Here is a 137,178-nt window from a genome sequence, read left to right on the forward strand (position 1 = left end):
CAGGCCCAGGGGCCCAGAGGTGACACCCAGGTGTGAAGGTTGTGTGGGGGGGTCCTCACCACCACCCCCAAGGCCCCAGGGGGCTGCCACCAGCCAGGTGGGCAATCTGGGGGTGGAGGTGTGCGGAGGGTGCGTGGGGCGGTCGTGGAGGTCCTCCTGGCAGGGCAGCCGCGCACTGATGTGTGTCGGTGTGTCAAACGTGGGGCTAGTCAGCCTGCACGTCTGGGGCGGGGGTGAGGAGGCGGGGACGGGAAGGGGAGGGGGGCAGGGGTAGTTTGCCCAGGCGGGAGATCTGGGCGGCGGGGAGAGGGGGTTGGGGGTGGGCCGGTAGGAGGGTGGACCGCGCGGCGAGGGGGCGGGCGGAGGGCGGCGCCGCTGCAGTGCGGGACCGCTCGCCCGCCGTGCCCGCGTCCCCGCGCAGCCGCCTCCGGCCTCAGGCGCCTTGCATCCAGGTACGCGGGGCTGGGGAGGGTCAGCGATGGAGCCCTCGGCTGCCCGGAGGCCCCGAGAAGCGTGGGCCCTTGGGGAGCCCCCGCCCCTTAGCCCGACCCGGGCCGACGTGCCGCGGTGGTCTGGGCGCGGGGGCCGGGGTCGCCGAGCTGCGTGCAGCGCGGGCCGGCAGGCCGGGTTCCGGGCGGGTTCCGAGCTGTCATTGTGACCTAGCCGAGCGCGGGCCGGACGCGCGGCCCTGCCATTGTTTTCCGGGTTCGTCTTCCCGGGAGGCCCGGCTCCGGGCATCATTCCTTTCCCGTTTCCCTTCCTTTTCCTGTGGATCGTGTAACCGCGCCCCGCCCCCATCGTCTCCCCGGGAGCTCGCGGAAAGCCCTCCAGCCAGGAAGGTCCCCGGAGGGGAGGGATGGTCGCACGTGAGACCCCTTACTGGCCGGCTGCGCACACAGGCCGGCCGCCCCGCTTCCCTGCTTCCTCCCGGGCCCTGGCGGGCCCCTCTGCGCCCGCGCGAGTATCTGCCTAGAGGTGAGCTTTGCCTCGAGGACGAGAGGCCTCTGGCAGGACAGACACCCCGGTCGCCAGGCCGGGTCGGGCCCCGGCGCTTGCCGGACGCGCGCGGCCCGCGGACTCGCTTCTCTCGCAGGACGCGCCTCGCGTCGCCATGGCCGCGCCGGGGGCACAGCAGCTGGACGAGGACGACGGCCTCAGGGCCTGCGAGCTCTACGTGCAGAGGCGCGGCATCCAGCAGGTGCTCAAGGACTGCATCGTGCAGCTCTGCTTGGCCAAGCCCGAGCGCCCCATGCGGTTCCTGCGCGAGCACTTCGAGAGGCTGGAGAAGGTCAGTGGCTGCGCACCTGGTCCCTGCGGGCAGGGGTGGCGGGGGAGGGGGGGGCGCCGGCCCGGCAGGCCTCCCACCCCAGCGTGCTCAGCTCGGGCGGGCTTGGCGGCTTCACGCCCCCACAGGACCCGGTCTTCTCCCGCGGCTCAGGCTCTCAGCGCCCCCCACCCCCGGAAGGCTTGGGGTCGTTTGGGAGGTGGTGGCTGTGACCGTCGCTTGTGGGGTCACCAGCAGTTCTCAACTCAGGGACCGCCAGAGATGCGCTCTGCCCTCAGGGGGAAAGCCAATGGCTTACGGGGAGCGTGGTGGAGCCGCAGAGGTCCCCCTTAGGAGGGTCCTTAGTCCTGAGACCAGGCCAGTGTGGGCCCCTCAGACCCACGGCTGCCCACCCCGCTCCCTCCTGCCTGGATGACCCCCCTCACCCCTCCTGGTTCCTGGTGTGGGCAGGGGCTGGGAGCAGGAGATGGGCAGGAGCCCCCAGAGGACCCCAGAGCAGCTTCCCTCACCCCTCATCCCCCCCACCTTCCCCCTCATCCCCCCCACCTTCCCCCTTGTCCCCTGTCTCTTCCCCCTCATCCCCCTGCTCATCCCCTGTCTCTTCCCCCTCATCCCCCTGCTCATCCCGTCTCTTCCCCCTCATCCCCCTGCTCATCCCCTGTCTCTTCCCCCTCATCCCCCTGCTCATCCCCTGTCTCTTCCCCCTCATCCCCCTGCTCATCCCGTCTCTTCCCCCCATCCCCCTGCTCACCACGTCTATTCCCCCTCATCCCCCTGCTCATCCCGTCTCTTCCCCCTCACTGCCCACCCCCTGCCCCCGGCACTCCCTCTGGGGTCACCCCAGGCTCCTCCTTGAGGTCCTTGTGTCAGGACCTGACACTGCCCGCCCCTCTTGGGGACTGAACGGGACCTCAGTTGGGGCCCAGCTCTGTTTTAAGCACCTCTGTGTCCCTGAGCCCCACAGGGTTTAACTTCTGACGGGGGCCCCTGTGGACGCAGAGCCTTAACCCAGAGGAATGGATTTATTTCTTTCCTTTGAAACAACCCGCTAAAGCACATTTTTAAGTAATACATGCCTTTTAAAGAAAATCTGGAAAGTTCAGAAGTGGAAAGAAGAAGTAGAAATCACCTGGAGCCCTTCACACCTGTCCCTACCCCCGCCATTGTGGTTTTGAAACAAAGCTGGAATCGTGTTGTGGACGCAGGTTCACGTTCTGCATTTATTACACATCCCTCGTAGTCCTCACTGTGAATGGTTGTGTAGTGTTGTGTGGAGAAGATTCACCAGTTTTCTCAACATTTTCCTCACGATTGGACAGTTGTTCCCAGTTTTTTTTTTTTTTTTTTGGGAAGTAATGCCATATGAACATACTCATACATAGATTTTTTTTTTCTTTCTGCATGTAGCATTGTTTAGAGGTGGAATTACTGAAATTCCAGGTGGACTTACTGGGTTACAGAGATCTTGTTGGTGTGGGTGGTCAGGGTCTCTCCAAAGGGAGCATCAATTCAAGACCCACCAGCAGATGGTGTGGTTGTGGCCACCCACTCTAGCCAGCTTTCACTGTGCTTGCCTGCGTGCACATGCGTGCTAGCAAAGTTGCTTAGTCGTGTCTGACTCTTTTTGACGCCATAGACTCTATCCTGCCAGGCTTCTCTGTCCAAGGGATTCTCCAGGCAAGAACACTGGAGTGGGTTGCCATGCCCTTCTCCATGGCTTTGGCTGATTTAATGTGAGGAGCTGTTTTTCAGTTGATAGCTGAACATGGGCATGTGGCTTTCATCTGTTTTTCTTTGGTCCCTTTCGAGATCACTGTGTAGGAGAGGCATCTGGTGTCCAGCCGGTGCCCAGCTGGTGCCCAGAGGACGGGCCGGGGCTGTGCCCATCTTCCTGCATGTGTGAGGGGGAGAGTCAGGCGCTGACAGTGCGTCTTGACTCACCTTGTTCACGACGACCCCAGCCGGGTGACAGGTCCCATGGGATGTGCGCTCTCAGCACGACGGACGCAGGCAGCCTGCTTGGAGGCCAGAGGCAGCGTCCGGCCAGACCTGAGGCCTCAGAGTGAGACCCGAACAGAGGGTCCTGGCGGGGGCGGTGGGGTGCCCTCTTGCCCCCAGGGGACATCTGCAGTGGCCGGAGACGCTTGAGGTTGTTACACCTGGCAGGAGAGGGGGTGCTTCTGTCCCCTGGGGGGAGTGGACGTGGAATGAGAGGCTCGGGGGGCCTTCCTGGTCCTGCTGGGGGATGGGGGTAGGGTGAGGAGCGAGGACTGGCCCATGACTCCTAGGACTGGCCCGAGTCCCTAGTGAAGGGGTGCCTCTCGCCAAGAAGGGGGTGGTGGGGAGAGGCAGTGTTGGACAGAAAGACAAGAGAAGTGCCTTGGAGGGTCTGAGTCATCAAAGAGACTGCAGGTTTGGAGCCTGCGGGGGAGAGGCCGGGGCGGGCACAGAGGTTTAGGAGGATTAATTGATGGCTCTCACCTGGAGGGGCAGTTTCCTACCTGCCTTTGACAGGTGAGGACTGAGGTTTGGAGAAGGTGGGTGACCTGAAGGCCGGGTTCCCGGCTTCAGGCTGACTGGGTGGAGTCTCTGAAATCGCCTGTGAGCTTTTATAAGCGGGTACGTTTTCCTGGGGAGAATCCCCGAGATTTGCAGTGGGCGCTCAGATGGACCTGAGATCCCCAAACGCGAAGCGCCCTGAGGTGTCCTCACACCCACGAGCGTCTCACTCCCTGCTGCACCTGCAGACCAGGGTGATGGGGGGCAGGAGAGGCTCTTGCTTTGGGGCCTGGTCCCGGGCCCTTTTCCGCAGGAGGCCGGCAGGCCGGAAGCCTGGGGAGGAACACGTTTCTCCCCTTGTGTGGTGAGGAGGAAGCATACGTCCATGGCCTTGATAAGCGCAGAGGTGGCAGCTGTCACACAGGCTGGCGGGGATGGCCTAGCTCCTGGGGTGCTGTCCTGGCTGGGGTGCGGTGCCCTGCGCCCAGGCCTCAGTGAGGGAGCCAGTGAGGAGGCAGACGTGTTCTCAGGTGGAATCTTGAGAAAGCAGAATAGTCCATGCTACTGCTGCTGCTAAGTCGCTTCAGTTGTGTCCGACTCTGTGCAACCCCATAGATGGCAGCCCACCAGGCTCCTCCGTCCCTGGGATTCTCCAGGCAAGAACACTGGAGTGGGTTTCCATTTCCTTCTCCAGTGCATGAAAGCGAAACGTGAAAGTGAAGTCGCTCAGTCGTGTCCGACTCTTCGCGACCCCATGGACTGCAGCCTACCAGGCTCCTCCGCCCATGGGATTTTCCAGGCAAGAGTACTGGAGTGGGGTGCCATTGCCTTCTCCGAGAATAGTCCATATCCCCCAGCAAAGCACAGCCCCCGAGCCGCTCAGGGATTCGGTGCGTTTAAATAGAGCAGGAGAGATTGTGGAGTCGCACCCGTGTGCCAACCCGACGTTTCCCCCGGGACTTCCCTTGCTTGCAGGATGCACTTACATACAGATGTGGATAATTGTGTATGTGTGCATTTTTTGTTTGATTTTTCTTTCTTTCTTTTTTTCAAACTTGTCATTTATTTATTTCCGGCTGTGCCGTGTCCTTGTTTTGTGCGCGGGCTTCCTGCGGGGGCGGCGGCAGGCTGCCCTCTAGCGCGGTGCACAGGGTCCGGGCCTTGGTGGCTGGCGCGCTTGCCTCTTCGCCCCGCGGCACGTAGACTCTTTCCGGGTCAGGGATCGAACCCACGTCCCCCGCGCCAGCAGGAGGATCCCTCACCACCGGCTACCACGGAAGCCCTGATGTTTTTCTCCCTAGTGGCGCTTTTTATTGTGGTAAATCACGCAGGACGTAGAATCCACCGTCCTGGCCCTTCTCAGCGAGCGCCTCGGCGGCGTCCGATGCGCCGCTGCGTCCGCATTAGCAGCGTCTTGGTGGCTTCTCGCGGGTTCAGTCTTCCGTCCTGTGGGTGTGTCCCTGCTCTACTTTCTTTCCAACATTTCCTGTTTGATGGCTTTCAGTTTGGTGTTTTTTTTTTTTTTCCCCTCCAGAAAGCACCTTTATGCCCAGGAAATGATTTCAGAGAAATAAGCAGGTTTGTAGCAGGCTTATCAGGGAGGACTTGGGGCTGCCCGTCTGCTCCCGGAGGGCCGGGTCAGCCTGTGGGCGGAGCCCGCACCCTGTCCCGAGCCCTCGCTGACACTGCTCTGTGCTGCCTTGCGGCCCTGGACGCCTCATCCGGCCGCTCCTGGTCCTGGGGCGGTGGTGGCTTCCCTCTGGTCTGCTGGTCAACTGCCCGCTGACCCAGGCTTGCTCTGTGCCTTTGATGAGACGAGCAGTCACACGGGCTTTCCCTTGTGATGTGCGGGCACTGCTTCCGGAGAGCCGGCGGTGGCTTCTATGGAAGTGAATCCTGTCGGGGCGCAGAAGGCCGTTCCTGAGACGAGGGCCGTGGTCTGCGCTGGGCATCTGAGGTGTCTGGTGACTCTGTGGGGAGGGTCACCCTATGTTTGCTGGTGGCCAATGCTGCCCGTGCCAGACAGACGTGTCCATCCGCTGGTCCAGCGTTGACCTCTTGGAGGGGCCATCCACCCCCTGGCACATCAATGCTCTGGGCCCTCCCTTGCAGGGGACCACCGGGGAAGCCAATGTGGGGGGCATGTCCACGTGCAGCCTGGGGGCCGACAGTGGGCTGCATCTGGTTGGGGGTGGCTGGGGTGTTGTGGGGCAGCACGCTCTCCGTTCTGCAGAGTCGGGGGGACGCTGTGCCTGCATGGGGAGTCTCTGTGCCTCCCTGCGATGTTCGATGTGAACCTGTGACGAGTTGGTGATGGACAGGGAGGCCTGGCGTGCTGCGGTTCATGGGGGTCGCAAAGAGTCGGACACTGACGGAGCGACTGAACTGAACTGTGACAGCTTAAAAAAAAAAGTCTCTGAAATTAAAAAGAAAGTGGGGCCCTCGTGTCTTTGGCCCTGATGATTTCTCCCCTGCTCTGCTGAGATGTCTGCTTAGCTGCGTGGAGGGGCTCTGGGGGGTGGGGCTGAGAAGATGGAATAAAGAGGGTGTGGAGACCAGTTAGAGGTGGAGGAGAGGGGCTGGGCTGGGTCCCCAGGCTTCTGGCTGGGTGTGGGAGGGTCCTGGGCCCTGTTAGCACCAGACAGCTGGCCCCAAGGTCTGGAGGAAGGCGGTGGAGGCAGCAGGCTTTGGGGGAGGCTGAGGTTGGGGTGCAGGTGTGTCTGGCAGCACAGGTGTGTCTGGGTGGCCATGTGCCTGGGCTGAGACGGGCCTTGGAGCAGCAGCGGGTCAAGGGAGTGACCAGCAGTCCTGCTACATTATTACTGACCAGAGCCCACAGTTCACCTGAAGGTTCCCTCATGGTGCACGTTCTGTGGGTTTAGACAAACCCGTGGAGTGTCTCCATCGTCACAGCGTCATGCAGAGTTGCCACGGCCCTAGAAACCCCTGTGCTCCACCTGTCCACCACGCCCTCCCCCAACCCTGGTGGCCCTGTCCTTTCCCGGTCTCCAGTTTCCAGAAGGTCACGAAGGTCACAGTGCATAGTCTTTCAGACCGGCTTCCTTCACTTAGTGATTCGCGCTGAAGCGTTCTCTGGGTCTTGTCATGACTTAATAGCCCATTTCTTTTTATTATCTAATAACATTCTATTGTCGGGATGGAGCCCAGTTTCTTCATCACCGGCTGAACGGCTGTTTCCAGGTTTCAGCAGTTGGGACGAGAGCCGCTGTAGGTGTCTGTAGATGTCTGTAGGTGTCTGTAGGTGTCTGTAGGTGTCTGTAGGTGTCTGTGTGTGGGGTTTTATGTGACGTAGGCTTACCTCGTTTGATAAGCACCAGGACTGCACTTGCTGTGTGGCGTGGAGACAGACACCACAGTGTCTTCCCGAGCGGCTGCCCCATTTTGCATCCAGGCATTCTGCGGCCGTGGGTGCGGGTTCCTGTCGCTCTGTCTCCTGGCCAGCATTTGGTGTTGCCACTGTCCTGGGTTCCGGTCACTCCGCAGGCCTGCAGCGGCAGCTCTTTGCGTTTCCTAGATGACACGTGAGGAGAAGCAGCTTTCCTATGCTTGGTTGCCGTCAGCAGAACTTCCTTACAAGGGGTCTGTTCAGATCTTTGGCCTGTTTTCCATTCGGGTTTGTTTTCTTACTATTGAGTTTTAAGAGCTCCTAGGTGGCGCTAGTGGTAAAGAACTAGCCGGCAAATGCCAGAGACGTGAGAGAGTCTGGTTTGATCCCTGGGTCGGGAAGATCCCTTGGGGGAGGAAATGTCAACCCACTCCAGTCTTCTTGCCTGGAAAATCCCATGGACAGAGGAGCCTGGTGGGCTGCACTCCATGGGGTCGCACAGAGTCGGACACAACTGAAGCAACTCAGCACGCACGCACAGAGCTTTTTGTACATTTTGCATATGAATCCTGTCTTAGATATATCTGTTTTGCAAATATTTTCTCCTAGTCCATGTCTTGTCTTTTCATTCTCTTGATTATATACAATTTTTTTTTCTTTGGCCTCGCCATGTAACTTGTAGGATCTTAGTCCTCTGACCAGGGGCAGAACCCAGGCTCTGGTGTGAAAGTATGGAGTCCTAACCGCTGCACCGCCATGGAATTCCCTGACTGTGCATAATTCTGAGTCCTGCTTTTCGGCGTTTTAAACCAAACTTTACACAATTACTAAATTCATTAAAAGTATGATTTAATGGTGCAGTGTATTCTATTATATAGATGTTTCTAACTGGATTTAAGCAGGCTCTTATTATTGTTGGTTGAAGTGAAACATTTTTCTGCCCTGCAAGGACGTTCTGGCACAGATACCTTGTGGACGCCTCTCACTGTTTCCTTAGGATGTGTTTTAAGAAATAGAATTAGGAAGCTCAGAAGCACCCACTGATAATAAAGCCACTTCTCCCAAAAGGTTTCACTCATTCATTCCGCCAGTTTTTATCGAACAGCTCTAAGCGCCGGGCACTGTCCCAGGTGCTGAGGATGCGCTGGTGAGCCCCCTGGGAAGCAGTGATTCCACGTGGGTGTGTGCGACGGAGGGCCGCGACTCAGGGGGACACGGGACCTGCTTCGCGTTGTCACTGAGCTCGGTTTCCTTTTCCGGTCTCTGTCTCTCGAGACCACGATCGGATTACATCAGAGACCCTAGAAAGATGTGCATGAATCAGAACTTTAGAATTTGAGAGTGAAGTACCAGTGTGACTTGTTATCTCAAGGGACCCCAGGACGAGTTTGTCTTTTTCTCACTCAGAAACCAAATTATTTTACTGTAATCCAGTCAAGTTACAAATTATTAATAAAAAGCCAGAAAAAAGAGACGGAGCCAGAAGCCCCTGCGTATGTTTGGAAATGAGCAATGAGCTTTTGTCTGTTCATCAGTAAAAGAAGATTGTCGTGGTGAGAAAGTTGTGAACATTTCAGTCGCGTGGCAGCGCCAGCATTGCATATCACAGCGTGTGGACTCAGCAGAGCTGGTGCTCAGAGGGAAATGCGAGATAGATAAGAAATAAGATGGGAAACTAATGAGCTGTGTGTCTGAGTTTCCTCGGGTGCCATAGCACATTGACAAGAAATTGGGCAGCTTAGAACAGGTATTTATTACCTCAGTTGTGGAACCCAGAAACCCCAAATCACGGCTTTGGCAAAGGCAGTTACTTCTGGGGGCTCTGACGGGGTTCCATCCTGGGTCTCCCCTGCTTCTCGGGGCTCTGATGGGGGGTCCTCCCTGGGCCCCCCCAATTTCTGGGGGCTGCCCTTGACTGGCAGACCCATCACCAGACGGTCCCGTGTTCGTCCCTGTGTGTCTGTGTCCAGACTTCCTCCTAAAAGGATGCGTGTCGCTGGATTAGGGCCACTCCGATGCAGGATGACCTCATCTTGACTTGATTGTTTCTGCGAAGAGTTATTTCCAAATTAAGCCACACTCTGCAGTTCTTGATGGGCATGAGTTTTTGAGGGGCCCTTTCAACCCACTGCCAGGTGCTACCTGAGAAGCCAGGAGGAGAGAAAGAAAGCAAGACAGAAACACGGGAAATCAACAAGGATAAAAGCAGAAGTCCGTCTAGCGGAAATCGAAGAAACAGCAGCAGACAACAAAGTCAGAGCCTGACTCTGACGAGACGGGCGAAGCCAGCGTCCCAGGGGGCCGCCACACTGAGCTGCGCGCACTGTAATTTGCCACACGCGGGGGAGGACAGGGTTGAGGAGGAGGAGGGTGGTGGGGGTGGACTCAGCTCTGCACATCTGGGTGGACTCAGAAGGCACCTCCTCCAGGAAGCCCCCCTTGACTCCTTGCTGAGGACGGTCCAAGAGCCGGCTACTGCTGGCACAGCCCCTGTACGTGGCTCTTTAGTGGAGCTCACCCGCCGTCTTGCTGAGCCCTCTCACCGTCTGTCCTTTTTGAGCTCTGACAGTAACCTCCTTTATGACAGAACCACGCCCTTTGCCCCTGTTGCATTTTGTGTATGAAGCCTCGTATACAGAAGGTGCCCAATAAATGATCGAAGCCCTGTGTTTCTCTTCTTGCCCTGCAGCTGAGTGACCGGGTGCCCTGGACACACCCCTTACCTGGGACTCTCCTGCAAGGGAGGGGGCGGGCGGTGTTCCCGCCCAGTGAGTGGGGGGTGGGGGGAGGGGTTCCACTGTCCCAGGGTCCCGGGCGTGCAGGGTGTTGGGGGGTCAGCTCAGTTATGCAGTGTCTCCTTAGACTCCCCCCCCGTCATTGTCTCCCCTCGGGCTGGAAGCCTGCACTTTGCCCCCTCGTGTGGGAAAAACCCGGTCAGAAGATGAGCTGCCCACGCTGCGGCCCAGGGAGCCCCTGGCCCCCGGGGCAGGACAGACGGTCCCTGGAGCTGTCTCTGCATTAGGGGCAGATTCCGCAGCTTTCTGGGAAGGCTGTTCCCACACTCTGGTTATGAAGATGCCTTTGGCCTGGATTGCATGTCCTGACCCTGAGTCCTCCACCATTCTGCAGCCCAGACAGCTCATCAGCCCGGAAATGGGAGACAGGAAGGGGAGCTCCGAGAGCCAGAGGGTTTCCTGGAATCTCCCGGGTGGGGGGGGGTGTCATCCAGGAATAACGGTCTGGCGTGGCAGAGCCCTGGGGGACCATAGCTCCCGGGAACACCCCTGGGTCCTCTTAACCCCCCCGAAGCGGCTCCATGCTTGGAACCACCAGTATCCTGCTTCATTTGACTCTTTGCTGCCAAAGATGGAAAATCATCTCTGTGCCCAGCCGGAGCTGCTCACAGCTCCAAGAAAGCGAGGGCTGGACCTCAGCTTCCTGGAAGAAAAGTGGCTTCTCGCGGCTTCCATGGGGAGTCCCGGGTCCTGGCCGTGACCGTGGACCTGAGTCAGCCTCTGTCCACAGTGTTGTGGGCCACTCCCAAGGCCAGGTCGCTCATTACCTCAAAGTCAGTGTGTCCGAAACCCATTCAGGTTAACCAGATCGAAACCAAACGAACACACAGAAAGTGGCAAGGGTGCCCGGGGACTGCACTGCTGCTGGGAGCGTGGAACGGGGCGCCTGGTGGAGAGGGCTTAGAGGTTCTTCACTGCGCTAAGTGTGACGCCTGGGGGTGTCCCCAGGAATGGCACACAGTGCTGAGACACACACCCACACACTCAACAGCCACGGTGGTTGAGGGGTGGACCCAGCCTGTGTCGACCAGCCATGAACGGGCCGTCGAGATGTGATAGGATGGAGTCTGACTCAGCCACGGAAAGGAGGGGCGAGCTGGCACCTCAGCAACACATGCACCTTGGAGACCATCGGAGAGGGAGGGGCCTGGCACGCACCGTGGGACTGCTCCTGTGAAACGCCCAGAAGGGGCACGTCCACGGACACGGAGGGACACGTACTGTGTGGCTGCTCCTGTGAAACGTCCAGAAGGGGCACGTCCACGGACACGGAGGGACACGTACTGTGTGGCTGCTCCTGTGAAACGCCCAGGAGGGGCATGTTCGTGGGTATGGCAGGTGGGCTGGTGGGGGCCAGGCCTGGTGGAGGGTGCAGGGGCTGCAGGGTGTTTGGCGGTGATGAGATGCCTGGCTCCACGTGCCAGTGATGGTTGTGTGACGTTACGAATGCACTGAAGACCACAGAACCGCACACTTTAGGATGATGGGCTGTTATTTTTATGTTGTGTGAGTTTCACTTCAATGAAAGAAAAGGCCCCTCATTTGCTCAATCACTTCTCCGGCCCCTTGCTTCTGTGGGAAGCCTGTGGGCATTTCCTCCTGACCTGCTCCCACCTCTCTGCCCCGGGTCACCACCACCACGGAGCCCGGTCACTTCTGCATGGCCTAACTCTGTGGACCTTCTGTGGTGGCCAGGGGCCTCTGCTGGCTCTTCTCTTCTGGATGCTGGCAGAGCCTGGAGTCACTGTAGACAGTCTACACTGCAGTGTGGGGGCCTTTCCACGGTGTCACTTCAGTCTCCCACTGACTCACTTCTGCCTGTAGTACTGTTTTCTCTTTTCGGCCACGTGGCTTGTGGGATCTTGGTCCCCCCAACCAGGGATCAAACCCGGGCCCTCGTCAGTGCGCGTGTGGGGGCCTAACCACTGGACCCCAGGGAATTCCCGTGTTCTTGTCTTTAATAATTTCTAAGAGCAAAGGCCCAGAGTGTCTCACTTAAGATGCAGCTGACATTTCTAGTCAAAATTCATGGCTTATAGGAACAGTCGGTTTCATTTGTAATGATTTCTGTAAAAGTGGGACAGTCTTACTGACAGTTTTTTAAATTCATCTTCGCTGCTGTGTGTGGGCTCTCCCTAGTTGGGGCATGGGGGCTGCTCTCCAGCTGTGGCTTCTCACTGCAGAGAACGGGCTCAGTAGCTGCGGTGCATGGGTTTAGTTGCCTCGAGGCACATGGGATCTTCCCAGGCCAGGGATTGAACCCATGTCCCCTGCGTTGGCAGGTGGGTTCTTCACCACTGGACCACCAGGGAGGCCCTTACTGACAATCGTAATGTTGAGTAGGAAAATGACATTTCCCTGGTGGCTTCGTGGTAAAGAATCTGCCTGCCAATGCAGGAAACTTGGTTTTGATCCCTGGGTTGGAACGATCGCCTGGAGAAGGAAATGGCAACCCACTCCGGTTTTCTTGCCTGGGAAATCCCATGGACAGAGGAGCCTGGTGGGTTGTGAGAGAGTCGCACATGACTAGTGACTAAAGAACGGCAGCACACTCTAGTGTGTTGGCATTCACCTCTCACCCAGTGAATTGCAAATGGCACATAACCCAGGGACTCCTGGCACCAGGGAGATATTGATGCCAGTCTCAGGGAGGATGGGATGGCTGTCGTCATGGTAACAGAACAGCGGCAAGGGGTGACCTCGGAAGGCAGTTCTGGAGCCGTCGGTGGTGGCTGGTGTGTCCATGGCTGCCCTTCCGGGAACCCCTCTCTCCCACGAGGCACCGGGGCTGCTGCTCAGCCTTGCAGACCCTGGGTTTTGGATGAACACCATTTACGGTAGCATGAGTAAAGCATCTGTCCTGCTTTGGCTGTCCTTTGGGTCTCTGTAGATGCAGAGCTTGTATGGAGTCAGTCATGCTGCTCAGCCTGTGCTGCTGTGACCGCCCTGGGCCATGTGCTGGGAAGCCCCATCTCCATCTGGGGACTGACTGGTCACCAGGTTGCTCTGGGGCTGAGGGGCTGCGGGGTCGGCCACGGGAGACCTCCACGTCCCTTTGCATGTTTTGGATTTGGGGCCCTCTGTGTGTAAACCTAGTTTTTAAAAAGCAGTGGCTTTTGGGTCTGTCTCCCTGCTATGCACCCAACTCCCATCTCCTGTGCCTCAGGGAGCAGAGCGCGGGCACTGCTGCCCTCAAGGTGAAGCCCGGGGCCTGGGGGCGCCCCACGTGCTTGCTGGGGGCTTGGGTTGACTCGGTTCTAGGACACGTTGCTCAAAGTGTGAATGAGCAGAGAGCCTCCCAGAGCCAGGGTGCTATGGCTGCCAGAGCTGTGGGCTGGGAGTCCGGGCCGGGGCGGGGTCCGGGACAGGAGCCCGGCCAGGGTGCGCTGGGTCCCCTGCCTTCCCGGGACCCCATGGCCTCCTGGACGACTCTGGAGTTCTGCCAGGACGGCCTCTCCTCTCACCCCTCCCCGTTGCCCCCCTGCCCCCCAGGAAGAAAACAGACAGATCCTGGCTCAGCAGAAGTCTGCCTCGCAGTCGGACTTGCAGGATGAGGATGTGTCTCCGTTGCCGCCCAATCCCGTGGTGAAGGCCCGGCACCGGCGCGGGGGCGTGAGCGCGGAGGTGTACACGGAGGAGGATGCGGTGTCCTACGTGCGGAAGGTGGGCCCGGTCCGGCCAGCACCCTGCTCCGCCCCGCCCACACCCTGGCCCACGCCGCGCCCCGCCCATGCCCCACCCCCGCCCACGCTGCACCCACGCCCACCCCCCTCCCGCCCGCTCCACGCCGCGCCCCGCCCCACCCCCGCCCCGCCCCCCGCCCACGCCCCGCCCCACGCACACCCCCGTCCACGCCCCGCCCCGCCCACACCCCCTGTCCACACCCCCGCCCACACCCTGGCCCACCCACACCCCGCTGCACCGCACCCATGCCGCGCCCCCGCCCCACCCCCGCCCACGCCGCACCCACACCCCGGCCCACGCCCCGCCCCAGCCCACGCCGCGCCCTGCCCCCGCCCCGCCCACAGCCCCCCACGTCCCGGTGCTCCGCTGACCTCCCTGCTTCCGGGGGGGTCCTTGTGGTCCAGGCTGGCCTGAGCCTGGTGCTGCACTTACCTGAGCTCCCATGGGGCCCCTGCAGCCCACGGTTCTTGACGCAGATAGGCTGGGGACAGGGTGGGTCACCCAGGTTGTGGGGTGTAGGGGGAGGAGCCCCGGGTCTGTGGCCACGGTTTCCTGGCTTCCTGGCTTCATCCTGGAGGCTAGACCCCGACCTCGGAGCCTTGTGGAGGGAGCCTGCCGCACCCTGGCCGTCAGCCTCCCTTCCTCACCCGCGGAGCAGGGCCCCCCTCTGCCTTGTCAGGGCCTGACTGGTGAGCCAGCGCTGGTGGCCACGTGGCACCCAAGGCCCCCTTGGACCTGTCCGTCCATCTTAGGCATTTCTACAGCCAGCTTTGCTTAAAAAATTTTTTTTTAAATAGTTTATGGCCATTAAAATTTTTTAAAAATTATAGGAAAATGTGAGTAACATAAGGTGTTACTGCCTGTGTCTGTGCTGGTCGCTATAACAAGAGGCTGGGGGCTTACCCAGCAGACATGTACTGTCACGTGGGGGCTCAGGGCCCCAGACCACGGTGCCGGCAGGCCACCCTGTGAGGACCCTCAGGCCGCCCTGTGAGGACCCTCAGGCCAGCCTGTGAGGACCCTCAGGCCACCCTGTGAGGACCCTCAGGCCACCCTGGTGAGGACCCTCAGGCCAGCCTGTGAGGACCCTCCCGTGTCCCCAGACAGCTGTTACCTTCGCACGCGTTCTCACGTGTTGGGGGGCGTGTGTGCAGTGAGCTCTCGGGGTCTCGACTTACAAGGGCACTGATCACATCCTGGGGACCCTGCCCCCACGACCTCTCCTGAAGCCCCATCACCGAACCCCGTAACCCAGGGACCATCCCTAGGCCATGGTCCTCGGGCTTCGACACAGGAATCTGGGGACAGAGTGGCCGCAGCACTTCAGCCACCGTCATGCCGCAGTCCCCACCATCCTCTCCAGGATGTTTGCATCTCACAAAACTGAACCCTGTCCGCATGAGACCACCCCCACCCCCAGCCCGCCCCTATAATCAGGGCGTGAAACCCGTGAAAGTGCAGTTGAGAAGCCCACCAGGACACTTCACGCTCGTGGCCTTTCTCCTAAAGCCCAGGACTCCTGTCTAATGGGGAGTTCCCCAGACATACCCAGAGGGAGGGACGCTCTGCAGAGTAACTGGCCAGCCCTCCTCCGAGGAACTGTCCCCAACCAGAGGGGCTGAGGGGTGGTGAGGCCTGTGTGTGGCCCAGGTGGGGTCTGAGGAGGGGGGACAGACGTGTGAGTTCAGTTCCTGGGAAGGGACTGGCTGGTGGGGGGTGCTCCGGGGCAACTCCGGGTGTCACAGGAGGGCCGAGGTGCCTTCGGTGGTTGGGCCTGGGGCAGCTTTTCCGGAGGCTCCGTCCCGCCCCCAAGGGTCTCCTTGGTTCCATGGTTTCAGGAGACATAGTCTGCCCACCTGGGGTCCTGACGTCCCCCCCCCCGCTCCACCTCCGCCCCAGCCTGGAAGAGACTGAAGGGCAGCTGAGCCGAGGCGGGGCCGTGTCACGGCACAGTCAGCCTTCCCCTCGGTGTCCTTTTTAAAGACAACGTTTCTTTATTGAGCTGCTTCGGGCTGTAGTTGCCACGCATGGACTCAGTAGCTGTGGCATCAGGATTCAGCTGCTCCTTGGCTTGTGGGACGTTAATCCCCTGACCAGGGATCAAACCCACTTCCCTGCATTGTGAGGCGGGTTCTTAACTATTGGACCACCGGGGAAGTTCCCCTTGGTGTCTTTAAGGGAAGAACCTTGGCGTTGGAGATGCTGGTGCTGGTCACCAACGGGACACATCGTGAGCTCCGTGGGCTGGTCCTGGAGGGCATGGGGATGGGTTTTTACCCACATTTTGGCCAACTGGGTCCAGACCCCCACCGGGCCCCTCCATCACCACCTGGAAGTGTGGAGCCAGTCTTGGGTCAAGTTATCTTTTGTTCCCCCAGTTTTCAAATATTTCAGTAAGTACTTATTACCTGAAAAAAGCCAAAGAAATAAAGAAAATTTAAAAAGGCATCATAATCCAGGGACCTGGAGGTCTGTAGTGTCTTTTAGAGGCTCTGACGGCCGCCAGCGCCTGTCCACCAAGATCCTGAGTTCATGGTCTTAGGCCAACTTTGAGTCACTCTCAGCTCCTTGTGTCTTCTTTACTTTTTAAATTTCAAAAAGTTGTGGCACTCAGCTAGCATTTCAAGTTTTCTGTCCACCATCACTGGTAGACACATTTTGAAGGCTGGGCAGCAGCATTTCTCGGGGTCTAGCAGGTACCTGGAGGCTGGCAGGTTCAGGCCCTGGGCTCGGCCCTGGGATGCTGCCGGTCTGACTTCACCTGGCCTCCCCGCAGGTCATCCCCAAGGACTATAAGACCATGACGGCGCTGGCCAAGGCCATCTCCAAGAACGTGCTCTTCTCTCACCTGGACGACAACGAGCGGAGGTAGGAGTTGGGGGTGCTGGCGGAATGCCAGTTTTGGGAGCACAGGCTCACGGGTGGGGGTGGCCTCCAGAAATGAAGCGCCGTTTGCACCTGGGCTGCCTCCCAAATCTGGGTCAGGATCGGAAGTGCCTGCAGGCCAGCCTTGTCACAGAAAGACGCCTTGTCTGCTTGCAGAGGCCCAAATGCACTGTCTCCTGGGGCTGCGGGCGGAAAGCACGTCTGTGCACGCGGCATGGGGGCCTGAGAGGGTGTGGCTGAGCTGGGAGACGGGCAGCACTGGTGGGAAGGGCCTCGGGGGCGGACGTGGGGCGAGGGTGCAGGTGACCCCAGGGGGCGGACATGGGGTGAGAGTGCAGGTGACCCCAGGGGGCAGATGTAGAGCAAGGGTGCGAGTGACCCCAGGGGGCGCGTGGGGGTGCGGTTACCCCAGGTGGTGGGTGTGGGGGTGCGGGTGACCCAGGGGGTGGGTGTGGGGGTGCGGGTGACCCAGGGGGTGGATATGGGGGTACAGGTGACCCCAGGGGGTGGGTGTGGGGTGGTGGTGCAGGTTACTTCAGGGAGGGGTCCAAGAGTCCTGAAGGCGCTGGGGTGCTTTGCCTGAGAATTGAGACCATGTAAGTAAGTAAGTAAGTAAGTGAAGTTGCTCAGTTGTGTCTGACTGTTTGCGACCCGGTGGACTGTAGCTTACCAGGCTTCTCCGTCCATGGGATTCTCCAGGCAAGAATACCGGAGTGGGTTACCATTTCCTTCTCCAGGGGATCTTCCCGACCCAGGGATCGAACCCAGGTCTCCCGCATTGGGAGCAGATGCTTTAACCTCTGAGCCACCAGGGAAGATGTAAATAGTAGGGAAAGCTGGGACGTTTTGCGTCCCGGCGCCCGGGTGAGAGGGTCCCTGGGGTATTGGGCGCAATCCTTCAGGGTTGACTCTGCACACAGCTGACCCTGCGCAGAGTGGGAGGATGCCCCGGCGGAGCCTCACACCCACGAGGAGAGCAGCATCTGCTTGCACAGCTTCTGCTAGGCATGCTTTGGGGGCCGCGTCACGTGGCTGCTCTCCTTCCCTGGCTCCTGCATTTTTTAGGACATGCAGTGTTTTGATGACGTGCCTGTCCTCAGAGGCTCGTTGAAAGTATTTGCCTGTTTTTTTAAGATAAACTCCATAATGTGAATCAAAGAGCGAATGATGTTTAGAAATTTCCTTTTTCTAAAAAATATTCCTTTTCCCCCCATTCTTGGCAAACTGATTCATTAGACTCATTGAGCACATTTTGAGAACAGTCCATGAAGGACGTACAAACGGTGAACAGAATGAAGGGAGAAGACCTCTTTGTTTTTTTAATAATGACAGCTTTTGAAAAACTGATTTTATTTGTTCATCTTTGATTGCACTGGGCCTTCGTGCTGTGCACAGGTTTTCCTGTAGTTGCGCAGAGCGGGGGTCCTCGGGGCAGAGCGTCTGGGCTTCTCACCGCTGTGGCTCTCCCTGGTGCGGAGCTTGGGGTCTAGTCCATGGATCAGTTGTCCGTGGAACGTGGACTCTTCCCAGACCAGGGACTGAAGCCGTGTCCCCTGCATCGGCAGGCAGATGCTTATCCACTGTGGCACTAGGGAAATCCTAAGAAGGCCTCTTTGCAACCCCCTCCCCACAGTGACCACTTGCTGCAGCCTGGGGGGGTCCCTGCAGGCCACTGCCCGTGTGCGTGTTGTGTGGAGCTGGACGGGACACATGGATGTTCTGTGACACGGGCCTGGGGGCCTCCCCTGTGACCCCTGTCTGGTTGTGGGCCTATTGCTCCACCGAGGGGTGGGTTGGTTTGTCCACCACTGTCCTCACCAAGGTCGCTGGGACTTCTCTCTGTGTTAAGGGCTTCGGTGGAGACCGAGGTCGCTGGGCCGTCTCTCCTGTGTCAGGGGTGGAGCCTGAGGAGTGGTCTTCTGCAGGGTCGGCTCCCAGAGGAGTGTGGCGGCACTAGCCAGGTGCCAGGCTGGGTTTTCAGGCTTGTGGTACGTTGTGCTGGCTGGTCGCCCAGGAAGGCGGTCGGAGTGTCCAGGAGACCTGAGTTTGGGGTTGGTCCCTCCTGGCCCCCAGCATGGGGACGAGGCCGCTTCCCAGAGCAGGTGGGAGGTTGGCATTGGAGAGGCTCGGTCTTCAGACACCCATGGGGCCAGTCCCCCCTCCCGGGACTGCCCGCCCCACTCAGTCCTCCCTAGTGTTGTGGGCTGCCCTCTCACTCTGCTCTGTGGCTCCTCGCAGACCCGTGGAGGGTGGACGCGGGGGTGGACCTCATAGTCAACCCCAAACCCCCTCTCCCTCCGCTGAGTCGACTTCCCTGTGCCAGGCACCCCGGGTGCGATGACCTGATACCACGTTTGAGATGAGAGGGCGTCATTTCTCTGATAACTGCTGACACCTGGGCTCAGTTCACCGGCTTCCCTGGTAGCTGCTGAGCAGCTCTGCAGCCTGGACTCTTCTGCCCAGAACAGAAGGGTTTGGGCTCAGAATTGCAAGGCTTCTCTGCAGGTCCTGCCCTTTCACGGCCCTGCCAGCCCAAGGCAGCGGCTGGTGCAGCGAAGCCTTAAGCTTAGGGCCGAGGCAGTTGAGCGGGACTCCTCCGGGCGGTTTCTGGCAGCGTATGTCTGGGAAGCATCTGGGTGGGTGGGGGTGGGTCCTTTGCTCTTGACCCTAAATTTCCAGAGCCGCGAGTGTCCCTCTGCCTCTGACTTTTCTGTGTCTGAGAGCCAGGTGGACAAGAAGTGGAGGAAGCAGATGGTTGGATTAAAATTCCTCTTTGCGAGGCTGGCTTGGAAAGAAAGCTTTCCACAGGGTGTGTCTGCTTCAGATCTTTTGTTTTGCTCAGAGGAAAACTCACTTTCCAGATCAGAGCCCGCATGGGCCCCCGTTTCTGGCCACGGCCTCGAGGAGATGAGTCGACAGCTCAGGAAGCGGGTCCAGGGGGCGTGGGTGGGAAAGGTACGTTTCCTGACCTTCCCCGTGATGGCTCCTCGTGGTGCCCAGCGTCTTTGCTCTTCCCAGCTTGGTGGACGTGGGGCTTCACGGCTCCGTCTCTGCTCGCCCGTGGCCTGGTGCGTGCCGCCCGTACCCTGAAATGCGCGGAGCGTCTGGAGAGCCCTGATGAGCAGGCGGCCTGCCGCTCCCTCTTCTTCCCTGGGGAGAGAGCCACTGGCACATCCCTGAAGGCAGACCCTGGGGGGACGCTGCTGCTCCGCAGCCCCCCCGCTGACCTCAGAGGTGACACAGGCCACCCCATGGTCGTGGGCTGGGCGTCGTGGCTCCCACCGGCGATTCCAGCTTGTGTGGAGGTCCACCCACGGGGAGAGCAGGGAAGGCTGTGTGCAGGCTTCGGTCTAAGAGAAGGAGAGTGTCTCTTGGTCAAACCACAGCACCCGCCAGAGCTGGGTCCCGGCGCACGCCTCGGGGGCTCCGCAGCCCTGCCCTGCCCTCTCCTGGGTGACGGCTCACAGGGTCACACGCCTGTGACGAGAGGAAGGTGGTGGCCCAGGCGCTGCCCTGTGATCGGGGGGCTGCTGTCCCGGGGCCCTGGGGGCGCAGGGAGCTGGCCCTGCCCTGCTAGGTCTTGGGAGCACCAGAGAGAACCAGGAAGCCCTGTGTGCTTGTGCTGGGGGCAGGGGTCCGGCCGCGGCCTCTGTGTATCGGGCCCCGGGTGAGGGCCTCCTCATCCCTGGAGCCCCCAGACGGGCGGATGAGCCTCTGACCGCGGGGCGGCCGCGCTGGCGGCGGGGTGTGCTCTCTGCAGCTCTCATCAAGGCCGGCCTCCGCCTGCGCTCCCGGACACGCAGCTGTGTGTCTCCCGCCCACCTGCGCATCTCTGCAGCTTGTTTGTCTGCAGACTGGCCTGGCCCCCAGGTGATGGGAAAAGCACACGCGCGGCCACGTCGCCAGGCGGCGCAGCGTGGGGCGGGCTGTGCTGCTGTGTCCCCTGCCCCCAGCCTGGCTCCAGCTCGGGCTGTGCGCTGCCTCCCAGTCAGGCGACCTTAAAAACAAAACTGAAAAACAACGCTAGCATCTCGAGGAGGCAGGACCTTGTCCGAGAAGCTGCTTGACGGCTTTAACACGCGAGGCCGGGCTCTGGGCCGAGGACACCTCCAGGCAGCACATCCGGGCCGTGTGGCCCAGCGCGTGGGTCCGTGGTCTGTGGGCCTGGGCCCAGGGCTCTGGCGCCCGTGTCCCGGGGTGCTCCGAGCCAGACTGCGGGCGGCAGGCCTCATGGGCGCATCTTTTAAGGGCCGCACCGGCAGTGATATGGGCCCTGGGGACGGCAAGCAGGCTGCCCACGGCCCCCCATGACCCCACGCCCCCCATGCCCCCATGGCCCCCCACACCCCCACGCACCCCCATGGACCCCACACCCCCCACGTCCCCAACGCCCCCACACCCCCCAATGCCCCCACACCCCACCCCCACGGCCCCCACACCCCCCACACCCCCACGGCCCCCCACGGCCTGGGGGGTGATTCGGGCCGTGGGTGCGGTGAGACCACCGGGCTGACCTGCTTCCTGCCGTGACCGCACTGCCGGCCCCGAGCCTTCTGCTGGCCTCGCCCGTGGTCTCCTTGCCCGGCGCCGCCGTGACAGCTGCTGGAGTCCGACGGCGAGAGGCCTCCAGGACGCGGCCACGGGTCTGCGCACGCCCGCCAGGCCACTGTGGACGTCCCCTGACAGTCGCCCCCTAACGTGATTTGAAGTGCCAGCAGGCCATGGGTCCCCAAGGCCCAGAGAGGTGCGGAGTAGGGCCATCTGTCTGGAAAGGAGGGGCCCTGCGGGGTGCGCCTGCTGGGGAGCTGGCCCCGGCCCCCCCACAGTGATGACGCAATCCCTGGACTTAGGGACCCCGGGGCCCTGGCTCCACTCCTGAGCCCTGTCACTGCACAGGGAGCACCTGAGCCGGCCGTGGGATCACCGGCCGCCCGGGGCCTGTCTCGCCTCTGCAGACGCAGACCGCCTGCCCCGTTTGTCAGGTGGGGGTGCGGGCACACGGCCCTGTCCACATCCCTGAGGCGAGGGTCCCCGAGCGCATGAGGCCCTCTGAGGCCACGTCCGCCCACCCCCAGAGCAGCCCCCGAGAGTCCTGCACCTGGAGGGTAGGGCAGCTCCTGTCCCCCGGGCCTGGCCCACCCCCTGACCCCACTCCCCAGCCCTGCCGGCTCAGCCTTGCCACGTTCATGGACTTGGGTCCACAGTCAAGCTGCAAGGAACCCAGGACATTACCGGGGCAGGAAGACCCCAGGGCGCCAAAGAGTTAAAGCGCTCCGTTTCCGACGGCGTGAAAATCAGGGGCGAGCAGCTGATGGACACGGTGCATCCTCCCCACAGCTGTTCCCGGAGTCACAGCGTCTCTTTGTTTGCCCGACTCTTAGCAACTGTTGCTTTTTCTGAAGGACACGTGTGAACCAGCTGTCCCCTCCCAAGATGCAGCCAGGCGAGGTAGCCTAGATCCTCAGTGGACCAAGAGGAAAGCGCGGCTTGTCCGGGGGATGGGGGCTCCCGGCTGTTCCCAGCCTCTCCCTCGAGTGCCGTGAAGGAGCCCCACCCTGAAGGCGGCTGGTCGAGCGCAGACGGCACACGGCTGGGCCCGTGGGCGGGACCCACGTCAGAGCCAGGGCTGCACACGATGGCCACAGAGCAGGCCTAGGGGCGACCCTGGGAGCCCCTCAGGTTTTCGGCTGGGCCCCCAGCTCAGCCTCTCGAGGTGGTGGGGGGGTGGCGCTGCGAGCCCCATGCCGGGACCTTAGTGTGGCGGGGGTGCCTCCTGCAAGCGCTCTGGAGGGGTGTTCTATGGGGGTGTTTGTGGGACCCCTGAGGGGCCCACAGAGCCAAGGGCTCTGCAAAGGGTTCGGTGTCTTGGGTCCCTGCGAGGGGGATGCGGCTGGTGTTGACCCTGTGTGCGCCAGACCTTCATTCGCGCCACCCTCTGGTACCTGACACCCCGATTCCATCCAGGTCTCATGGTGACCCTGTGCGTGTTGATTTCTGTCCATTTTATAGGTGGGGAGGCCCAGGGCTCAGGGTGAAGCAGCCGGCACATGGTCCTCACTTGGCCAGGCCAGCTGGCCCACAGGGCTGTTCCCCGCTCCCCACTGGGGACCCCCAATGTGGCCACACGCAAGTCCAGGGGGGCCGCTTGGGGGAGGAGCCCAGGGAGGCAGCAGGGCCTGTGTGGGCTGTGAGCCCCGGCCCCTGAGCTCCTGGCCCAGACACGTGGTGATGCTCAGGGCTGCTCTGCCAACCGGAGGCAGCTAAGACCTCCGGCAGCGGGGGTGGGGAGCGCGGCTGGGCCCGGTGACCTTGGATTTCTCCTGGCCTTGCTGTTTGCCAGCCAGCGACGTAACCTCTGGAGCTTCAGGAATGTTCTGCCTGCCCTTGAAGGCAGGAAAGCCTTGGTCCCGAGGCAGGAGCTCACTCCCACGCGCCCGTCCGTCCAGCAGGTGTCCAGTGCTGTCCTAGGGTGGTGAGCAGGCGGCAGGGGAGAAGGGTGCTTGGGAGATGCGCCTGAGTGGGGTGGGAGCGGTCTCTGCGGGGCCTGGCGGCTGGTGGGGGGCTCTTGGAGGAGGGGCTGCGTAACCCAAACCTGGAAAGTGCACGGGTCAGAGGGACAGTCAGGGCCGTGGTCCTGGCCCGCTGGCCCCTGTGCGAGCCTTCTGGGGCTGCTCAGACACGGTGTTGGTCTCTGGCTCCGAGCTCTGGGACTGGCCTGCCGGGGGGCCAGTCTCTCCCTGTCCTCCTTAAGATCAGCCTCTGTCATTCGGGGGCGGGGGACGCCCAGCTGCCATCCCAGGTTTCCCCTGACTGCAGTGTGCCCCGGGGCCTTGGGCTGCCGAACATCGGGACAAGCAGGTTGCTTGTAATGAGGCGCTGTGAACCAGCATCATCCCAATATTTTAAATGCTGCATTTCAGAAACAGTTCTATCTTTTCAATGTAATATTTATCATAATCTAATGTATTTATTTTTAATCAGCTCCATGCCAATAATTAAAAAAAACCCTCAATCTTGAAGGAGGATTTTAATACTTAAAGTCTTCGAGTCACGTGTTTCTCTCAGGACAGCATGTCAGGGAGGTCGATGAAATATCTTTAAATGTAGATGTTTTTACACTAAGGTAAGTTCTAGGGAAAAGAGTAGAAATGTCCATTCAAGGGGAGAGGAACAGTGCAGCACTCCCAGCCAAGAGGCCTTTTTATATCTATTTCCTATTTAAAGAGCTGGCGGGTGTGCAGTCCGCGTGGTACACCAGGCTCCCCCAGAGACACGGAACCAGGAAGACATAGACGCGTCTGAGGACGCTTAATGCTGGGGGCTCTTGGGGTTGTGGAGGCTGGGGAGCTCTGTGTGCCGTTGTCCACCCGTGGAGTGCAGGGAGCTGGTCCAAGGCTTGAGAGCCAGGAGGCAGGGGTCCGAGAGCCGGAAGGTGGACGGCCAGCTCAAGCAGAGCGCGGGTCTCCCATCATCTGCATTTCTCCCCTGCTGGGCCCACGAGGGGCAGCGCTGCCCTCCCTGGGGAGGGCCATCCTCATGCTTTCTGGATTCAAACACTGGTCTCGTCCCAGACGCGCCTAGAAATCAGCTCTCACAGTGGAGTGGGCGTCCCTTTGCCCAGACAAGACGGCACACTTGAAGCTGTGGATTTTTATTTCACGGTCTGTGCTTAAAAGAATGACACAGCAGTTTCAGCTGTTACAGTAGGCCAGAAATTCTTCCCTGTGGAGACATTTGAAGTGTTTCCTATGTTTAAGGACAGTGTGTGCAGCTGCATTGAAGGACCTTATCGTTAGGGGACCAGGTCGGGGCCGCCGGGGTGGCTGGTCAGGTAGGCCGCAGGGGAGGACGGTGGACGGCTGCTGGAGGGCACAGTGGGCACGTCGGTGTGGTCCAGCTGGGCTGATGGACTGGGGGGGCGGAGCTGGGGGCGGCGGAGCGGGGATGGCGGAGCGGGGGTGGCGGAGCGGGGTGGCAGAGCGGTGGGGAGGAGCAGGGGGCGCTGCAGGCTCCAAGCTTGTGTGGTCTCAAGGGCACAGGTGCTGGTGGGCAGGTGCGATCCGGCCTCATGAGCTTGACTGACCCGGCCTGCTGGGTGTCCGGGGGGAGCTGTCAGGAGACTGGGGCGGCCCTTCACCGCAAGCTCATATTCTCCCCTCATCTGTCCGGAAGCACTGGAACTATTCCTTTCACGTTCCCGTGAGCTGGGCTCGTGGTGATGAAGGGTCCCTTGAGCCAGGCCTCGGGCCCCAGTCTTGTCTGTCCAGTGTGAACCTGGGCTCCACTGGCCCATTCTGTCCTTCCCTAGACATGTGTCTGCTCGCAGATGGCCTGGTGCCTACCCAGGGTTGAGTCGGGAGCCTGGATTGGAGCCTGGATTGGCGGCGGGAGCAGGACTTAGAGCTTCCTTGTCAGATCAGGGCTGTCTTGGGCTCCAGAGCCGTCGTCTCAGTCCTGTTGAGCATCTCCGTGCCCTGGTCCATCCCCTGCATGCCCCCCTGGTCGGCCCCGTGCGGACCCGAGGCCAATTGGGCTGGGTGACAGCCTCCCAGGGCTGCTGGAGTTGGGCAGGGGCTCACGGGCCTGTGAACACACGTGTACGCGTCTGTGTGCAAACACGTGTCCACCCTCTTGGGTAGATTCCTAACGGGATGTCTGGGCCAGGCTGCTGCACTTGCCCCTCTAGCTGTGGAGAGCGGGGCTCTCTCTGCTTCTGTCGTTCGGGCTTCTCACTGCGGTGGTTCCTCCCTTTGCAGAGCACGAGCTGTCGGGCGCAGGGGCTTCAGTAGTCGCAGCCTGTGGGCTCAGCACCGGTGCTGCTCGGGCTCTAGAGCACAGGCTTGGTTGCTCCGAAGTTTGTGGGATCTTCCTGGACCAGGACTGGAGCCTGTGTCCCCTGTGTTGGCAGGCAGAGTCTACCCCTGAGCCACCGGGGAAGCCCAACGAGTCTTTTAAAGTCCAGTTTATCTGTCTTTTCTTTCAAGAATCGAGCTTCTGTTGTTTTCAATCTAAGAACTTTGCCTAAAGCACATTAACAAAGACTTACGTTTTCTTCTAAAAGTTTTGTCTTTTTAGCCCTCCCATTGAGGTCTGTGACCCACTCTGAGTTACCATGTGTGCCGTGAGGTCAGGGTCTGAGGCTGGGTGGTTGGTTATGTGGATGTCCGGGTGTCCAGCTCCACTCGCCAAAGACATTGTTACTTCCTCATGGACGTGTCTTGGCGCCTTGTTGATAATCAACTGGCCATCAGGGTGAGGGTTCATTTCTGGGCTCTGGGTTCTGTCCCACGATCCGTGTGCCATGTCATCACACCAGCCCCACATTCTTGACGGGCATGGCTCCACAGTGAGTTTGGAAATCAGGTCATGTAAATCCTCTCACTTCATTCTTCCTTTGCAGAATCGTCTGGGCTATTTTAGGGCCTTTGCGTTTCCATATGAATTTTAGATAACTTTCTATTTTGAAAGCCCGCGTTGAATTTGTAGATCGGTTTGACACAGAACTGGCATCTTGTCGGCATCGAGGCTTCTCAGCGACGGACAGGAGTGTGTCTCCGTTTCTCCGGATCTGCACCTTCGTGGCAGGCTCCTGCAGTTCTCGGTGGACAAGTTCTCACTTCTCTTGGCAAACAGATCCTGCAGTGTTCATCCTTTTCCATGCTCTCGTGAAGAAGACTGGGTTCCCAGCGGCGTGGACTGGCTGTGGAGGCCCCGGGGCTCCGGTGGGCAGCGGAGGCGGGTGGCAGGGCGGGGCTGGCCAGGAGGGGCCAGGGGTCCTACCCCTGGACACCCCTGCGGCAGAGGGGCACAGAGGGCTCTGGGCTTCAGGCCGGGGCTTGCCAGCCCTGACCCCCGGGGGACAGCCTGTCGGTCACAGCTCAGCGTGTGCCCCCCCAGGAGCAGGACAAGAGCTCCAGATGGTCTCTGTTATGTGAGCCGTGTTCTCCGACCTCTGCTGGTGCCTCTGGGACTAGTTAGGGGAAGAGTTCCTTTGCGGCTAAGCACACAAGGGGCTCTTTATCTGGGTGTAGGAGTGAAGTTTAAATGAAAGTGGGCCACGCCAAGGAACTCAGGGCTTTCTGGAGATAACCGCCCCAAGGCTTTTATCCTGTGTCTGCTTGGGGCCTGTATGCACTCGGGTGCTGCCCGCGATGCAGGGTCAGCGGATACACCATCTCCAGTGACCTTCTCCTCTGGAGGGGCCAGCATGAGGCACGTGGGATGAAGGACAAGCTGCCGATTCACATCTAAACGAGGACTGGTATCTAGAACATGTAAAGATCTTTGTCGATTCAACAACACAAAAACCAAGGAGTCCAGTTAGAAATTGGACAGAGAGTCGAAGAGACGCTCGACCAGAGGACCCTGGGATAGAGAACGAGCCCTGGGAGATGCCCAGCTCCTCGGGCAGCAGGGAAATGCAGAGCAGACCCCAGGAGACCGTCGGTCCACGCCCATCGGGAAGGTCAGAGTGAAATCCGCAGGTGCGGACGCGGAGGAGCTGGGCCCTCGTCCGTTGCTGCTGGGAATGGCAGCCATAACAGCCTGGAAAACATGAGTAGGTTCTTAGAAAACTGACCATGTAACTGCCGTGTGACCAGCAATTGCACTCTTGGGCATTTATCCCAGAGAAATGGAAAATTATGTTCACGTGAAAACCTGTACATTAACTTGTCATAGCAGCTTTCTTTGTAAAAGCCCGAAACTGGAAACAACCCAGGTATCCCTCAGCGGGCGAGTGGATAAATAAGCTTGGGCACCGTGCCGTGGGAGAGCGGCCGGCCAAAAAAGGGGACGAGCTGCTCGCACACACGGCGGGCGGGGTGAGCCTCCAGGGAGCTTGCTGAGGAGTGAAGCCAGCCCTCGAGCTTCCATCCTGCGGGACACCGTTTAAGTGACATTCTCACGGTGGCAGAGTTATGGAAGTGGAGGGCCAGTTAGTGGCCCCCAGGGCTTAGGGGCTGGGTGGGGTCCTGGGGGTCTTCATGGCGTCACCACTGGCACCCTGGGTGGCCTCTGAGATGCCCTCTCTGGGGAGGTGCTGACCACCACAAGGGCGTCCCCGTGGGCAGGGCCGGCCACCTGGGGTCACTGTGCTCCAGCGTTGGCGAGGGCGGGTGTCGGCTCAGCTTAGAGCCTGCTGCAGGTGGGGTGGGGGGCCAGCCACAGCCCCCAGCCCCCCGGAGGAGCCTGGGCCTCGGTGAGTGTGCTGCCACCGCGGCTGGACGTGGCGCTCAGGGCCGGCGGGGCTGTGCCGCCTGCTGGGTCCAGTGCTGGCGCCTCGCGTCTGTCTGTTGCCCCGTTTGCAGGTGATGGGATGAGGCCCAGCGGTTGGCTGGCCAGGCCCTCGGCTGGTCAGAGAGCCATGAGGTGGACCCTCTGCCTGGCTCCCAGGCCCATCCGCCTCCCATGTTGCCTCATTGTGCCCCAGAAGACCGAGGGTCCTCTCTTTCTGCTCGTCCCTCTGTCCACCTGCTCCCAGGGCCCCTGCAGCCATCACGGGGTGGGGGAGAGGCTGTTTCTCTGAAGCTGTTCGTAGGACAGCATCCCGGGGGGTCCCAGTGCCCCAGGGAGCAGCCCACGGGGTCAGGGGTCAGGGGGCAGCGGGGTCGGGTCCTCAGTGTGGCGGCCCCTCTCGGGTCCCTGTTCTCTGAGGGTATTGGGGCCCCTGGTTTGTCCACATACGTCTGGCCCAGCGCCTCCGTGGACCGTGGCCTCTGTGGACCGCAGCCTCCGTGGGCCATGGCCTCTGTGGACCACGTCCTAAGTGGGCTGTCCCCTCCGTGGGCTGTGGCCTCAGTGGTCTGTGGACCATGCCTTCTGTGGACCACGCCCTGTGTGAGTGTCCATTCTGTGGACTGTGGCTCAGTGGTCTGTGGACAGTGGCCTCTGTGATCTGTGGACCGTGCCTCTGTGACTGTCGTCTCTGGACTGTGGCCTCCGTGGACTGTGACCTCTGTGGACTGTGACCTCTGTGGTGGGAGTGAGAACGTCATGGAGGAGGAAGCCTTTGAAATGGGAGGCAGAGGCCAGAGGCTGGCCGCTCCGCACGCTCTGTGCTGATGGCCTTGGAGCCTGGCCAGGGCGTGGGTGGAAATGGTGGGGCTTTGAGTGGGGTGACTCTGGTGTGGCTGCACTTGGGGTGGGGAGAGGAGAGCCTTGGGGCCTGGGAGAGGCTGGGGTATCCTGTCCCTGCCCTGAGGCACCTGCCTCGGGCTCCCTCCTTGCCTGCAGCCATCCAGAGGCCACGGGGACTTGTGGACAAAGCCCACGAGGGAGGACGGGCCCCACAGTGCCCAGGCGCAGATCTGTCCACTCAGGAAAGAGCACATTCGGGTTTCAGCACAGCTTAGGAAGATCCATGGGCCATGGAACCCAGCACACGATCTCTGGCCATGGACCGTGGGGATACAGAGCGTGGAACCCAGCACATCTGCAGGTCTGTGGCTGTGACAGGGCAGGGCGTGGATGGCCAGACCCCGGGCCGGGTCAGCGGCACGCCTTGAGCCCCCTTGCGGACCCTCATCACTTCAGCCCTGCCCCTTGTGGACCCTCGTCACTTCTGGCTCCTGGAGCCGCGTCCACCCTGCTCACCGTCCCTCCCCAGGCCCCCGGCTTGAGTCCACGCAGGTGTTTCGTCCACTGCAGATGTTATCCGCGGCGCCTGAACAGCCGCTCTGTGGCCGTCGCTCCCTCTTCGTGAAGCTCCAGCGTCCTCTGGTGCGACCGCGTCGTTTTTCTCATTTTCCTTGCTTTCTGGTACTTCGCGAGGTGGCTGGCTCGTCTTGTACGTTTTCTTCCTCTTGGTGGGAGGCTCTGTGTAGAGACCACGTTCTGGGGGGAGTCACTGCTTTGCTCTGTCCTTGTTGCTGGGCTTTTTCTGCAGACAGAACCAGGACTGTTTTTAAGATAAAGTATTTCATGCGTTCATATTGATTCTTCCAATTTCAATTCAGGGCTACAGGGTGGCTTCCTTCCTTCCTTCCTGTTAAAGTAATGAGATTAACTTTGTCTTTATCTCTTTTCCCACATGCTGACTATCTCAGCTGTCCATGATACCAGCGAAGGAACTCTTTGTTTCATTTTGCCACAGGGGCGCACGCACACGCACACCCCCGGCCTTGGAATGACAGCCGGTGAGGTCGGCGGAAGCACTGAAAGTTCACTGCTGGCTCCGTCTGCCCCGAGGCGTCTGCAGCTTGGGGGCTGATGCTGTCAGTTGGGCACACATTTCACTTCCTTTTTTCTCTTTTCCCTTGGATTTGTAAGTATTATTTTTCAAATCTCAGGCTTGCTTTTAGAACCATGTGAAATATTAACATAGTTCATGGTTTCAAGGTCGTCGCCACCAGCATGGTGTGTCCTGGAGCCTCACGTGCCTCGCGTCCCCACCGGACACTCAGCTTCCTTCCTATGGCCTGAGGGGGCTCTTTGCGCTCCGGTTCGCCTGTGGCTGGAGCAGCAGACGAGTGGGCCCGTCGGTCCACGTGCACAGGTTCACGCCCTCCCCCCTTCATTACACACACACCTTTCTGTCTGACCTGTGTCCTGGAGCTCATGCTGCGGCTCTTTTTAGATGGTCTGGAAAGCTCTAGGTCTTGGGCCATCCTAGAGCTGGGCTGGTGGTGGGGAGGGGGGTACATAAATCTCCTCACGTTGTCTCCTTGGTTGCAACTCGGCCCCTTTCATGGAGGAGAAAGCCGCTGGCCAGGCCTGAGGCGGGTGGGCATCAAGGCGGGACTGAACGTGGCGCCAAGCCCAGTCCTGCACCCCAGGTGGCCCACAGGGTCCAGGTTGAGATCCGCCCAGGGCTGAGGCCTGTGGCTCCCAGGCCTGACGGGGTGGCCGTGGCCCCCCGATGGCCCCGGTCCTCATGGCGCTGCTGAGTATGCCGAGGCGTGGCTGCTGGGCTGGGAGAGTCAGGCGAACCCAGCCCCGGCACTTTCACGGGAGAGCCAGCGTGACTCAGCCGTGCCCTGGGCCTTATTACCTTGTGGGAGAAAAGCAAGTGTGGGCGGACACAGTGAGATTCTGGCAGGGAAGGGGCCGGCGTGTCCCGGGCCTGACCTCGTGTGGACCGAGGTGGCTTCACCTTGAGCACCTGGCCCTTGGATCCCAGGGCCACTGGGGGCCTGGGGCTGTTGGTGGGGGTGGACACAGGTGGCCGTGATGGACTTGAGCCGGGGCATGGAAACAGCCTTTCCAGGGGTGCTGGGTGTGGGATGGGGGGGCAGCCATAAGGCTGGGCCTCGTCTGCTGCCATGTCTCTGTGGGGCTAACGCTGCCCACGCAGGGACAGAGTCTTGAGCGGCACCCGGAAGGAGAGGGGAGGGGGACCTTTGCAAACGCGGGGCTCCAGGTGCGCCTGTGTGCTCACCTGTTCACTCAGTGGTTTGTGATGGCGTCGTGTGCGGCGGGGTGCGTGCTGGCCAGGCCTCCGGCAGGCGCGGGCTGCTGCCTAATGAAGCTGCTCTGGGGCTGCACCCTGTGCCAGGGGTCCCACGTGCTCTGCCCCATGAGTGGCTCTCATTCTACAGTTGTCCCTGGGACCGTCTCCGTTGGTGACAGAGCCTCCCTGCCCTTTCTGTGCTGGGCCCCGGGGCGTGTGTGGAGGGCACCCCAGCGAAGGGCAGGCCCATGCTTCTGTGGCTGTTGGGTGTGGTGCTGTCTTGGGTTCCATTGGTGCCGTGACCGGCTGGGTTCTCTGCCCTCTCTGCCCTCCAGCCTCCAGCCCTGCAGGTTGCTCACCTGTGGTTGCCAGCTTCACCCTCACTGTTCCTGCCCCACTGCCCCCTGGCCAGCCTGGCTAGGGGCGTCCGCGGTGCCTGCTGCAGGCCTGCGTCTGGCCCTTTGAGGCCGCCCCTGACTGGTTCAGCAGCCGTGGAAAGGACACGTGTCCCCCGCCCATGAGGCCTGGGGGGTGTCCTGGAGCTGGCGGGCCACCACGGTCTGGAGGCTGCAGTTGCCTGGGCCGCCTGGGTCTCGTGATTGATCCCCAGGCCTGCTGTATTAATAAGCGAGATGCCACTTATCCTGGGAAACATTTCCTGTCTTGGGAGGTGAGGAGGAAGGAGGAGGGAGCCAGGACCCTGTCTTCCATGCCTGACCTTGGACGTGGCCTGCACGGGGTGGGGGTCACAGGGACGGGGCTTCATGGTTGCCAGGGTTCACACGGGGTCTCACTGGGGATGGGGCTTCGTGGCTGTCAGGGTCCACACGGGGTCTCACTGGGGACGGGGCTTCGTGGGTATCAGCGTTCATGTGGGGTCTCACTGGGGACAGGGCTTCGTGGCTGTCAGGGTCCACACGGGGTCTCACTGGGGACGGGGCTTCGTGGCTGTCAGGGTCCACACGGGGTCTCACTGGGGACGGGGCTTCGTGGCTGTCAGGGTCCACACGGGGTCTCACTGGGGACGGGGCTTCGTGGCTGTCAGGGTCCACACGGGGTCTCACTAGGGATGGGGTCCTGGCTGTCAGGGTCCACACGGGGTCTCAGTGGGGACGGGGCTCCGTGGCTGTCAGCGTTCATGTGGGGTCTCGGTGCACTGTTGGTGATGGCGTCCTGAGCCCACGCCGACCTGGGGTTCCCAGGGCGCGGCGTCCATGCAGGCCGGCTGGGCCCTCAGGAGTCATCCCGGGGGGGTGGGACCCCATGGAGGTGATAGGAGGAGCCGGGGGTCCCTAGTGGTGGGTGCAGGGATGCTGGGGAGAAGCAGCTGAGGCTGCAGAGCTTGGGGCACCTCTGCAGTGCTCGGCGAGGACACCCCACTGTGTAGCTGAGGATTCTCAGCCTGCAGGGTGGCCATGCCTGCCTCTCTCCAAATGGTGGGGAGGCCGCGTGACCTCGGCCTGGGCCTCAGATGGGCCCCAGCGCCCTCCCGTGTGCGCCTCTCCCTGGTCTGGGGGCCGCTGCCTGCCTTGGGCCCTGCTGGACGACCGTTGGCTGCAGCTCTTCTGGAAAGAAATCCTCGAGGAAGGGTCTAGACCCCAAGCGTCGTGACGCCCAACGTGGCAGAGTGGGCCTTTGTAGAGGTGGAGCTGCATGCAGGGTTCCCCTGGGCCCAGGGGAACTGGGTTCTGAGCGGGGTGCGGGGCTCCTCTGGGCCCTGGGTTCTGAGCCGCGTGCAGGGCTCCCCAGGCCCTGGGTTCTGAGCCGCGTGCGGGGCTCCCGGGCCCTGGGTTCTGAGCCGCGTGCGGGGCTCCCCGGGCCCTGGGTTCTGAGCCGCGTGCGGGGCTCCCCGGGCCCTGGGTTCTGAGCCGCGTGCGGGGCTCCCCGGGCCCTGGGTTCTGAGCCGCGTGCGGGGCTCCCCGGGCCCTGGGTTCTGAGCCGCGTGCGGGGCTCCCCGGGCCCTGGGTTCTGAGCCGCGTGCGGGGCTCCCCGGGCCCTGGGTTCTGAGCCGCGTGTGGGGCTCCCCGGGCCCTGGGTTCTGAGCCGCGTGCGGGGCTCCTCTGGGCCCTGGGTTCTGAGCCGCGTGCGGGGCTCCTCTGGGCCCTGGGTTCTGAGCCGCGTGTGGGGCTCCCCGGGCCCTGGGTTCTGAGCCGCGTGTGGGGCTCCCCGGGCCCTGAGTTCTGAGCCGCGTGTGGGGCTCCCCGGCCCTGGGTTCTGAGCCGTGCAGAGGCGGTGGTGGTGTTTGCAGCCCTGCTCAGCTGCAGTGTGGGCGCAGCCCTGACGGGGCCTCCGTGCACCTTCCCTCCATCAGAACCGTGGCTGCCACGGGGGTTCTGGCCGCTGGCTCTGGGGCCAGGGGGCCACAACCCTAGGATGGCCGTCGGTCAGGAGGCAGGGGCCTTTCCACGCAGTCTTTGCTGGGGGCGAGAGGGGAGGTGGCTTTCTCCCTCTGGCTCTGACCAGAGCTGTTGTGCGGGCCGGGGAGGGGACTGCACGATGCTTGTTTAGTTTAAATTTTGTTCGTCGGTGTGGTAGCTCCTCATGCAGATCTGGTACACATTTTGTTAGGGTTACACCTCTGTTTTATTCTTGTGGTGTGCTAACGTAAATGGTGTAGTAATTTTTTTTTCCATTTTAAATACTGGAAAGTGATTGACTTTTGCACATTGACTTTGCATCCCACAGCCTTGCTGTAATGACATTAATTCCAAAGGTTTTGTTTTGTTGTTGGTTCTTCAAGATGTTTTTACATAGTCATATTTTCTGCAAACAGTTTTATTCGTCCTTTCCAGTCTGTAGCTTTTTTTTTTCGCTGCACGACACCGCTTGCAGAATTTTAGTTCCCTGACCAGGGATTGATCCCAGGCCCCTGGCAGTGGAAGCCAGAGTCCTAACCACTGGACTACCAGGGAATTCCCTCCAGTCTCTATACCTTTTATTTCCTCTTCTTATCCTATTATCTTATTGCATTAGCTAGGGATTTTCCAATATGATGTTAATGAAGAGTAGTGAGGGAAATATATTTGGCCTGAGTCCCCACCTAGAGGGAAAGCATCCCGGTTTTCACCACCAGGTTGGTGTGAACTGTAGGGTCTCTGGAGCTCTTTGTTAAGTTGAGGGAGATCTCCATATTCTTATTTTTCTGAGAGTTTTTTTTTTTTTTTGAATCATAAATGGATATTCAGTTTTGTCAAATGCTCCTTATGCATTTCTTGATATGATTTTTCTTCTTTACTCCTGGTATGTGATGCATTATCTTTGATTTTTGAATACTGAGCCCACCTTACATGCCTGGAATAAAGCCCACTTATCTGTGGTGTATAAATCTTTTAATACAGGGTTGCATTTGATTTGCCTGTGTTTTGCTGAGCATTTTTACATCCATGTTCATGAGACAATGGTCTGTAATTTTCCTTTCTTGTAGCATCTTTGGTTTTGGTATGAGGGTAATTCTGGCCTCACAGAATGAGTTAGAAAGTGTTGCCTCTGCTTCTGTGTCTGGAAGAGGTTGCAGAGAATTGGTGTAATTTCTAACTTAAAGGTTTGGTGGAATTCACTAGTGAGTCCGCCTGGGCCTGCTGCTTTCTGTCTGGATAGTTGAGTGTTTATTGATTCAGTTTCTTTCACAGGTCATGTTATCTGTTTCTTTGGGTGTGTTTTGGCAGGTTGTATCTTTCAAAGAACTGATCTCTTTCCTATAAGTTGTCAGATCTGTGGACACGCAGTTGTCTGTAGTCTCCCTTTATGATCCTTGTCAGTCCACGGGGTCTGTAGTGACGCCTTCTCTCTGGTTTGTGACGTTGGCTTTCCGTGTATTCTCTCTGTCTCAATTTCTCCTGCCCACCTTTTTTGGTTACCATGGCGAGGGGTTTATAGGTCTTTATTAATCTTTCCAGAGAAGCGGCTTTGATTTCGTTGATTTTCTCTGTTAATTTCCTATTTTAAACTTTGCTCTAATTCTCTCTTTTGCCTGCTCTGGGCTTGGCTCACTCTGCTTTTTCTATTAATAGTGTCCTTAGGTGTTTCCCCTTTTCAGACGTGCACTTTCAATGCTGCATGTTCCCCTCCAAGCGCAGCTCTTGCTGCCTCCCACAGATTTTGTTAAGTTGCCTTTTCATTTTCATTTAAATACATTTTCAATTTCTCCGAAACCTTCTTTTAACCATGTGTTATTTAGAAGTGTGTTGCTTCGTCTCCAGGACTTAGGGATTTGAAGTTACCTTTCTGTTATTGATTTCTAGCTTAGTTCCACTGTGGTCTGAGGAAGGGTTGGGTGTGGTTCGCTGCATTAATTTGCGCAGGTGTCCCAGGTGCAGTGGGACTCACCTGGTCGTCCCGGGGCTCCGTGAATGTGCTCCCCATGGAGTCACGCGTTCGTGTGCATCTCTGAAGTGCCCAGCATCGTGGCTGAGGAGGCAGCCACAGACACGGTGGCTCCGGTCCCCGGAGGCGGAGGCTCCCGGGGTTTTATAAACACCATGCTCTCGGCCCTCCGGCAGGGAGCAGGAGCCCTGTATCCACTCCGTGAACAGCTATGCCTGAGTTATTGCTGCTTAGAGAGAATTATTTGGAAACTTGCAGTCAGTTTAGCCCAAACAGTGGAAAAGCCTAAACACAAGCCAGGCACCCTGTCAGGGCGCTGGCTCCAGTAGACAAGAGCCCCCCATCCCCGGGGCTGCGACAGGCGGCAGAAAGCAGGGCGTCCGGCGGTATCGGTGCCCGGGGCTCTGCCTGTGGGCCTGGCTCCTGGAGCGTGAGCGACGCTGACATGAGCCCAGGGAAGCCGCGGCTTCCAGGTCAGGTGTGCCCCTCCCCTTTCTGGCATCATTTCGACGTTGGAAAAAAACACGCTATACCTCGAACGGGCTTTCTGCACCCACGGGGCCTTTTTCAATTAGCGTTGCGCTGGCGCCCGTCCCGCACGCATGCGCCCTGTGCACGCCCGTCCCGCACGCGTGCGCCCTGTGCACGCCCGTGGCAGGAGCGTCTGTGCCCTGTTCTGCGCTGCTCTTGTGACCTCAGCAGCGGGGGGCAGAAACACACATCCTGACTCTGACACCCCCACCCCCGTGCTTCGGAAAGTTGGACATTTTTCAGAATAAAGTGTTTAAAGAAATAAAGACACAGAAATGTTGGAACTGCTGATGCAGGTTTTCCCTTTAGGACGGGAGGTGGTCCCGTGGCCACTGTCAGAGCGCTTTTGCTCAAAGTCACAAGGATTCCCCTCCCCACGTTTGCAGAATGATGGACGAAGGGCAGATTTTTGGGGTTTGGGATTTTCCTCCCCACGTTTGCAGAATGATGGACGAAGGGCAGATTTTTGGCGTTCAGAGGACTCCCCTCCCCACGTTTACAGAATGCTGGAGGAAGGGCAGATTGTTGGGGTTCAGGGGACTCCCCCCTCCCCACGTATACAGAATGCTGGAGGAAGGGCAGATTGTTGGGGTTCGGGATTCCCCTCCCCACGTTTACAGAATGCTGGACGAAGGGCAGATTGTTGGGGTTCAGAGGACTCCTCCCCCCACGTTTACAGAATGCTGGAGGAAGGGCAGATTTTTGGGGTTCGGGATTTTCCTCCCCACATTTACAGAATGCTGGAGGAAGGGCAGATTGTTGGGGTTCAGGGGACTCCCCCCTCCCCACGTATACAGAATGCTGGAGGAAGGGCAGATTGTTGGGGTTCAGGGGACTCCCCCCTCCCCACGTATACAGAATGCTGGACGAAGGGCAGATTGTTGGGGTTCAGAGGACTCCTCCCCCCACGTTTACAGAATGCTGGAGGAAGGGCAGATTGTTGGGGCTCAGGGGACTCCCCTCCCCATGTATACAGAATGCTGGAGGAAGGGCAGATTTTTGGGGTTCGGGATTTTCCTCCCCACATTTACAGAATGCTGGAGGAAGGGCAGATTGTTGGGGTTCAGGGGACTCCCCCCTCCCCACGTATACAGAATGCTGGAGGAAGGGCAGATTGTTGGGGTCCAGGGCGGGGTGCAGGGGTTCTCACCACCCCACCTGCCGAGTCCGCCTTGGAAGGGGGCAGGCGCGGCTCCGTTGGCAGTGGGCGTCTCCCTCCGGTCTGGGTGGCCTCTGGCCTTGCTCGGAGAACTGGTCCAACCTGTTTGCTTCCACAGGTTTCTTTGCAGGGGTTGGGGGTGGGGGTGTTTACCTGTCGGGCCACCTGCAGCAGCAGTTCGCAGTATATCAGAAATGTCAGCCAATAAAAGGGAATAAGAAGGCCATAACCGGATCACGAGACTGGCTGAGCTCCAGGGGCGGAGCGCGCCGCTGGCGTCCCTCCTGGGACTGGGCGAAGGAGCCCCCGTGTGCGCAGGGTTTGGAGCCAGCAGGAATTGCCGTGGTGGCTCCCGGTCGGACGGACAGGGCTGTTGCCATCTTGGGTGCTCTTCTACGGTGCCCAGGGCTGTGCCCGATGCCCTGCGGGCTAGCTCCTTGGATGCTCAGCCCCCGGGTTCCTTCAGGCCCCTTGGTTGCCATCGAGGGAGCACTCGTCACAGGGACGACCCCGCCTGGTGAAGGCCACACGTACAGCTGTGACCCGCTCTGCACAGGGAGCCCCTAGGGCAGGGGCTGCAAACAGAGGCTGGGCTCCGGCCCGGAGACGGGTCGTGCAGACACAGCCTGTGCTCCTGCCAGGTGGGGAGAGGGCCTGGTTCTTGCTTCATGAGAACAAAGGCCCCATGTTGCTAGATATTCCTTTTTTCTTCCATCCAAAGAAAAAACAAAAATTATGGTATTTATAGATCTCTCAATTTTTAGATATTGGGAGCTAACTTTGAAAATGGGGCACCATTGACCCATGAACAATCAATAGAGCACTCAGAAATTTCAGTGGTGACCTCCCTTCACAAAGAGGCCCAGGTCGCAGAGGTTTTATGGATGAATTCTGTTAAAACTTCAGCAAACCGTCCATCCTTTTACAAGTGGCTCCAGAAAATAGAGAATGAGAAAGCTGCCCCGCTCATTGTGTGAATTTCAAATGAGTTTGGAGGGGCACGCCCATCAGGCCGTAAACCCCGGATGGAGTGATCAGTGCATGTTGTTGGGAACATCGGCTGACCCTCAGGGAAAACAAGCTGGACCCCCTTCCTATGAACAGAAGGTCTGAATGTGTTCATGGAAATATCTGGCAGGGGATGCTCTGGACCCAACCGTGTGCCCCGGATTCACCTGCTGAAGTAATGCCTCCCTGGAGGCATTTGGGGGGCGGTGGGGTTTAGGTGAGGTGGGACTCCAACGATGGGATAAGAAGACACGAGGGGCTCCCCTGTGGCCCAGAGGCTGAGACTCCGCCCTCTCAGTGCAGGGGCTCGGGTTCAGTCCCTTGTCAGGAAACTAGACACCACATCTCGCAACTAAAGATCCAAGTAAGACCCGGCACAGCAAGTAAATAAGTATATATGTTCTTTAAAGAAGACATCAGAGAGCCTCTCTCACTGCCCACGTGAGGGTACAGCGAGAAGCAGCCAGATGTGCTCCTGAAAAACACAGAAGAAACAGGATGGGCTCCGTGGCATGATGCCGCCTGGGGTTTGAGGCGCACACACACCTCCGGGTTCCTTGTTGTAAGAGAAAATGTGCAAAGGAAAGGTGGTGGTGGTGGTCTAGTCACTCAGTCGTGTCTGACTCTCACCACCCCACAGACTGTAGCCCGCCAGCCTCCTCTGTCCATCGCATTCTCCAGGCAAAAATACTGGGGTGGGCTGCCATTTCCTTCTCCAGGAGATCTTCCTGACCCAGGGATCGAAACCACTTCTCCTGCATTGCAGGCAGTTTCTTTACCAACTGAGCCATCAGGGAAGCCTACAACCAAGAGGAAACCTCTCAAATCTCAGTACAAGCCCCAGAGCTCAGGGAAGAAGGGAGAAGGGGGAGGACTCTTCAACAAGAGCGATCCCCACTGCTGTGAACTCAGGGCCGTTAATCTGCATCTGGGCTTTAAGACGCCCGTGGCTCCCAGCGGTGCTTGCGTGCCCGTCGGAGGCAGTGGGAGCCACGGCACCGCCCAGGCTGGTCCGGGCCACCACAGAGCCCCTCTGCTGGGCCCTGGGGTTTGGGGCCACGCCAAGCCCCCAGCTCCACGTGGTCGAATCTGGGAGGCTAGCTGTCCTGAGAGCAGGTTTGAAGTCAGATCACAGAGGCTGGAAGGACTTGGCTGATATTTCACCCCAGGAGTGGGGGCTCTCCAACCATCAGAGAGAACGTTTCTCGTCTGCAGAGGTGGCCCTCCAGAAAGGCCTGGTTTCCATGGCAGAGTGCTTTCACCCCAGGGCTGCAGGGCCAGGGTCTGGCTTCTGCCAGGATGGGGACAGCAGGTGGCAGGGAACCCTTCATGGCCCGGGAGGTGTCAGCGTGGTGCGGCCCTCCCGGGGGGTGGATGTTCTGGGAGCCGGGACTAGGCATACCCGGTGCCCACCCTCCAGGCCGGGGGCCTCTCAGGGCTGAGGCCCACCCCCGCCCCAGACAGCTTCTTCCTGCCTCGTCTCAGGATTGTTTTCCCAGGCACCTTGCTCGGTGGCCTTGGCCACTGGCTTGACCATAGTGGCTTCGGACGTCTGGTTTCCAAGGTCAAAACAAGTAACTTACCAGCAGGATGTGCTCTAAACATTTACTTGCAAGTCAAGAATTAGCCTTATTTTAAAATGGCGATTGGGCAGTGGGGTTTAGATTTAAAATAAACAAAAGCCAAAATGTCTGTGCTGTTGGAATTAGCTGTGACGAACATTTAAACTACTTTTGGGCTGAGAATAACAAGCCCAAGATGGAACGGCTCTGTTTGCATGATTCTTTTTTTTTTTTTCCAGAAATGTATCGAGTTGGGATTCATCAGTGCTGTTTATTTAATTGAGTTCTAGTTGATTTATAATATGTGTTCCAGGTGTACAGCATAGTGACTCGTAATTTTTAAAGGTGACCTTACATTTGTAGTTACTGCGAACACTGGCTGCTCTCCCTGCGCTGTGCATCCCTGTGGCTGACTCATTCTTACAGAGTTGTCTGCGCCCCTTTCTTCTCTCCCCAGCACTGCCCCCTCCTCCCACGGGCAGCCACTACCCTCTGTATCTCTGAGTGTGCTGCTTTCTCGATATATTCACTAGCGTGTTGTATTTTCTAGGTTCCATATATAAGTAAGATTATATGGTATTTTTTTTAACCTGACTTAGCCTAAAGCTCTCCAAATCCATCCATGTTGCTGCAAATGGCAGGCTTTCCTTCTTTTTTATGGCTATGTAATATTCCAGGGTAGAAAAGACCCTGATGCTGGGAAAGATTGAAGGCAGGAGGAGAAGGGGACAACAGAGGATGAGACGGTTGGATGGCATCACTGACTCAGTGGACGTGAGTCTGAGCTCCGGGAGGTGGTGAAGGACAGGGAGGCCTGGCGTGCCGCAGTCCATGCGGTTGCCAAGAGTCGGACACGACTGAGCAACTGAACAACAAAAACAACAACAATACTCCATCGTGTAGATGCGCCAGGCCTTGCTCACCCGTCCCTCTGCTGATGGGCACCGAGGTTGCCTCCATGTCCTGGCTTTTGTAAACACTGCTTCTGTGAATGTTGGGCTGCACGTGTCTTTTTGAATAAGAATTTTCTCCAGTCCCGCTCTCAGGAGTAAGATTGCAGGATCATATGGCAGCTCTATTTTTATTCTTTTTCGGGAACCTCCCTACCGTTCTCATAGTGGCTGCACCAGTTTGCATCCCCACCGACAGAGCCGGGGAGGCGGGGCTCGGGGGCTGAGGTGTGTCTGGAGGCAGGAGCGAGACTCCGTGCGGGTCGGTCTCCGGGCTCCCGCACCCCACCCTCCGTCACCCGCTCCCTCCACCCCCTCCTCCAGGGAGACAAAGAAGCGTTTAAATAGACGAAGCAACGGCTTTCAAACGTGTTTATGTTTCCTGGGCCCGGGGAGCGGGCGGGCGCAGGCCGTTTGGGTCTCTGGCCCTGTGTTTGTTTCCTGGGGGCTCCTCCACTGACCCGTTTCCAAGACCCCTGAGAACCCCCTGCCCAAGGGGCCCAGCGTCTCACTTCTCTTCTGGGGAGACGTGTGCCCGGGAGTGGGTGGCCTCCCCAGGGATGGTGGTTGGTGGTTGGATTCCGGTGTCCGGACCCTGGCCTTTGCACCTGGTTGCTGTCCAGAGCAGATAAAGGCTCCTCGGCAGATGTGGGTGCTCCCCCGGCCGGCAGGGCGTCCCCGGCTCCCTGCACCCCCATCCTGCTTGAGGGTCCGTCTCACAGCAGACTTGGGAGACAAAACAGCCAGGCTGCCTGCTGGGCACACCCTGTGCCAGCCTCAAGCCTCTGTGCCCGTTGAGCAAGCAGTTAAGAGAGTCTGGTTTCTTCCCGTTTCTGTGTCAAGCATCTCAACTCCCTTAGATGGAAAGGGTTTCCCTGGAAAAAGGTAGAAAAGGAGTCAGGACTGGTTGCTGTGTCCTCGTGGGAACGTCCCCATCTGCTTTGTCTTCTGTGAGTGGAGTCTGTCCCGAATGATTCCCATCTTCATGAATCCTCAGGCTGTGCAGGGCAGGGGGTCTTGAGCCCAGGGCCAGCGGGTCCCTGGGGTCTTCATCTGCTCCGAGCCAGGGAGCAGGAGCCATGTGGAGGGCAGGGTGGCCCCCAGCGCCCCCACGGCCCCCACACGTCATGCTTTCTTTTGCAGCGACATATTCGACGCCATGTTCCCTGTCACACACATCGCCGGGGAGACCGTCATACAGCAAGGTACGCCGCCAGGAGCCCCTGCAAAGGGCTGGTTATTTAGTTACGGATATATTTATCACGACACTCTTACTGTCTGTCCTTGAGACAGGTCACTATGAGCCTGCGTAACAGTCCACTTCACAAGTCACTGTGTGTGAATGTGGTCTGACAGCCTCGGCGCTCAGTCATGTCTGATTCTTTACAACCCCACGGGCTGCAGCCCGCCAGGCTCCTCCGTCCATGGCATTATCCAGGCAAATACTGGAGTGGGCTGGCATCTCCTCCTCCAGGGGATCTTCCTGACCCAGGGATCGAGCTCGCGTCTCTCCTGCATTGGCAGGCGGATTCTTTTTACCGCTGAGCCACGGGATAACCTTCTCATCGTTAAAAAAATTGAGGAGCTGTGCTGAGTCCTGGCAGCTCAACAGCCGTGGACTTCAGGTGGCAGTGGTGTGAGGAGAGGGCGTTCTGCCAGCCTGACTGTGGTACCCATTTCCCGACGAGTGTGAAGTAGGTCACTGTGTCCACCACCTTCGTACACACAGCTTCCACTTAGGTGTTTTTAAAGATGGGTGAGACTCGGCCTTGCTTGGCAGAGGTCTAGGAAGCAGCGTCGTAAGATGGTTCGTTACCAGAAAGACGACAGCCCGCCTCCTCGCATCACACGTCTGTTTTTCTTCCCTCGCAGGGGACGAAGGGGACAACTTCTACGTGATCGACCAGGGAGAGGTGGACGTGAGTATCCCTGATGTTCTCTGGACGGCAGCGCCTGTCTGTGCCCACACTCAGGCCTAGAAGGCCGTTCTGGGCGATGTGTTTCCGGTTTTTCAGCCCAGAAGCCACAGAGTTCACGTAAAAGGTACTGCAGGCACATCCAAGCGAGAGTGGGGTGAGGGCGGCCGGTGTCAGCCCGGCCACGGCCCCTGCCGTCAGTTCCCGCTGAGCTGACCGTGGCCCTGGGGGCCCGACCCGGCAGGCTGGTGCGCCTCACGTGCTTCGGACGGCCAGGAGCCCCGTGGCTCTGGCTTTGTGGTGGAACCAGGCTGCGTCCGTCCCAGGATGCTGTGCCCTCAGATTCTGTTCGCGTCCTCTCTTTACTGCCCAGTCTCCGGCGGGGGGGCCCAGGCCCTGTGTGGAGAAGCACCTCCTCCATCACCTGACCACAGGCTGAGCCTCGACCTCCCCCGGGCCCCCCACACAGGCTCCTCCGAGCGTGCGGCTCAGCCTGTGCTGCCGTCTGCCCTCCCGCGCCCCCTCCCGCCTCCCCCTCGGCTCGATGAGCGTGTCCCCCACGCGGGCTGCCAGCCGTCCGCCTCCCCTGAGGTTCTGCCTGTGGCCCTGATGCAGTCCAGCTTGCGCACCTGATCTTGGGGTGTCTGTTTAAGCCTGGCTCCACACGTACTGGAGCCCCCTGGCCCCAAACACAGGGTGAGTCTGTCCCGGGGTCCCGCAGAGTCGGGACGTGTCCTCAAGGACCCTGTGTTGGACTCGGGCCCCGGGCGCCAGTGCTGGGGTAGCGGCCCCCACACCCCCGTCCGAGCCTCCACGAGACGGAGCCCCCTGGCTCCCACCACCTGCCCATCCTCAGGGCAGCGGCCAGCCGGGCATCCCAGGTGGGGGGGCACTTTCTCCCCATGTCCCCAGCAGCAAGCCTGTGTCCACGTGGCTGTGGCCCTCATCTTCTGGAGCCACAGGAGGTGACAGTGTGGGGACCTCTGGGCGAGCCGCACGGGCTCGGGGTTTCTCTCGTCCCGGGCTCAGGCCTGGAGCAGTCCTCAGGCAGGGGCCATCCTGTCTCCCCCGACAGAGGAAACTGAGGTGGGAACCGGAGGGAGGGCCCCAGGGGAGGCGGTGGGGGAGGCCGCAGGCTGGCCGACCCCAGCTGCCACCCAGTCACAGAGCCAGCCTCAGAGAGATAGACGGGCTGCAGCGCCTCGGACCGGGCCGCCGGGGCCCCTGCAGGGGTGCGGACTTGCGGCCCGGGCCCAGGTCACTCTGCTGGTTTCTCCCGCTCCTCGGCCTCTGCCCTCCGTCTGGCCCTCGTTTTCTGGCTCAGATGTCGAGCGAGCGCTTGTTTTCTGCTGGGCGCTTGCAGAGCCCTGAGGATACACTCCTGGGGACATGGCCTGCCTCGGGGTGCGTGGGGGGAGGGGGGGACTGCTGAGAAGGCAGTTTCCAGTGAGCCGCTGGCCGCCCTGTCCTGTTCTTGTCCCTGCTCTGCCTTGCAAACTCCTACCCATCCTTTAAGACCCCACCCAGGCAGAGCCACTGGGCTCCCCCAGAGCATGGGGCTCCCTGAGAGTTGAGACGATCAAGCCTGGGTTCTCCCTGGCCAGCAGACACGGGCACGGCCTCCCTGTGGCCCAGAGTCCCGTCCTTGTCTTTCTAGCAACCTGAAGGGTGTTGTGGTCCCGTGAGACATGCCCCCCGGCCTGCATCCTCCACGCAGACCTGGGCCCACATGCCTGAGCCACGGCATCTCTATGTCAGCCCCGAAGGTTAGCATGGAACCCCACCCCCGGCTCCTGGAGCCCAGATGCTCAGGCCGGTGGGCGGATGCCGCCTCCTGGCTGTGGTCTCCAGCTCGGGCTGTCGGCCCAGATGGGGCAAGGTGGTGACTGCAAGGCTGTCCCTGCGTTGGCCTCAGCGGCTCCTGCAGTGGCCAGTGGGTGCGGGGTGGCTGGGAGCCTGAGGTGTGGGCCGTGGGGGCGGCCACGTGCAGAGGAGCAGAGGTGCTCCATCAGGAGCCGGGGGGAGAGTGGCCGGGTGTGCCCTAACCCTGGCTGTCGCCCCTGCCCCGGGCCTGCAAGTGCGGCTTCTCCTGGCCTGGCGCTGTGCTTCTGGCCCTGCCTTCAGGGGCGGGGAAGTGACCACGGACCACGGACCGGCCGCGTGTGAGGGTCCCGGGGGCTCTGTAGGGGCCTCTGGGGAGCAGAGGCCAGGCCCACTGCATAGTGACCCTGAGGCCCTCCAGACACCCTGGGGCCCCCTCAGAGGCCGCACTCTGCCTCTAACAGGAGGGCTTGGGGGGCATCCAGAGCCCCCTTCTGCTGAAAGCTGCCCCCTCGCCAGCAGTGCCCGGGGGCAGTGGCCGGCTGACCGGATGCCAGAAGCACCAGCTCGGTTTAAATTACGGTTTTCCAGGGAGATGCGGACAGTGCCGGCCGCAGCGTGTGTACCGCTGAGAGCTATAATCCGTCTTCCTAAGTATAAAAATATCTCCCAATTTGTTTTATTCATGGAACATAGCATTTCCACTTGGAAGGGCGCTCCATGGCCAGCTTCGTGGCTCAGGAGCACTGTTCCTTCCCGCCCGGCCGTCCGCGCACTTGGTGCTTTGGGGCCTCCTGGGGGGAGCCTGCCGTACCCGGGCCCTGCCCTGGCCCGGCCCCTCCCACCTCACCAGACGTCTGTGGGCACGGCCGCGTCCAGCCTCCACAGGTGGGGGGGCCTCGGGGGACAGGGCACCCCAGGCCGTCTGGCTCCGTGGGTCACGGCCGGTCAGTCTGCTCGCCTGGTGTTCTGGTTTTTATTTTTCAGTTGGTAAAGTACACACACCGTAAAAGCTGCCATCTCAACCTTTAGGTGTCCAGTTTGGGGCCGTGAACACATTCACGTTGTTACATGGCCCTCCCACCACCATCTCCAGAACGTTCTCGTCTTCCCAAACTGAGACCCTGTCCGCGTTAAAGTCTAACCCTGGGTCCTCCCCCAGCCCCTGCCCGCTGTGTTCCATCATCTCCGTGAGCCTGATGCCTCCAGGGGCCTCGCAGAGGCGGAACCACACAGCGTCTGCCCTGGGGGGTCATCCCACTGAGCGTCGCCTCCCAAGGTTGGTCCATGTTGCAGCAGGTGGCAGAGCTCCAGGCCTGTCCACCGAGTCAAGGAGAGGACCCCTGTCTTGTTCATCAGCGATCGTGCCCACCACGTGGCTGCTGCCGCGACCAGCGCTGCTGTGGAAGACGGGCCGTGTGGGGACCTGGGCATCCTGCTCTGGGTGCTGTCTGCTGGCTGGTCACTTCCTAGGTGCAGGGCGGCCGTGGCCCCCAACTGGCTGTGAAGCTTTCCTGCAGTGTCTCACCCACAGAGGGCGACTGGGGGCCCTTCACCCTCTCGGGTCTCTGAGGAGGCCCTGGAGACCCCACTGTGGCCAGAGGCCGCTCTGGAATGGGGGAACAGGTGACCCAGAGCCCCTGTGGTGCTCGTGACATGACGAGAGCTTGGGGAGGGCGTCGGCCCTTATGCACGCCCCACACTGGGCCCCTGACAGGCTGCCCGGTCACCCTGGAGCACGTGGCCCTCCAGACGGGACAGGGGCCCGATGGGGTCCTGCCTGTGGACCCCTGGGGAGTGTGAGGTTTGCGGGGGAGGGCCGAGAGCGTGGCGGGTCCACAGAGTAGACCAAGCTGGTGGCCGGTCACCGGGGAGAGGACGCTGACCCCATGTCGTTACCCACGTGGCTCGGGCTCCACAGACGGGGTCCAGCAGAGAGACTTGGGGGAGCTGCTCTCAGGCGAAACGGGTCAGTCAGCCCCTCAATCCCTCCAGGCTCTTGGACTAAAGAGGCCTTAGGCTCGCAACCCAGTTTACCCTGGAAGAGTGGCTGTGGACCTGGGCTCACCTGCCCAGACGCCCCCACTCTTTGTGGCTGGAGCCCGGGACGCGGAGGAGCTGGGCCATTAACTTTTCTCATCGCCTGTGGAACCAAAAACAACAGCGGCTGGCACGCCCGGCTTGCTTCCTCGCCCGGGCGGCTCCGGGTTACGTGGGAAATACCTGCAGGCGGGGGCAGGTCTGAGGTCGTGGGACACCATCCCCTCCAGTGAGTGGGTCACTCGGTGACTGTCTCCAGTTACCCAGTTGCTTCAGTGGATTTTCTATTTTCTGTGGCATTGCATGTTGAACTGAAGTGTCCTTGTGGGTGAGAGCAGGCGGGCAGGCAGCCTCGTGTGTTCCAGCTGTCTGGATCGGTGGGGCTGGGACCGTGGTTCTGCTTTGGGGGTGTCATCAAGCAGATTCCTGTGTCTTTAGTCACCACCTCCACCTCTGTCCAAAGTTGGAACAAGAGCTGGTCCATGGTGGGTGGGCATCAGCGTCACCTGCCGACATCCTGGGCCGCACCCCCGGGGCTCTGGATCGGTAGGTCGTTGCTGGGGGGCAGGTTCCCAGGTGATGCTGTGCACCTGGTCTGCAGACCACCTGTCAAGGAACCTGGTCAAAGTCTGGGACACCCCTCATTGACCCTTGCTCTCCTCGGGTGCCCCGAGCTGGGCTCCAGCTGTAGCAGGGGGTGCGTCCTGGCTGTGAGCTGGCCTCAGCCCTGCCAGAACCTTCAGTGGTCCCGAGACACACCTCTCCCTGCGTGGCCCCCATAGCCTCCCCATCATGGCCTCCCCGCTTGGCCCCTTGTGGTCTCCCCCTCGTGGCCTCCCCGTGTGCCCCCTTGTGGCCTCCCCTCGTGGCCCCCATGTGCCCCCTCATGGCCCCCACATGCCCCCTCGTGGCCTCCCCATATGGCCCCCCCTCGTGGCCTCCACCTCGTGGCCCCCCATGTGGCCTCTCTGCATGGCCTTCCCACATGGTCTTGCTGCATACGGATCCTCCGAGTCCAGTCCTGCCTCGGGCTTTTTGCACATCCTGTCCCATCTGCCTCCAACTCTCTTCACCCCTGGTCTTTGCACAGGACCCCTTGGGCTGGGCTCGAGTTTGCCCCTCGAAAGTCTCGTATGGTGGCTCTTCCCTGAATCATCTTCCTCCTTTCTCTCCGGTGCCTGCAGCTTGTTTTAAGGACAATTGAAAGTGAAAAAGTCACTCAGTCGTGTCCAACTCTTCGCGACCCCATGGACTATAGTCTGTGGACTTCTCCAGGCCAGAATACTGGAGTGGGTAGCCTTTCCCTTCTCCAGGGGATCTTCCCATCCCAGGGATGGAACCCAGGTCTCCCGCATTGCGGGCAGATTCTTTACCAGCTGAGCCACCAGGGGAGCCCTTAAGAACGGTCACATCTGGATAATCATTGCCGAGCCGCTGGCCAGTGAGTCCCTGTGAACTGGAATCCACGTGCTTTCTGCTGCTGAAGCCAGCGGTGAGAACACGCAGGGCACCCCGGGCGCTGGGGTGACCCGGGGTGACAGCGACTGAATGAGCCTACGGGAACAGCGGCTGGGGTGCCTGGAGACCTGCAGTGGCGCCGGGAGCGTGGGTGCACCCAGTGCGGCCTCCCACCCCTCCCCTACGCAAGAAGGGACAGCAAAAATGAAACAAAGCCTGAGGGAGCCCCTTTGCGTGCCAGCCGGGTGGGGCCGGGCGCTGCGCGGCCGTGCTGACAGCGGCCAGTGTCCCGAGAAGGATGGGCCTTTGTGCTCAGGGGGCGGCCTGGCCCCTCCTTGGTTCCACACAATGCTTTTCTCTGACGTCTCTGAGGATGCGGTCGGGGCTCAGTGAGGAAAGGGGTCCTCATGGCCCCCAGGGACGCACTCTGGCCAAGTTGCCCTCGCTGGGGTGCGCCCTGCAGTGGCAGCCACCTGCCCGCTCTTCGGGGCACCATGGGGGAGCGGGGCTGCTGAGCGCCTGCCCTGCTCCCGGGGCCCTGTCTCTTCAGAGGGTGATGGGGCGGCCGGCCTGCCCCACAGGCACCCGAGGCCGCGGCGCTGTGGTGACCCGGCGCCAAGGGGGAGGGTGAGCTGGTGCAGACTGGGGGTGCTGCTCAGCGGACCAGGGGTCCCCACCTTGCCTCACGCGTGAGAGAGGAGGGCGTTGAGTCACCCGCGGGGAGCTTCGCGGCCGCATCAGAGCTGAGGCTGGGCGGCGTCCATCACCCACGGGTAGTGCTGGTGTGGCCGTGAGAACCGTGGGCCAAGCCCAGCACTTGGTGTGCAGCGTGGGGGCCCAGGCCAGCTGCCCCACGGGCACCCTAGGGCATGGAGTGCGGGAGGGCCCTGGGAGATCCTGGCACCCAGAGATGTTCAGCGCCTGACCTGGGTGGCGGGACAGCTCAGCGCTGCACACATGGGGTCGTGTCCAGGCAGAAAGGGTGCTACAGACACGTGAGCCCCGCGCACGCTCTGCGGACACACGAGCCCCATATGTGGAGGGCCGGCCGGGCCGGGCTCCGGCGCCATGCCTGCCCTTCTGTGGACTCTGGTCCCTTTGGGACAACCGGAGGCTCCGGGGACGTGCCGGTGGAGAGTGTCTCGGGGCAGAGCCTGGCAGATAAGCGCCCTGCCTGTGGGAGGTCGGGCCTCGCCCTGGCCCCAGGGCCTCGCCGCGTGGGAGTTGCTGTGTCTCCTCTGGCTCCTGGCGGGGCTGTGCGGGCTGGCGGGACGGGCCGGCGCTTGTGGGAGGAGGTCCCCGCCTGGGGGGCTCCCCAAAGGGTTGCGTGTTGTATCGTCCCCCGACGCCCTGTGCTCAGAGGCCGGCCCTTCTCCCCACCCTGCTCACACCGCACACAGTATCACCGGCGTGGCGCCCACAGACTGGCGATTCTGAGCCTCAGTCATGGTCAAGATAATGCGTCATTGAGTCTATAAGAATTGCTTCCATGATTCGTCGCAATCCATTCTTCCCCGACACACACGCTTTTTGCCAATGGGAGCCATTCTTTAAGCTCATTGACACCGAGGCAATGAACAGAGGTTGTGTTAGTTGATAGTAAGCGAATCCACATAATGAACAATCCGGGCCATTCTGGCAGGACGTGGACCTGTGGTCAATGCATAGTCGCGACACTGTACGAGGCCACCGCCCTCACCAGCTGAAAGGGAACCTTGTCCGCCTCTGGGTTCAGCCCTGGGCGCTGGCCTCCACTCCCATTGACCGCAGGCCTGGGCGCTTGGGCGCTGCCCGAGGGATGGGGGGTTCCCGGGGGATTCCGGGGGCCTGGCTCCTCCTGGGCCGCGGGGCCTGCTGGTGGAGGTGAGTGAGGGCCCAGCTGCTACATGGAGCCTTTACGGACAGGAGGGTAGCTTGTGAACGAGGTGGCTGGGTTGGAGGGGTCGCCTGGGTGGGGCGTGAGTATCCCGGCAGGGTGATGCCTGGTGCGGTGGCCTGGCTGGTGAGGAGAGGAGTGCGGCCTGGCCTGGGAGGTGGGGGTCCTGAGTGGTGCGTCCCCTGGGGCCTGACCGGGGTCGGCACGGACAGCACCTCCACCTTTGTGCCTGTCCAGCCTCAGTCCAGGCGGGGCTGGGCATGAGGTGGGCACCTTGGCTGGTCCTGGGCAGGGCAGAGCACAGCTGAGTCCCATCACCTGTGAGGCATTGGGGGTGCAGGGACCTCCTGCCCCCCTGGGGGTGCTGTGGAGGGTTCCCCATGCAACTAGTGGCAGTGTGGCCCCAGGCCCAGTCCCCATGCCCTGCAGGTGTGTGTGGACAGAGGGTGGGTGACCTCAGGCCCCCGACACTGTCCCCTGACCCCTGGCCCCCGACACTGTCCCCTGATCCTTGCAGGTGTACGTGAACGGAGAGTGGGTGACAAGCATCAGTGAAGGCGGGAGCTTTGGGGAGCTGGCCCTCATCTATGGCACCCCCAGGGCAGCAACCGTGAAGGCCAAGACGGACCTCAAGCTCTGGGGCATCGACCGGGACAGCTACCGGCGTATCCTCATGGTGAGCAAGCGAGCGGCGCCTCAGGGGTGCCCTACCAGGGCCGGGAGGGCACCAGTTGAGTCTGACACCTGCCAAGCATCTCATAGGAGCCCTGGTTGTGTCCGGGTGGGATGAGGTGGGATGAGATAGGGGGGCGAGTGTTGGGGGGTGGTTCTGGAAATTTACCCAAAAGACAGGCAGGCAGCTGGGGCGGCCCCTTTGCTCTCCTTCCCCTTACAACAGTCTGGAGTGTGGTTGTGATGACTGGAGCTCCAGCTGCCTTTCTGTGCCATAAGGTAACTTTCCTCAAGGGGGTGGAGTAAGCTCCCGGGAGGAGCCCAGCGTCTGCGGGGGCAGCAGGAGGGCTGCAGCCCGGGGCTGGCTGCAGGCCTCTCTGCTTCCTTACTGGGCGACAGCTGTTCTAGGTTTCCTTACATGCAGCACCTCCTCTCTTCGCGTTTTGGGTGTAGCCGCGCACGCCTGTGCATGTGGGGCTGTTGGGAACAACAGGGTCAGTGTTCACCAAGGGCTCTGGAGATGAGTTCCTGGGCGGAGGGGGCCCTTCCCAGGCAGAGGCGGCTGGGCCTTCCCCTGCCCACTTGGTGTTCATCCTGCACACTCACTGCCTGGCCCTCGTGCAGCGACCCGCCAGGGGACAGGGAGGCTGGCGTGCTGGTGGAGGAGACGACTGACTGAGCAGGCATGTCTCCTGGCGACAGTTTCCAAACAGGGAGACAGAGCAGAAGGGGCAGGTGGGGGCAGGGCCCGCTGTTTCAGGGAAAGCCCTGAAGCCCCCTCCCCAAGGTCCCCCGTGACATGGTGGTGTTGAGAGAGGCCTGCAGCAGGGAGCCCTTGGCTGTCCAGGAGGAGAGTGTCTGAGCAATGTGAGCAGCCGCTGCAGAGGCCCTGGGGTGCAGGCCTGGCTGGTGTGTGTGTGGACCAGTAGGGAGATGGCCAGGATGCTGGATCTCAGGGAGGGGGTGGTGGTGGGAGGGCTGGGTCCTTGGGCCCTCAGCCCCCAGGGGTCTTGGACTCAGACTCCCACTGCACCAGGCGCCCCTGCAGGAGTGTGGCCAGAGGAGTGGCAGGGGCCTTTCCGGGCCTTCCGGGTGAGGGTGGAGAGCCTTCTGGATTGGGCAGGGTGAGGGGAGCCGCACTGGTCTCGGAGAGTCCCCTCATGGCCCAGGTCCCTGGCCCGAGGCCCCTGAGAGCTGAGTGCTGGCTCATTGAGGGAGTCACGCTCCTTGCCTGCATCTTCCCCCGGGGTGACTGCTGGCTCAGGTGCTTTTCTGAGCTGGTGGCACTGGAGGGCCTGGGCTGAGGGCAGCCCCCAGTGGGCCTGCCGGCCTGGAGGGAGGTCACCGAGGGGATGTGTTGCCGGGAGACCCGGGGGCTGCACGTGCCCTTGCCATGGGCCCTCAGGCCTCGGTTGTCTCCCAAAGACAAGCTGGGCCCTGCAGCTTCCAGGGGGCTGTGGTTGGGGCAGCTCCAGGATGTTTAGGACAGGCCCTGTGCGCTCAGTCTCGTCTGAGCCTGCACAGCGGTCTGGTCCCGGGGGCCCCTCTGGAGGGTCCCACTGTCGCGCCTGGTCCTTTGTGATGCGCTGGGGTCCAGTTCAGTCCTGGAGGCCTCTGTTTCGTGCAGCTCCTCGTCCACACACTCTGGGGTCATCCGCTGGCCGCCCGCCGTGTGCCCGGAGGCCCTGCCCTGCCCAGCGAGGCGCGTCCTCGTGGAATGCGGCCCCCTCTCTTTGGTCTCAAACCTGCCCGGTCCTGCCTCCCCCGGAGGGCACCCTCCCCCGTGCTGGCTGCTCCTGCACACCTGGGCCCGTTGCATAAGCCATTGTTCCTTTACCGCTGTCCACACCAAGTCGTTCTTGGCTGTGGGATTTCTGTGCCTGGAACCTTATATTCAGGGAAGTTCCCAAACCACCAAGGCAGCCGGCGCTTCCTCTGTTTTAATTCTGGATCCCTGGGCACTAAGAATAGCCGCGGCCGTGCCCGGAGCCGGCAGAGCCCTGTGTTTCGGGAGGACAATGACAGTGTGGCCCACTCAGAAGGGAGTGTCCGTGACGGCGGCTGTTTCTGCATCAGACTGTGGCCTGGGCGGACACGGGTGTGCCTGCTGCGCGATGAATGGACCCTGAGCTGGACACGCGTGGGGGATGCCGGGTGGGGGCTGGTGTCCCCAGGGAGAGGACCACCCACCTCTGAACCCCAGCACGCCCATCCGGGACGTGCCCCCGCTCTGCGTGGTACAGATGGATGGATGGAGCTCGGTGAGACCAACCACACCAGCCACTTCCGAGCAGAGTGGGGCCTTCCCCCCGAGGCCCCGGACAGGGCCCAGCGCCCCGAGCCTTCTCTCCTTCCAGTGTCAGGACCGTTTGTTCACCCTGACTTTTTTACATGAGGCCCCCAGTTGGAGCTGATGCGTGTAGGATCCTGTTGCAGAGGCTGGGCTAGGGGCTCCAGAGCCCCGCTTGCCTGGGGTGACCCGAGACCCTTGGAACCGTGTCCTGAGCCCCCACTCCTCGTGCTTCGGCCCCTGCTCCCACCCGTGACGTGGGGCGGCGGGGCCTGGGGCCCACTCCTCGTGCTTCGGCCCCTGCTCCCACCCGTGACGTGGGGCGGCGGGGCCTCGGCCCACTCCTCGTGGGACCTGGCCAGGTGGTGGGGGCTTCGTTTCGCACTGCAGGGCTGGCTGGGCCTTCGTGTACAGGGGACAGGGTGCTCGGGGCAGTCGGTCCAGCTTGGAGAGTCACCTTAGCTGCCGTAGACGTCTCCTCAGCCTGGCGGGTCCACACCATCCCCCGAGCTGCGCCCCGAGTGCCCGGCAGCAGGAGCGCTGTGAACGCTCTGGACTCAGGCGTCAGGGGTTGGGGGTCAGGAGCCTCCAGGGGCCTCGGGCGGCGCTGCCCAGGGTGTGTGCGCTTTGACCAGAGCCCTGCTGCCCCCCAGGACCCGGGTTCCCTGCCCATCCTTAGGGCCAGCTCAGACCGTGCGGCTGGGACAGGGCAGGGGGCCTGCCTGGATGTTTTAGGTTCCCGTCTTACGACAGGCCTGCTCCTGGGCCCGCGGGGTGCAGCAGCAGGAGCCTCTCGCTGGGCAGTGGGTTCGGGGTGGCCTCGGGCTGTGCCAGGCGGTCGGGGCTGGGGGGGCGTGCCCCTTGCTGACAGTGGAGCGGGCCGCCAGGAAGCGCGGTCTGACCCCCGTCTGTCTGTCAGGGTCAGTGGGGGTCTGGCTGGGCTGTGCTGGGGGGCGGGCGTGTGATGGATGGGGCGGGAGGAGTGGCAGGGGCCTCGAGGTGTAGGTGCCAGGTGGGGGATGTAGGTGGTCTTGGCCCGACGGGACCGCAGCAGAGACTTGGGACCAGGCCGAGGCCGCAGGTACCAGGGAGGCAGAGCTGAGAGGGGCCGGGGCCCGCTCCTCCCGATGGCCTGGGTCCTGTGAGCAGCACTCAGGACGCGGGTCCGGGCCCCGCTGGCGTCTCCCGCATGGCCTCGGGCAGGCCCCGTCCCGGCGCTGGGGGTCCGTGTAGCGCCATCTCACCAGGCATGAAGCCCCCTGCACTGCTGGCGGACAAGCCCCCAGGTGTGGGTCCTGGCTGGCCCCCGCCTCACCCTGGAGGAGAGCTCCAACGGAGGCGCCTTGGTCAGCCTGGGAGGCGGGTCTCCCCATCCGCGGGTCCCGGGCGGCCGCCTCCAGCTGTCGTCCTGCGGCGGGAGACGGATGGGCCGGTTGTGGCGGCTTTAATGTCTGGAGTTGCCGGGCAAACACGCCTGCATTCCAGCGGGCGGGCGTAGCTGCCGGGAGGTCAGCGGGAATATAAATTATCCTTCAAAGAAACGCCTTTCTCTGGGCCGGCGGGGTCTGAGATGGCTCAGCTCCGGCTGGGGGCTGTGCTGAGCTGAGCAAGCCGCCCCCGTGAGCATCCAGACCTGCCGGCCGTGGACACGCAGGGCCCCACTAGCCCTGGGTTCTGCCGCTGACCTCCTGGACGCCGTATCCCCCGCATGGCCACCACCGAGCGCTTCAGAAGCCTGGTCCCTGCCCTCTTGGTCAGCTATGAGGGAGTCTTGGATCCCAGGCCTGTGGGGGCTCTGCTGCATGAAGGGGCCCCAGGGAGTCTCTGGTCTTCTTGGGGGCAGGCCGGGAACCTCCAGAATTCTGAAATCGAGACGCTGCCTTTGCAGTGCTGGTCTGGCCCTGAACCACAGAGTCACGGGAGCTGACGGGGAGGTGGGGCCCCAGGGCTGGGAGGCTGGGGTTCCCCCACCAGGCCGGTTGACTGATGTTTGCTCACCTAGCGTTCACGGAGTCCTGTGGGGACAGGAATTAGGATACCCCGTTGTCCAGATGAGGAAACCGAGGCTCAGGGTGGGCAGCTGGTCAGGGCGTCCAGATATCTAGTGAGGGGTGGGCTTTGGGCCCAGCCCTTCTGAAGCCCCTTGAGGATCGGCCTCGTGGCACCCCTTCCCGCATAAATCTGGGTGAGGCTGTGCGTCGTGTGAGACCCCGGGGGGAGCGGGCGGTCTGGGCCCCATGGCAGCAGCCCCTCAGACCCCTGCTCGCTTGAGGGGCTTGTGGGACATGGAACGCCCCAAGGGCCTCCTTTCAGGGGTTCAGGGTCACTTGGGGATTTAGAGAACGTGGGAGGGATTGGGGCGTGAAGCCTTCTGAACACCTGCTTCTCTGTCTCCTCCCCGCAGGGCAGCACGCTGAGGAAGCGCAGGATGTACGAGGAATTTCTCAGCAAGGTCTCCATCCTGGGTGTGTGCCTGCCCACGCACCACGCACGCCTGGGACCCACACACGTGCACACACACACGTGTGCTCACACACACGTGCACAGATGTGCTCACGCGCGTGTACACACATACACGTGTGCTCACAGGCGTGCAGTGCCACCCCACACCATACACATGCTCATTATGCACGCAGGCGTGTGGGTTCCTGTGAACACGCACACGCACTGTCGTGTGTCTGCCTCTATCCGTCCGTGCTGTGTGTGTCTGTCTGTCCACCGTCGGAGCCGCTCTCCCCACGCTGGTCTGTCTGGAGGTCTCGCATGGGCCCCTGTGTTGAGTGTCTTTCCCGACCCCTCTGGGGGTTTCCTCTGTGGGTGTTCCCCCTGCTCTTCTCGTCCTGGGGTCTGACAGACATGTCGACCGCGTCCCCACTGACAGTGGGGAGTGTCACAAAGGTCCCCAGCAGCGTGTTTTTGCTGTTTGGCCCTTGCTCTGAGGTTCAGAATGGAGCCCTGTCGTCCCGGCCCAGGCGCCCAGCAGTGCGGAGTCTCCACGCCTGTGTGGGGCACTTGGGAATTCCGTGTCGGGGTGTGAGTGTGTGTTGAGCAGCTCCGGTTAAGGGCCAGGAGAGCGACCTGCTGGGCAGAGTGTCAGCTCAGAGCTGAGACCTGGGAAACCACGGGGAATAACCATCCAGAAACAGTTCCTCGGGGAACGTCTCAGCCTTCAGCCCCAGGCTGTTCGTAGGCTTGTGGGTGCAGGTGGCAAATGGGGCTCAGCCTCCTTGTCTAAGACCCTGTGGGCTGAGGAGGAGGAAGGTGCGGATTCTGGGGCTCTAGGGCGGCACGGAGGCAAGGACACACGATGAGGAAAAGGCAGTCTCTTCAATAAGTGGTGCTGGGAAGAGTGGACAGCTGCCTGTAAAAGAGTGAAGTTAGGGCTTCCCTGGCGGCTCAGTGGTAAAGAATCTGCCTGCCAATGCAGGAGACACAGGTTCGATCCCTGGTCCAGGAGGATCCCACACACCACAGGACAACCAAGCCTGTGCGCCACAGCCCCTGAGCCTGTGTCCAGAGCCGGCAGCCCCTGAGCCTGTGTCCGGAGCCGGCAGCCACTGAGCCTGTGTCCAGAGCCGGCAGCCCCTGAGCCTGTGTCCGGAGCCGGCAGCCAGGAGGACTGAAGCCCGAGAGCCGTGGAGCCGGAGCCGGAGCCTGCTCTCCCCAACGAGAGGAGTTACAGTGAGAAGCCTGCTCGCTGCAGCAGAGAAAAGCCAAGCAAAAGCAGCAGAGACCCAGCCAGCCAAAGATGCATAAACAGACAAGTCCTAAAAAAAGAATGACATCAAAACATTCTCTAACACCACCTACCAAACCCCTCAAAATGGATTAAAGACCCACATGTCAGGCTAGATACAATAGAACTCCAAGAGGAAAACATAGGCAGAATACTCTCTGACATAAATCTGAGCAATATCTTTTTGGCTTCATCTGCTAGAGTAATGGAAATAAAAACAAGAATGAACAAATGGGACCTAATTAAACTTAAAAGCTTTTGCATAGCAAAGGAGACCATAAACAAAATAAAAAGACAACCTACAGACTGGGAGAAGATATTTGTAAATGATGCAATAGACTAGGGATGAATTTCCAAAATATGCAGACAGCTCATAGAGCTCAATATAAAAAATAACAACCAACCCAATCAAAAATGGGCAGAAGATCTAAATAGACGTTTCTTCAAAGAAGATACAGAGATGGCCAACAGGCACATGAAAAAGATGCTTCCAACTTTGCTAATTATTAGACAACGCAAAGCAAAACTACAGGGAGGACCACCTCACGCTGGTCAGAGTGGCCGTCATCAAAAGTCTACAAATAAACGTAGGGGAGGATGTGAGAAGGGAGCCGTCCTGCACTGTGGGTGGGACTGTATGCCGCTGCACCCACTATAGAAAACACTGCGAGATTCCTCAATGAACCCAAAATAGAGCTGCCACAGGATCAGCAGCCTCACTCCCGGGCGTGCATCCAGACAGAGCTCCAGTAGAAAAGGTGGGCCTGCCCCTGCTCACAGCAGCATGAGTCACGACAGCAAAGACATGTCCATCGACAGATGAATGGATAAAGAAGATGTGGTGTGTACACACACACGCACACACACACAATGGAGTATTACTCAGCCATAAAAAGAATGAAACAGTGCCATTTGCAGCAACATGCATGGACCTGGAGATGATCATACCGAGTGAAGAAAGGCAGAAAGAGAAAGAAAAATAACATATGATATCACGTATATGTGGAATCTAAAAAAACGAACTTACTTGCAAAACAGAAAGATGTTCACAGACATAGGAAACGAACTTATGGTTACCAGAGGGTATAGCAGGGGTGGGGTGGGAGGGGAAATTAGGAGTTTGGGATTAGCAGATACACATCACTATATATAAACTAGATAACCAGCAGGTCCTACTGGAGAGCACAGGGAACTATATTCAGTATCTTGTAATAACCTATTCGGGAAAGATTTTGAAAAAGACTACGTAGGTGTAACTGAATCGCTCTGCTGTGTGCCTGAAACTCACCGCATTGTAAGTCGAGTATGAAAGGAGAGTGTTAGTCGCTCAGTCGTGCCCAACTCTTTGCGACCCCATGGACTATACAGTCCATGGAATTCTCCAGGCAAGAATACTGGAGTGGCTAGCCTCTCCCTTTTCCAGGGGATCTTCGCCACCCAGGGATCAAACCCAGGTCTCCTGCATTGCAGGCAGATTCTTTGCCATCTGAGCTACCAGGGAAGATGGATAAAAATAAACTATGCTTTGGTTTTAAAAATGGTTAATAAAAAAACAAGGACATGGATGCGGATGGTCCTTTCAGCAATTCCCATGATGACAAGATGGGAAGAACCTAAAATCTGCCACCACAGGAAGGGACTCGCGCCCGGGTGCCTCCAGCGAGGCGCGTGGACGAGGCCTCTGCACGTCAACACGTGTCGGGACGGGTCGGCGACCCGCGTGTGTGTGCACAGTTTTGGCAACGCTGCGTTGTGTTTACAAAGCCGGGTTACGGTAAAGGTGTGAGACCACCGATGGGAAGAAACCAACCAAACCCTTTAAGATTAAAAAAAGAATTCCACCAAGTCCTTAACAGTCGCAGCCTCCGGGGGAGGAGAGCGAGCTCAGGCTGAGCCGGAGGGACTGGGCCCTGTCGGTGCCCAGCATGTCTGTGAGGAGCAGCTCCGAAGCGATCGCGGCCAAGTGGTTCTGCGATTCCATTCAGGATAGATGCTGCCTGTGTTGTCCGTTCCAACGTTCTGATTATTTTTTCCACATTACAACGGGAAGGGCACGACTGTGGAGTCAGGGCCCTGGGCGCTGTGAGCGGTGGAGGCAGGCGGGTCCCTGCCAGGGGTGGCGGTGGCAGGCCTGCCTGGGGCAGCCCTGCAGCTCCTCGAGCTTCACGGGGGGAGCAGAGGCGCCCCGACCCCATTTCCCGGGGAAGAAGCAAACTGCAGGCCGGGGCAGGAACGTGAGGTCTCCTGGGAGGGGAGCGGGTCAGGCTCAGAGCTGGAGGGCAGTAGCCAGAAGTGGGGCCGGAGGGCCGTGTCCTCCTGAAGCGTGGCCCCGGCAGGTCCCTTCCCAGCAGATGTGCCTGCCGCTCGCTTGGCTGCGCCTGGGGGTGCCTTTGGGGCACCTCTGGCGTCTCCTGTGGGGTTTCCACCATGTTCCCCAGCAGCACCGAGACTCCCCCAGAAGGGTTGCTTTGGGGTGATCCCATGTGGGCTGACTGTCCGCACCTGGAGCCCAGGGAGCTGAGCGTAGCAAAAGTGCTCTGAAGCGTCCACCTCGGAGGTCAGGGCCAAGGAGTCGCCCACCGGCTTCTCCCGACACTTCTCTCCTGGGATTTGCATCGTCCGGGAGGAAGCCCTGATCCTCCGACCTCGGGATGTTCAAGGTCTCAAGCGTAATAGAAAAACCTGCTGATCAAACACGAGGAAGTGAGCTTCCTGAGCCAGAGGCTGTAAAGTCAGAGGCTCTCATCGCCTTGGAAGGAGACCAAGCGCCAGTCATGCATTTACCGGCACCGGTTTCCTCGTGGGGACAAACCGTGATCCCCGCCAGAGTTGCCTGCGGTCACGCGGTGGCCCCGCCACCTCCTGCGGGTGTGGGGCGTAGATGGCAGGGCAGGTCCTGCCCGGGGTGGTGGCTGGCGGGCAGCCTGCTGCCAGGGGCTCCCCACCTTCCCTCCCCCCACAACACAGAAGCCGCTCCAGCCCGGGCTCGGTCAGAAGCCTGTCCTTTGTGACGTACGGCCCTGGCAGGAGTTTTCAAGCCGAGAAATCCTGCTCCTAGGTGAGACCTAAGATAGGTGGTCTGCTCTGGGTTTTAGCGGCTGATACGTAAGTGCGTCTGGTGAGCACAGGCCAGAGAAGTTTCCTTGACCAAGAAAGAACCGATCAGGCAATCATTAATTTCTTATAAAAGGAGCTGGTTATTATGCTTTTCCTTCCAGAGGCCTGAGAGCGGATGATGATGGGGAGGGAAGGCGTGGGGGAGCGGGTACAGGTACAGAACTTGCAAGCGTTAAGCTTGCCATTGGAATGAAGCCCCTTGACCTAAAATAATGGAAGGTAGTCCATGCCTCTGTCACAACGTAAACTCAGTTGTGTGCTCTTTGGGGGTGCTGAACGGTGTTCTATAAACAGCGAATTGCTTCGGCCTCTGAATTATTTAAACCCCTGAGCAGCCTGAGTGCTGAGCTGCAATGATATCGTTTGCAAAACTCCAGGCAGCTCTGTTCTCTTGAAGACAAAAGCATCTCAGCCCACGTTGCGCTGGACTCGTGCCCGCTGCCCGTGCTCATGGTGTTTGCGTTGTGCCTGTGGTTGACGTGGGCTAGGGTTGGTCCGGGTTCTGCCTCCTCGCCCACCTGCTGGGCCGTGGCCGCCTCCTGGCCCGGCGCACTCGTGGAGATGCCTGCGCCTCCTGCACAGAGACGTGCTGTCTTGTTCGTCCCTGTGAATTAGCAAAGCCTCGTCACCCCAGGCCTGGCCATGTAGGCGTTTCCTGAGGTGGTCTGGGGAGGGGCGCTGCTCCCCGGGACCTCACGGCCTCCCATGACCCCCCGTGTCCCCCCTCAGCGTCCCTGGAGAAGTGGGAGCGTCTGACGGTGGCCGACGCCCTGGAGCCCGTGCAGTTTGAAGACGGAGAGAAGATTGTGGTCCAGGGGGAGGCCGGGGACGACTTCTTCATCATCACGGAGGTGAGTCCAGCTCAGGCAGGCGGGGGGCTCTGTGCGAGGGCCCCAGAAGGGGGGGTGCTGTGGGGTCAGGGGTGAGGCCTGGTCTGCACGTGCCCCCCCCGGGGCCTGCTGCCCCCTGGCCCGGTGCTCCATGCCCACCGCCTCCATCGGCCGTATGGACAGCGGCCTTGGGCCCCAACCGGTGTCCTTGCCCTGGGACCCCTGGGGTCTCCCCTGGCCCCTGGGCCCACCCTGTGCCGATGTTGCAGAGACCAGACACACCAGCCATACGTGTGAAGCTGGAGGGCCAGGCTTGGTCGAGGGAGGGGAGGGATTGCCCCAAATGGGACCTGGGGCGGGGCATGTGCATCCTTCCGGGGGGAGCGTGTAAGCTGGGGGCCCGAGGGGTCTCCCCGCGCGGCTTCTCACAACCGTGTGAACCGGCCGTGGTCCCTGGTCGAGTTTGGTGTGAGAGGTGGGCGCCACCTTCCCCCACCTGGGCCCGCGTGAGTCACCGGCCGGTGGCCCCCACCCCCCAGCCCCGCTGTGGCGACAGCTGGCTCCGCCGTAATCCGTGGCGGCCACGCTCAGCCTGCCGCTGACGGGCACGGGCAGCTGCGGGGCCGCGCGTTCCCCCACCTGGGGCTGGGCTCGGCCGTGGTCCCCGGAGAGGAGCCACAGCCGCCCCGGGGTGGACGGGGGGGCGCTTGGCCATGGGGCCCTCCCCGTGACGCAGGCCGAAAGCTATGTGAGTCTGGCTCCCTTCCTGCTGCGCCGGGCCTCCTGGTGGGAAGAGTTTCTGTTGCCCGCCTGCCGGGAAAGCACGTGCTCCAGCCCCGCGCACTGCCCTCGGAGATCAGGCGCTCGCAGCACCGCGGAGGTCAAAAGAGGGTCCCTGAGCCATCCAGGGAGAGCTGGCCCCGCCTGGGGGCAGTGCAGAGAAGGCACAACCTGGGGACAGGGGGCTGGCACCCCTGGACTTGGAGCCACCGTCTCAGTTTGAAACAGTGGAAGGGGGCTCCCCGGATGCTGTGGGTGAGCATGTGTCCTCCTGCGGGCAGTCCCCTTCTGTGCCTCGGGCCACATGCTCGCCCCGTGACCAGGGGGTCCTGGGGGGCTTGCCCTGGCCTCCTGCAGAAGCCCCTCCTGGGAGAGTGCCTGCGGTTCTTCCCTTCTGCCTGCCTGGCTGCTCCCATGGGAGCCGTCGGAAGGGTGAGGGATCAGGAGAACCACCACGGGAGGGTCTCGAGGGGGCAGACACGAGCTTCACAGTGTGCACTTGGGAACCAGGGCCCCGGCCACCTCCCCGTCCACGCGCTGGGCACACCAGAGCCCCCGGGCTGGGGAGCCGTCCACAGGAAGGCTTCCTGTCCTGGGCGGGCGACTCATTCGACAATCATGTTTCTTGAAGGAAAGGGAAAGAACCCCAGACAGAACAAATTACAATTCCTGCCAGCGAGGTCTCCGCTCCATAGACCGAGAAGTGGCACCCCGCGTGTCGGCCCCAGCCCCAGCTGTGGCCTCACAGGAGGCTCCCGCCTGCTGGCGCCAGAGGTGAGCCCACGAGTGGAGACCTCGGCGTCACTCGGAGCACTTCCAGGGCCTTCCTCGCAGGACTCAGGCTGCTGCGGCCCCTGCAGGTCCCTGTTCCACTCTGAGATCCTCCTGCAAGTCCGCAGACACACTGGGGTCTGGCTCGTGGTTTCTGGAGGACGTTCCAGCCGAAAGTTGCTCATGTTTTCTGAACATAGCCGAGGAGGGTGTGGTGTGCACTGGCCTGCACTGTGAGCTTCCTTTTTTAAACATTTAAATTGTCAATATTTAAAAATCAGGCTGAGCGCCGACGAATTGATGCTTTTGAACTGTGGTGTTGGAGAAGACTCTTGAGAGTCCCTTGGACTGTGAGGAGATCCAACCAGTCCATTCTAAAGGAGATCAGTCCTGGGTGCTCATTGGAAGGACTGATGCCGCAGCTACAATACTTTGGCCACCTGATGGGAAGAGCTGACTCATTGGAGAAGACCCTGATGCTGGGAAAGATTGAGGGCAGGAGGAGAAGGGGACGACAGAGGATGAGATGGCTGGATGCCATCACCGACTTGATGGACATGGGTTTGTGCAAGTTCCCGGAGACAGAGAAGGACAGATGAGCCTGGCATGCTGCAGTCACGGGGTCACAGAGTCAGACACGACTGAGCGACGAGGAGCAACACAGTCCGGTGTCTCACGTGAGAGCTCGGATCGGGCTCTGGACCGGCGTCCCTGCCTGGGCGTCGTGCTCCTTGCTGCACCCGCTCCCCGCCCGCCACCTTGCTTTGCTCTGGGCTCTGCACCCACTGGCAAGCTGTTGAGTTTGCAGCCGTGGTTCTTATGGTCTTGAGGCTGAGGGGATGAGAGCGATTCTCTGGGGCCAAGGGCTGCCTGTCGGGTCCAAGGCCACGGGTAGAGAAACCACAAAGCTGTGACAGCTGGAGTTGAGGGGGTCCTCACGGAGCCATGGGGACCATGGCAACGGGGGCTTCCAGGGTGCGCCCCGCGGGTGGGCAGTCTGACCTCACCCATGAGGGGCCGTCCTTCCCCAGGGACATGCGGAGAGCAGGTGGCAGGCCCCAGAGGCTCCACTGTGTGGGACCCTCACTGTGGGGTGCGGTTGTGTGTGTGCACACGTGTGTGCAAATGAGCAGTGTGAGTAGTGTGCGCACTGCTTCCTGTGTTTCCCGGTGTCCCTTGGGTTGATGCCCTTCAGCTGGAGATGCGGGTGGGTACTGACCGCTTGTCTCAGCTGCTCTGGGGCCAGATGTTTCTTGGCGTTTCCATTAGAGGCCGTGAGGGCCGAGTTCCGTGGTCGTCCTTGGGGCTCACCTGGCTCCACAGTGTGGTCTGTGTTCCGGGCAGCGGGGGGTGGGGCAGGGGCATCCCCGGGGTCCCTGACGCCTCCTGCGCAAAAGCTGTCCAAGAGGGCCTTGGGAGAGCGACTCCAGGCTCTGTGGGAGGTCGGCTGTGTGACTGAGGGCCCCCCTGCTGACTTGGGTGGTGGAGGTCGGGGGAGGCGTGGGAGGCTGACTCCCAGGAACCACAGTGGTGCTGGCCCCGGAGGGTAACCCAACCCCCTCGGAAGGCACAGCTTTCACGGCGTTGTGCGATGTATTTGAAGTGGTCTCCTTGGCAACTTGGGTATTTTTCGCTTTTCTTCTGTGATCCACCAAACTGGGGAAGTCACGGTGGGGCCTCAGGGTTCACAGGCGTCACGGGCTCAGAGCTGAAAGGCGGGCTGAGCGTCCACAGCCTCACGCCGTGTTTCCTGCCTGTGGCCCCGGCTACCTCTGAGGGGGCGCGGTGTCTCCCCACGCCAGCCCTGCGCTGCCCCGAGCCCCCCGTGGCCCTGATTCCTCTGGAGGATGTGCTGGAGCATCTGAGTAGATTCATTATGCAGTTTGTTTGCTCGTTTGTACGATTCAGTGCAGCGTTGGCCCAGAAAGCAGACAGCCAGACAGGAAAGGACGTTCGCCCTGTGGGTGTGCCAGGAAGGACCCAGGCTGCCGGACCCAGGGGCCTGGTCCAACGTGCGTCTCCAGGTGTTTCTGCAAAAGTGTTTCTCTGATGCAGTTGACACCGACATCCGCTGACCTTGAGGCCAGGCCCCCAGCTCCCCAAGGACCGGGGAGTGTGGACTGGCGGGACCCTGCCCCTCGGGGTGGACCTGGGGCCGTGCCGGGTGCAGGCTGCCCCTGGCGCCGCTGCTGCTCAGCCCCGCCTTCCGCCAGGCCTTTTTCTGCCCCCTGCTCTTCGGGTGGGTGTGGGCTGCTTTGGGGGCTGCATCCCAGGTGTGAGGGGCTGACAGGGACCCCCACCTGCACAGACGTGAGGACCAGCCCTTGCACACGCTGGACGCGACATTACCAACGCCTGCTGGGTGCCCGCCGGGGCTCAGCGGGCCCTGGGGCCTCTGCCAGGCCTGCAGTGGGCACTCCTTGTCTCTGGGCTCTGCATCACACCAGCCGCCTCTGAGGCTGTGGGGGCCTGCCAGCCCCTTGAACAGTGGACCCCAGCGCTCCAGGAGTGTGTTCTCTGGTGGCCAGAGCAGGCATGTGGCCGTCAACCTGGGGCCGCTCGGACACGAGGACAGAAGGCACAGCGGGTCTCCCGGGGCCTGGCCGGCAGCTGAACGTGGTGTCCGAGGCAGCCCGGCCGCTCTGGGACACCCTCTAGTCACCGAAGCCCTGAAGCGCCTGGCGGCCCGAGGGGTCTTGGCCGCCACCGACAGCGGGAGCTGCGGGGCTCCTGGCAGAGTCTGCAGGACAGAGCCCAGGGGGCTGCCCAGGGAGGGGTCTGGCAGGCAGGGCCCTGTGAGGAGCATGGGCCGCCCGAAGCCCTGAGACTCAGTTTACCCCAGGAAGGCTCTGGGCGCAGGGTGGGGCCCGGCCTGGGTCTCAGTCCTTAGTCCTGGCACAGCCCGCCCTGTGGGTGACTCCACACGGCAGTGCCTCGGGGGCCTGCGGGCAGCTGGGCAGAGCCGGTTCCCTCCAGCCTGCTCCTGCGGCCAGGAGGCACTGCCATGGAAGCCCGAGGTTGGACATGGCTCCTCTCTTTGCAAATCACTTTTGTGAACGTCCCTGACGTTGACGTGACTGCTGAGCGGCCACTTCGAAGCCACCTCTGGAGGGGTCCCTGCGTTCACCGTCACCTCGGGAACTTTTAGGGAGACCCCTGAAAGCCCCCACTGTGCGCCGGGCCGAGGCTCAGTGGACTTGCGGGGGCGATGCCACCACTGGGCCAGGTGCGGGGTGTTCACTGAGGTGCGAGAACGCCTTGCTGCAGACCCGCCCTGGTCCCGTGCGGAGATGGGGAGGCTGGGGTGGAGCCGGGCCCCGGGTTTCGGTGGGCTGTGTGCGGACGTGTGAGTGGAAGTCCTCCAATGGAGGAGGTGGGCAGGATGTCCAGAGGAACCTCGGGCCCAAGGCCATGGCAGGCAGGCGTTAGGGACAGGCCGGACCAGACCCCTGCCCTACAGACAAGGGCTTTGGATGCCCCCCGAGACCCCCTGCAAGGGCAGGGACATTGTGTCCAATGCCCAGGCTTCTTATGAGCCGGACAATGGGGGTCCCGCCTGGGACTCCCAGCTCCTGAGGGGCCTCCTGTGGGCCTGGGGGTCTGCCTGTTCTGGACCGCCCCCCCACCATGGGCCTGTCTGACGGCTCACCCTGGGCCTCCCCCACCAGGTGATGTCCTTCGCGGCTCAGCCGCAGGGGCCCCACGGGGAGGTGCCCGAGGGTGGGTCACATCTGCGTGGTCCCGCCGCGGTCGGTGCCAGACGCTCATGTCCGGGAGAGCGGAGCCCGAGGTTGGTGTCAGAGCACGGCTGTCTCGGTCCAGAGGCAGCAGGAAGACACTCTCTGCTTCCGGGCTGAACCAGACGAGTGCTTTTCCGGAAGCCCGCTGGGCCGAGCGCCGTCTGCCCGCACGTCCACCTGCCCTGCCCTCTCAGCTGACTGTCCTCCCTGCCGGCTTGGTCACCAGCACCCTGAGGGCTCCCATTTGGGCTGCATCCTTTCTGCGTCTCTGAAGGGTGGCTTCCGTTCACAGCAAAGTGGAGGGAATGTACGGAGGTCTGCCCCGCATGGCCTCCCCACCAGGCAGCCCTACCCGGCGGTGGGCCTCCCTGCACGCGGCCCCGCGGCCCAGCCCAGGCACTCAGGCCCTCATCGGCCGCCACCGCATCACACGAGCGGCCTCCCTGCCGGGAAAGGCCTCACACTGTCCCTGCCCGCCTGGCGCTCCTACGCCGGCGCCCAGCTCTTCAGCGTCCCCGGCTCCCCTTTTCCAGGTGGTCCAGTAGCTGGGATCACGGGGTCTGAGGCCCTCTCTTGCCGGTGCCTTTCACTGCATGATCTGCGTGCGCATCTCCGCCGGGGCTCTTCTGGTGCCTTTCACCCTGTGACCTGCATGCGCGTCTCTGCCAGGGCTCTTCAGGGCTGGACGGCTCTCTTGTTTCTAGTGCTGAATACAGTCTGCCGTCTGGACGTCGGTGGTGTTCAGTCGCTCAGCTGTGTCTGAGTCTGGAGCCCGCAGACGGCCGCACACCAGGCTTCCCCGTCCTTCGCTACTCTACGTATCTGTCACCTACAGGAGGGCACCTTGGTTGCTTCCAGCTCTTGACACTTAAGAAGGAAGCTGCTCCAAGCATCTCTGCAGGTTTTTGTGGCCTCATGACTTCAGCCTCACCTCTGGGTAGAGCCCAAGGAGCTCCACGCACGGCCGAATCTCAGAGGTGGGGACCCCCTGTGTGGTGCCTGCTTGCTGCTCGTGCATGCCTCTGCTGACCGTCTGTGGGGCTCTCACACCCAGATGGCACAGCCCCATCTTGGGCGGCTCTGGTGTCCCCTGCGAGGGTCCTAATTCATTGCCCAGTGGCCTCGTCCTCTGGGGGCAGTCTTCTGGGAACCCCTCTTTTATAGGCCCTAACCTGTGCACCTCAGTCGCCCTTTCCTTGGGGAGGACAGCTCCCAGTGCCAGCTACATGGGCACTCCTAGGCTCCACATGACCTGACCACATCCCCTTGTGAGCCGCCGGCTCTGCTCTCCTGGTCCTTGATGCAGTGGCGTTCCCAGACCACAGACGTGGACCCCGAGGTCCCGTTTCCTCCCCAGCACCGGGGTGCGGGGGGGCAGAGATAAGCAGCGTGCACAAACCGTGGCCGTACAGATACCTGTTTTGGCTGAGGAAGATCCCGCAGATGCGCCGTCCTGGACTAATCAGCCTGTGGGAGTGTCATCCCCCACCCCCGCCGCTGCCTGCTGGCCAGGAGGGGGGCGGCCCGAGGGCGGCTGCCCCCCCAGTCGCAGCCAGGCTGCCCTGGGCCTGCACGCCTGGCTCCCCGTGTCTGGCAGTGGCCGGAAGCCTGCCCGTCCTGCAGATGAGGAAACTGAGGCTTGGGCGGTGCCTGGCTCTCCCCAGACGGTGGCCAGCACGCAGAGGAGCCAGGCCTGAACCGCGGGAGCCGTGCGGAGCTGGCCCAGGCTGCATCGGGGGCGTTTCAGGTGGGGCTAGTGCGTCTTCATGCCTCCCTGTACCCACAGCCCATGTTCCTTCTCAGTTGCCCTTTAATTTATGGGAAGTGATGCCGGTTCCAGTTTATGGCCGTGACGTTGTTTCTTTTAAAATATATATTTGTTGAAATAAGTGCGTTTCCCTGGTGGCTCAGAAGATAAAGAATCCGCTTGCAATGCAAGAGACCCGATTCAATCCCTGGGTTGGGAAGATCCCCTGGAGAAGGGAATGGCCACCCACTCCAGTGTTGTGGCCTGGAGAATCCCAGGGACCGAGGAGCCTAGCAGTCTATAGTCCATGGGGTCATAAAGAATCAGATGCGACCGAGCAACTGACACTTTCACACTTTCTTTTTGTTTAAATAGCGTTTCCTCTCCCTGAACTTGGTGTCAGTGGGCCCTGAGCCCGAGTGCTCGCTGCAAGGCGGGCCGGGGCTCAGGTTCACCCCTGTGTACTGACAGGCGCGTGTGTCCCTTTCCTCGCCGGGCTGGAGGGATTGTGACAGACTCCGGTCTGTGCCCAGCGGCTGGGAGCCCGGGCGGGGGCGTCTCTCTCCCTGGATGCTGTCTGCCCAGCCCCTAACCCTGACCCCCTGGGGCTGCGCCTCGGGCACTGACCCGTCTGCTCTGTCGCCCCAGAGTTCTGGGGGTGCCTGTGGGTTCCGGGGGGTGTCTGTGTCTGCCGGTCCTCGCTCGTCAGTTTTCTTAGTCCTTAAGCAGCATCTGACTCATAAGTCAGAGGCCTGGGTGACGGCCTGCAGGATGGGAGGTCCCTCAGGGGGCGAGGCTGCCCTCCCTGCCTCGCGGCCAGAACCGCGACTCCCGATGGCCATCACCTGCACTGTTGGGGGCTCTGGGCTGGGCTCGGGGGCAGTTTTGGGGAGCCAGAAGCCCAAGGCACTGCTTCAACAAGCGCGTCCCCCTCGACCTTGGCATGCGTGCCCATTGTCGAAACCAGAGTTGATTTGAGTTTTGCCTCTGTAGAAAAATTTTAAAGTGAAAAATGTTTTAAGGAAAACAGGTCTCTTATAATAACCCCATCTCCCCCAGGCTCTGGCAGGGACATTTTTATCGTGCGTCCTCCCGGGCCAACTCCTATGTGACCTGGTTTATTTTTAGAGCTGGGCAAGAATCAATGAGTGAGAAGTTTGGGGAATATGATCTGGATCCTGGCAAGTATGTTTTTCCAGCCCCCATAGTTCCGGTGCTCAGTCCCTGGAGGACGTCTATGCTGCCTTCTCTGCCGTCTGGGAAAGGAGCTCAGACAGGCCGGCTGCTCTGGGCCCACGATGGTCTCTCTGGGGTGGGAAGAGCCAGGCGTGTGCTGGGCACGCCGGGGCCCATGTCGTGGGAACGCCGGGCCCTGCTGGCCGAGGCCCCACCCTTTCCGAGTTCATCTGTGCGTTTCCCTCGCTCCCGCCCTGGGCTTGCTGGTTGTGCCTTCCCAGGACAGGGACCGCCTGCCTTTGCATCAGGGCCCGGGGGTGGTGGCTGGTCAGCCTTGGCTGTTGGAACGGAGACCCCCGGGTCTGCTGTGGAGCTTCCCTGCCTCGTGAAGCAGTGACCCAGGGTCGTCACAGGCACCCTGGGGCGTGTGGCCCTGTCCCGCGGCCCAGCCGTCCCGGCACCTGTGGCAGACATTCCCTGGTGGAGGCGGGGCTGCGGCAGTGGGAAGAGAGTTGGTGCAGTGCACGCCCCGCCGGGGACACGCGGTCCGTGGCCACGTGCCTGCAGCCCGGACGTGCAAGGACCTCGCTGGGGCAGGCCTGTCCCCTGTTGGTTCTGCTCGTTCAGGGCTCCTCCGAGGGCCTTTCTGTGTGTCCATGCTCCCACCGTCCAGCATGGAGGGTCTGTTATGACCTCGGTCTTCTGAGCCTCCACGTCAAGGCCCTGGTGGGAAAGCTCTGTCCATCTGTCCCAGTGGAAACCGATTTCATCTCATCAGCCTACGTGGATCATAAGACGGGCTGGTCCATGCATGACCGGGAGAGATGCTGTGGTGACCGTGGGGGACTCGCAGGTTCCAGAGAAGACAGGGATCTGGGAGGGGTCTGCACAAAGTTGGGGGGCTGCATGGGGAGAGACAGGTGAGAAACAGAACGGTGGCCAAACTGAGCCCATCCCTGTTTTCTGTGCCCCAGACCTCACCCCTGTCCCAAGTGGGCAGGGCAGAACGTGGGGAGGGGAGCCAATCACATTGGCTGCAGGTGAACTCATGACCTGCTCTGACCAGTGAGGTGTGAGGGGACGGTGCCCGGAGCTTCCAGAAGGTTTTCCTATGGATGGCATGGGGGAGGCATTTGGTGACTCCTGGAACCGTGGCAGCCATGGTCGCACCATGAGGGTCTGACTGAGCCCACCAGACAGGCGGCAAGGCCAAGCCTAGGTGCACACATGCCTGCGGGCCTCTGAGTCGGCCAGCCCTGAAGCCCTCCTGCATCTTCTGGTCTGGGGACAGCGGTTACCCTTAGTAGCCTTCAGACACGTTGAGTTGGGTTTTCTCTTGTTTGGGGCTTGAAGCCTCCCGGGTGCTCTAAGCCTTGAGTAAACCAGAAAACTTCAGATCCATCCTGGGGTCCTGATGAGGACAATGATCCTCCTGTAAAGTGGAAAATTGTCTAAAATGGGAACGTAAGTTGTGTAAGTGAAAAGGCATGAGTGTAAATGATAATTAGCTAAATGCAGCATCATCTCCAGAGAGTCGCTGCGGTCCCTGTGGGGTTGTCAGCCCTGCACTGACTGCCCTCCCATCCAGGGGAGCAGGTCTCTGCTCCTCTCCGTGGCATCAGCGCGAGACCATGTGTCCTGCCGGCCCTGCCCCTCAGCCCGTCTGGCCCAGGGAGCACTGGCGGGTGGGCGGGCGTCTGGCCCAGGGAGCACTCCCGGGTGGGCGGGCGTCTGGCCCAGGGAGCACTCCTGGTTCTGTGGGCGTCTGGCCCAGGGAGCACTCCCGGGTGGGAGGAGAAGCCTGCTTCTTCCAGGTCCCTCTGTCTGTTCACCAGTGTTGTAAGCACCCCAGACACCTGGGAGCCGAGAGGCCCCAGGGCCGGAGGGGGCCCATCATGGGGCTGCCCAGGGCCGGAGGTCCAAGGCCTGGTGGGCGCGGGCAGGGTCTTCTGATTGTGTCTCTCGCAGCCCAGGCAGAGGGGTTCACTCGTTAACCCAGCTTCGGCCGGGCCGGCACGCATGTTTCTGGGTCCTGGTGAGCCAAGTCCACAGGGAGACAGACTGTGCTCGTCTGTGTGGCCGGGGTGTTGGTACTGGCTGTTCAGACTGGGGACACGCATGAGCAGCGGGTAGCCGAGGGCCCGGTGGGCACGAGAGGACCCCGGTGCCACAGGAACCCTGTCCTGGGGCCCCAGCTGCTCGGCTGTGATGCGGACGTGCCCTGCTGGGGGCCAGCATGGATACAGAGGGCGCTGTGCCCGTCTGCGTGGCTCACAGCTTCTGGAGGCCATGCAGGCCTGTGGGGCGGCTGGGGAGGCCTCGCTCTGACTCCTCAGGTGCGTGGGGAAGACACCAGTTTGGACGAGGCTCCAGCCCCTGACCCCAGGTGACAGGCCAGGGTCTCTGCATTTGGAAGCCCCCGGGGCCGGCTGCGGATACTGAAGCTGTGTCTCAGGTGTGGACTGTGGCCTCATTCATCACTGAGCCCCGGGGTCTGCAGGCGCCCCATCACTTAGAGGGGGGAGTGCGACTCCCAGGCCACACTGCTCCTGTTCTTGAGACTTAGGCCAAGGTCGGCTGGGAGGAGTGCTGCCCAAGAGATGGCTCTAGATTCTGCTGGTGCCCGGCCCTGGGGGTGGCCGGGGTGTGCCCTGTGCCGAGCATGGCTCCCGGCGCCCGCACCTTGTTCCAGGTCGGGCTGTGCGGAGCTGGTAGGAGGGGGGTGTGGAAAGCACCCTCAGGGGTGAGCCCAGGAACCCCTGCCCTGGCCTGCTGGGCCCTGGCTGGCCGACCCTCACACGCCCTTGGCCTCTGCAGGGCACAGCTTCGGTCCTGCAGCGCCGGTCTCCCAGCGAGGAGTACGTGGAGGTCGGGCGCCTTGGGCCCTCTGACTACTTTGGTGAGTGTGGGGCTCTGTCCTCGGTGGGGTGGCCGGCTTGCGGGGCCCCAGCAGGGCCTGGGCGGGGGCGTGGGAGTCCCGGGAGGCCTGGGCGCTGTCCCCCTGGGGAGGGCACCCCGATGCCCGCAGCCCTGACTCCCCTCGCCCTCAGGGGAGATTGCGCTTCTCCTGAATCGGCCCCGGGCGGCCACGGTGGTGGCGCGGGGGCCCCTCAAGTGCGTGAAGCTGGACCGGCCCCGCTTTGAGCGCGTGCTGGGGCCCTGCTCCGAGATCCTCAAGAGGAACATCCAGCGCTACAACAGCTTCATCTCGCTCACCGTCTGAGCCCCCTCCCGCCTTCCGGGAATAAACGCGGTGCCTCCTGGAAGGCAGCCCTCTGCCCGCCTCCCTGCCCGGTCTCCCCTCGCGGCCCCTCTCAGGGAGCCCACCCCACTCCCCCATCTCCTGGGGCGCAGGCAGCTCCCCGGCCCAGGCCTGGTAACATGACGCCGCTGGGCTGCGGTTGGTCTGGGGCGATGACGTCCCTGTTCTTGGAGCTGGAAGCTGAGGCTGCAAAGCTCAGGCCCCTCCCTCAGACACGTGCCTCCCCCGGGGCCCCCCAAGATGCCAGGGCTGGGGATGCTCTGGTGGCTTCAGCCAGGCTTGGCCTCGGGGCAGGCTGCGGGGTGTGAACGTCCCCTTTCCTGGAAAGCCCGGCACAACGGCCGGTTTGCCTGACCGTCAGGGTGGGGGCCGCCTCGCTGGGCTGGGATGCCCAGCAGAGAAGGCCCCGCTGTTTGAGTCTGGGGCTTCCCTGGGCACGGGAGCCCTGCCCCCTGGGTCAGGAGGAGCCCCGTTGCCCCCACTGTTCCACAAAGCACCCTCTTGGAGACTTGGAGGGAGTGCAGGGACCTTCTGAGCACGCTCTGGATGCAGCTGTGAGCCACCCTCCCGCAAACAGGCCTCTGTTATCGGGAGCATCGCCCTGGGAAGGCGGGTATCCGAGCCTCTCCCCGAGCAGGAGCATGTGCCAGGCCAGCCCGTGGCCCGCACACCTAGATCATCCATCGATTGACTGCCCCCCGGAAGTGCTGCCAGGCCTGCTCCCAGCGGAGCTGGAGCGACTGGGGCCTGTGCGCATGGGACTCCCAGTGACCTGAAGTACCAGTGAAACAGCATGGTTACCCCCGTTGGCTCCCGCCCGTGCAGCCCAGGGAGGCTGCCCGGTCTAAGGGGACCCCTGCCTTTGCCTCTGAGTGTTTCTGTGATGTGTGAACCCCACCCTGTTTATCACGATGTTCTGAATGCTGCATGTGCTATTAAATGTGCAATGAAATACATCTTCCTGACTCCAGGTTTTGGTCTAAAATTTTTAGAGAAGATTTTCTTCCTTTTGTTTGTCTCTAGTGTGGTCAAATAGTCATAAAACTTAGCGTCTTAACCATTTGTAACTTCAGGGGCGTTAAGCGCATTCATACCGTTGCTCAGCCGTCGTCACCCTCCGTCTCAAGAACTTTCTCATCTTCCCAGACTGAGACCCTGTCCCCATGGACGTTGACACCCCTCCCCCAGCCGCAGCCTCCTCCTCTCCGTCACCGTGGCCCTGACTCCTCTGGGGAGCTCAGAACTGGGGTCAGACAGTGTCTGTCCTTCCGTGTCTGGCTCATTTCATGGCTATGTCCTCCAGGTGGAGCCGGGTCAGCATTTCCTTCCTTCTTAAGGTTGAATCATAACCCGTGTGAGCGTGTAGCACGTCTTGTCTCCATTCACCCACTGATGGCGATGGTCCCTGGGGCTTTCAGGCGTCTGTGACCATCATAGCTGACGAGCTGGCTGCGGCCCCCAGGGGGCGGGGTGCTGGCAGCTTTCAGGGTGCGAAGCTATGCGGCAGGAGGCAGGCCCCAGGCCCACCCTGGGGGACCACGCTCTGACGGCTTCGGGGCAAGTTTCTGAGCAGCGGCTCGGGAAGGGGGTGACGCTGGGGAGCATGTGCCGCCTGGTCCTCCTGTCCAGACTTCGGGGAGCAGCAGGCCTGTGCCTCCCCTAGGACGGCTGGCTTGAGACCACCGTCCACCCCCCTCCCACGCGGGGGTGCACGTCGGCCGCGCCATTCCCAGAGGGCCCTCAGGCCAGCTTTCAGGCTCCTGCTGTGAGGGTGCGAAGGGCCCACCGCCCAGGGCCTCCCAGACAGGCTCCCCGGGAGGGTTGGGCACAGCTCCAGGATGAAATCTGAGCCGGGCCGGGCTCTTGACCCGCAGAGTTGCTGCTGCTGGACTAGGCAGCGGCTTCTGGGTCGAGGACAGGCATGCGGCCTGTGGGCACCTGCCCTGGGCCTTGTCTCGAGGGCTGTGAGCGGTGGTCCCTGGAGCCAGGATGGGAGCTTTGGCTCAACAAGCCCTGGGGGAGCTGTCGTGAGCCCTGTCCGTCCAGTGGCCAGGCGTCCGCTGTGCACTGCGCGTAGACGGCCCTGTTCGCTGAGGCCCGGCTCGGGGCCTACTCCACACGCTCCGGGAAGCTCTCCCAGACCCCGGGGCTGGGGGGCTGTCCTGCTCTGGGCTCCCACTGCTGCCACGTGCTTCCCAAGGACAGAGAGCGGCCACCTAAGACCCCCGCTCCTCCCGAGGGCCGGGGGCACGCTGTCCAGGACGCAGGGAGGGCGGAGGCCGCGGCTTCTCTGCAGCAGGAGTGAGGTCAACGCGCACACCCTTCAGTTTCCTTTGAAGGACGTCTGCTGAGTAATCAAAACCACCGCGCACCGCAAAGCACCACACACAATCACACGTGAGCCACGCGTGTAAAACAGGCGGGGCTCTGTGTCCCCCGGTTTAAGCACTTCATGGATATGAAACAAGCGGGGTTCTCTGTTGTGTCCCCTGGCTCTAAGCTGCCCGTGCCTGGGGGGCCCGATGTCATCATGAAGGACCCTCTGGGAGGAGGTGGGGGCCCCGGGTCAGAGAGAGGATGGGGGAGGAGGCAGTCGGGGAGGGAGAAGCCACCAGCTCAGGACGAGGACGGGCCACAGATTGCGGCCTCCGGGAGCTGGGAGAGGAGGAAGCGGACCCTGCCCAGCGCCTCCGGAAGGAGCCAGGTCATGGGAGCTTTTCAGACCGCCCTCTGGGTTGTAGGGTTGAGTAACGGTTGAGCTGCTGCGTTTGGGGCATTTTGTTACAGCAGCTGCAGGGCTGGCATGTGAGGCCCCGCTGGGGCTGGACTGCAGCTCCGCCACCGCGAGGGCAGCTTCCTCCCCAGCCTTGGGGTGTGCTCCTGAGGCCCAGGGTCTCCCTGGACTGGGGCGCAGAGGGGTGTGGCCTGCCCGCCTGGGTGCGGGCACCCAGGCGGGCAGTTGCAGGAAGCCTCTGCCTGCCGCCCGCTGCGGGGGTGGCCGGAGCAGCATCTTCCCCAGCTGGGCACTGGGCCTGCTCCCTCTGGCGCCAGGCGGCACAAACCCTGGGCTGTGGGCTTGTGAAAGCGGGCTTGTGTCCTCCTGAGACTACAAGCCGGGCGATTGTTCCTGCCCCGTCGCGTTCCCCAGGGTGGTGCCAGGGGCGCAGGGCAGAAGGGGCCAGCAGGATGAGGGTCCAGGGGGACGGCACCCGGGTGGCTTGCTCCCCTTGGCCGCTCTGGGGCCTGACGTGGACACCCCCACTCTGTCCCGAGGCTGTATCTGGGAGGGTCAGGCTGTGGCCAGTTGAGGCCCGACAGTGGGCTCTGGAGGGCAGCTGGGGGTCTCACACACTCACCTGTGGGCCCCAGGACCCCACGGCGCTGGGCACCCAGTTGGCAGCAGCAAATATTTGAATAATGAATAGAAGTGGATAAAGTATGTATCATTGGGGGGGAGGTTGGGGAAATTCAGGCTCTGGCTTCTACAGGCCAAAAAATCGGAACCTTTGTTCGAAGTATCATATTTTCTACAAAAATGAACTCAGAATGGCTCAGCGATTCACACACAAACATAAAACCATAAAACTTGCAGGAGAAAGAAGAAGACATCCTGGGGCTCGTGGGCCAGACAGCCTGTCCCGCACAAGCCCTGCAAGGAGAGCTGGACCAGCTGGAAGTCCTGATAGTCGAGAACACTGCCCGGAGAAGGACCCGAGACGAGGTGGAGGGGACAGTGTCCCCCTCAGGGCCGCACCAGGACGATGAAGCTCAGCAGCAAACATGCACGGAGAGGACATGCACACCGCGGAGGAGAGGGCGACCCCGGGAGCCGGGGTGAGACATGCGGCCACACCCGGCGCTGGTGAGGAGGCGGGGGACGGGGGTGCAAGCCCATGTGGCTTGGTTTCTGCGAGAAAAGAAGGACACAGAGCTAGGACCCCCCTGGTGGTCAGTGGATAGGAATCTGCCTGCCAGCGCAGGGGACATGGGTTCGATCCCTGGTCTGGGAAGACCCCACGTGCCTCGGAGCAGCTAAGCCCGTGTACCACAGCTACTGAGGCCCGTGTGCCCAGAGCCTGTGCTCTGCGGCAAGAGAAGCCCCCACAGCGAGAAGCCTGCGCTCACCACGACTAGAGAATGTCCACGTGGCAATGAAGACCCAGCACTGCCACCAAAAATAAATTAGTTAATTAAAAAAAAGGCAAGCTACAAAATTATATAAAACCCCCCACAAACCTGAAGCAAACAGAGAGCTCCGCAGGTTGCAGCCAGGACAGCTTGGGCACTTAGCCCAGAGAAATGCGGACCTGCTCACCCGGACACCCGCACAGGGAGCTTCATGAGGCCTCATCCTCAGAGCTGGAAATGCCTGGACGTGCTAGCGGGCAAGTGGCTGAGCACGAGGCCCCCACACCCCACTGCAACTCGGGTACAAGGAGCAGCCCATGGATTTAGCGGCTGCCTGGGCCGGTCTCCAGGGAATGGAGCTAAGAGGAAACGCCGACCCCCAGGGGTGACCCGCCGTATGAGGCCAGGTACACAACAGCCTCGAAGTGACAAACCCCCAGGACGCAGGGCTCAGGCGGGGGCGGGAGGGCCTCACGGCCTCACCCCGGAGTCTCACGAGACGTCACTGCGGCGGCGGCCGGGTGCAGGTGCCCCCACCGCCCGCTGCACCTCTCTCAGGAGGGACGGAGCCTGGGTGTCCGAGGGTGTGGGGAGGGTGGGGCGGCAGCATGTGGGAAGGGGTCTGCGCCCCCAGGAGGCTGGGAGGGGCCGCTGCAGAACTTGGGGCTGGGGGAGTCTGATATGTGCTGTCGGAGGACCTGGGACTGAGTGGCCAAGGCGACCTTCGGGCTTCCCTTCCCTGGTGGTGTTCCCGGGATAGGAGAGGCAGGCAGAGGGGGCACCCAGGCCTCAGCAAGCTTTCTTCCTCCCAGCACCCCTCCCTGCCCTGCCCCGGCCCTTGTCCCCACAGAGCAAGAGCTCTGCCACTCTCTGTGTGGCCTTGGACAAGTCCTTGACGTCTCTGGGCCCCACCCACCCCTCCTCTAAACCCCCTAGGAATGCACTCCCCATGTTTCTGGAAGACAGAGTGGTCCCAAAGCCCCTCCCTGACCTGGGCTCAGGTGGGGCCAGGGCTGGCATGGGTGGGGTGGCCTGGGGGGCTGCCCTGGCCAGGAGGACAGCAGGCTCGCCCATCTGCTTGGCATCAGTGTGGCCTGTGCCCGGCAATCCTGGTGGTGGGTGCCAGCCTGTTTCCTGCAGAGCTGGGAATCCTGGCAGGAGGACCTGAGGACAGGAGCCCACAGGAGGCTGTTGGGTGCCAGCACTCAGGGCTGCCCCAGGCTCCCTGTGCAGCTCTGCCCTTCAGGTCTCAGGACTGGGCACTGTCCTGACCTCCCCGTCTGTCAAAGGGGGGCAATTGCCCCCAAAGTGCCAAGAAATGAGGTCCTAGCTGTCAAGAGGGGCCCTGCAGGGTGTGTCCAGCCCACACACCCTGCTGGGTGAGCTGGGCCTTCAGTGATGGCCGTGCCGTGGCCAGGCCTGGCCTCACCCTGCTCATGGGTGAATCAGCCAGGCGGGTGATGAGTCACTTTGGGGTCGGGTACTTCCCTCCCAGCCCACCACTGCCAGGCTGGGGAGAGCCTGGCACCCCCCTCCAATGTGCGGGGCCTGGGGGAGGGGTGGCCCCTGGGAGCAGCCTTCCGCAGGGGCCAGCGCGTCTGGGCGACTAGGGGGTCCTGAGGGCCACAGGGGTTCAGACCCAGCTGGGTCCCTGGGGTCTGCCTTTTCCCGTCTGAGCGTGGGAAGACAGCCCACGTCCTGCCAGGAAGACTGTCCCGATGCCACCGACCGCAGCGACCTCTCGCTCCCCTCTGGACCTCTCTCGCCTCCTGGGTTGTGACCGCTCTGGGAAGTCGATGACTCACGACTCTGCTGCAGCCCCACCTCCTGTTGTGCCGAGCAGCTCCCCTCTTCCAGGGGTCATCTGGTCTGTTCAAACTGGACTCCACCGGCAGGAGGGCCTTCTTAGTGTCTTAACCTGGGCCTGGAGACTCAAGGCCGGTGGTGCTTGTGGGGGCCACCGAGGGCCTCAGAGCTTTTCATGGGTGCTGCCTAGCGAAGGCAGCTCCTACCTGCGTGCAGCGCGCTTTCAAGCCCACACGTGGGACTTGAATTCAGCCATTTGGAGGGCCGCTGGGTCACTCTGCTGCTCCCAGCAGGGCCCACTCCAGCCTGGTATCAGGTCTGCCTCGAGGACACAGCCTGGTGGCATTCCAGTGGAGACCTCTCTTCCAGTGCAGACCGGAGCTCCCTCACCAACCTCGCTGGCCAAACATTCCTTTTTTTGGCAGCTGGAAAAATAAATCAGGCTGGAGTATTTCAGGAACGCACCGGACAATGAGCCAGGCAATCCCAGGCCCGCCCCCAGTGTGACGCCCTGGGGCTGGCACTCGAAGCACTGGTCCTATTTCGTGGGAGCTCTGTGGCATCGGGCAGCTCCTTCAGCTCCCCGGGGCTAGGCCGGCTCGTCTGTAACATGGGAGTGGCGATGCGCGCTTCCCGGGATTAGCTGTGCCCGAGAGACGGGCTCATGCGTGTGAAGGCCTCAGCGCGGGGTCAGGTTTGGAGCTGCTGTGATACAGGACATCTCACCGTGTCACCCACGCTCTCGATGACGGCCAGGCCCCAGCTGTGCCCAGACACGTGGGGCTCAAGCCCCGCCGTGGGGTCCTCGGGCTCCACCTGGGCCCCCTCTTGGCCACGCTTGGCTGGAGGCTCCTTCCCCACCCCCCTCACCCCGCCCCGTCTGCCCTCAAGGCAGCTGCAGTGCCCCCTCCCCAGTAAGCCAGCGGGTGGTGCGTCCCCGTGCCCCCTCTTCCCGCCCCTGGGGCCGGGCTTCAGTTCTGTGCAGGCGATGAGCGTGTCTTCTCCAGCACATGCGGCTTGCCCGGGGCGTTTGCAGTTGCTTCGTGAAGTCACCCCAAATCCTGGAGCTTGAGACGACTGCTCTGGCCCCTGCTGGTGGGGAGGGGGGCTCCTCCCAGCTCCAGAGCCAGGGCTCCGGCTGCAAACACTGAGCGCTGGCAGTGGCTCGGCACTGACACCCCACGTTCCCTGGAAGCCCAGGTCCCTCCGCGTGGCTGGGTTTCTGTGCCGCGTGGTGGCCTCAGCAGTAAGACCCTCTACAGGGCCCTGAAGCCTCCAAGAGCAGCTCTTCCAACCAAGCGGGAGCGGGCTGCTCCCTCCTGGTACCTGGCATCCCAAGTCACCCAGGATCACCTCCACCAGCCTACCTGAACTCAGGGAGGGGATGTAGACCCCACCACCCCACAGGAGAGTCATCAGAGAACTGGCAGCCTTGTTGTGAAATTGCCGCCATCTCCCAGTGTCCAGAACTCCGTCCCCACCTGAACAGGCTTCGGTTCGCGTTGGTTGAGCATGTGATGCTGAACCTTGTCTCTGCGTCCTACTGGCTGGGGTCCCTTCTGGTCCAGGCCAGCTCCTCCAGGAGGTGTGTCTCCCCTGTGGGCTCTGTTCCACGCTGTCCCCCAGCCACAGACATACAGCAGGCACACAAACGTTTGTTGAATGAATGTGTGATTAACTAAACCTGCACAAAAGCCCTTGCAAAGAGCAGAATGAATTGGATTGGTCACTAGGGAGCCCAGGAACCTTAGATGGGGTAGCAATACTGAGACCCAGAGGCAGAGGTTGGGTGGGGAGGCCAGAGCCCAGATTGGAGGCCCCCTGTCCCCTGCAACTCCTCCAAGCTGCTCCAGTCAGAAGAAAACTTGTTATTTTGCTTTTGGTAAGATTTTCATCGTTTCCAAAGCTGGAATTTTTCACTCCAGCTGAATTTTTCATGCTTCAGAAGGAAAAGCCCCTGAGTGTGCATGGGAACTCCTAGGAACTCCTGCTTCAGTTTTTCTGTAGACTAAATAAACCGTGAAAGGAAAACTTCACGAATTTAGATAATCCCAGTGTAAATGCTCCAATTAGCCAGAGTCCATGGATTCCCGCCCGAGTCTCTGTAGCACCTGCCTGGAGGGGTCACTGCGGGCAGGGGCAGATCCTGGTCCCCTCACCCCCGCCCAAGGCCGCAGCTGCTCCCTGGGGTCTGGGTCAGGGATGCCCTGGGCCAAGAGACTTGGCCTGAGGGCTGGTTGGGAGGTGGGGCCAAGGGAGCAGTGGCCAGAGTCTGGCTACCCTGGGCTGGAGAGGGGTTTTCTTGAGGTCACGTCCTCTCTCACTGTGCGGAGAAGCCCAGCCCTCTCTGCTCGCCACCCCCATGGGTGCTGGCCCCAGACTGGCTGGCTCTGCCTCCCTGCTCTCCCCTCTGCGCCCTCCCAGAGTCCAGGCCCCGTGGTCGTCGGTCACTGGCTTCCCGCTGTCTCCTGGCCCCCGCTTCCCTCCCTAGAGCCCCACTCCAGGGAGCCTACAGCCCTGCCCCTTTGTGCCCACTGCAGCCTCCCGGGTCCTGGACCCCCAGGCTGGGGAATCCCAGCTCCTCCCGCTCCCTGGATCCCTGCCCCCCAAAGCGGTTGGTCTCGGGCCTTCCTGGTGGGGGTGATCCCAGGACCACTGGTGGGAGTGGGGGGCGGGTCTCAAGCTTCTGTGGCCTCTGCAGGGGGCTTCCTGCATGATGTCCTAGCGGCTGGGGCTGCAGAGGGAGCTCCAGGGACTCAGAGCACAGAATGGAACCGTGGGGCCACAGCCTTCTGGAAGCGGATGCCTCGCCTGTTGGTGTGGACGCCATCCTGCACAGAACCTTCACAGGCGGTCACGCTGAGGTCCTGAGGTGGGCCGTCCTGAAGACACTGAGTGTCTGTGGTGCTGGGAGGGGGCCAGGGTCACCGGCCCCAGTCCTGGACATGCACTGTCCCCGTGACCCAGGCTGTGGGTGCCAGGGCAGGGGACCCTGGGTCTGGACTCCTGGTCCAGCGAGGAGGAGGATCTGATTATCCCCGATGGGGAGCCAGCGCCCTAGTGCTGGGGCCCCAGGCCCTTCTGGGACCCTCAGGCATCTGCCTCTGTGTCCTGGCAGGGTTGCCCTTGGACCAGCGCTGAGGGGCTCAGTGGACCCGTCAGAACCCAGCTCCCAGGAGGCCACCGGGAGGGCAGGCTGGTGCCTTCACTGCTTCGCTCACTCACCAACCCCCTCTCTCAGCCCTTAGTGAGCACCCCAGGGCCTGGCCAGGGTTGAGAGGGTCTCTGGAGTGGACTGCTCCCCACCCCCACTGCCTGGCTTCCGCCCCGCAGGCCCAGGGGCCTCTCAGAAGTGTCCTTCCTCTCAGGGAGTCTGGTCTTGAGGGGGCAGAATGTCGGCACAGAACGGCCACCTGAGCACAGCAGCCCATGTGCTGAGCCCCTAAGGCCCTGCCTGCCGCCCTGAACCCCCCAGCTCCCCATACGAGGGAGCCGCTCAGAGAAGGAAGTAAGGGCGGCTGCTCAGCAGTGAGCGCTGACCTGCTAGGGACGAGCCTTTGGGCCAGGTGAGGCCTTGGGGAGTCAGATGGCTCGGGGGGAGCCTCCCAGGTGTGATCTCCCCCACCAGGAGCCTGGAGTGGGATCTGGACCTGTGACCCCTCCAACTTCCTGCCCCTGGTCACCGACCATCCTGTTCTGGGCCGGCTCCCACCTAGGACAGCTGCCCAGGCCCCCCTGGGGAACCCCTTGCCACCATGAAGGCCACATGCTGAGCAGGGAGGCTGGGTGGTAGTGGGCAGCAGGCAAGGACCTCCCAGGCCTGCAAGCCCTCCTCCCTACCGACCTGGCTCCCCCATGAACACCCCTCACAGGTGCGGTCTCCCCTCCCCCATAAGAACCCCCTGCAGGTACGGTCTCCTCTCCTCCATGAGGACCCCCCGCAGGTACGGTCACCTCTCCTCCATGAGGACCCCCCACAGGTGCGGTCACCTCTCCTCCATGAGGACCCCCCACAGGTGCGGTCTCCTCTCCTCCATGAGGACCCCCCGCAGGTACGGTCTCCTCTCCTCCATGAGGACCCCCCGCAGGTACGGTCTCCTCTCCTCCATGAGGACCCCCCGCAGGTACGGTCTCCTCCATGGGAGCCAGAATCCCATGAAGAAAGAGGACCGGAGGTGCAGGGGCCGTGGGGTCTTCTGCCTGGCTGGCTGAGCTGAGTGAGCGGCCTTGCATTGGGCCCAGGCTAATAGAGGGTACTGACTCTGCACTTCGGGCTGGAGGGAGGCCTGTGGGGACATCCTCCCCTGACTGGGAAGGTGCCCCTGCCTCTGCCCGGTGCCTGGTTGGGGTGGGGCGGTGGTCTGCAGATCCCCAGACCCAGTCTCTGGGCCAGGTGGCCGCCCTGGCACGGCTGGGTCAGGTGATGCGGGGGGGGAGGGGCAGGTGGGGGGACAGGGGAGGGGAGGGGGAGCCGGGGGAGAAAGGGAGCTGAGGAGAAGGGGAGGGGAGGCGGCATGGGGGCGGGGGAGGCGGAGGAATGGAGAGCACATTCCAGACGGGTGACACAGCTCTGCAGTGTGGGGCAGAGAGGCTGCGGCTCTGCTGCCCTTCACAGGAAGGTCCCTGGGATCCAGCTCCCCTGAGAGGAAGATAAGATGGGTGGAACACGGCTGGAAGGAGAATTCCTGGCAGAGGCGCCCTGCTACTGGCTGCCATCCTTCAAGGCTCCACTCAAATGCCACCTCCTCCTTAAAGCCTTCTTGGATTCATCCTTGGCTCCCTGGATCAAGAGGCGCTCCTGGGGAGCCTGGCTACATCCTCCTGCTAATAGACCTGGGCTGGCGGGGAGCTCGGGGTCACGTGCAGGCTGCCCTTCTCTGGCCCTCACGGTGGCTGAGTGCCAGAAGCAGCCTGGCTGCGGTGTCCACTGTCAAGGATGGCCTTCGGGGCCCCTGGGGACACCCTGGGCTGGGAGCTGCTGCCCAGAGCCTGAGGAGCACTGGCTATTTCAGTGCCTCCCAGCACCCAACTCATACCGCCCACACCCTTGGATGTTGGCATGTCCCCCAGTCTCCTCCTTGCGGGAGTCCCGTCCCAGGCAGGTGGCAGGTAGGACAGATGTGTGGGCTGCTCCCACCTCAAACCTACAGGTAACCAGGGGATCAGAGGTGGGTGGGTGGGCATCTTGGGGACTTCAGGAGAGTATAAGCCAGCTCTCCCTCTGGATATTAGCCTGCCCACCCCAGCCAGACTGCTGGTCACTGCTTCCCTTGGTCTGGAAGATGAGTTGCCCACTTCTCAGGCCTGGTGTTTGTAACCCCCGTGCTTCTCCTGAGAGGCTGAGGGGGCCCAGTGCTGGGGCTCCCCCATGTGCCAGGGCCAGTGGGCACCTCTGAGTCAAGGGGGGGCCTGATGATGCCCTCTGGGTGGAGTAGGGCTGGCCTGAGTCACCGGTGGCGACAGCGGCAGGGCCTTCCCAGGGTCAGCCGTGGGGCTGCCTCGGCCCTGCCCAGCTGCCGTCACTCGCTCTGCAGGAAGCGGAACTGAGGCCTCCAGCTCACAGCCGCAGAGCCCCCACTTCCTGTCAGGCTGACGGATGGGAGAAGCCCCCAGTCCCTGTCAGGCTGGTGGATGAAGGAGCCCCCACTTCCTGTCAGGCTGGTGGATGAAGGAGCCCCCAGTCCGTGTCAGGCTGGTGGATGAAGGAGCCCCCACTCCGTGTCAGGCTGGTGGATGAAGGAGCCCCCATTTCCTGTCAGGCTGGTGGATGAAGGAGCCTCGACTCCATGTCAGGCTGATGGACAGGAGGAGCCCGGACGGGAGGAGCCCCCACTTCCTGTCAGGCTGGTGGATGAAGGAGCCCCCACTCCCTGTCAGGCTGGTGGATGAAGGAGCCCCCACTCCCTGTCAGGCTGGTGGACAGAACCACCAGCCCCGTGCTCAGAGCCCGGACCTCCAGGAGCTCACCTCTCTGGGCTGTGGCTTCACTGTCTGTCTTGGGATCACTCGCTTTGTGGGAATAGGGAGCTACAGCGGACTATCCTCCTGGGATACTGAGACCAGGGCTGGGGAGACCTGACTCACACTCCGCACACGCTAGGAAGAGTCAGGCCGGATTCGGGCGGGGTCTCCCGGGGGCTGAGCTGCCCTTGCCCAGGACCCCGCAGCTGCTCTGGAGTTCAGGGTCCTAGTCAGACCCTCAGTGACATTGGAGGCCTCTTCCCGGCCATGTTGGGCCCAGTGGCCTAGTTGTGGTCAGAAGGCGTGAGGCTCCCTGAGGTGGTGTGTGGAAGAGCTGTGTGCGGTGGGGTCAGGCTGCCTTCAGAATCCGGGTGGTCCTGACTCCCGGGATCTCTCGGGAGACAGAGCGGGGTCAGGCTGGGCCGGACCCCGACATCTGCGGATGGAACACATTGCTGGACTCCGGGGCGGCTTTCTCATGGCCTGCATCTGCCTCTGCCTGTCAGCTTTGGCAGAGGGAGCTGGTGGGGAGTACAGACTTATCTATAACCTGTTATCTGCCGGGGAAAACGCTTTGTAGTTCCGGGGAGGGCCCTGTTGGTGGTGAGGGAGCCTGCTGGCAGAGCCCTCTCTCCATCATCAAGGCTGGACTCGCCTGCAGCCTGACCCTGCTCTCATCTCGCACGAGGGTGGGCGTCATTTAAGCATCTCCTGGTGGGTTTCTCCAGCCCAGAGTTTATTAGGGTAACTTCGGAGCAGAAGTGACCTGGGCGGATTCGCCTCTGAAAGGATCACTGACTGTGCAGTCTGGGGGTGCATGGGATAAAGGGAAGGGGTAGGGCTGCGGCTGGCTCGCAGGCGAGGACTGGAGACTAGTCAAGTTTCAGAGAGTCAGTTGACAAGGCTTCCTGCCTGCTCAGAGGTACAGAGTAAGAGAGAGTTCACGGTTGGCTCTGAGACTCCTGGGCCTAGCAGTAGGGATGGGGGGATGGTGTCCTCAGAACTCAGAGGTAGGTCTGGGGGTTCGTCTTGGTTGGGGAGGTGCTGGCCTGAAGAGCCCTGGGGTTCAGAAGGGAGCTCTGGGCTGGAGACCCCACTGCAGGATGGTCAGCGTGGAGGCCATGTGGGAGCCTGCAAGGCTGGGGGGTGGCAGACTGTCCAGGGAGGGGAGACGGGAACAGCCCTGGACCCAGCAGTGTGCAGACGCTGAGACTCGGCCTCCAGGGAGGACGGCCGTCCCAGGACCGGCCTGGTCTCCTGCCGGAGGACACAGGAAGGGGGCTCCTGTCCAGGTAAACGCGAGCTCAGTGGCCCCAGCCCAGAGGGAACCAAGGGACTGCCACTGTCCCCAGGCCCAGGGCTCCTTTCGTAGGGCTGCTGAGCTGGGGGTGGGACACTCTGTGCTGTTACTGAGCACCTGCTGTTTACCAGGCTTGGTGTCTCTGCAGATAGCACCCTGTGCAAGCTGTCCATCACCGGCCACAGAACATCAGCTGTATTCAGACACACACCCAGCTCTGCACTGAGCACTTACCTCTCGGGCATTACTACAAACATCACGAGTCTACTTCTGCTGCCTTGCCCACGCTGTCTTGAGGCCAGTGAGGGAAGCATTTGCTAAAGGCTGCCCAACTGGCGGGAGCGGAAATGCCCTTAAACCCAGAACTGGCTCCTCGGGCCCGGGCCCTGTCCTGCCCACACTGGGGTGGGCCCCTGAGCCCCCACAGGGATGTGCAGAGGTGTCCAGAGGTTGCAGGGCCTCCCTTGCCCCAGGGGTGCCTGCAGGTCACAGCAGGACAGGGATAAGACTATCTGACGCACTTTGCTCTCTCCTGCTGAGAAAAACAACTTGGAGGCAGAGGCTGTCTCTGGCAGTCACACCCGGGCCTCAGCTCACTCCTCCAAAGGGCAGCTAAGAGTCCCCAGGGATACAGATGTGAGCCCTGAATTCCAGGGTGCTCCAGGGGGCTGCAGTCAGAGGCTGCCAGTCAGGGCAGGGCAGCCTCTCAGGGAGGCCGGGTGCAAGGAGGGGCTGTGTGGTCTCATCAACCTGGGGGCTGAGGGCGACCCAAGGAGTCCTGGGCACTGGGTCCGCACCCTCCGGACACAGTCAGCCCCAGGCGTGGCAGTGAGACACAGTCCTGAGAAGTCCAGGGCTGCACGGGGGTCAGGCTGGGCTGCTGGGCGCTGCCTCCCACTACAGAGCGAGTTTGAGACGAGGCCCTGATCCAGCCGTACCTGACGCTGCTCACCCTGGCCCAGCCGTCCCCTGTCTCCTTGGGCACCGTGAGCTGGGTCCTTGTCACAAGAGTTCTGATCCAAAAACTGGATTGTGGGGCTGGGCTGGTCTGGAAGCTGTCACGTTCTGGGAGATGACAGGGAATGGGGGGCCTCCTGTCAGTTCTCTGACCCAGGACTTGACTGACAAGGACAAAGGCAGCCTGCCCACCCACCCTTCCCCTCTGAGCCCCCAGGCCGGATCTCTGTGCACGGGGGTGTTCATGCATGAAGGTGTTTGGGGGCCCCCTGTGATTGGGGTCCGACGTGTGCAGGCGCGTCCCTGTGTGGCTACTGAGAAGGGTGGGATCTTCACGTCCCACAGGCGCACATGGGCCCCCTGCGGAGGGGACGCCATCGTGACAGCGACTGGCACCGCCGTCCTGCTCAGGCTGACGCAGGACACCCTCCTGTGACCACAGATGCGGGCAAGGCGGGGAGGGTGCTCCCTCCTGCCTCCCGCTCCGCCCCACCTCACCCCTCATTCCTTCACTTCTCTCCTCCTCTCCCGCTCCCCTGACCCCTCTTCCTGACCCCTCCTCTCCTTCCAGGCCTCCTGGCCTCAGGAGAGCTGCCTTCCACGTCCCTTGGGGTGTGCCCAGCGGGCCAGGCTGGTGTGAGGAAGCCTCTTTTACAAGGAAGTCCTGTGCCCCGGACCTTACTTGGCCCCAGAAGGCAGGACGCCTGCCCCCAGGAGGATTCACAGAGCCTCCCTGACCCAGACCAGCCTGGCCCCTCCCCCAGATGCCAGCCCACCAGGCTGCCGACGCTGCCACAAGACGGCCCTGTCCTCCGAAGTCAGTCACAAGCAGGCGGGAATGTGCCGGGTTGATGACATAGCCACGGGGAGGAGGCCACGATGCTCAGGGTCTTTCCATCACTTCTGCCTTTTCTTTCCGCAGCAGTCCTGGAACTGAGGTACCGGCGTCCTGTTTTCCCTGATGGGGAAACTGAGGCTTGGAGCTGTGATATGATTTGCCCCGTCATAGGGTGAGCAAGAGGCTGGGTCTGAAGCCAGCCCTGGGATGGCTTCCTGGAGGAGGAGGGCCAGCTGGCGAAGCTCTGTTCACCGAACTCGAGGCCCAGGGAAGTGGGGAAGACTGCTCCCAGCCCAGAGCCCCGGTTTCTGATCTCACATGGCTCGTTCCAAATAGAAGCGACTGAGTTTCTTCAACAAGAAGATTAACTCATTGCAGGACTGAGAGAAAACGATGCCAGACAAGCCTCCCCCAGCAAGCGCCCCTCACGGACAGTGCCCTGTCTCTGTCAACACTGAGAAGAGCAGGGCGCCCCAAACCTGGTGGAGAAAACAGAGGTGAGACTGCCGGACACATTGCTGGAGTTTCCACGGCAGGAAGCCATCCTCCCCCGTTTCCCACCGGAGGGGAAGGGTCAGAGAAACGGTCGGTTCACACCTGGGTTTTTCGGTTGTTTCCAGTGTTTGCTATTTCAAGTTGTGCTGCCCTGAACCGTTTAGTCTGTGGTCGTTCTGTATCTGGGTCATTTTCGTGGGCTAAGTGCCCAGCCGTGGGATGACGGGGTCAGGGGCCACGGCCACTTTCACGGCTCCTGATCCAAGTAGCCACTGGCTTTGACCGCGACTGGCCCCTGCTGAGAAAGCAGCCCTCAGGCTGGCGCCTGGTGCCCTCCCCACGCGGGAAACAGCAAACCCCCAGGGCTGTGTCTGAGGTGTTGGCTGGCAGTAAGGTGTCCCCATGTCGCTTCTGTTCATCTTTCCTGGTTTTCTCATGAGAAAACATGAGCAAAGACCCCAGCAGATATGTTTGAAAGTGTTGGCTTAATACACTTACTCTGTGCAGATGAAAATACACAGGGACAGCAGAAACGTGATTATAACACACAACGAAAGGATTCCCTTTGTTCAGGTTTTAAAATGTTTTTACTTGTTTTCAATTTCTAAATCTGACAGTCTGTTTTGAAGTCTGAAAATGTGACGCATAGCAAATATAATTTGTCCTGTGTCTTCTAGAGCTCTGAAAGTTCTCTGTGTCCTAGAAGTTTGATCAACTATGGGAAAACTAGAAAATAGGAATTGGCAGTTTTTCATAACTTTCATTTTGAGACATTTCGACCTTTCGGAAAAGTGGTAAGAAGAGTCCAACGAGTGGCCAAGTGCCCTTCAGCCATATCCGGCGCCCGTCCGCCTCCCCGTCTGTGCGCCGCCAGCCAGCCACCCATCACCCATCTGTCATCTCCCGGTCTCCACCCAGGGATCCGTGCGCCGTCCTCCTGTGCGTGCACATGTGCATCTGTCCATCATCTGCCAGCGCCACTGCCTGCTCCCCGAGCCACGTGAGCACCAGCTTTGGCATCCTGACCTTTCACCTGCAGTAATACCACGGTCTCCAAGGACAACAGAGTCCGCCCACGTCACTGTGACACCGTCACCACACCCAGGAGTTTTACCTGGATGCAGTCACCTAGTGTTTGTCCCACGGACCCAGCTGCATCCCGCGAGCTACTTGCCGGTCTAGACGGAGGAGTCAATCCAGGACTGAGTGCTGCGGTGACCTCCAGCTCTCTCCGTGTTCTCTTCACGGCGGTGATGTTTCCGAGGGGTCAGGAGCAGGTGTCTGCTGGAGTCTCTCTGAACCTGGGTGTGTCCTCCCCTCCTCAAGAACGGTTTTGGTGAGAATGCTGCAGTGGAGGGCGGGGGCCTCCCCCAAGACATACATGGTGAAGTTTGTTCCAAAATGTTTGCTTACCAACTTAGTTTCTTATTCATTGAAATGTACTTCGCGGCAAGAAGAAGTGAGGATTTAATCAGGTAGTTTCTCTAACCTGCCCCAGTGGCACTGAGTGAAGGACTCTTTCAACGTCTCTCGTTTCCTCCTCTGGAGTCCCTTTAGCTTTTCCGGGCTCTGCGTGTCCCGGTCCATCTGTCCCGAGCTCCACGCTGTTCTGACGACCCCAGCACCCTGCCTTCCTCTTCACGCTCAGAGCCCGTGCACCTCTTCGTTCTGGGAGCGTGGGTGCTCACCCCGCAGCCCTGCCTCTTCAGGGCACTCTGATGTCCTCCCCACCCTGCTCCCCTGCCTGTGAGCCAAGGTCGCCTCCCTGCTGACCCCACGGGCTCTGGTCTGGCTTGTGCCTTTACTCAGGGAGGTGCCGGCCTCCCCGCATGGGAAGCCTTCATCCAGTGAGTCCTGCTCTCTGGAGGACACGCTCTCACCATCTTTCCTCTGGGAGGCCTGGGAAGCCAGCGATGCCTCTCCCCAGCCAACCTGTGAGCCTCAGAATCCTGCCTCCCCCTGGAGGCTGAGTCCCATCAAATCTGAAGGCCAAGGGAGACTGTCGACCCCCGTCACCCCATCCACAGCCAGGACAGAGGGACGGGGCCTGCCAGTAGCCCCCGGGGAAGGAGGTGTGCATTGGCTCTGGGTTCAAGCCAGGTGACCACCAGACTTGAACCTTGGAATTCACATCTAAGATGCAGGAACTCGGCTATGAATCCTGAAGACAACGGTGGGGGTGAGGTCTGCCACTGGGGCCTGGCCAGTTGGCAGGCGGCCGTGGGGGATCGGTTTCTCTTTCTGTCCCCGCATGTGTCCGAATCCATAGCCCACCAGTCGGCTCTGTCCCCCTAGAAAAAGTCCACACCCCTGACATGGTCTCGAGGTCTGTGGGACCTGCCCACTGCCCACCAGCTCATGCCCTCCTGCTGGTCCTCAACACGCCTAGCCGGTTCCTGCTTCCAGGCCTTGGCACAGGCTGCTGTGGGCTGCTGTGCCCTTTGCCTAGAAGGTTCCATCCTGATCTCAGCACTGACTCCTTTAGAAACAGGCCTTCCTGCCCTGGAAGCGTGGACACTAGTCGCTCGTTTACTGTTCCCTGGAGAGACTGTAGGCTCCGTGAGGGCGTCCTGTTAGTGCTGCATGCCTGTGCCCAGCACAGAAATGCCTGTTGTGAGAATGAGGATTTCCGAAAGCAGCCCCCCTGGGCTGGCTATGACCAGAGGTGGGAGCTGAGGCTCCAAGATGCTGAACAGTTTGCTCAGGGTCATACGGCAGACGAGGCAAGCGCGCGTGGTGGGCAGAGCAGGCCCCAGGCTGTTCTGGTCTCCGGGGGCTTTGGCCTTCCCAGGGCAGGACTTCCGCCCCGCCCCTGCCCTACTCATACTCACTGGCTTGGCTCCACCGAGGAGATACGAACTCCGGATGCCCAGACCAGCCGTGTCCAGTAGAAATGTCACTAAATCCACACACAGTATTTTAAATTTTCTAGCCACCACATTAAACACAGGAAAAACAAACATGTGAAATTAATTGCAATAATACAGTTTATTGAATTCATATATCAAAAATGTGATCATTTCAGCACGTAACTAATGTAAAACTTACTAATGAAAAATTTTACACTCTTTATCTTCATACCAAGTCTTGGAGGCTGTGTGTATTTTACATAAGTAGCACATAGCAGCCACGTTTCAAATGCCCAGTGGCCTCTCGTGGCAGGGGGCTCCCATCCTAGACAGACCAGGTCTGGCCTCGATTCCTGAAGCCCCCAGATGCCCCTTCCCAGAGGTCTTCATTCAAAAAATATTCATAGAATGATTGTAGGCCCATATGCTATGTAGAACTTCATTGCGGTTTGTGTGTTTAAAAGGAAAATATTTAATAGGGAGTTAAAACCAGCACTGAGCATAGGGAGGCCGGACTGGAAAGGCCTGATCCTGAACCGGGGCCTGGGGCGGCTGAGATGATGACTTAATTAACACCCGCCTGGCACTTTTGATCTTCAAGGAGAGCTACCCACTCAGCTGAGGCCGCTCCTGGATTAATTGCCCTGAACCAAGAAATCCTTGCCCAGAGATAAAGGGAAATGTGGTGTTTCATCATGACAAATTGTTTTGAGATCTGCTTTGGCAGTGGGCAGAGACCTGGGTCTGGACGCCCAGCTGGCCACCCAGGAGGAGGCAGCTGTGCCTGAGCCTGGGGTGCCAGGCCCTGCAGGTGTGTGTGCGCGGGGATTGGCTCCCTGGGCAGGAGGCTGGGTGGTGGGAGACAGCCGTGCACAGCAAGGTTGCCGGCCCCTACTCTTCAGATGCAAGGCAGGGCAGGGACAAAGCGCTCCAGCAAAGCCAAGGTCATGGGGCAGAAGGCAGCTAGCGCCCCTCGGGACGGGGATTAAGCAGGTGTGGGCTCCAGCCCTGAGGCCCTCACTGCCAGGAGGCCGCACTATTCTTCGTGCCCCCCTGAAACCTGCGGGGCCAGAAGGCCTGAGACGGCGCCCACCCCCAGCACTGGGAGAGCTGGCCCAGGAGTGGCTGTCCGGGGCTGCACTCTGGGGCTGTGGGCAGTGCCCAACTTCCTGGCATCTGTAAGAGGGGTGGTGGGGCAGCTCTCCACCCCCAGGGGCCACTCAGAAACCGAGGTGTCCAGTGGACGTTAGTCATGACTCCCACTGCAAAAAAAAAAAAAAAAAGGATGGTAAAAGGGTGACAGCAACAATGGAGTGCCAACTGGTGCCAGGCCCCAGGCCAGCGCTGCACACGCGGTGAGGCGGGCTGTAGGGTGAAGGGTCCTGGGCTGGTCTCAGGTCCTTAATAAAGGCGCCCCCCTCTCCAGGAGTGGCCAGGCCCTTCCCGCTCCTCCGTGGGTGGGTGGGGGGGTCATGGGCGGTGCCCAGAGGAACCAGCGAGGGGCAGACGCGCAGTCACCCAGCTGCACCGGGAGTCCCTCTCTGCACCTATTTGTAGCGCCTGACTCACCTTAATTATGGGTCCGCGGCACGTCGGGGCGCGCCGCCGGGGACGCTGGAGATAGCCCGGAAGCACCGGCTCCGGGGGCGACCGGACATCCCGGGCTGCCAGGTGCGCCTTCACCTCCCACCAGCACTTACCCTCCCTGGAGCTCCCCCCAGCGCCCCCTTCTTCCGCCTCGGGGCCTTTGGCTGCCAAGGGGCGCCCACAGCCTGCCAGGGCCGCGTGTCCTGGGCCTGGGCTCCCAACTGTGTATGTGTGGGGGGGGGGGGGTGGGGCGGTTGGGGTGGGAGCACCGGGAACCGGGAACTGGTCGGGGTCGAGCCGGACTCTCGGCCTGGGCGGGGATGCCCCGCGGAGCCCCGCCTTTGCGCTCTGCGAGGCCGCCCACGCCTCCTCCGACTCCAAAGTATATTTAGCCTCTTTATCAAATGTTTGCAGTGAACCGTGTGAACCGCCTAATAGCGGCTGGAAGTGAAACTCGATTCCTGGGCAGAAAGGAGCACGTGACCACACCTGAGCCGCCAGATCGCAAGACAGGCGGGCTGGGCAGGTGCCGGAGCCCCCACGTGCCTGGCTTCGGGACCCAGGGTCCCCTCTCCCGCCGCCGAGCCTCCATCTGAAACCGCCTCCCCACTCAGCCCCTTCCCCAGAGATGAAGACGCCGGGATTTGAAAGGGGAAGGGGCCTCGGAGAGATGCGCCAGGGCCGGGGAGTCCCCGCACGCGTGGGTTCCCGTCCTGGTTGGTGATTCTTGCTCAAGTCGATTCAAGGTCTAGGAAACAGCGCCTAGGGATCTACTTCTGCCGGCTTTTTCGGAGGAGGGGGGAGGGTGGGGGCGGGTTGTCCTTGGTGGCAGGGCAGGCCTTGGTGGACCAGTGTGAGTCTGCCCTGAGTCTCCCCCCAAAGCGGCTGTCACCGGCTGCACAAGTTTGTGCCACCCTGGGCAGCGGCTGTTGTCGTGGTCGCTATGACAACGAGCCGAGGTTTTATTTTTAATAGCCGCAAGCGATTAGAAGGATGCCTCCGTCGGGCCCCCCACCCCCATCTCGCCTGCTCTCTAACTTTGGCCTGGGCTCCGGTAGAAGATGCCCCCATTCCATGTTCCCAGATCTCTTCTGCCCCAAACCCACATTTCTGTCCCAAACTCAAACTGGGAGCCACTGAATTTCCAGGCTGGGATGGGGCACAGAGCGAATCACTTGCTCAAAGCTGTTGGGAACCCCCCTCCCCAGGAACTAGCAGCCTCTGTACAGAGGTTGGAGCCAGAAGGGCCCCTACGATACAATGTGACCTTTCCTCATTCCAACACCGGCTATCAAACCAAGTCCTTCAGCCCCAAAGACATGTGGGTCCTCAGGTCCCCTCTGCCTGTGAGGAACTCCACGCTCAAGCAGGTGTGATGCAGTCAACTCTCAGGAAGTCTATGGGCTCCGCCAGGGTTCCAGCCTGAGTCCAAGCAATGTGCTCTTTGCTGCCTTCTGGAAACCATCCAGTGGACTCCCTCCAGTGCATTGGAAAGTCTACTTGGGTGGACAAGGACAGTACCAAGGCTTCCCGAGCTCTGCCTCAGCCCTCCTTCATTCTGAGCCCCCAGTGCGTGCTTTGGGGGGAGGGGGAGGCTGCAGGTGAGGCTAACAGGGGAGAGAGGCACGTGCGCTGGGGGGCTGAACGCTGGGAGACCCTGCCCCCTGGGAATCCCAGGAGGGGCCCACCCCTCCTCCCCGGAATCTGGGGGAAGCTGAGGCCCACCCCCCCCGAGGGTCCACTGGACTCGGCCTTTGAAATGCTGGAGCCTGAGGAGCCGAGGATGAAAGAACGCCTGGAGGGTTGCGCCTTTACTGCCTTTGGCCGGAGGGCAGCCAGGGCGGGGGCAGGGGCCTAGCCCGGCGGATGGGGGTGTGGGGTGGAGGGCTCGGGCCGGCGGGGTTCTGTTTCCTCAGCCCACCCAGCCACTTGCAGTCCCTAGCCTTTAATGGCCTCCCGTCTAGCTGCGGGGTCACTCGGCTCGTTACCCCTCTAGCCCTGATCCCGGGGCTTCTCCACCCCTCTAGAGACCCGTCGCCAGGGTGCGGTCCCACCTGCCTAGGCAGGCGGGAGGGACCCAGCTCGGCGCACCGCCCTTCGGTGGCGGGGGCGCCGTCCAGCCCCGCTCAGGCCTCGGCCTCCCTCGCGTCGCTCCCCCGCATCGCTCTGTGCGGCGCCGTGGCCGGAGGTGGCGCTCTGTGCGCCCAGCGGATCCCGGCGCGGGAGGCTGAGACTCCCGGGCTCCTCTCGAGCGGCTCTTTTCTTTTCCTGCCTTCCAGCCCTCGAATTTCTGGCTCAGACCGCAGCCAGGCCTTCCACGAGGGCGCGGGGACTTGGGGCTGCGGGACCCCAGGGCGGGGACGAGGCCCGCGGCAGCCCCCTCCTCCGACCGGGGCGCCCTCGTCTCCCGGAATGTGGGTGGAGGTTCCTCGTTCAGACGCCCCAGGCATCGGATTCCGGGCGGGGGCGCGTGGCAGCCGCCAGGTGAGTGTCCCAGACGCGCCCCTAAACCCGCCCCACCTCTCACCAGAGCCTCACTCCCCCTCCTTTTATGGCGGGGGAGCCGGGGGCCCGGGATCCAAACCGTGCAAAGAGGCCGGAGCTCCAGGGCGGGGGGCGGGAGGCGGGGGCCGGCTCGCTTTTGCCCTTTTTGGCGTAGCAGCTCTGGGCGCTGCCCTCTGCCGCCGCTGGGGCCCGAGAGAGGCGAGCCGGCGACGGCGGCGCTTCTGCGGCTGCCTCCTCCCCTCCCCGTCCGGTGCTGCAGGGCTGCAGCTGGCACTGGGGGGTGGGCAAACTCTAGGGAGGGGCGCCCGGGGAGCCCCGGGCAGCGCGCGGAGCCCCGGCGGCTGTGCTCGGGGCCAGGCCCGGGGCCTTGATGGGTTTTACTGCCTGCGCGAGCGCGTGTGTGTGCTCACTGCGGCCGCGGCGGGGCCCTGCCCGGCCCGTTCGGCCCCCACGCGCTTCCGAGGTGCGGGTCCGGGGCCCGGAATCCGGGGGAGGCGAGGGGGAGGGGGCGGGGGAGGGGCGCTCCGCTGCGCTATAACCCCCTCCCCGCCGCCGGCCGGCTCCACACGCGCGCCCGGCGGAGCCCGCACAACTCCGGCGAGCCGGGCCTGCCCGCGCCGCCTCCTCCTCCTCCTCTGCCGGCGGCGGCGGCGGCGCCGGCTCGGCCCTCAGGCCCGCGCGGCGAGGCCCCGGGCGTGCGGCGGCTGCCAGGCGGAGCGGCCGCGGGCGCTGCCCGGCTCGGGCCGGCGGAGGGCGGAGCGCGGCGCCGGAGCCGAGGGCGCGCCGCGGAGGGGCGCACGCAGGCCGCCGGGCCGCGCCGTGCTGGGCCGCGCCGTGCCCGGCCGGGCGGCGGCGGCGGCGGCGAGAGGAGGCCGGAGGCGAGCGCGGGGCCGCTGGTGGGCGCGCAGGGCCGCCCGCAGCCCGCAGGGAGAGCGCGAGCCCGCGCCGGGCCTGGCCGGGCGTCCAGACAGGTGATGGGTGGTGCGGCGGCAGCGGCTCCAGCCTCGCTCCGGGGTCCCTTTCGGGGCTGACGCCCGCAAATATGCAGAATTACCGGCCTGGTCGCTCCTAGAGCCAGCGCCGGGGAACGAGCGCGGCGGCGGCCAGCACCGGGAACGCACCAAGGAAGAGGCCCAGCCCCCGCCCTCCGCCCCTTCCGTCCCCACCCCCTACCCGGCGGCCCAGGAGGCTCCCGGCGCGGCGGGCGCGGCAAGCGCGCACTCCCTGCTCCTCCTCCTCTCTGGCGCTGCCTGCCTCTCCGCACTCGCTGCTCGCGCCGGGCGCGCTCCGTCGGCTCCCTGCTCTCCGCGCCACCCTCCTTCGGGCCGCGTTCCCTGAGGGATGGTACTGAATTTCGCCGTCACAGGAGCCCGGCTGGAGAGCCCGCCCCGCGGCCTCGCCTCCCCGCCGAGCCACCGGTGCCTCGGGACGCGATGAGGACCTGGGCTTGTCTGCTGCTCCTCGGCTGCGGGTACCTCGCCAATGCCCTGGCCGAGGTGGGTGCCACCCCCGCGCCCTGTCCTTTCTCCGACTCCCCCTGCGCACGCCCCCTGAGGCCGCCCGCGGGCCCGAGAGCCCGGGCTCCGGGGCTCTGCAGGGCGCGTTTTGATTTCTGCTAGGGTGGTCGGTTTTTAAATTTTCCTAACTGGGTTCTATTTTCTGCCATGCCTAAGTGTGTCTGGTGAGTTTCCAGCGTGTTGCGTCGCTCCGCCGCGGAGGGACGGAGTGGCGGCTGGGTGGACGAGTGGGGAGAAACTTCGGGGGCCGCGGGCTCCTCTCCGAGGAGGGAGACCTAGGGCGCGGCGGACAATGCAGCATTGGGGTGCGGGAGCGCGGAAGGGGGTGTGTGTGTATGTGTGTGTGTGTGTGTGTGTGTGTGTGAGCTCGCGGAGCCGGGGAAGAGGGAAGAGCCCCCGACAAACTGGTAGGGGCGGTTGCAGCGGGAGCCCCCGGAAGGCAGGGTGAGCAGCGCAGAGCCGCAGACCCCAGGTCCCAGTCCCTACGCCCGGAGCGGCGGGTGGGCGGGCGCAGTACCGCCCGCCCGGGGCCTGCTTACAGGTGGCTGAGCGAGGCGAGCCGGGGCCGGGCCGGGAGCCCTCGCCCTCCCACCGCCCGCGTCCCCACCCCCACCCCCAATCTCGAATTCCGAATCCTCGTGAGCTGTGCTGTGATAAATGACTTTCTACTCCCCCGTCGTGGGGACTTAGTGCTTGAGACCCCCCACGACCCCCTACTCCCTTTAAAAATCTGGAAAGAGTAGGGGGAGGCCGAGAGGTGGGGGGTGGTCTGGGTTGGGACCCGGAGCTGCGAGAGATAGATATTTAACCCTCACGTTCCCTGGCAGCCCCTCCCAGTCGCGGCTGGATTTGGGGCGTCTTAGTCGGCGCTAGGGCCGTAGCTGGGCCGGAGCCCGGGGTGGGGCGAGTGTGAGTGTGCGCGCGCGTGTTTGCAGACCCTCTCCCCCGCAGGTTCGGTCGGGATTCCGGGTGTGAAATTTAAACCTCGGGGTAGATTAAAGTGTTAGGGCTGCCGTGACTTTCGTCGCCGGTCCGTGACGCATTTCAACTTGATCTTTCTCGATGTTGATTTCACTATTAGACCAGCAACTCCCCGGACCCCTCGCTGCCCCTAGAGCTCCTGTAACGGACACCCCTGGGCAGAGGGGCCCCGTGGGTTTTGTGTGTGTGTGTGTGTGTGTGTTAATTTAAACGTGGGGAGCGGTTTCTTTTTGTAAAGGGCAGACACGAATGGGGACGGAGAATTGGATTGGGGGGTCTCATCCAGCCCCACCCTGGGCCTTAGGCTCCAGGGCCCGGGCTGGGGGTCCGGCGGCCTTCCTGCAAGGCGCCCGCGCGGGCCGGGTGGGAGACCAGGCGCTCTGGGCAGCCACGGGCGCTGACCGTGTTGCTATGCTTGCAGGAAGCCGAGATCCCCCGCGAGGTCATTGAGAGGCTGGCGCACAGTCAGATCCACAGCATCCGGGACCTCCAGCGACTCCTGGAGATAGACTCCGTAGGTAAATCGCGCCCCTTCCCTCGGCGCGCGGGGAGGGCGCGGGCGGGCGGGCAGGCTGTATGTGCGCCCTGTGCCGCCTCCCGTGTTCGGGCCGGGCCGGGCGCCGCGCAGGAGCGCACCGAAAGGTCAGAATCCAATCCCGGGCCATAAAAGCCCAGGCGGATGAGTCAGGAGTTTCTCTTCCAATCACCACTTTCTCTCCCGGCGGCGGCCGGGGCTGCTCACTCGCCCAGGGATTGTTTTTTTGCTTTAAGGAAAATGCTGAATGTGTCTCAGAAAGTTAAGCCGCATAGAGGGCGCCGGCGTCCCGGCCAGGTGTGCAGTCCGGGGCCTACCCTCCGGCCGGGAGGAGCCAGCCCAGACCTTGGGCGCTGAGCCCCGACCTGGGCGCAAGCTGGTGCGCCGTGCTGCCCCCCACCGCCCCACCGAGGGCCCCTTTGTCATCGGTGCGCATTTGCTCTGCTCCTGCTGCCGGGCTGGGCCTTGTGGTTGTGAGTCCTGTGTTTTTCTGTTTTCATGAGCCAATAAAAAAGGCGCGCCTTGGACACTCTGCTGTTTGGGGACTATTTTGGGGCTCTCCCTCAGGCTCTGGAGCTGAGCCGCTTTAGGAAGCTCTTGAGTGTCGGCTGCAGAGTTGGACTGGCCCCAGGTGGGCAGAGGTGCTGACCACCCATATTGGCCTGGCTGGGAGCTGGTGGTGCTGGGTGGCTGTGCTTGCCTGTGGACCAGAGGAAGCTCTTCCTAGAGGACAAGGGTTCTGGCCCGCATTTCTGTGGCAGGAACTCCACTGTGAGTTAGCTAGGGGGATACTCATGTCAGAAAACTTACTGTTGACTGGACAAAAAGGAGCCCCAGATGAGCTTGTCAAACAGGGCAACCAAAGTTAGCCAGGGGTTGGCTGGGAGAATTTTAAGTGAAATGAAGATTTTTCTTTCACTGCAAACTACTCTAAAAAGGGGGGCGGTGGAGGAATTAAGTAAAATCACATGGTCTAGTCATTTGGAAATTTGTACCTAATTATGGTGGTGGAAAGGCCTGAACTATTTTCATTTCATGCCAAAACCATTTTCTAGCAAGGGCGATGGTTTCTGTAGTTTCTTGACCCAGGAAATCCTTTGGCTGATCCTTATCAGGAAGGGGGTAGAATTTCACTTGGAGATCAGAGTGGGGCCAGGGGGGGATTTTGATCTGGTTCCTTGATGTGTAACCCTGGGGAGAAGGGTTTGGCTTTGGTTAGCCGAGGAGAACACTTGCCTGCATTCTGCTGCTCCCTGATGGACTTGGGAAATGGGGAGATTGGCTCCCCAGAGTCTTTTCCCTGGGAAAGGCTGGGCCTCCTGCAGTACCTGCTTTGGGTTGTGGTGGGGAAATGGGCCATTCACTTTTTGCTGGGACCATTCTTATTCTGTTTTCTGCAGCCCCGCCTCCCCCACCCCCCCACCCATTAATGCTTTTAGCATTGCAGCTCTGGGGTCATGCTGATAGCATTCCTGACCTGTGGACTTCTGGGTCCATGGCCTCCTTGGAGGGTCCAAACAGAAGAAGCAAGGGTGCAGCAGCCGGTTCTCCAGGCTGGTTTCAAATTGCCCCCTTATAAAAGCCCTGGGAGCCTGTTCCCTCCTGCCCCAGGGAGTGGACAGAGTGGACCGCCTCACTCCCTCCCCCACCTGTTAGGGTAGCTGGGGTCTGAAAGGGAGCTCCTAGTGCCTGGTGAGCTTTGGGCTGAGAACACTGGAGGGGCCCCAGGGTCGCCTTTGTTCAGTAGCTGTGTCCCTCCAGGACCCTTTGTGACACAGACCCCAGGGCGGGCTCCTTCATCAGAGCTCTGGGTGGTCCCCCTCTCAGCTCTGACCTGAGCTGGTTGCTTCTGTAGCTTGTTTTGCAGAAGGAGTGGGCTGGGGGGTGTGGGTGTCTTTTCCCCAACTTCTGTTTCTGCCCCAAGGGAAGAGTAGAAATGGACCCCGCTGCTAGGAAAGGTTGTAAACTGCTGTGAGGTTACTTCTCCAGGCCCAGGACTCCACAGCAGGGTCAGCCAGAGGTGGGATCAGTGAGGAGGCGGCTGGGTGCAGAGAAGTCCCGCTGGCCTGGGTGTCCATCCTTCCTCTTATAGCTCAGAGTGGAGCTCTTGCGGACTGATGCCTGGGAGCGGGAAAAGAGACTCGGGTTTGCAGTGGCTCCTCCCTGGGGCGGGGCCTCGTGACTGGCAGGTGGGCGTGGCCTCCAGGGCCGGCTGTTCCTGTCTCCCAGGTGAGGCGCTGCGCCCAGCCCCGCAGGCGGTGGATTCCTTGCCCGCGCCCGCGAGCTCCGACCGCGCTCACGGACCGGACAGTTGGTTTCTCACGTGTGACCTTCGGGTGCAGGGGCCAACATGTGGTCTTTTAATGACCAGTAGCATGGAGTTTGCGGCCTGTGTGTCGGGTGTGGGGACAGCAGACCATTCAGCCGCGCGGGAGCTTTGTTCTCCGAAGCCTGGCTGGGCGCCCGTGGCCATTGAGTAAGGATACATAAATATCATCCCATTAGGCCATTAATGCTCCTCCAGGACTGACGGCTGGAAGACGGCTCTCTATCCTTCGGACATCTGTGCAGAAGAGTCAGAAGGGAAAACCAGTTGATGAACTGTCCTGAGAGCCATTTTCGGGTGTGATTCACGTGTGGCCTTCTCTTGGGAAGGGGATCCCTGCCTGTTTGCATCTCCACCCGCATAAATCAGAGGGCTACCTCCCCATCAGCGAGGTCTGGGCTGAGTTTCCGGACCACCCGTCTCCATAGGGTAGTGGATGAGCTTGTCTGACTGGGAGCTCTTTCTACTCTTGTTGGGGATTGAGTCCTGGGTTCAGGTTTCAAAACAGTTGATCGACCAGGAGGAGGCTTTGTCTTCTCTGCTTCTTCAGGGGCAAGAGGCCTGGGTGTGGGGCAGGCAGTCGGGGGCCTCCTGCTGGCCATCGGCCTTGCTTGCTCTTCTGAGCTTTGGCCTCAGTGTCTTCCGAGGTGGAGAGGTGGCAGCCCCTACTGTGTACACGGCACCATGATGTCGTGGAAGGCTGCTGTTGCCTGGCTGGAGCGCGGGGTGGGGTGCGGCCTGGGTTGCTGCCGTTCCGTTGTCTTCTGGAAGCTCAGGATGGACCAGCTGCTCCCGGGCTTGGCGATGGCAAGATGGCCACCACCAGGACGTGACTCATAATGTCACTTTTTTTCGTGAAAAAATGCTTCTTGTAACAGTTGGTAGATGGGAAATTCTTACTGCATGAGTAGTTCTGTTCTGATCTTATTTTGGGTCTCAGAAAAAATTAGCGGCAGTGGAACATTGAGTCATTTTGAGGGAAGAGCTGGGTTCTCCTGGACGGCGGGGTGCACGGCGGCGCATCTTGTGTTCTCGCTGCGTTTTCTGTGTTTGCGCTTTGTTTCTAGTGAGTGCAGGTTCAGACTGCCGGCATGTGGACAGTCTCCAAGGCCTCTGTGCGCTGCACATCGCAGATGGGGGTCCTCGGGTCTGGGCTCGTGGCTGGGATACCACTGAAGCTTCTTGGGGAGGGGAGGCGGTGAGAACGGGCTCCTTGGGCAGCTGTGGCCCTGGAGGCGTGCCTTCTCAGAGCCCGCTGCCTCTGGTTAACTGTGGGGGAAGCAGTGATGGAGGGGAGAGGCGGAGAGATGCCCCACCAGGTCTGACGGCCCACTACCCTGGTGCAGGTGCGGGGTCCGCCCAGACGGCAGGTGTGTGTGTCCCTTCTGAGCCCTGTCTGGGGGCCCTGGGGGCAGAGCGGGTGGTGGTGTGTGTACTGAGGGGGCTGTAGCCAGCCTGGGGCGCTAGGCCCAGTGGTGACCTTGGCTCTGGGGCCGCTCAAAGCTCTTTCCTTCCTGAGAGCCGTGTCCCCCACCAGGCACCGGGCTCCTGATGCGCCACTCCGGTTCTAGTGGCCTCTCCATCATGGCAGGCTGACGTTCAGGGACTAGTGGGGTCTGACCAAGGCCCCGTCTGGCCTTGCTCCTGATGCCCCTGCAAGGCCGGGATGCTCAGCCAGGATTGGGTCAGTGAGGGCAGCAGAGGAGGCGGCAGAGGTGGTGGAAAAGTTGCGGCTGCAGCCTGTGCGGGTCCGCTGTCCAGTTCTGCTGTCCAGCCCGCTGTCCAAGGTGCGCTGTCCAGCAAGCAGCAGAAGGCCTGTCGGCTCAGCCTTGCGGGCGGGGTGGGCTGGCTTCAGGCACCTCCCCTGGGTCAGCCCTCACCCAGCTTCCCTGAGGAGGCGCCCTGGGTGGGCTGGCCGCAGGCCCTTCCCCACTGGCCTGCAGCTTCACGGTGGGGTGCAGGGCAGGTGCCCACGTCAGGAGCCTCGTGCCGGCCACATGGGGCAGCTGGGACGTCTTTGGCAATTGGGAGTCTCATCCTGCACACGTCTGGAGGCCCCCCTTGTGGGTGCAGAGGGACCCCCCCTCTGTAACGAGGATGGCGGCGGGGTGTGCTGCTGTGCAGGCTCCAGGGGCCCAGGTGTGGGCAGACGGTTGGCATCTCCTCTTTTTCCTGTAGGAGCTGAGGAGCCTTTGGAAACCAGTCTGAGAGCCCACGGGGGCCACGGTGCCAAGCATGCCCCGGAGAAGCGGCCGGTGCCCATCCGGAGGAAGAGGAGCATTGGTGAGTCCCTGTGCTGGGGGGCTGTGGAGGGGCTCCGGGGACGCGTCCTCCCCCCCGACCGGGACGCGGGGTCCGTCCCTTCTCTGCTGTGCAGGCCCCGCGCCCCCCTCCCCGCTCCCCGCTGTAGGCCTGGCCTGGGCCAAGAGTTTCCAGAAGCGGGGAGCCGCCATAAATTCCTGAAGTGCCCGGTCTTGTTGGGGCCTGTGCTGAAGGCAGCCTCGCTGGAGGATGGGTTGTGTTTAATTTGCAGTTCATAACATCGAGCACAGAGTGCTCCCTGCTGCCCTGCGGAGTGGTGGGTGCAGCCATGCTGGGCCTGGGGGGCCCTTTCCGGGGTCCCCACCTCCCGCAGGCCTGGCTCCTTGGCCCAACTCTGAGCATCCGGGGTCTGCCTGGCTCCTTCAGGAGTGACTGGCTGATGGAGGTCTCCTGGGGCCTTGCTCAGCCTTGAGGGGAGACCTTGCCCCAGGGGTGCAGTTGGGGGGTGTGACCACCCAGTCCCATGCCACCTGGGGATCCTGACAGCTGTCCGTCCTCCTTGTGACCTTGGGCATGTGACTCTCTCTGTCTGAGCTGTCTTTCCAAGAATATGAATTTTATAGCTTCTGCCTTTGGGCGTGGTATGTGGGTAGACGATTCCTGGTTGAGGCCAGCGGGCCCTCCCAGGTGACGTGTGCTGCCTCGAGTCTTTGGGCCTGATGGGGGCCTGTCCTGCTCCAAACCGGGGGCCTGCCCTTGAACGGAACTGGGGCTAGACTGAAGGCCTGTGGCCCTGCCTGGCTGGACTCCCCAGATCCTTCCTGCTGGTGGGCGCTGGGTTGGGCACTGTGAGTGGGGCCCCTTCCCGCACTGGGGTGGCTGGGTCACCAGCACCCTTCCCTCTTGATTTGGGGGCCGCTGGAAATGTGCTTGTGGGAGGCGGGGCCCGTGGGAGGCAGGGCCCTTGGGAGGCGGGGCAGGTGACAGCTGGCCCCCCGCCCCTGGCCCTGAGTGAAGGTGATGTCCCAGCTCTAAGCTGGCCTCAGGGGCTGTGTGAGCCCCTTTTCAGCCCCCATGCCCCAAGGGAGGCTCTCTGCAGCACCCTGCCCCTCTGGGGTCTCCCCTTCCAGCCCTCAAGTTACCCCTCACCTTTGGGCCAGTCAGCGGCACCCTGTTGGGGGCCGGGGTCTTTCTGCCTGTGCTGTACCGGGGGCTGTGTGACATGTCCCATGGGCTGAAGCCATGGGCTGTGGGGCGCTCCTGCCTGGACCCCTGGGAGCTGCTGCAGCCCTGGGGCTTCCAGCACGTTCGCCTGCTTCTCACCTCTGCAGAGGAGGCCATCCCAGCGGTCTGCAAGACCAGGACTGTCATTTACGAGATACCTCGGAGCCAGGTGGACCCCACGTCCGCTAACTTCCTAATCTGGCCGCCGTGTGTGGAGGTGAAGCGCTGCACCGGCTGCTGCAACACCAGCAGCGTCAAGTGCCAGCCGTCGCGTGTCCACCACCGGAACGTCAAGGTGAGCCTGCGCATCCCTGGCCCGCGGTGGCCAGCTGTGGCTGGTGAGCCGGAGGATGCGGCCATTCCTCTGACTGGCACACTGAGGCCTGGGGGCGGGACTGGGGCTTGGGTCCTGGTGGGTAGTTTAGGGGTGGTGTCTGGTCCTCTCCAAGGGCCTCTCGTGGGTCTTAGGACGACGAGATCCTAAGATCCACAAGAAAGGTGGTTGGCTTTGCCAACGGGTTTCGCATGGTGTCCAGCCATTTAGCTGAGAGCTGCCTGGTGTCCCCTCCAGGCTCTGGAAGGGTCTCTTGGGCACTTTAGTGGGGGCTCTGGTGCGTGGCAAGGGGGCTGGGCGTCCCCTGAGAGCCTCTCCCCACCGAGACTGGAAGGGAGCCCCGGGCTGGGGCTGGGTGGGGAGGCTGATTCCCACCACGGCTCAGAACTTGGCTCAGAACTCAGGCTGCAGTGCCAGGTACCCACGTGTCATGCTAGACCTCTGGCCCCTGTGAAACCTGGGAGGGAGTCCCTCTCCACTGGACATGCTGTTGATGGGGCGCCAGCCAGGGGGGTCCTTTTGGGGGCCAGGTTGCCCCGTTTCAGGAAGGTGTGCTCTGCGTGGAGAACCACAGGCCCAGCGGCTGGGTCAGACGTCTCTGCCTCCCGCATTGGGCTCCCAGGAGCCAGTACCCGGCCGGTGCTCACTGTGAGGCCTTCTCCCAGGCAGGAGGCTGGCTGGTTTGACCGCTAAGGGCACCACGGGGTCTTGCAGCAGGGCAGGTTCCAAGGACACATACTGGGGCTTGTCCTCTGAATCTGGGGGAAATTCTGCATCCTCAGGTCACTGGGCAGCTCAACTTGGGCCTGGCTTCTGGCCCTATGTCTGGAAGCCTTTCTAGCCTGGGCTTGCTCCCCTCTGGCTGCACCTGCCTCTTCGGGGGAGTGGGTTTGGGACATGGGGACTGCCTACCCCCACGGAAGGTCTGGCTTCAGGTGGGTCATGGTCCCTGTGGCCCTGGGGCGTGGACTTGGCACCGTCCCATGGAGCAGCTCCTGCCGCCACCCCCCCCACCCCGCCCCACTCAGCCGGGCCTCCAGTTTTCCTGGAATGCGGACTTCTGCTCTGGGGGTGCAGTAGAACTCTTTTCTCCACTGGGAATTATTTCCGATCACCTGCGAGTCTGAGTCCAGGCTTCTGGCCCCAGAGTGAGGTGTGGAGTTAAGGACCCTGTAGCTGGCACGCGAGAAGCACTTTAGACTCTAACTGGGACTTGATTGACCTCGGGGACTTGGTCCTCTGCGTGCTTTGGGGATTGAGTAAGTGGATTCCACGGCTGGCTGCCTGTGGTCTCAGGTGGACACTCCCCTGGGGCCAAGGTGCCCTGGAGTGCCTGCCCGGCGTGCTGGCTCCTGCCTCAGGCCTCAGACTCCGGGTGGGGGGTGTCCACCCTGGGCACCCCGCGGGCCCCACTGCTGTGTCCTCCTTGGTTCAAGGAGGAAGCAGGCCTGATGCCTGCCTGTGGGCTCAGCGGTGGCCCTGGCTCTCAGCCCAGCCTCCTGGGCTTCCGTTGGGTCTGGGGTTCCCTCCTTGTGGTGTGTTGAGGGGTCTTAGGAGCCCCAGGAGTCCAGAGAACTGAGGTCTTTGTCTCTTGGGCCTGGGGGTGGGGTGCCCTAGATTAGATGGTCCTGCTTGTGGATGCTGGAGCCTGTCTGTTGGGCCAGCAGCAGGGGCCTGGAGGTACAGGGGAGTAGAAATGGAGCGGGCTCTCTGCCCGTGGCTCCAGCCTTTGGGGTCCCCCACGGCTCCCACTCTTGCTTCCCATGGTGTGAGGGCAAGGCCATGTCTGGTCCCAGGCTGGGCAGCGACCCTCTGTCTCCCCTGGTCCATCCTAAGGGTGGGAGGGTGGTCCACAGCTCCTCAGGGGTCTCAGTGGGTGAGGGCAGGTGCTCTGTCTGCCAGGGCACAGGCCTGACCAGCGGGCGGGAGAGCCGAGTTCCATCTGCCCAGAGCGGGGTCAGCCTGCCACGGAGGGCCTGACCACCCGGCTCTGCATTCAGCACCCCGCACGCCTTCGCCCAACCCCCTCTCGTGGGGAGGGCCCCTCCCGCCCTGCCATCAGGAGGTCGGCAAGGAGACATCCGGCCCCAGACCCCGGGGTCCTGGCGGGAGGAGACAGAGGTCAGTGGGAACAGGAGGCCCATTGTGGCATGCCCGCCCCCCAGCCTGGCCAGGGGCCGCCCCTGTTCCATTTGGGGTTGAGGCCGAGCAGAGAGCGGCCCTCAAGGCCCAGACTGAACGTGGGGTGGGTGCTGGGGGGCATAGGGTGACACACAGCCCGAGGCCCCTCATTGGGAGGAGAGGGCGGGGAGGCCGGGACGGTCTCCTGGGTGACTGAACCAGGCAGGCACCCTCAGCTGCAGGGGGCTCCGGGCCCGGGGTCAGGACACGCCCAGGTCGGTGGCCTGGCCCCCAGAGCCCTGCTGTGACCTCCACGGAGGGCGGCCTGAGACCTCCGGGGCCTGCCCTGGGGGCGGCTCGTGGACCCTGGAGCCCCTGCAGACCTGCCGTATTGCCACATGGGCAGGGGTCCCGGCCACTCCCCGGCACCCCGCTCAGCAAGGCCAGCGCCTGGCGTCTGCCCCCTGGTGCGGGCTGACACGCGGGTCCCGCCCCTAGACCCGAGCCTCTGTGGCCGGGACAGGTGGAGCTGGGCGTGGGCGGCGGTGGGTCAGGCGGAAGGAGCGGCTCCCCGCCGCCGGGTGGGCCTCCAACCTCACAGGTGCTGGGAATTTGGGGCGGCCCTGCTTACAGGGCAGCCGCAGGCTCAGCTCTGCGGCCATGTCAGGCAGTTAACTGCAGTCTGACTTCGCCAGAACTCCGGCCTCTGGGAGGTGGGCCTGGCGTGTCTACCTGGGGAAGTCCAGGATGGGCCTCTGCACGCCTTATGGACAGGGGCCCTGCGCTTTGGGTGGGGGTTCCCACAGGGCCGCATCGGCCGTTGCTGTTCCGGGAGCCAGGTCGGGCCGTGAGGTGAGGCAGTGGCTCTGGCAGCATGCCTCCGTGCCGGGCTCCTGAGTCCCTGCCCTGTGCAGTGAGGCGCCCGTTGCTTGCCCGACTTGAGCCCTAGTCGGTCAGGGAGGGCAGACCCCATCAGCCGCAGGCCCCGGAGCTGGGGTTCTCTTCTCCGGCCACTGTGGCCTCTAAACCGAGCCTGGAGAAGGCCTCCTGCCGCCCACCTGGGAGCCAGGTCGGTCTGTCCATCGTGACCCCTGGAGCCGGACTCAGTTCTGAGTGGACTTGGGGCTGCAGGGCCCCGGTGACCCTGCCCGGCGGACTCAGGATGTCCCCTGGCCGAGAGGCACGCTCAGGGGCCCTGCTGGTTGCAAGTCCGGGACCCCTCCCCGTGAACCAGGCCCTGTCCATGCAGCCTGTTTCTCCGTCTGTGAAGCGGGCCACGGTCGTGCCCTCTCGAGGCTGCTGTGAGAGTCATGGGCCTGGCCCATGGGATTCAGGAGATGCTGCTGTTTATTCTGGACCTGGGACCTCTCGGGGGGCCTCTGGCCTCCGCAGTGCCACACCCCACCTCCCACCTGCGTCAGGGGGCCCTGCAGGGCGCGGCTCTCCCTGGCCCTCCTGGGGGTGTCCTGCTTCATGGGGGCTGGCGGGCACAGGAACCCAAGGCCTGGCTCAGAAGGCTGACGGCGTCATGGGGTGGTGTGCTTGGGTGGGTCTGGCCTGGGACCCCACAGGTGGGGCAGCTCCATGGCGGGGAGTCCGAGTGGTTTTTCAGGAGCAGCCAAGACAAATGGAAACGGTGGGGAGAGCATGGGGTGTGGGCTCCAAGACGCTGCAGCGTAGGTAGGTCTGGGGGTGGGGCGCCAAGGACGTCAGCATCTTCATCGTGGCCTTGGCTAGAGCGGAGGACGCTTTTGAGAATTTAATATTCACAGCACGTTCTTGGGGGAAAAATGTAGCCATTTCCTGGCCAGATGGAGGTGGTGGACCAGCCCGGAATACTTGCATACCCAGAAGCAGGTGCAGCTATGAATCCCTGTTTGTTTTTCTGTGATAAGAAAAACAAGATTTTTCTCTAAAGACTTGAGTGGCCGCTGTTACGCACCCTTCATTGAGGGGCCTGCTGGGGCAGCGCTACTGGGCCCAGCGCTGGTCCCCGGGCGGTCTGTCTGGTGGCTGGTGAGCCTCCCCCTCCCCCACACCCATGCCGGCCGTGGGGGCCTGGGTCCTCGTCCTGCCCTGCAGAGGATACCAGGGGAGGTGCCCACTGGCCAGAGGCATGCCATCCAGAGGGCCAAGCCCTCGGGTGGCCTGTGTCCCCCAGCAGAGGCCAGGGTGGCGGGAAGCATGTGGGCACTCAGAGTGGGGTCCAGGGCGGGGTGAGGCGCTGGCCTGTGTGCCCGCTGCCTGAGCCCCAGGGGAGTGGACAAGGCTGCTTGGGCTGGCAAGCTGGCCTCTCTGGATGGGGGCCTTGGATAGGCTCTGCGCAAAGGTGCCGACTTCAGTGGTCTCTAGACAGTGACCCAAGTTCCAGGTGCTTCTGTGTGTGTGAAGCCGTTTGTCCTTCACCATGACCCCCAGTGCGTGTGACTTATGTCCCCACTTTACAGATGGGAAGGCGGAGGGTGGCTACCCACCTCTCGGACTCTCCCTGGGGAAAGGGGCAGGGGCAGCCGGGCCCCAGGCCACCCCGGTGGAGACATCCTGCAGGAGCTCCCACCACGAGGCCTTCTCTCTCCCCGGTCTCGAGGTCTCGACTTGGGAAACCCCTGGGCCTGGCCCCAAACCTGGCCCAGCTCCTGACCCGTCTGAGCCACGGCCTCTTCACACGGCCGGCGGGCCACCGGCTCTCTTCTGCTTGGTTAATACATGCGGCCAGGTGGCCGTTCCAGGTCTGGACGGGCCTCCAGGCCTGCTCGCCTATGAGGTGGGCAGCCTGGCCTCCAGAGTGCAGGGCAACCCCCTGCCCGGGGTCCCCAGGCTGGAGACTTCTGTTTGTGGCCTGGGGTCCCATTTGCCCTGGTCAGCTGTGGCCCATGAGCCAGGCTTCCCCAAGGCCTCCAGGTGCCGGAGGTGGGCCTTGGCCAAGCCCTGCTCCCCGCCCCGCACCCATGTCCCTGGGTGAAGAGTGAGGGATGGAGAGAGTGTCCCTGGGGGCCGTTCTGGGAGCCGGGTGAGGCTGCAGAGCTGGGGCTGGCTGCACGTCGGGCGGCTGAGGGGTCCTCGTCTGGAGCCCCAGGTGGGCCCATGCCTCTTGCTCCTCCTCGCGGCTCGGGGTTGGGCCGGAGGGCGGATGGTCCCGGGCCTCGAGCGGCAGCCCCGGTCCCTGGCTGCTGATGGTCGGGCGCACCTTTGCCGACCTCTGTGGCTGTTCCACGTATCCCTGAAGTGTGGAAGCCAACCCCTTTCCTCACCAGAGCCTCCCCCTCGAGGGCATCCTTCAGGGCCTCTCCTGGCGGGCACAAGCCTCTGGGCTCAAGTTAAAATGGGACCAAACCACAAACGCTGCACCTCACTGCTGGATCTCACTGCTTCCTCACTGGTGCCCCTGCTTTTCCCACTGGGAGGAGGTCAGGGGTCAGGGGTCAGGGGTCGTCCCGGCTCCCAGGCTCATGTGCCGCTCGTCCACGGCCGCGCTGGTGTCTCGGCAGGTGGCCAAGGTGGAGTACTTCAGGAAGAAGGCGAAGTTAAAAGAGGTGCAGGTGCGGCTGGAGGAGCACCTGGAGTGCACGTGCACGAGCGCCAGCCCGAGCCCAGAGCACCGCGAGGAGGAGGCGGGTGAGTCCGGCCGGGGGGCGGGGCCGGCGGCGGGGCGCGGGGCGGGGCCTGTGGCCTGTGGGAGGGGCGCGGGGCGGGGCCGGCGCCTGTGGCCTTGGGGGGCTGCGGGGGCGGCGCCTGTGGCCTTGGGGGGCTGCGGGGGCGGCGCCTGTGGCCTTGGGGAGGGGGGGCGGGGGCGGAGCGCTGTAGCTCAGGCCTGCGGTCACTGTGCGTTCACTGCGCGGCCCATGCGACCCGGGACCTGCTGGGGGTGGGGGGCGGGTGTGCTGCCCCCGAGAGCATCGCGGGGACACGGCCACGCGCCTGGAGGGAGGGGTCAGGCCGCCGTGGGGTCCCGTCTCCCACCCCGGCCCGAGCGGTGAGCTGGAGAGATGCGGCCCGTCCCTGGAGGGTGGCAGGTGCTGGCCACAGTGTTGGCGCTCGGGGACCTGGCCTTCTTGGCCAGACTGCCCATAGCAGCCCGGCGTCGTGACCGCCGCGCCGGGCCGGCTCATGGGACCAGGAAGTGTCTCCCTGCCAGCACCATCGAGCTGTTTTACAGAAAGACAAACACCCCAGGTATTTATTGCTTCAGTTTCCACCCCACACCCTCCCTTGGGCCCACTCACCCTTCCTGCCCTTCTGTCAACAGGAAGGCGTAGGGAGTCAGGTAAAAAACGGAAAAGAAAAAGGTTAAAACCCACCTAACGTGGCCAACCAGGTAGGAGCCACCCGCCAGCCGCGCCGCCATTCTGGGGTGGGAGGCGCAGCGCCCGCTCACTCGGCGAATCACCCACAGGCGAGGACGCGCCCTGATTGGCCTTGATCCGTCCGCGAGCTTCCGCTGTCTGTCCGGCCGGGCTGCGGGTCTCCACGCTCCTGTCCTCCGCCCCTTCTCCTTCCGCTCGGGACGCCTGGCCCCCAGCCCCCTCCTGCTCTGGGGCGCCCGCTCTGGCTTTGGTCCTCGTTGATCGGGAGGCAGAGATCATAGGAGCGGGGTGATCTGGGCTCTCTGAGCAGCAGTGGAGTAGCTCCCATGTTTAATTGCTGGGATCACACAGACAGCTTACCCACTCCTTCGACAGATGGAAAAACTGAGGCTTACCAGGATCACAGATGAGACTTGTTGAAGGCTGGATAGATCCTGTCTGAAATGCTTTGTAAACATGTAGGGCTGTTGGTTGCTGTACTGGAAATTGTGTTTGGCTGCTAACAACACACCAGAAATAAGGGCGAGATGAGGTAGAGACCAGAGCAGGTACCGCAGTCTCAAAGTATCATCAGACACCCACTTGAGGACTGGTGATGTCCATGCTCAGCCTCGTGACCTGAGATGGCTGCCCCAGCTCCAGAAATCGTGTTACAGTCCAGGCTGGAAGAAAGGCTATGGTGGGGAGAACAGGAAGGGACCCAGTGACTTTTGCTTCAATCTCACTGGCCACCCCTCCACTCGGAGGGGGCCTGGGAAAAGTGGTCTTTTCGAGGGGCTTCCCAGGGGAGGTGGGTGTGGGCAACTGCGGTTGTCACGGAGGGAGGCAGTGTTAAGTCTTCCTGGTCCTTCCTGTTGGACTGTCTGCCTCTGGAGAGCCTGGTCCTTGCTCCTGGGCATGTGGAGCCCATGGCATCCAAGACAAACAGTTGTGAGAGAAACTCTTGGCGATAGGTGCCTGGGAACCCAGGGCCCAGCTGAGTGATGTGTAACTGTAGAACCTGACCAGGCCAGGAGCTTCTGAGGCCTGTGGGCCAGGTCCACTCGGGAGGCTCCTCTGGGAGGAAGGGTCCATGTAGACAGATCCTGAAGCAGCCCCCAGCTGCCGAGCCTTGGCTTCGGGTCCTGAGGGTGTGCAGGGGCTGATCAGTACCTGCCTGTGCTTCCCAGTCTGCAGCCACCGGGCTAAGCCTCCACAGGCCAGCTGATGACAGAGACCCCAAAGGGAGAGTGCCGTCCCTGCCTCCCTGCTAGCATTCGGTCTCTGGGTGTGTGGTGCGAATGTTCGGATGAGCAACAGACGGGCAGTGTAGGGCAGGGAAGAGCTGCTGCACGCTCAGGCCCATGTGCCCCGCCCGGTCACAGAGACCCGTGTCTCACTGATGGCATCCGGTGGCAGGATTGCCTCATGGCCCAGAATGGCTGCTGGAACACCAGAAATCACACCAAGCTGTAGGCCAGAAGAAAGAGAAAGGTGAGGAGAAAAGCAGAAGAACCCTTCTGGGCCTCAGTTTTCCCCATCTGTACAATGGGAGAATGGGGCTTGCTCTGAAGCTGTGTTCTATGAGATCCCAAGAGCCGAGTGCCAGTTCTGGTCAGGATGTTACAGAAAGGGTAATGGGGCATATTTGATTTGGAAAATTTAACAAAGGCTTTAAATCTTGCGAGCTACCACGCAGCGTGTGTGCGTGCCGTCATGGCGCTCGTGAGTTCGTGGCCTCTCAGTGTCTGTCTCTCTCCTGCCTGCAGATGTGAGGTGAAGATCAGCCAGCAGCCCTCTCCCGGGACACGGATGTACATGGCGTGTTACATTCCTGAACCTACTATGTACGGTGCTTACTGCCAGCGTGGTCTTTGTTCTCCTCCGTGAAAACTGTCTCCATGCACGCTTTGGAGAACAAAGAGACAGTATGCGTTGTTCATGTGACATCAAAGCAAGTATTGTAGCGCTCGGTGAGACAATAAGACGCTTCCTTGTCAAAAAAAAGAGAGCAAACAAACCCACGAAACACGACAAACAGACTCACTCACAGAAATATCTGAACAGTTGCCGGAATGGAGGGACGCCCCGAGGGACGGGAGGACTGACGTCTCGGCGGACTGGATCTCTGTCCAGGGTGGTCACAGGTGCTTCTGCCGAGGATGCAGAGCCTGCTTTCTGAAGGCTGCGATCGGAGGCCGCGGGCTCTGCAGGCGCACGCAGGAGCCAAGACTGGGGAACCACATCTCCTTGCCGTAGTGTTTGAGTCTTATCCAGAAACTTCCCTGAGAGCCTTAAGTGGATTTTTTTTTTTACATCATAAAGTGATTATTAAGCTTTCCTTTTTACTCTTGGCCTAGCTTTTTTTTTTAATTATCTCTTTGGAGGACATTTACACCGATGACACCAGGCCGCTGTGACAGTGAGGACAGGGGACGGTCCCTTTCCTGCAGGACGCAAGCGAACGAGCTGTATTAAAATAAACGTGGTATGCCCACCCGTGCATCATTTCCTAAATGTTTCTGGCTGTACGTGTTTCTTCTTGCCCCGTCTCACCCGCCTTTTAATTTAAGCCATTTCGAGAGAACTGCGTGAAGCAATCACATGCCATTCCCCAGCCTCCTGCCTGCGTGGCCGGGCCTGAGGACCCGGCTTTCCCGAGCGGCGGCCCGGGCTTGCTCCCTGCTGCTGCTGTGTTTGGACAGAAACTAAACTCTTATTTTTGGTAAGCTGTTACGCTTTACGTGTATTCAACAGAAATTCTGTGTGGTGTTGTTTAATTTTGTTTTTTTTGTAAAGGTGAAGTTTGTATTTTTGTCTAATATTACCAAGTTTTATATACCTGAGAGCCTGCCATGGTTTTTTTTTTTTGAACCAAAAGGAAAAAAACAAACCCACCAAAATGCATTTACGGTGAAAAGCATTTGTGGCCGCGGCCCATCAGCGTCACATGGCCTGTGGCCTGTGGTGCTGGAGCTCCAGGTGGTGACCGGGAGGTCTCGGTGTCCTGGGCCTGCCTCTGGGATTCTGGAACCTAGAGGACCGGGCCGAACAGCTGCACCGGCATCGTGACCTCACAGAGACACAGCGGCGCGCCCTATCAGATGCCAAGTGGATGAGGAAGATTTGATCCCTCGGAGTGCGTGGACAGCAGTGTCTGCTGCGCCTGCGAACTGGGTCAGCCCCGTGTTGCCCGCGGCCTGCCGCCCCGTCCTCGCCTCAGAGCTCGAGTGACCGTCGGGACCCTTCTGTTGCCCTGGGGCCGTCTCCGGTGACAGGGAGCGTCCCAGGACTCACCTGTCTGTTAAGGAGCTTCTTCCACGCGCGGGTGTAGGACGCCTTTGAGCTAGCGCATGGGGGTGTGGTCGCGGGCCGTGGCCCCGCCCCAAGGGGGACCGCCCCTCCCAGGAGGGGTGTCCCGCAGCGGCGCTCTGCGCGATCCTGTGCTGTGGATACATGTCTGATGTGAGATGTACAAACGTGATCTGTGTATTTACGTCCGGTGAGATGCCCAGAACCCTGCTCAGTTATTCTTTCTTTGGGCAAATGCGTCTGATGGTCTGTCCATTAAAGCAATGGCGCAGAAAGGCTTGGTGTGCTCTTGGGGGAGAGGAACGCCCAGGAAGGGGTGGGACCCCCAGCGGCAGCCGGGAGGATGTTGGTGGGGAGCGGCCACCACGTCTCACGGGACTGAGGGTCTCGGCCTGCTCTCCATTCCCTGATAAAGGCACTAGGCCCTGAACGCTGGCCCCTGCCCAGTGCCTGTCCAGCTCCAGGGCTCCTGGGAGGCCGCGTCATCGACCCCCGAGGGGTCCAGGTGGCGTGCTCAGCTGGCTCAGCTCCCTTGTCCCCCATCTGTTGTGAATTTCCCTGGAAGCTCTAGACAGAAATGGGGAGAACAGGCCCCCTAAGGAAGATGTGGCCATACAGTGGGGTGCTGGGCCTCCAAAACGGAGCCTGTGAAGGGCTGGGGAGCAGAACGCTTGTTGTAGGGGGCATCCAGGGGTCAAATGGTGAAGCAGGGAGTTGGGCTCCATCCCGGGGGCCTTGGAAGTGCCCATCAGAGCCGTCTGCCTGGGTTGTGCACCTGTGAACACACACAACTCCTTCAGGGCCTTTCTCTTGGCTTTGGGGGAGGCGGGCAGGAAGCCGGGGACCCCACTGTGGTGCTGAGTTTGTCAGCGGGAGGATGCTGTGGGCACAGAGCTGCCCACAGCAGCCCTGGCCAAAGCATGAGTGCAGGGCCATGCTAAGCCCTGGAAGCACCGCGGCCACCTGCCGGCCTCCCCACCCCAGCCCCCTCTGAGAGTGCAGTCTGAAACCTGGGGTGGGCTTTGGGCCCTACCTGGCTGGGAAGTACCCCCAACCTCTGTGCTTTCTGCTGGCCTCGTGACCCCCCACCCTGGTCTCGTGACCCCTCACACTGGCCTCGCCAGTTCTGTCTATTCCGTGGGGTACCAATTACAGCTGAGTCTCGGGGCTCAGGCTGAGTGGGCGGCCCAGGTGAAGGAGCCAGCATTTTTGGAGCCCTGTGGACAGCTGTCCCCCTGTGGGCCCCTGGCCTGAATAGATGAGCTAGTACCCTGCGCTACCCAGGCTGGGGAGGGCTGTTTGCCTAGAGGTCCATCGGCAGACCCTGGCTCATGTGTTGGGGGCCGCTGAGCGTGGAGTGTGGGAACGTGGCTCTGCCAGGCTCTTCCCTGCCAGGACCACCTGGCCCTGTGACCTTGGGCGACCTTGCGTGTGACCTTGGCAGGTGGTTTCCCTGCTCTTGATTGGACAGCTGTGCTGGTCTGCGAAGTGAATGTAAGAGCTTGTCCCAGAGCGGACGCTCCAGATGGACTCATGGGGCTCCCGACCCTGAACGGGAGCAAGAGGAGCTAGTCTCAGATGGGGGAGCGTCTGCTGGGGCTGTGGGCTGATGGACCCCGGGACCGCAGATGACGGCCCGCCAGGCCCCCTTCCCCAGTGGGGCTGGGCTGAGTGTGAGAGCAGGGCCTCCCTGGAGCTTCCTCCCATTGGGGCTGCTTGCCTGCTCACGGCTCCTTTCTGGGTGTCTCCTCACCAGCCTGGGACCCTGGGAGACAGGGCCAGGGTTTGAGTCTTTTCTGGGCCCCCAAGGGAGACCTGGTGGTCAAGTGGCCAGGAAGCTGTTTGCTCAGAGTGTGTCCCTGTGTCCCTGGGGCTGCTCTTGAGGGAGGAACCCAGGGTCACCCCTAGGCTGGAGACCAGGACCCAGCCTGGCCTCGGGGGTCTGCAGCATGGGCAGGGCCTGGCTGTCACCCCACAGCGCCCCCAGCACCCCTCCACCATCGGCTGGAATCCACTCCCGCCCGCTGCAGGGCCATGCGATGCAAAGCTGGTGGCTTCTGCAGAATAGAAAAGCGGCTATTCAGACCAGGCCCTTCAGCTGCCAAAAATGTGGAGTGTTCGCCGTCTGCCCCCGGCCCGCCAACCAGACCCTGGCCCTGTGCCCCCGGCCGAGGACCCTGCCTGGCACTCTGTGGGTGAAGCACCCCATCCCACCACTCTGGCCCCGCGGCCTGCGCTGGCACCTGCCTCTGCAGGGCTGGCCACCTCAGGCTCCACCAGGCGCTGCGCTGTCCCGAAGGCCGCATGTGGTTCTAGAGTGCAGGGTAGACAGACGGACGGAGACTTCTCCAGGTGGGGATGCAGTGCAGGCCCCAGGCAGGCGGCCCAGCCCCAGCACTCACAGCCCTCATGCGGCCCCTGGGCCTCAGGCTGCCCATCTGGGGACGAGGAACCCGGAGTCACTAGCAGGCCCCTGGGCCCCGGCCTGCCCTCTTTGCACCTCTAAACTCTGGGCAGCCACGCCCTCTGCCCTCACAGGTGGGCTCACAGCCCGGCCCTCGCTCTTCCTGCTGCCCCTCCAGGGTGCTGGCCTCGCGGGCTTGGTGGACATCAACCTGGGCAGCGCGGGGTGTCTGGTGTCTCCCTGGGTGCTTTGCGGGCTGGGCCTCCCTTGGGGCTGGCTGGTACTAGGAGCTGGGGTCCCTGCCTTTCTGTCTGGCGTCCCCTGCGTCCTTCCTGCAGGCCCTCAGGGAGGGGGAGCGGGCAGAGCCCCCTGCCTGCCGGGCCCCCAGCTGCTCCGAGGAGGTTGCATTTCCGGAGGGAGAGGGGCGGCTGTGGGCTTGTCCGGACCTGCGCTCCCGGGGTCGCCGGCACCTGCAGGGGGGCCCCGCTGCTGCGTCAAGACGGAGGCTCAGCTCAGCCCGCGGCCGCCGCGGACCCCTGACCCCAGAGCCCCGTCCCTCGTCTGCCCTAGTCCCCAGCACAGTGGAGACCAGGAGCCCGGGTCCCCCACCACCCAGACTTCCTCCAGGGCGGGTCGTGGAAAAGCCAAACCCCGGGTTTTAAATGCAGAGGGTGGTGGTTGTCACCGCTGGCCCCTAGAGATGTGCTCCTTCGTTCATTCTTGTCCCCGCAGACGCCCTCCGGGGCTGCCCCAAGGTATCAGACAGGAGCTCAGGGACCTCACAAGGCCTCGCTGTTGCTGGGCTGTTGTCAGTGAAGCTGTTTTCTTGGTTTAACTTTTGGGTCTTTGCTGGTGCGTGTTGACCCGTGCAGCTGGTGTTCGGATATTGTCCTGCAGTCCTGTGGCCTCGTTTTTAGCTCTGACGTCTGTGTGTGTCTGGGTTTCTTGGCATTTTCCATGTACAAGGTTGTGTCACCTTACAATAGGAGTAGCTGACTGCTTTCTTCTCGATCTATTTCTTTTTTCTTCTTTAATCGCCAGGGTGAGAACCTCTGGGATAGTGGGGAGAAGCTGGCGGAGCAGACATCATTGTCTTGTTCCTGATGGGGGGAAAGTTTTACGTTTTTCTGCCTTAAATATGGTGCCAGGTGTGGGTTCCTTCCAGGGTAAGGGAGTTCCCTCCTGTTTCTAGCTTGCTGAGTGTTTAGCATGAAACGGTGTTGGATTTTTTTCTGGGTGATGCTTTTTCCACAGTAATTGAGAAGATCATTTGTATTTTTTTTATCTTGTGAACATAATGCATGTATATTGTGTGTGTATACATATACACACACATTTACACACACACATACACGCACACACTTACATACATATATACACACATATGTACACACGCACATATAAACACATACACACATATACACACATACATATACACACATTTATACACATATACATACACATATACCCACACATATTTACACACACATACATATACACACATATACATACATATACACACATACATTTATACACACATACACACATATATATACACACATACATACATACATATACACACACATTTACACACACATATACACACACGGAGAAGGAAATGGCAACCCACTCCAGTGTTCTTGCCTGGAGAATCCCATGGACCGAGAAGCCTGGTATGCTGCAGTCCATGGGGTCGCACAGAGTTGGACACAACTGAAGCGACTTGGCAGCAGGCACACACACACACACACACACACACACATTTACACACACATTTACACACACACGTATATACACACACATTTACACACACATTTACACATATACACATTTACACACTTATACACACAGTCACACACACATATATGCACATACATATATACACACACGCACATACACACATGTACACACACATTTACACACACACATAAACAGTTACACACACATACACACATACATATACACACACATTCACACACATATACTCACATACACACATACACTCACATTTACACACATACATAAACAGACATATACACACATACACACACATATACACACATACACACACACACACACCCCCAGCGCTGACTGCATTTGTTTGTTGAACCACACTTGCGTTCCTGGGATGAATCTCCCTTGTCATGGGACGATCACTATTTTTATGTGCTGTTGGATTTGTTTTGCTAATATTTTGTCGAAGTTTTTACATCTGTACATAAAGGTAGTGGTGTGTGTTTTCTTTTCTTGTGACGTCCTTGGTTTTGGTATCAACACGTAAAAGTAATGATTCTGTGAGAGTGAGTTCCTTTCTCTTATGTTTCTGGGAAGAGTTTGTAAAGCATCGATGTGAATTCTTTTGAGAACTGTTTGCTAGAATTAACTGTGGACTGACTCCATCTGGTCCTGGGGTTGCCCTACTTGCGGAAGACCCCCAGGGCTCAGCCCTGCTCCCTCCCAGGCTGCGGGCCTCAGGGGGCCGCTGTCCCAGCTCAGGCCCCTGGGGACGGAGGGCTCTGTTTGCCCAGCATGGGGGGGGGTTGTTGGCAAACAGCCCTGGGCTCTGGCTCCGGCCTGGGTGGCATCCATCGGGGGCCTCGGCCTGCATACCTTCCTCCCCCACCTCCTCACTGCTGACCTGCAGTGACCCCGAACAGAGGAACTCCCTGACGCCAACGTCCGCGGGCTGCATGTGGGGACTGGTCGGGGCCTCCTGGGAAGTCACACGTCTCCGCTCCTTAGAGGGGCATGGGGCGTGCGCTGAGCCCTCAGGGTGAGCTGGCTGGTCCAGGCCCAGAGAGGAGCAGCAGCCTGTCTGGGCACATGCAGCAGCGCCGCAGTCTCCTCTCGTGGCTGCGGGGCCCCCGGAACCCCCGTCTCGGAGCCCTGACCTCCCCCAACAGCACGTGGCCGCTGGGAGCCCGGCACTGATGGGGGGAGGGGGGACCATGGGGGGACAGACCCGCTTCCCGAGGCACTGGGCTCCTATCCAAATTCATAACAGCCTGAGAAACACCCTCTAGAAAAAAGCAGCCCAATCATCGTCTCGTGTTTAAAAAATTCTGGCATTTTCCCCCTCAAAATCTGTCCTAGTTATGCTTGAGATCTCCTGACCCCAGAATACTTTTATTTGTGACAGAAAATTCGTCTCCATGGCAACGCCTTAGGAAGCTGCAGTCTCGAGATGATAACTTCCCAGGCAATGCAGACGGTAAATGGATTTCTCAGAGAAAAGCGGGCAGTGAGTCCATCTGCACTGGCCACTAGGCAGTCTGGGGGCACTCGGGGAGGCGCCGCGCAGGCCTGGCAGGGGTCAGCAAGGCAGCCCTGCATGGAGCAGCCAGCTCTCAGCCTCCATGCTGAGCATGCAGTGAGCCCAGGGCTGCCCGAGGCTGCATCAGGCCAGCAGGGCCGCCCCTACGCTGCACACCTGACTCTCCCAGCCCCCTGCGGGCTGACACCTGTGCCCCATGTTCCTCCCCTGAGCAGTGCGCACAGGACGGGAAGAGGCGGGACGGCCCTTGGGAGACCCAAGACACTCTCCCCACAGCCCTGCTCTGCACCTAGGCTCCCGGGTCAGCTCGCGTGCCACAGCAAGGGAGATAGCACGGGCCTCGGCCACAGTTACTCCATTGATCAATCCACGTGTCCTCACCCGCCGTCCATTGATTCTCCTCAACACCGTCCACCCATGTATCCACTCACCCACCCAGGTATCCACCCACCCACCCACCCATCCATCCATCCAATAGATATTTCTTCAGCATCTACCAGGGCCTGTCACTGTGCTGGGCACCAGGGATATTTGACTTTGTGGAGCTGATCATTAGGGGAAGAGTCAGGCATTGCTCACACACACACACACACACACACTCACAATCGTGGACTGAAGTGGGGCCTGCAGGGAAAATGAAGCAGTGGCTGTGTTGCAGGATCCTGACGCTGAGAGAGATGATTTATATTTTAATCCTCATAGCTGCCCTAGGATCAGGGCCCCCAGCAAGCTGTTTTACAGGAGGGTTCCGTCTGGAACGTGCCTGACATCCGGTAATTGGCAGAGTCAAGGTCTGAACCTGAGCCAGGCTGGGTTGGAACCCTCAGGGTGTGCTCTGTCCGCGGCTTAGGGGGCTGCTGTGTGTGGAGAGCAGGGGCCGTGGGGGGGCGGCGGGAGGGGCTGCCGGGCAAAAGGACCTGTGGTGGCCCTTCAGCCTGGACAGACTTGGCGGGTGGGGGCGGTAGGGAGGGGCAGGCGATGGGAGGGGGCAGAGGGCAGGGGACGGAGGAGGGGGCACGGGGTGAGGAGCTGCTGGGCTACCCACCAGGGCCAGCCCCTATCCCGGACCACCTGTTATCAAACTCTGCTAATGAGCTGCCTTCTAGGAGGGGAGATGGAGAGATTAGGGGAGGGGAGCCTTTGGTTTCCAAACATCAGGACAGAAGGTAGACAAAGCTGGTCTTCAGAGACGCCGCTGTCTGGAGGCCTGGCGCTTCAAGCCATTTGAACCAATTAATTAGCGGGATCAGGGCCTGGCTTCCTGCCCGCGGTGCCAGCCCCACCTGGGCCTTCCTGCTTCCCCTGGAGGCCGGGCCCCCGTGGGCGCTGCCTCCAGGGTGTGAGGCGCTTGGCCTGGAAGCAGCGTGGCTCTGGCAGGCGCTCGGGACCCCGTGGCCGAGGACCGGAGGATGGGGCAGCTGCAGAGGAAGCGCTTTCTCCTTGGGCTCCACCCAGTGTTGGCTGGCCCAAGGCTTGCTCCTGGGCCCGTCCTGGGCCCGTCCTCCCGGTCCTCAGCTGGGCCTGTGGCCTCCATCCTGCTGAAGCCGTGACCTCCATGCAGGAGCTGGGACCTTGGCCGCCCTGGGCCCCGTCCCTGCGCAGTGCCTGGGACGGGCCTGCAGCCAGGGGTCTGAGCGAGGCGCGGGGTCGGGTGGGCACGGGCCTGGGGCTTTGCTGGCTGTGGGCAGATGTGCGAGGATGAAGACCCCGGACCCTGACTGCTCCCCCACCTCTGGGCCAGTCCTGGTGGCCCTGGCTCTGGGTTTGCCCTCTGGCGGCCCCGAGGCCCTTGGTCTTGTGTTGTTTTCTCTGCGCCACTCGCTACCTGCGGCTTTTCTCCAAGTGTTGCGGTGCAGCCGGCACATGCTGTGCATGGTGGAAAATGAACGTGAAGGTCCGGGCGGGGTCCTCCATGAATTCATTAACGGAGCCTGTCCTAAGAGCCACGGCTTTAATGCAGCAAGACTTGCCAGTCCTCCAGAGGAGGTTATTCATAAGGGACGTAGAAAAGCAACAGAATTCTGGAAGATGATTTGGGTCCCCAGGCCGTGTGGTGCCTCCCCCAGCTCTGCTTTCCATCCTCTGGCTGACGGTGCCCCCAAACTGTCGCTTCCTAGGTCTAGAGGGAGGGAACCTCGACGGGTTACCTGCCCCACGCCCCTCCGCGTCCAGGGCTAAGCGTGTGTGGTCCCCTGGCCTCTGGACAGTGAGACCCTCCGGAAAGGCTTTCCAAGCCGTCCAGACACCCCTGATGGCCTCGCTGAGGAAGACGTACTAGTGGTGAATAAGCCCAGAAAGATACTGACGGGACCAAATCCCCACTTCACATTGTAAAAGCTCCTGCACACCCTGCTCCTCCCCACAGCCCACGGCTGCTGTCCAGCTGGGAGGATGGGTGTGACTCTGAGGGCCAGCCAAGGCTGCTCGTCCTGGGGGCACGCAGACTGTGACCCCGAGCAACTGAAGGAAGCCACCGGGCACGCTTGAGCCTAAGTCTCAGAACCTGGTGCAGAGCCCTCAGGCCATCATTTGATCGGCAGACTCAATTACAGATGACAAAAGTGGGGAGCGGGGCAGGGGTGAGGCCCCGGAGCAGGTCTACACCTTCGGGACCCTTGTCTGCCCGGACGCGCCCACCTGTCCCCGCCCTCTGCTCAGGTTAGGACACCCAGGGCCTGACTCCCCGTCCTCTGTGTCCACCACGGGGCGGTCCACGTGGCGGCCCTTTCCTGCTGTCCTGGCCACGGTGGGGAGTCTGTGGTCTCTGCCCGCAAAGTCTCATTTCTCAAATTCACAGCCCCGCAGGTGAAACAGCCCCATTTTAGGAGGAAAACCCAATTTATTTTTGCACATGTTTGGGAGAATGGATTCCAAAGATATGAATAATTCATCTCTCTACTCACTCTGCTCCTCCGACTTTTCGAGGTCAGGAGAAATGGCTGAATTAATTAATTTTGTGTTTTAATAAAAACAACAGCGGTACTTCAGTCTTTTCCCTAATCATGCAAAATGTTTGACCAAAGGGGAGGGTGTGCTTGGCACTGTGGCGGTGCTCTGGCTGGTGAGGGGCAGGCAGCCGCTCCTCCCAAGACCAGCTCCCCAAGGGGCAGAGTGACCCCCTGTGCAGACCAGACCCACGGACACAGATCCCTGAGGCCCGGCCTCTCAGCCTCAGTGAGTCAATGCTTCTCTTCTAGAAGGAGCCAGGATGAGGCTTAAAATCCTTCCTGCTGCCCTTGGAGCCCTGGAAACTGCTTCTGTGGGAAGCAGCCGCTGTGCAGGTGGTCTGCTGTGAGTGGTGTGGGGTCGCGGTGTGTTAGCAGGACCTCAGACCCAGGATTTGTGTTGGGGTGGCTGCGGCAGCTTGAGAAGACAGACAGATGCTGTGTGGGCCTGCGCGGCCCTCCGCCCTCCTGACCCTGCCTGCCGCTGGGCCGAGGGGCCGCGGAGGGGCCTGGGGAGGTAGAGCAGCGGTCATCTGGGCCTGGGTCCCTGAATGAGCATGCGGGCTGCTGCCCAGTGACCAGAACATCGGAGTTGGGCTCAGGAGAGTGAGCCCAGGCCAGCCCCTGGGCGCAGCCTGGAGAGAACCCATCTTCTCCCAGATTTTCCTGGCACACCCTGGCATTGCCCTGGAAGGACCGAGCCCACAGTTTGGAGTCCAGAACCTGTGCTCTACTGAAAAGAGGGTTTCTTTAGAAAAATGAGTTAATTTTTTTCTTATTACAGAAAGAATAATTGTTCACTTTAGCATAAAGAAAAAAGCAACCTTTCTGTAATAATCTTGGCAATAGAACTTTAGAGAAGGCTGCTGAGGGTTCCTGGGAGCATCCTCTTGGCTCTTTAAAAACCGGCCACAAGCGGGTCTGTCTTTAGAGGCTGGTGGATAAGGGTGTGACATCCAGAGCTATGGCACTCATCTTGCAACCACGAGAGCCAATCCTGAGGACTCAGGCCAAGTGAGGATGGCAGAGCAGAGAAGAGGGACCCCAAGTCCTGTGATGTCACGCAACCTCTGTGCACTAACTTGAACATTCCTGTCATATGACATGATATATTTTAAAGCCGTTTCAAGTTGGTTCTTCTGTACTTGCAGGCAAACATCTTAACTGGTTACTTGTGTACTAAAATTTCCCTTCTTAGCATTAAGAGGGGATCAAAAGATTGCTCCTTGGGCAGAGAAAAGGCAGTTTTAGGAGAAGCAGTGACAAATGAGGGGCCAGAGAAGCATGGCCAGACCTGAGCCCCAGGCTGGCCGGTGCCCTTGCAGTGGGGCTCCTCCCTGTCACCAAGGCCAGTGCAGGACCCCCCCCCCCCCCCGGCCATCTCCAGCTGCAGGACCCCCACCCCGAGAGAGCCTCCCATGCTTCCTCCATGTGCTGCAAGAGCCCCGGGTGAGCACGGGGCCCTAGGGTCAGACCTCCGGCTGCCGGACGCTTTCCCACAGAACTCTGAGATGGGACTGAGTAAGCAGAGCTATTTTTATGTCTTCAGTCATCGGAGTCGTGCTCTTAACTCGTAAGAAGTTTATGCTCCTTAGAAACTCGAGCTGCCCAGGAACCCCTAGGGGCTGCCAGAAGAGATTCACCCCAGCCCTCTCCTCCTTCCCTCTGGCCTGGGGGCCACGGAGGCGCCCAGCACCTGCTCCGGGTACCGCCTGCTGGCAGCGTCCTGGGCAGTTAGTCGCCTCCTCCATGCGCTCCCGCCGCGCCCAGCCCCAGTGACCCCGGCTGGAGGGGTGGCAGGCGCGTAGACTGTGCTGGGTGTGACGCTCCATGGAGGGGCTCCATGGGGGTCTGCTGGACGAGGCCCCCGACAGCCCTCCTCTGACACCCGTCCCTTGCCCAGGGCCATCTTGGTGACCCTGCCTGTCCACTTGCCTGCCCCCCAGGTCAGCCTGGATGGCAGCCTCCCCTCCCGCCTGCAGAGACGGGGACACGGGGTTCTGGTTGGGGAGTAGTGACCTGCATACCCAGCAGAGCCAGGCCTCGGACCCAGGCCATCTCCCTGAATTTGCACCTTTCTTGCTTGGGGGGAGTTCTGTGACCGAGGCCCTCCAGAGACTTGGGATGGGCCCATGTGGCCCCTGTGTCCTCACTCACTCACTGGGCCCTAACCGTGGGCCGGGCTCTGGGTTGCAGGTTGGCGGGCAGGTGCTGGCCGGGGCTTATGGCCCGAGGTGGAGAGAGATGGGTAGTCTGTAGAACAGCGCAGGGGCCCGGGGCAGCAGGAGCTGCAGGCCTGTGGGCTGAGGAATGTCTTCCCAGGATCCCCGTCCACGTGGGACCAGTGACTGCAGCCTTATTTGGAAATAGGACTTTGCAGACATCATCAGTTAGGTCGACGCCGCCCCGGCGTGCAGTGGCCCAGAATCTGACGGCCTTCAAAGAAGAGGGAAGCGTGGGCACAGGCCGGAGGGGAGGGCCCCATGATGATGGAAGTGGAGGTCGGGGCTGCTCCATGTGACGGGGGGCCTCAAAGGTGCTGCCAGGAGCTGGGAGAGGCCTGGGCCGACCCCTTGAGGCCTCCAGCAGAAACCAGCCAGCACAGCGTCCGGACCGTCAGCTCTGGGCCCACACAGTCCTGACCTGTCACCGCAAGCCCAGCTCTGCCCGTGAGAACTTTCCACCATGATGGACGTCCTTGCCCACGTGGACAGAGCCCAGCAAGGCAGCCACTGGCCGTGTGTGTCCACTGCCTCCTGAAATGTGGCCTTTGTGACCGAGGGACTGAGTGTCTACAGTGTCACTTCAGTTCAGTTCAGTTCAGTCGCTCAGTCATGGCCGACTCTTTGCAACCCCATGAATCGCAGCACGCCAGGCCTCCCTGTCCATCACCGACTCCCGGAGTTCACCCAAACCCACGTCCATCGAGTCAGTGATGCCATCCAGCCATGTCATCCTCTGTCATCCCCTTTTCCTCCTGCCCCCAATCCCTCCCAGCATCAGAGTCTTTTCCAATGAGTCAACTCTTCGCATGAGGTGGCCACAGCACTGGAGCTTCAGCTTCAGCATCAGTCCTTACTTGTATTTAAATATAAGTGGCCACGAGTGACCAGTGCTGCCATGTTGGCCTCAGGCCTGGGGGGCCCGCTTAGGACCAGGAAGAGTCCTGCCCCGTGGGCCAGGCCCATGGAGGGCCCGCCTGGGCCCTGAACTTGGCTGAGGGGCCACGTAGGGCAGGGATGGCTGGGGGACTGTTCTGTGGCTCTTGTACCATGTGGGGGTCATAATCCTATCTTCTTTCCACCAGTTGGAGCTCCCCGGGGCTGGCCTTCCCAACCTCATCTGGCTCCAGGGCGGGGAGCATCCAGAGAAGGGCCTCCTCGAGAGCTATGCCCAGGCGCCTGGGCTGGCTCAACATCCAGCTTTTCCTTCTTGAATTTACAAAGCCCCAGGGCTTTACTGAAACCGCTGTCTTTGCTTTGCAAGCTGCCCCAGAGCCAAGTGAGCATTCACTTCCTAGGGTTAACAGACCTGCTTTACATATAGACTCTGCCAGCAGTGCTGATTGGGCAATAAAACGTTTTATTGGCGGTAGTCATTCTTCAGTGGGGCGGTTCGTCAGCTCAGACTTCCAGCAAGGGTTATGTAAGCGCAAGTCTGGGGTCCTGGGAGTGGGAAGGCCCTGCTGCTGGCTTGGAGGGATCCAGGGTACTTTCCATAAGTCATGTAATTGCCTTAAAGGTGACACCTTTCGGTTCATCAGGGAACCTGAGGAGCATCCAGGTACATGCATATTACACAGGGCTTGAAAACAGGATCTCAGTGAGTTTTAGTCCACCGCCGGACTTTTGGTGGATACATCTCATCATCTGGGGGTGGGTCTTGGCTGTGGGACTGAGTACTGAGGTACAAAGGCTGTCAGTCAGGGTCTGAAGACTCACACTGGAATGTAGGGTCGTTGCTTGCCTGGGGGCCCAGATACTAGGACATTCACTTCCATCTTAGTAATAAAGCAAGTGGGCGCAGAGCAGGGATCAGTGGTGATGATGGGGTGATGGAAGTGGTTCTGGAGGCTATGGTGGTGGTGGAGGTGTTGGTGGCGATGTTGGAGGTGATGGAGGTGGCGCTGGTGGCAGTGACGATCCTGGAGGCGATGGAGGTGGTGGTGGTGGAGGTGTAGGTGGTGGAGGCAGAGTGGCGGTGGTCCTAGGGGAAGGGCGGTGGGCTGACGACGGCGGTGTGCTCAGGAAGAGACAGGACAAAGGTTGTGATGATGCTCCAGACCCTTTTTTTTTAGTGTCATCAAGACCCCGGGGACCTGCTGGTCTGCTGGGCCTCACCCCTTTTTACTCTAGCATCACAAGGCTGGAAAGACCTGGGCTCAGACCCTGGTGTGTCTCTGAGGCCAGACCCACCATGAGGGCCCTTGCCCACTGGCCTGCAGAGGCTGCAGCCCAGCACCCAGGATGAGAGAAAGCTCATCCTCTCCCAGACCGGCGTCTGCCTCCCGTCTTGTGCAGGGTTTGAGCTGGAGGAGGACCCTGTGTGCGGGGTGGGGCCCTCGAGTGTGTCCCCATCCTTTATGGCACTCTGCTAAGGTATGAGCTGCACACAAGGAATCCAGGACCTGTGTGCACAGCTCCAACTTACACGTGCCGGCCTGGGACCACCTCACAGGTCCAGGCACATGCATTTCCCACACCCCCGACCCCCTGGGAGCAATCCCCACCCGAGGGAAACCCTGTTCTGACTCCCATCACCGTAGGTCAACACTCGTCTCCTGGACGTCGTGGGCTGGACCCCCGAGCCCTGCTTGTGTGGGGCCCCATCTCCACGTGGTCCTGACAGCGTCCGGCCCTGGGCCCAGGCAGGCGCGGCTCCCTCGTGTGACACCTGTTTATCTGTCACCTTGGTGAGCATTTGCGTCTGTCCAGGCCGTGGACCATCGGAGCCAGCATGAGCATCCTTGCCGCTTCCGTTCACAAGCCTTGTCCCTCTGGCTGCTCTGAGGGCCGCTCGGGGTCAGATCGTGCAAGGACCACAGTCTCTGGCTGGCACACAGCGGCCACTGTGCAGGGGTCTGCCCATCTGATTTCTGTGTCCCCACGTTCCTTGGCCTCCGAAACTCCCCTCTCGATGGTCTGGAGCGTTCTGCTGTCAGAAAATGCCCAAGCATCCAGAATTCCGGGAGCAGAGCAGGCGCGCTGAGGGATGGGCGTGGACACGCGCGTTCACAGCCAGCAGCGCGCAGCTGTTTCCTCTGGCGGCTTCCCAGCCTCACATGATTTGTTTTATTAGAAGCGGGCCGTGTTTGCTACCGGCCCACAGCCCGGCGGCCCTGGGTAGACCGGCGCCCAAGCACTGACCGGGCTCCCCAGCCCTCTCCTGCCATGTGTGTGCAGTGGAGCGGGGGCCGGGCCCGTGGCACGATGTGGTCGGTGGGCTCGAGGGTCCAGAAAGAGCAGGCCCCCCTTGTCTTGCCCCTGGGTGCCTGCGGGCAGGCGAGTGCCCTGATGCTGCTTGATGGAGCCCCTGTCTGCAGGCCGCCTCCGCCCAGCCGTGCCACGGGTGGAGCAGCCTGGCATCGGGGACCCTCAGAACAGGCAGGGCGCAGACACTGCCGCCCCGAAGGCGCTCTTGCCTGCAGGCCCTCAGCAAACCCCAGGAAGACCCTGCCCTCACCTGCCACAGGGCTGGCTGCTGCCCTCCAGGTCTGTGTGATGGCTGGGCGGGCTGGGGTGTGGCCAGTCTGCCACCTCACATGCATTCCGTGTGCCCTGTGTCCTTCCCACCTTGAGTTAAACCAGCTGCCGGTCACAGCAGCCAGTGTGTGAGTGTGTGTGAGTGTGTGTCGTGTGTGTGTATGTGTGTGGTGTGTGTGTGTTTGTGGTATGTGTGTGTGGTGTATGTGTGTGGTGTGTGTGTGTGTGGTGTGTGCATCTGGTGTTTGTGTGTGGTGCATGTGTGTGTGTGAGTGTGTGTGGTGTGTGCGTGAGTGTGTGGTGTGTGTGTGTATGCATGTGATGTGTCTGTGTGTGGCATGTGTGTGTGTGTTCATGTGATATGTGTGTGTGTGGCATGTGTGTGTGTGAGTGTGTGTGGTGTGTGCGTCTGGTGTGTGTGTGAGTGTGTGGTGTGTGTGTGTGCATGTGATGTGTGTGTGTGGCATGTGTGTGTGTGTGTGTGTTGTGTGCGTCTGGTGTGTGTGTGTGCGTCTGGTGTGTGTGTGTGTGTGTGGTGTGTGTGTGGTGTGCGCGTCTGGTGTGTGTGTCTGGTGTGTGTGTGGTGTGAGTATGTGTGGTGTGTGCGTCTGGTGTGTGTGTGTGTGTGGTGTGTGTGTGTGTGAGGTGTGTGGTGTGTGTGCGTCTGGTGTGTGTGTGGTGTGTGCGTCTGGTGTGTGTGTGTGTGGTGTGCGCGTCTGGTGTGTGTGACTGGTGTGTGTGTGTGTGTGTGTGTCTATGTGCACGTCTGGTGTGTGTGTGTGAGTGTGTGTGTGTGGTGTGTGCGTCTGGTGTGTGTGTGAGTGTGTGGTGTGTGTGTGTGCATGTGATGTGTCTGTGTGTGGCATGTGTGTGTGTGGTGTGTGTGTGTGCATGTGATATGTGTGTGTGTGGCGTGTGTGTGTGTGAGTGTGCATGTGATGTGTGTGTGTGGTGTATGTGTGGGGTGTGTGTGTGTGCATGTGATGTATGTGTGTGGCATGTGTGTGTGTGAGTGTGTGTGTTGTGTGCATCTGGTGTGTGTGTGAGTGTGTGTGGTGTGTGCGTCTGGTGTGTGTGTGTGTGGCGTGTTTGTGTAAGTGTGTGTGTGTGGTGTGCGCGTCTGGTGTGTGTGTGTGGGGTGTGTGTGTGTGTCTGTGGTATGTGTGGTGTGTGTGTGTGTGACGTGTGTGTGTGTGCACATCTGGTGTGTGTGTGTGTGGTGTGTGTGTGAGTGTGTGTGGTGTGTGCGTGTGTGTGATGTGTGCGTCTGGGGTGTGTGTGTGTGTGTGGTGTGTGCGTCTGGGGGGTGTGTGTGGTGTGTGCGTCTGGGGGGTGTGTGTGTGTGTGGTGTGTGCATCTGGGGTGTGTGTGGGGTGTGTGTATGTGTGTGGTGTGCGCGTCTGGTGTGTGTGTGTGTGAGGTGTGTGTCTGTGGGGGGTGTGTTTGTGTCTGTGGTATGTGTGGGGTGTGTGTGTGTGATGTATGTGTGTGTGTGTGTGGCGTATGTGTGTGTGTGGTGTGTGCATGTGGTGTGTGTGTGGCGTGTGTGTGTGTGGCGTGTGTGTGTGAGTGTGTGTGGTGTGTGCATCTGGTGTGCGTGTGGTGCACACGTGTGTGTGTGCATGTGGTGTGTGTGTGTGGTGTGTGTGTGTGTGTGGCGTGTGTGTGTGTGTGCCTGTGATATGTGAGTGTGTGTGTGTGGTGTGTTCGTCTGGGGTGTGCGTGTGTGTGTGCCTGTGTGTTGTGTGTGTGTGTCTGTGGGGGGTGTGTGTGTATCTGTGGTATGTGTGGTGTGTGTGTGTGTGATGTGTGTGTGGCGTGTGTGTGTGGTGTGTGCATGTGGTGTGTGTGAGGGGTGTGTGTGTGTGTTGGGGGAGTGCCCATCACAGAGACCAAGGTGCACAGTGCATCCCGTCTACCAGTGTCTCAGGAGCCCCTCAGGACGCCCCCTGGGGCCGGAGCCTGGACAGGTGCAGCCCTGGGGGCTGGTGGTTTCTCAGGAGAACGTTTCCTGGTTTCCCCACCCTCAGCCAACCAGCACCCCCAAACTGAAGTTTCCCAGGGCAGGTGTGCGGCAGGGTAGGCTGTCTGGGTTGGGAGGAAGTGACAGTGTGAGTTGCTCAGTCATGTCTGACTCTCTGTGACCCCATGGACTGTAGCCCACCAGGCTCTTCTGTCCATGGGGTTCTCCAGGCAAGAATACTGGAGTGGGTTGCCAGCCCCTCCTCCAGGGGATCTTTCCGACCCGGGGACTGAACCCGGGTCTCCTGCACCGCAGGCAGGTTCTTGAGCCACCAGGGAAGCTGGGAGGAGGTCCATGAAGTTAGCGTGGTTTGCTCTGACCTTGGGGTCAAATTTGGCCCAAGAACCTCGTTTGAGTATTTAACACAGAAGTGGACTCTGTGTGTTTGCCTGAAGCATTTGCCGTAATGTCCACGTTGCGTGTGAGTGGATGGGGCTCAGCACGCTGAGTTTGGTCTGGGTTTGGCCTCTCCGGGGTGGGGGCCTCTGGGGGCGATGCCCTCCCTGGAGCCGGGGTCCTGGGGGCACGGGGGCTGCCTGCCCGCCTGCTGGCACTGCAGCCACGAGGGCCTCCTGCCGGCCCACCCCCAGACCCTCCCCCGGCCCCGCTCCAGCTGCTCTGCACCTGCTCTGTGGGAAACCATGGAAGGGGATTTTCTCAGGATTCTGGGGTTGGGGTTGGGGTGGCGTGGGGAGGAGCCTCCCATGACATATTAAAACCCCCAACTGGAAAGACTCATTGCAGAGACTGCAGGACCCTCCTCTGTTACTCCAGGAACTGAGAGCGTGTGACGGGCATCCCAGCTGTGCCTCCGGGGCCCCAGCTTGGAAAGTCTCCCCTTTGCTCGCTTGTCCGGGCTCGCAGCTTGTGCTGGAGGGTGCCCAGCCCACGGCCGGATGTGCGCACGCTTCTGCGCCCTGGGCCCACGTTGTCCCGTGTCCTCCCGGCTCCCTGCAGCGGGTCCACCCGGGCCCTTCCTGCAGCCTCCTGTGCCCTGGGCACACATTGTCCCGTGTCCTCCCGGCTCCCTACAGTGGGTCCACCCGGGCCCTTCCTGCAGCCTCCGCCCTGTGTGGCCTGCCCGTCACAGAGCCGGGGCTGGGCTGGACTCTCCCATCCTCTGCAGATGTCTCGGCAAGCCCTCCTCACGCCCTCAGGACAGTGCTCAGTTTGGGCAAGGTCGGCCCACTGGGCGCGGTCGCTGTGGCGGTCAGGGGTTCGCACCCCCAGATCCCCGTTTTAAAGACACATTGTCTCCTGTGGGCCCGTGGTGCAAACTCCAGGGTACGGCCGACCCCAGGGGAGGTGTGCATCCCCCTGTGCCGACCCGATGGCATGGTCCCTGCACGGGGCACGTCTGGCTGTCCCCAGGGCCCTCTGGACGCGGTCCTTGGGGGACAGAGTTCCGGCTCAGGACTTGGGCCTGAGCTGGAAGAGGAGGCTGCACGTGGGTTCCCCGTGGTCCCCGAGCTCCCCGCCTCCAGGAAGCCCCAGGCCTCGCTGCGCTGTGTGCAGGGAGCAGGGGTCTTTCACCCCCACCCCAGGCCCTCAGCTGGGTGCCTGCTTCTGGGGACAAACACTGACCAGCCTGTCAGGAAAGGGTCATTCCTGGCAGGCCCCCCTGGGGGCTGGCAGCTGGGAGCTGGCGGGAAGGGTCTCTGGATTGGGTGGGAAACGCAGGCAGCTGCCGCTGTCGACTGAGTGGCTGTGGGCCCCGGAGCCGGGGGGCCTCTCCCCCAGCTTCCCATCCAGCACCCACGCCGATGCTTAGCTGCAAGCAGCAGCCGCGACTCCGGCTGGTTTATGCTGAGAAGACATTTGGCAAAAATCACTTATTAGGGAGGCCCGCAGACTCCTGAACAAGCCTGACGCCCCAGGGTGCTATTAGCCACAGGCCTGCGGCTCCCACAGCCGGGGACCTCAGGAGGGGCCTGGGGCCAGGCTGCCCTGGAGGATGCTTGCACGGGGCCTCCAGCAGAGCCTGCGTCCAGGGCGGGACACTCCCTGCTTGGGGGACTGGGAGGCCCCCTCCTTGTCTTGGGGGCACTGGTCTCCTAGGGGCACTTTCTCTGAACTTGGGGAGGGTGCCTGCAAAGAAACGATTGTCCGTCCGCTCTGCAACTTTCTGGAAGGAGCGCTGCCAGCCTCTGCCAGGATCTGCTGAGGTCCGTCTGCTGAGGTGAGGGGCTCTGGCATCCACGCGCTGAATCCTGGGCCCCCTGCACCCTGCGGGCCCCTCTCCACGGAGCCTGCCCTCCCTGGGACGAGAGGCCGTGCTTTCAAGGTGAACAGGGAGACGCTCACCCTTGGCACGTGGTGCTGCAAGCATCCTGCCTGTGGCTGCTGCCTCCCATCTTAGAGAGTCTCCAGCACCAGCTCTGCTCAGGCACACAGTAGGCACCGTGTATATGCCCCTGAGGGTAGGCACAGGGCTGGGGCTCACACAGCCCAGCTTGGACCCCAGGCGCACCCCGCTCTGGCTCAGCACCCCTCCAAGCATCCCGGGGCCTGCTGGCAGGATGCTTGACTGAGGGCCAGCCTGGTTCCCAGCTTGGAGCTGGCAGGACAAGGACCGTCCTGTCCCCTGCCAGGGTCAGCTCAGGGCCAGGCAGCGGCAGAGGCCGGAGGTGGCCCGAGAAGGAAATGGTTGAAATTTGCAGCCAGGGCAGGAAATGGACAAATTGTGGAGGAGGAGTTGGAATGCCAGCTGGAATGCCGCCCCCTCGGTGCCCGCCCCCGCCCAGAGATCTGGGCCCAGAGTCAGGAAGTGCCTGGTGTCTTGGCCGGAGGAGCTCAGGCCCCCTTGGGGTGGGCGCCCGCCCTGCGCCACCTCCGGTTCCCAGCCAGAGGCTGCCCAGAAGGAGGGCTGGGCGCAGACGGGGCCGTGGGGTGGCGGGGACCGCTTCCTCTCCACTCCGTCAGCCCCACCAACCTCTTGGGCCCCAGATGCTGGCACGTGTCACACCCGCACTCACACTCTTCTGCACCTGGAAGGCTCCTCCCCAGGGGAAGACTGCTCAGCCTTCAGGACCCAGCTCCGGCCGAGTTCCTGGATCCAGCTGTCCCTGAAGCCCCCAACCCACGATGCCGTGCCCCCCCATTTCCCTCCTGCAGTTTCACAGCCCAGGCCCCCTCTGCTGCACCGGGGCCGCCCCACGCCCCTCTGTGTCCTCCACAGGACTGTGGCCGCGCCCGCCGCAGCGCTGGGCGGAGCGCACAGTTGGCAGCCAGTGTTTGCCGGGCTTGGAGATGAGTGCTTGCGTTACGGTTGCCTGAGTGAACGGCCTTGGGATCAGAGAGGGTCCTTCTCTTTCCTGGGCCATGGGAGCCGCGTGGACTCAGCCCTCAACCACCGTGGCCCCCCTTCTCACCATCAGTCCCCCGTCTCTGCGCAGCCTGGCGTGGTCAGACGTGGCCTCCAAAGTCAGCAGGCCTGTCTGCTCCACCACCCACAGGCTCTATCCCAGCTCCTGGAGCCTTGGTTTCCTCCTTCATCAAGTGGGCAGAACAGCATCCCACCTGAGGAGGGGTGTCCCAGTGAAGCTCTGCACCGCAACTGACACCCAGCAGGCACTTACCCCTCCCAGAAGGAGGAGGGCTCCCCCGCAATTGCGATTTCCAGGCTGGGAGGGCCCCCCTTGGGATTCCTTTGCCCCATCGGGGGAGGTAATTAGCATTCCTGCCTTGAGAGAGTTGTTCCTTCCCGCAAAGAAGGACAAGCCCAGCCCAGCAGCCTCCCCAGCCGCCCTCACTCCTGGGGGCACTGCTCAGGGTGTCATGGGCAAGGGGGTCACGTAGGCTGGGGGTTTGGTTTGCCCGAATTGGATGTAATTCTGTTGTGGAAGCGACTCAGGTCCCCAGGGGCAGGGAAGCGGGCGGCAGGGGCAGGATTCAGAGGGGGTCCCCGCCTCTCTTGCAGAAGCCCTGACGTCTGGGCTTGAGGTGGCCTGGCCCCTTGGGGTCATCAGCGGGGGCTCTTGGTCCCTGGGAGGCCCACCCCGTCTACCGACTCCAGCTCTGTGTACCAGGCGCGCCCAGCCCTGCTGTCTGTCCCGCTCTGGCCCTGTGTACCAGGCACCCCCCAGGGTGGGGCTGATGCCCGTACCCCTTTCTCCCAGGGCGGCCCAGGGGCTCCCAGTTGGCTTCAAGGAAGGCTTTCTCCCCAGAAGTGTGGGGGTGCTGGAGAGGCAGTTATCTTAGAAGACTTTCCGCCGGGAGCCTCTGGGGCTCTGCAGGGAGTCCAGGCCGGCGCTGAGCCCTCCCTGCCTGGCACTGGGTCCTCGCCCACAGGGGGCCCGAGGCCTCGTGTGGCCTGGGGAGGGCGCCACACACCCTGCTGCCCCGGCTCCCCAGCCCCGCTCTCGCCTGCCTTCCTGGGGAAGGTGGAGGGTCCCGGACGGGGGCGGCCCGAGCCCCAGAGGGGCAGACGTGTTGGCCACAGCCGCCACAGGTAAGGGGGCCGCGCTTCCTGCCCCCCAAGTTCTGAAGACCCCTCCCACTCAGAGCCCCTGCCTCAAACCAGGAGGTGGCAGTGTCTCTGAAAAGAGCTGCGTTTGTGGCGTTGGGTCTGACCCCCTGATCCCCGGGCTCAGGGCCCCATGTGGCCACGTGTGTCCCTTCCCTCACCCGTCTTGAGGGGCCCCCAGAGCCCCATCAGGACCCCCGTGAGGACCCTGTGAGGCGCAGGTCGGGGAGCGCGGCCTCTCGGGATCACCAAGGTGCCCTCCTGGGGACACTCTGGCCCGGCCTCCGCCCCGGGCCTGGCAGGCAAGCCTTGCTGAGAGTCTTGACCTGTCTCACCGCTTCCCGAAATTTGCCACTGGAGATCAGATTCGAGCTAAGGAAACATTTATTTTAAATGTAAGCTGATCGTGGGGGCAGCCTAGCCGGCCTGTGGACGGCGGGGCTGCTGCTATAAATAGAGTGCAGTTGTTTTGCCACTCGTAACCGGGGGCCCCCGACGGCCTGCAAGGGGGAGCGGGGCTGGGGCGGCCCGCAGCCGGGGGCCCTCTCAGCCGTGCCCCCACCCCCATCCCCAGTGGGAGGGAGACTCGTGCGGCCCCTCCGGCGTGGAGGCCAGGGACCCCCCCACCATGCCCCAGGGCTGGCGCCCCTTCACCCGGGTCTGAGACCCTGATTGTGCTCCATCCGAGTGCCTGAGCCTGAGATGGAGCTCCCGCTGCCCTGGGCCTCTCCAGTGGGGACCCCCACCCACCCTCCTGCAGGGGGCCATCCTCACGGCCTCCTCCCTGTCTGCGCCCCCAGGCCTGACATCTTGTGCAGGATTCCTAGGGACTCCGGTCCCCACCCCTACCCAGTCATCCGAGGCCCCCGGATGTGTGACAGCGTCTGGCGGGGCTCCAGGAGTCACCCACAGGCATGCCGGGGGGCTGGCGGGCAGCCAGTGGCGCAGGGTGCAGGGCAGAGCACCCCATCCTGGGAGCTGGAGGAAGGGGAACCGCCAGGGCTGGCCCGGCCCCTGCACCAGGATGCCAGTCTCATGCGCCCCCCACCCTCCCAGAGCGGGGGTGCCTGAGGTTCAGGAGGGGCTCCCCCTGCCCTGTCCCCTGGTCCTGGAGCCCAGTGGGTCCCAGGCTGGGGGCTCCCTGCCCGGGAGGCACTTTCCAGAGACGTCTCCAGCTTTGCTCTGCGTTAGCAGGAAGATTATTCCTGCTTTACGGGTACGGAAACCAGAGCTGGGGTGGCTGATCGTGGGCAGCTGTGGCCTAGGGGTGAGGACCCGCTTGGGGAGTGTCCCGGAGCTCACGGCAGGACCAACGCTCCCTTGGGGAAGCCCATACCTGAATTCCCATTTCAGGAGGCACTCTGAGTCTGTGACTGAGAGAGCCCTTGGCCGGGGGCCAGGGGGAAGGGCTGCCCTGGGCATCCTGCTGTGGCCCCAGCAGACATGGTGCCGGGCACCCTGAGGCCCCGGGCACCCCTTCACCACCGCTCTGAGGTGTGGCCCCACGGCCTGGAAGCTGCCGGGAGAGGCCGGCTGTGGTCCGGGTGGACGGAAACTGTAGCTGCTCCTGGTCCAGCCCCACGGGGATCAGGGGTCCCTGCCATGTCCCTGGGAGTCCAGGTGGCCCGGCGGTTAGTTCAGACCCGAGGGTCTGCGGGTGATGCAAAGCAGGCTCCCAACCTGACTCAGACCCGCTTGCCCGCTGCTGGTGGGGCCGCCCGGCCCAGGACCTGCCTTCAGGGGCTCAGGAGAGGGGGCGGGGGCGACGTTCAGGGCTGCTGGGGGGTGCACTCGGGAAGGGGACACGCGGTCTCTCCCCTTTCCTCTTCGCACAGTAGCTGGAGGACAGCTTACCTCTGGGGCCAGAGTCGCGGGACGAGCTCACTTCACCCCAGGGACAGCTGTGCTTGTCAAGCCATGGGACACACCTGCCGGGAAGGTGGGAACCAAGACAACACACGGGCCTGGGTCACGCCTCCAAAACCAGCTCAGCAGAGAAACAGCATGGACCCTAAAGTTAAAGGGCCACTTAAACTCCTGGGGGCTTCCCTGGTGGCTCAGCTGGGAAAGAATCTGCCTGCAATGTGGGAGACCTGCATTCAATCCCTGGGTTGGGAAGACCCCCTGGAGAAGGGAAAGGCTACCCACTCCAGTATTCTGGCTGGAGAATTCCGTGGACTGTATAGTCCAAAGGGTCGCCAAGAGTCAGATGCGACTGAGCGACTTTCACTTAAACCACAGGGTCTGATGTGGAGACTGAGACTCAGGTGCTGGCCTTCCCTCCCCAGTCACGGGGCCTTGGGAATGACGCTGAACTCTCTGTTTGCAGTCTCTTTATCTCCAGGGTCTGACTGGAGCGTTGATTGATTAGGACATACAGCAGTATGCAGTAGGCGCTCAGTGAATAGACGCTCTCTCTGGATGAGACACACACAGGTTTGCTGGAACTAGAGCAGGCCCTCCCCTGACTCTTGGCACTGTTCACGTGTGTCTGTGGCCTCTCTGCACAGCTCTGCTGGACGCTGATGGGGGTATGGGGGGCACAGGCTGGGCGGCTGTGGCCTCAGAGTGGCCGGGGTGTGACCCAGCAGCTGCCCATCCTCTAGGAGGGCACGGTGCCCCCGAGAGCCCACGGCCGTTCAGGGGGCGCGAGACCCCGCAGGGCCCATCGCCCAGCGCCCTGTGGTGGACATGGGGGGACCTGCTCCTGGGGCTCCCTCTGGAGGAGCAGCCGCCCCGGCACTTCCTCCAGTCCCTGCATACCCGCCTGGCGCGTCGTGGAGAAGGGTTGCCCTGTGACCCCCTGGACTGGGTGAGACCACCCTTCCTGAGACCCCAGGCCCAAACGCAGCTGCCCCGGGGACAGAGGGCCAGGCCACGCCCCCTCTCTGGAATGTTCTGAAGCCTCAGCAAAAGCCCGCTTGGAAAGGAAATGGGCAGCAGCTGCCGGCCCACGGAGAGAGGGCAGTGCCCAGGGCACCACCCTACATTTCCGAGGGCCCCCCGTCCCCGTGTCCACAGGGACCCGGGGCCTCCCTCCTGAACGCAGCGTTGCCTGTGCGTGTCCCCTGGGGTCAGCACGGGACCGGCCCTCTCCGTGGGAAGAAAAGGGAGTGGCTGGGCGATGGGTGGAGGCCAGCAGCTCTGACCACGGTCTCGGGAGGCGACCCTGGCCTCACAGGCCTCCAGCGTTTCAGAACGGGCCCCGTTTCACAGGTGCAGAAACTGAGGCAGGAAGCTGTGAGTGGCTTGCCCGTGGCCGCGTGGGCGAGAGCTGGGTCTGCCTGCGCCCCCGCTGCGGGCCCTCTGCCGCCGGCCACGCCCTGAGGCCTTCCCTTCACTCTGGCTGAGTGGCGGCCGCCCAGCCCTCCCCACGGGGTCCTGCGCTCAGCTCG

At 61.6% G+C, this 137,178-nt stretch overlaps 2 protein-coding genes and 1 non-coding gene across 8 annotated transcripts; 2 read left to right on the forward strand and 1 right to left on the reverse strand.

Moving 5' to 3' along the window:
• Positions 1-352: 352 nt before the first annotated feature.
• PRKAR1B (protein kinase cAMP-dependent type I regulatory subunit beta) lies at positions 353-72,609 on the forward strand. The gene is made up of 11 exons (XM_055562173.1): positions 353-452; positions 1,094-1,288; positions 13,418-13,588; positions 16,386-16,477; positions 41,561-41,622; positions 42,290-42,336; positions 50,046-50,204; positions 54,895-54,955; positions 60,073-60,194; positions 71,205-71,286; positions 71,438-72,609. Exons 2-11 carry the CDS (start codon positions 1,112-1,114, stop codon positions 71,608-71,610), a joined length of 1,146 nt encoding a protein of 381 aa, XP_055418148.1. The 5' UTR covers positions 353-452; positions 1,094-1,111; the 3' UTR covers positions 71,611-72,609.
• On the reverse strand, positions 33,725-33,796 carry TRNAW-CCA (transfer RNA tryptophan (anticodon CCA)). The gene has a single exon. It is a non-coding gene; the product is annotated as a tRNA-Trp (tRNA).
• A 21,202-nt stretch (positions 72,610-93,811) lies between the features above and the next one.
• PDGFA (platelet derived growth factor subunit A) lies at positions 93,812-113,245 on the forward strand. Of its 6 annotated transcripts, none has more exons than XM_055561625.1 (8): positions 94,387-94,538; positions 95,442-95,571; positions 96,995-97,091; positions 101,613-101,717; positions 103,028-103,215; positions 108,864-108,990; positions 109,622-109,690; positions 111,428-113,245. In XM_055561625.1, the coding sequence occupies exons 2-7, from the start codon at positions 95,509-95,511 to the stop codon at positions 109,675-109,677; spliced, it is 636 nt and encodes a 211-aa protein (XP_055417600.1). In that variant the 5' UTR covers positions 94,387-94,538; positions 95,442-95,508; the 3' UTR covers positions 109,678-109,690; positions 111,428-113,245. The 6 variants fall into 6 exon arrangements, with proteins under 6 accessions (XP_055417599.1, XP_055417597.1, XP_055417602.1 ...); XM_055561626.1 differs by lacking the exon at positions 94,387-94,538 and adding an exon at positions 94,890-95,046; XM_055561624.1 differs by lacking the exons at positions 94,387-94,538; positions 95,442-95,571 and adding an exon at positions 93,812-94,054.
• Positions 113,246-137,178: the final 23,933 nt, after the last annotated feature.

The sequence above is a fragment of the Bubalus kerabau genome, chromosome 23 (assembly GCF_029407905.1).
Source record: "Bubalus kerabau isolate K-KA32 ecotype Philippines breed swamp buffalo chromosome 23, PCC_UOA_SB_1v2, whole genome shotgun sequence".
NCBI lineage: Eukaryota > Metazoa > Chordata > Mammalia > Artiodactyla > Bovidae > Bubalus > Bubalus kerabau.

Coding starts and splice junctions, on each gene's coding strand:
- PRKAR1B (XM_055562173.1), top strand. CDS start 1,112: ATGGCCGCGCCGGGGGCACAGCAGCTGGACGAGGACGACGGCCTCAGG. Junction 42,337..50,045: donor TCGACCAGGGAGAGGTGGAC/GTGAGTATCCCT, acceptor TGATCCTTGCAG/GTGTACGTGAACGGAGAGTG. Junction 60,195..71,204: donor ACTTCTTCATCATCACGGAG/GTGAGTCCAGCT, acceptor TGGCCTCTGCAG/GGCACAGCTTCGGTCCTGCA.
- PDGFA (XM_055561622.1), top strand. CDS start 94,446: ATGGGTTTTACTGCCTGCGCGAGCGCGTGTGTGTGCTCACTGCGGCCG. Junction 94,539..96,994: donor GGCCCCCACGCGCTTCCGAG/GTGCGGGTCCGG, acceptor CTATGCTTGCAG/GAAGCCGAGATCCCCCGCGA. Junction 101,718..103,027: donor CCGGAGGAAGAGGAGCATTG/GTGAGTCCCTGT, acceptor TCACCTCTGCAG/AGGAGGCCATCCCAGCGGTC.